Raw genomic sequence first — 144179 nt, forward strand, 5'->3', positions numbered from 1 at the left:
TTATATGTTCCTCCCTAGAAGGTACTTCAGAGGTTTAACAAGGAAAGAAAATCCTGAGAAAGAATTCAAGAAAAATAGGGAGAATGCTTCAAAGTGATGTCTGCATACATTATTTTCCCCCAAGGCTAATTAGCACAGAAATACTTTTTCCTATTACACTTGCCCCATACCTTTTACTAATTAACACTTAAATTGGTGATAATGGCAACGATAACTAGAAAGCCTTTCTATAAATGAGTCATAATTTGTAATTCAGAAATTAATTGAATACTAATTGTTATACTCATTACATTGGTTGCTTCAGATCTGCTTGCTACAAATTCGGAGTTTGAAAAACATGCAACTTCTGCACTTTAGTACTTAGTTATGCTACTAATTCTGAATTATGTAAAACAACAGATAACCCAAACATCATCTTTGGCTTTGTTTCAGATATATTTTTGGTTCTTGGATCTGGGTATCGCCTTATCTGACAATTCACTCAACCTCAAAGCAGCAAAGCCACAACCTAAAAATCTGAAGACCTGAATGCCAAGAAATTGCCTACATTTAATAGGCAAAACAGCGCATTCTTACTCTCTCCCTCCTCTTAGATCTGCAGGTGTCCCCGCTGCTCCAGTAGACTGAGAAAAAAGAGGGGGCGACAAGAAAGAAAAGGAAATTGTCTTTGTGGTTGGGGGTGGGGGAGAGATTGTAATATCATGATTAAGAAGCTTTCCTTTTCTGTTTGAAAGTTCTTTCCCATATTAATGATCTGACATTAAGGAATGAGTCTACGCAGCAGCGGAGTTTGAGCCTGTCCATCTGTAACTTATAAAAGGAAAGGAACAAAGCAGGGATAGGAGGCAGGAAAGGGATGCAGCGAGAGAGCGAGATGTAGGCGCGTGGGGACGGGAAGGGAGAGGCGGATTTGGCAGTCAAAGGGGGGACGAAACGAACAGGAATGGAAAGTGTGGCCTGGCCGTCCAGCGCTGTGGTGGAGAAGGTGGAACCCACGGCGTCTCACTTCCCCCCCACCCCCAGGTTTTTCCTTTGTAGGTGGGGGCTCTCAGGGCATCTGGAAAGGATCGGTGGGCTAAGAAAGGAAAGGCTGTCGCCTGAGGATGCGCAGGCTCGAGACCGCCTCTCCTGGGGCAGGCGGACAGGCAGGGACAAGCAGTGACCCCAAGGCTTTGTGGGCACTGGGCGGGGGAGGGGAGGGGAGGGGAAAGGCCACCAGCCAGGTCCCGCGGGTCCTGGACGCCCAAGGTCAGGGCTGTCCATGTAAAGCATGTGGCCGCGCCCGCCCCGCCCTAACCAGCGCCAACTCGGGCGCTCTCTATCCCGGCCCGACCCTCTGCAGACCTCCGCTTGTCCCCCCCGAGCCCAGACCCTCTAGGGCAGACCCCTCCTCGCCGTGCCTGGCGACAGTCGGCAAACAACATGGCGGCCGGCGTCGGCCGCGGCTCCTCCTCTCCCAACCCCGAGAACCGCCCGGCCAGCAGCGACGGGCGCCCCGACCAGCAACCCGCGAGCCCGGGGCGGGGCGGGGGCGGCCGCGGCGAGCGGCGAGCAGCGGCCGCGGGCCCGGGCGCGCGCGGGGGTGGTGGCAGGGCGGGGCCTCCGGGCTCGCACCCCAGGTCGGGCGGCGCGGGGAGCGCGGGCGCGGGGAGCGCGGGCGCGGGGAGCGCGGGCGCGGGGAGCGCGGGCGCGGGGAGCGCGGGCGCGGGGAGCGCGGGCGCGGGGAGCGCGGGCGCGGGCGGAGGCGGCGGCGGCGGTTGGAAGCGGCGGCCCAGAGCCCTCTCGCGGCCGCGGCGGCAGCAGCGCCAGCCCCAGCAGCAGCCCGGCCGCCGCCGCCGCCGCCGCCGCCGCCGCCTCGCGCTCCCGCCGCCCGGCCCGACATGAGTGAGGCGGGTCGGGTGCCCTCGCCTGCCGCGCCGCCGGAGGTGGCGGCGGCCGCTCCGGACGAGAGGAAAGGGAAGGAGCCGGAGCGCGAGAAGCTGCCGCCCATCGTGTCGGCGGGCGCCGGCGCGACTGCGGTAGGTGACGGGCGGGGGCAGCCGGGCGCCCCGACGGCGGGCGTCTGGAGGGAGGGCGGGGGGCGCTCGGAGACCCTCGGGTCCCCCCGCGGAGATGCGCCCGGGCCACCCTTCCCCGGGCTGCAGTAGAGTGTGCCTGGTGGACAGCCGCGAACACCTCTAAAGCTGCACCTTTCATCCTCGGGAAATGTTGGGGTGGCCGCGTCCGCTGGCTGTTCGCGGTTATTGTCTGCTTTGAGGGGCCCACTTTGTCTAAGGAAATGGCCAGCATCTCGGAGGCGACGTTATCATCTGTTGGATGAGGATAAGGTGTCAGGCAGGGAGGAGTGGGTTTTCCATGGAGGTGCCTGCCTGCCTGCCTGCCTTAGGGGAGCCGAGATTTCCCCCCTGGCTTCGCTTTTCTTTCCCTTCCCCCCTTCGGATTGCACAGGCTGGGCGGCGAGTTTCCACTTAATTGTGACCTTTCCGTGGCTGTCAGGGTAGTGGGAGGTAGATGCCTCGGTGATGGTTTTAGTTTTCATATGGTGCAGACATGTGACGTAAGGTGGGGAGGCTTTTTTAACCTTTTATTTAAACTCAAGTTATCTAAGCTTGACAGGGATGATTTCCCAGCTGGATTTTCTTAAGGATTATTTGGAGAGCGCTCAGCGGCTTCAAACTACATATTGCCAGATGATGTAATGGGACAACCCCCCCCCCCCCCCCTTCCCTGTTTTTACTGATGGTTATGACTCTGGTACTTTGGAGCACACACACAAAAATTAATCTTTAACTTCTGGGATTTTTATTTGACATAACATGTACTTTCTGAAAGTTTGCTTTGGTACATTTAAAGACCATGACTTGTCATGCATCTGTGCTTGACAAAATAGTAAAAGTTTAAAGAACATGATACATTTTCTTTATTCCTACTTGCAATTCATTTCTTAAAACCTCCCTCTTAAATGACTAAGAAGTTACTAAAATAGCTCACTCTTTAAAGCGTTAGGAATAATGTTTTGATTCTGTAGGTTTTTCAAAAATGTCTAAGGACTGTGATAACTGGAAATTGTTAGAACAGGCTCTCTTCATTAAATCATTGTGGCTAAGTGTGGACAGTAATAAAAGAACACATATGGTAAAATATAGCTACAGTTGAGTGGTAAATTGGAGTTGCGGTTAGGAATCACTTTGGGAAATGCTTTGAAGGAATTTGTCATCCAACTGCTTGCAGACCCATTGGGGTTCCTGTGTTGGTACCCTGGACTTTCAGAGCTTATCCAGGACTTTCTGAACTTGCAAAAAGGCAGTGTTTTAAAAGTTCATTTCTAAATCGGTTGTTTAAAACAATGAATGCATATGCTTATGAGAAACAGTTACATGAATGTGGGTCCTCAAGTGAGTGTCCTCCCCAAAACATATTTATCTCAGTGTGGCTGAAAAATTGAAGGCTTGTGATAAAAACTTGGAGAAATTGATAGTACGGACCCAGGACTACAGACTGTTTCCTGAAACCCTTGGAATTCAGAAATTTTCAGACTTTTAGGAAGGTAATTTGGTATGTAGGTCATGTATAATATCCACAAGTGGGGTCCTGGCCAGTTCCCTATAATCAACATGTCAGTAGTTCTGCAGTGTAATGTATGTTTGTTCCCACTAAGTGAGGTGAAGTCAGACTTAAGTATAAATAGCGTCAGATCAGTTCAGATCAGGTTGGATTGTCAAAAGAGTTCAGGTCAGGTACATGTTTCATCACCATATGAGTTACAAAAGCCTTTCCGTTTTAATAGCTTATGGGGTTTCGGAAGTGTGAATAAAGGATTATGGACTTTTTCCACTAGTCAAACAGAAGAATAGAGTTCAGTAAGCTTTTTTTTTTTTTTTTAACCTTGAATTACAGAAATTAAAGAAAATTGAAGAAAATATGTGTTTGGTTCTCCAGAGGGCAAGAGAGCTGGGATGATGTCTCAGTTCACCAGCAAGTGGGGAAGGCCTTGGTGTGGAGGGGCAGGGAAAGACAGTTTGTGGCCTGTTTGGTTCTTTTTCAACCTCCATTGTGGATTAGATGGAGCTTCTGGAAGTTTGCTTAGGAACCTGATTGCCATCAGTAACTTTTTTCTCTGGGCTGCTTTCGTGATTCTTTTTTGCCCCAGGTTATCAGTTCTGTCTATGTAGACTGAGTTCATGATTCAGTTAATGTAACCCTCCATTATTGGCTTTTTCCAAAAATCATTCTATCACATTTTTGTGAGAGTTTGGAAATAATTCAGAGTGACAGCTCCCTAGAATAAGTAGAAGGTCAGATTATGATGACCCTAATGAAGCCTGAAGAGTTGGGACTATATCCTGGAAGTTTAAAGAAATGTGCAGGAGTGGGCTTCAGGGTGCTGGAAAGAGAGCCCTAAAGTGATTGATCCTAAGACCCCTGAAGTGTGAAGGAAGCCCATTCTAGCCAGGAAGTGCCTAACACAGTGGTCTCAAACCTGACTGACCAGAGTTACCCTGGTAGCACGTCAAAATCCTAATTCCCAGGTCTCCCTCCACAGCACGGGTTTTCAACGTTTGTTGCACCGTAGAATCGCCTGGGGAGCTGTTAGAGCCATCATTGCCTGGTTTCAAATGCAAGCCAGTGAAATCAATCTCGGGCTTCTTTTTACTTCTCACATGTAGCTAAGATTGAAAAATTGATGCTTTATGTACTGAATTAAGGGCTCCATGGAATCTGTGTTTTTTTTTTTTAATTTTTTTTTCAACATTTATTTATTTTTGGGACAGAGAGAGACACAGCATGAACAGGGGAGGGGCAGAGAGAGAGGGAGACACAGATACGGAAACAGGCTCCAGGCTCTGAGCCATCAGCCCAGAGCCTGACGCGGGGCTCGAACTCCCGGACCTCGAGATCGTGACCTGGCTGAAGTCGGACGCTTAACTGACTGCGCCACCCAGGCGCCCCGTGGAATCTGTGTTTTAACTACATTGCTTCAAGTCTACTTAGTTTGTAGAGCAGTATTTGAAATGGACTGGTGAAAGGTAGGGATTAAATGAATGAGGCACAGCAGAAACCAGGGGTGGTGGGAGAACTGAGAGAAAAGGTGGTTAAAGTGGCTCTAGGATGCTCGAGAGGCTCAGGGTAGAGCCCTGAGAGAACCATCAAGGTGCGTGGTTTGTGTGGTGAGGTCGTGCAGATCTGCAGAGGTGAGGAGCCCAAGGAATTGGAAATAGTGCGTGGATACGAAAGGCTGGTGGTGTGAACACTGAATCTGCTGAGACTGATGGATTAGAGTGGAGGAGAATATTGCAAATTAGTTGCTACTATAGTTGCTAACGAAGTTAGAAAAATATGGTGAATGGGGGAGAAGAAAGTGGTCAAAGGAAGAGCAGAAATGAGTGGTGGTGAGGATGAGTTTGACTGTCTACTTCAACATTTAAATCAGATGAACAGGAAAAGGGAGGAGGTTCTCCACAGGATAGGGTGGCAAGGAGTGGAATGGGTTCTAACAAGAGTTAGCTTTAATCAGGTCAGGAAGGTGAAGGGAAATGCAGAAATCAGTTTAGGATTTCAAAGAGAAGTTTGCCCACAGTGAGGGCCAGGAGACTTGTCAAGTAGGTGGAAGGTGAGGGAAGGTTTTGAGGGAAAGCACAAAGTTTGTGGAGAAGATTTGATAGGAAATCAGTAGCAGGAATGAGAAGTTTGTACACATTGTATGAGGTGTGTATAAATGGGCTTAGTGGAACCACTAGCCAAAATGTAACTACCAGCTATTAAACACCTATTATGTTTAGCTTTGGGCTAGATGCTAAGAAAACAGAAAAACAAGGTTTAAAAACATTCCTGCCTCGGGGTAGGCAGGGCTAACACATAGAAACATAACAAAGCAAAGCAATGTGTAGAAGTCACAGTGAGCCATAGAAACAATTTGCCCCATAGGAGACCAGAGTAAGGAAATCAATGTGTGCAGAACTGTGAAGAAAGGCCTGGAAGTAAAGGTAATTATTTAAGCTGGCTGGCCATTGAAGGATGATAGGATTTGGATGGGCAAAAGAAAGTGGGAAAAGTACTCCAGTGGGGAAAACAACATGAACAAGGCTTACAGAGAAGCATTAGGGAGCCATACAGCGAGTCCAATGGAAGCGTGCTGGGAACTTGTGGGAGGTAAGTAAGATTGCATGGGGGCTGGAGCCAGATCACTAGGCACAGAAGTGTGGACTTTTTTTTTTTTTTTTTTTTTTTGTCCATGGTTAGTGGGAAGCCACTGGAGTTGCTTAAATAGAGAATGAATGACATAATGAAATCCATGGAGGTGATTAGCAATAGCATGGACAGGAGGAGGAAGAGTGTAAAGGAAGGAGCTTCGTAGTCGGTACCCAAGATGACAGGTGCATCCACTCAGGTGGTGGCCATGTGATAAGGGTAAGGGATGGAGGAACCCGCGTGATGTGGAACCTTATTAGACAACAGAATGAAAAAGAAGGAAGATTGATACATAAAAGGATTCTGCAGTTTCCAGACAGGTTCTCTCAGAGAAACATGTTTACATAAAAAGGTAATCCAGCCAACATCATTCCAAATGATGTGTAGAAACTCACATAAACTCTGTCCCATCTAGTGTTCGGAACAATCTAACATGTGGAGAATCTTGTGCCCTTTGTCCATCTTGTTCTAAACAAGAGGTGAGACAGGAAAGAGTGAAGGCTGTGGTGCCGAAGGTATTTTAAGCAATTGAATAAACAACAGATATTACAAAAATACATCATATATGTGTATGCTTAATACACGTAAGTCATATAAATAATAGCTAGTATTTGAGTACCTACTCTACACTAAGCATTTTCCCTGTGCATTTTCCCTGTGTCTCTTGTTTAGTCAGATTGCAACCAAAAACAGTCACCACAACCACTGGGATGGTGAGGAAGATAATCTTCTTATTTCACAGAAAAGGAATCTGAGAGTCAGAGAGGTTACCTGTTCCTTGCTGGAGGGTAAAATGGCCTATTAGGAGCAGAGTTGGTTTTAAAATTGAGATGTTTCTGACTCAAAAACTCTATAGTATGCTCTTTCCACATACTATATTGCTGGTGAGGGGCAGTGTGGTTCAAAAAACCTGCACCTACAGCAGTATTTGTTATTTTTGAAAAGAGGTTATGGTCCAGTGACAAGTTTGTTCAAAACTTTGTTACTGAAGATAGAACTATTATGGAAGAGAAAGATGTGTTCAAGGATATCTGATAGTGTCAGTTTTCGTGATGGTGTGAATATATCATTAACTTCTATGTAAAATAAAGCCGTCTAATTAGAGAAAAATAATCTGAGAGTCTTGCGATGTAAAAAGGAAGGGCTATAGCTATATAAACACATATCCAGGGTGTCTCTAATTTTGAGTGGGTTGTAAAGTCTGTTTGTCAATTTTTTTAACTGCACAGCCATTATGTAGTTGTCTGCTTATTCTCTCATTCATAACTAATTCAGAATGTTAGGACGTGAGTAATTTGACTGTATTTAACAATTGGAGAAAAGTGGTCATTGTGCGTTGTGAACCAGGGAACCTCCAAAAGTGCCTTACATGATTCTGAATCTTCTTCAGAAGGGAAATGAGAAGACTAAATTAATACACAAAAAGCATTTAGGAAAGAGGCTTGACAAAGTGAGCTGAATAGATGTTGGATGATATTATTATTAATATTATTATTTGCAAACCAACATCTGTTGCTGGAAAGCTGTTTGTAAGCCAGCCAGCCCTTTCTAAGTCCATCCTGTGGCTTTGGTACTCTCCTTCACAACTTTGTGGATCAAGCCTCCAGCCCCGTACCACCCTGTCTTCTTTCTCCTTTCCTTCTGTGCGTAGACACCACACACACACATACACACACAGACACTCACACACACTGAATTAAAGGACCTCACGCGTCCTCTGAACTCTTCAGGGCTGGTGTATGCCTGGGTTCACGTGAATTTCTTTTTGGAGAGGAAAAGAAATAGCTTCACAAAGGGATACAGCTAGTGTTGCCAGAGCAGCAGCTTGTTTTGGCATAGTGTTTGGAAATTAACTTATTTTGAGTTTGAGTTGAGGAAGAGAGAGTAGAGAAGGATCAACAGAAGACAAGTGAGGAAGTAGGTGGCGCTGAGAAGGCTCTGGGAAGCTTTGATTTCCCTACTTTTTCTCTGGTCTTGCCTTGCAAAAATGTTAGACTGCTATGCCTTATATGAATAACAAGTTGTTCCTAAGTTCATATTTGTAACTTAGTGACATTTTGGTATGCAATCAAAAAACATCTTTGGGGGAATGATTGTAGTAAATGAATATGCCTCTTAAAAATAGAAATTATTGGGGTGCCTGGGTGGCTCAGTCAGTTAAGTGTCTGACTTTGGCTCAGGTCTCATGATCCTGTGGTTCATGGGTCGGAGCCCCATGTAGGGCTCTGTGCTGACAGCTCGGAGCCTGGAGCCTGCTTTGTGGATTCTGTCTCTTGCTCTCTCTGCCTCTCCCCTGCTTGTACTCTGTCTCTCTCTCTCAAAAATAAATAAAACATTTTTTTAAATTTTAAAATTAGAAATTATTGAAATTTTACTAATTCAACTGAATTGAAAAGTCTGTCTGAAGTCTGAGCCTAGTCATTAAAAAGAGCTCTCTTTCAAATTACCTTGCTTTTGATCCACATGTTTTTATTAAAGAATAGCAAATTGGTTGAGGAATTGCGATTGCATCAAATCAGACATTTTAAAAGTAGTATTTTACTATATAAAGATAATCTGTTGATGAAAAAATTTTTTTCTATTCCTATGTTGTAAGATATGTGAATAAAATTTCCCATGCCACCTTGCTTTCCTGATAAGTGAATACTGAATTTTCTGAGCTTCAGGACTAACCTTTCTTTTATATTAAGTCGGATTACTTTTCAGTTATTTATAAGATTAATTAATTGCATTGTGACTTTTCTGGTGTCAGGATTTTGTTTCAGAATCCACATCCTTATTCCTAGTCTCCTTTGAAAGAATTGGTTTATGTCACTTAAGAAAAGCAATTCCACTTGGACTGGTGCTACTTAGTTTGGGAGGGAAGTTCACACCCTGCAAGTAGCTAACTTTTCACATCTTAATAGAAGGCTATAGAGCAAAGTTAGCACTTCTGATTTTATAACGCAGCATCTTAATAGGGAACTGTGAAAAAAAAAAAAAAAAAAAAAAAGAAAAACAAAATGTCTTTATCCAGTAACAGGGCTTAAAATAGTCTCCTTTGTAGACTAAATACAATTGAGGCCTCTCATCTGATGTGTCCCTAACTGGTGGTTTAGGTCAGTTTCTATTTAAAAAAATTGATAAAGCAGAGAATCTTAAATGCTTTTTATTTTAACTTAAACATATAAAAAAATTAATGTTTATTTTTGAGAGAGGGAAAGAACAGGGGAGGGGCAGAGAGAGAGGGAAACACAGAATCCCAAGCAGGCTCCAGGCTCTGAGCTGTCAGCACAGAGCCTGACATGGGGCTCGAACTCACAAACCATGAGATCATGGCCTGAACCAAAATCAAGGGTCAGACCCTTAATTGACTGAGCCACCCAGGCGCCCCATTAACTTAAAACATATAAATGTACATATGTTCACCTGCCTTTTGATACAGTGACCTTTGCTCAGTATCATAGAAAGTCACTTAATCTTTTATAAAGTTTTTCTATGCATGATAGGTAGTCCCCGGACTCCTTAATACTGAATGATACATGCATTACCTTAGGAGCACTTAAACTGTTGCTGAAATATTTATCTTTGGATTTGAAAAATAAATTTCAGTGAGGCATGGCCCAAAGTATAGATTGCTATTATCCCTACATGCATATCAGAAATCACCAATGCAAGAAACTCAGTTTTTATCCATTTAGATAATCTTTCGTTCTTTTTCTATAGTCTATACTGCATTTATATTTACCACTTTTCCAGCAAAGCCCTTCATCCAAAAGTGATGCAGGGATATTCTGAATCAGAATAATAGTTCTTTTCTTTTTCCTAAGGTTGTATGTTGTATCGAGTCTAGTTTAGGAAAGTATGTTTTCATCTGTCTGGATCAGCTCTGTCGAATAGAAATATAATGTGAACCACACATGTAATTAAAAACTTTCTAATAGCTACATTAAAAAGAGTAAAAATAAAGAGGAAAAGTTACTTTTAATAATATATTTTATTTAGCCCAACATATCCAGAAACTTACACTGCGGTATTTAACCAATATAGACACTTCCTGAGAGACTTTGCCTCTCTTTCGTACTAAGTCTTTGAAAATTGTGTATTTTTTATACTTCATAGATACCTGTTTGGACTAGCACATTTCAAGTACTCAGTAGCTCCCTCTAGCAAATGTAGTATATGCTCCAGCAAATGGGCATATTAAGCAGTGCAGATCTAGAGAATATCTTCTTGTCCTCCCAAGATTCCTTAAATTCATTCTTAGTTTGAATGCCTATTGTTGCAATCCTCAGAGTGTCCTCCTCCTCCTCCTCCTCCTTATAGAGATACATGAGGTGGAAACTACTTCTATGATGATACTAAGTGTAGCATCGGAGTGTAGAGAGTAGTTTTCTAGAGGATACATGACACTTGGTATCGCAACAAATTGAACACAGAAGCAGGTAGAAGAATCCATGAAATCAGATGTTAAAAAATAGATTTGAAAATGCAAAACAATGGCACTCTTCTCACTAAGAGGTTTGTTTGTTTGGGAAAATAATATTTTCCACAAACGGGTTTATTGTTCTCTTAAAAGGAATTAATACATGCAATAATTTTTAAGAGGGTAAAGGGATTCTGAGACCAGAAAGTTGGAGACACAGGTTGAATTCCCTTGGTTCTTTATTTGGCATTATTGATGACAGGTATTCTACATAAGTGTGTTTTCCAACTAACGAAGTGTTATTGCACATTTTAGAATGTCCAGATGTTGTTTATTGTATGGAGCGTTTTCTAAAATACATCATGTACATGTCAGATAGACGATACTGAATGTAATCTAGCATGTCCTGTTGACTGGACCCCTGCGACAGCTCTACATCCAGAGCTTACGTATCCACGGAGCTCTGTGTCAAGTTCATCTACCTGTACATTTGCAGTGTTGGTCTCTTCGGTGAGTAAAATTTCGGCCAGTTGACCCATCTAAATAGCTAGAATGTAACATTAATTTTCACTTGATACAGTTTAAAATGCAAGCATTTCCAGCTTGTTCACAAAACTAGTAGGTTGAACCATGTTATGAATGAATAATGAGTTTTCTAGATAGAGAAATTCAATTTTAATTCAGTCTAACATAGTGGTGAGATGCTATGGCTTGAAAATGTTTCATGGTGAAACAGAGCCAGCAAGGATTATTTTATCAATGATTGGTTTAGAATGTGAACAAAAATGTTTTATATTGTACAGCAGCTTTTGGGGATTCAAGGATGAGCAAGGTAAATTTTATCACAATCTTGAATATGGTGGAACTTGGTATTCAGCACAAAAGCTATTATGGAAAACTATGAATGTCCTTTTTATTAGTATCTGATGAGAAATATGGTAAAGAAATCAGAAATTTAACTCAGGTAGTTTGTTCCTCAGTAAAAGTTGAAAATAGGAATTTGTATTAAAATAAAATTTAAAATAAAGTTGGCAGTATTATATGTTAACAGGAGCAGAGCAGTTTTTGTCTATTTGTCTAAGTATTTTTTATTTCCATTTTTTGAAATTGCTTGTGATTATAGAGACCACTGAGGTCAATGTTAGGTACTTGTGAAATGTAATCTTTGATTAGTTATATAATTACCGCGCAAAAATTTTTCTGCTGTTCGTTGAACTCACAGTTGCCTCTGCCTAGAGAGTCAAGTCTATTATTTGCTATACCAGGTTTAAATATTTTGAGTTTTTTCCTCAATGAATTCTTGCTGTTCCCTGCCCCCCTACCCCCCATTTGTGCTTATCTTCAATCTGTAACAGCTGGTTGGGTATCCTGCTACTCTGTGTTCTTCAACACATCCAGCCCACTGTTTGCAGGCTGGCCACATTCCAGGACTTCATCCTTAATGTTCTCCTTCTGTAGGACTCACAGATCGCATTTCCGAAACTCCTCACGAAACCAGATGTAATAATTGTGGTAGATCCAATTCTTAGATGACTCAAAAAGTAATGATCTCTAACCTTTAACTTAGTCTGATGTTTGATGTCAGTTAATACCCAATAGCTTGTTGAGTTGATTCTCTGATTTTTAGTTTACACGGCACAATATGCTGCCCTGTTTCTTCTCATGAAAGTATTGGTTTCGTGTAAGAGTTCTCTTATGTCTTGGACAAGAGTGTGGGGCAGCGGCTGTTTTGAGAGTTGGCTGTTGTTAATCTGTAGTGTACTGTCAACCTGTAAAACGGTCCACGATTTATCCCATGTCATCTAAGTATAAGGTATCAAGAACACAGCTGTCTTACAAACGAGAGACTTATGAGACCAAGGATTTTTTTTTTCATTTCATTTAAGGTTTTTTGATTAGAAGGAGCAGAAAGTAAGGCCAAATATGCCTCCTTTTTGAAAAAGGTGGGGGATGCCTGGGTGGCTCAGTCAGTTAAGCATCCGACTTCGGTTCAGGTCATGATCTCGCAGTTCATGGATTTGAGTGCCACATTGGGCTCCAGTTTGGAGCCTGGAGCCTGCTTCGGATTCAGTGTCTCCCTTTCTCTCTGCCTCTCCCCCAACTCACGCTCTGTCTCTCTCTCTCTCAAAAATAAACATTAAAAATTTTTTTAAAAAGAAAAGAAAAAGGGGGATTTATTGCAATGATACATGCATGCATATCAGAACCAGAAAGCAAAGTGGAAGAGAGACTGGCTACTTTCTGTGCCTCTGCTGTTCTCTTACTCTTGGCTGGGCTCTCTTTTCCATATTCCTTTATCTGAAGTCTGGAAAGACCTTCTGATGAAATGCTAGGAAGCATCGATGCCCTTTATGTCAGGTAACCTAATGTGTAGCCACATAGGCTGCAGATGGCTGCCTTTTGGTTGAGTGCCTGTCTCCGCTCCCATCCTTGGCCATTCCTGCACAAAGAATAGCAGTAATGCTATGGGGTCAACAGAAGCAAACATTGGATTTGGCAGCCATGAAACATGCTCAGTGTATCTTCCCTCAAACCTTTGTACCTTTCCAGCCACTGGCCTTTCTCCCCTGCTATGAAGCTTCTGGACAGAGCAATCCCTGCTCATTGCCTACATCCCAAATTTCCCATTCATTCACCAGTCCATTTCATATAGTTTCTGCCACTGCCTTCCCTGAATGTGTTGTCTCCAGTGTCCCCTAGATCTCACACTTGCTTATTCTAGTAGGCTCATTTCAGACCTAACCACTCTCCATCATTTAACATCGTTGATCACTTTTTTCTTGAAACTTTATCCTCCCTTAGTTTTTAACACATCACCTTTTCTTGGATTTCGTATCTCTTTGGCTGTTGACTCCTTTTCTTCTTTGTCAGCTTAATCATACATGCCTCAGAGATACTGTAGGTTGAGTTCTAGGGCACTGCGATAAAGCAAATATTGCAATAAAGTGAGTCAAATGAATATTTTGGTTTCCCAGTGCCTATAAAATTATGTTGACACTGTACTGTAGCTTATTAAGTGTATAAAAGCATAATATCTAAAAATCAATACACATACCTTAATTAAAAATACTTTATTGCTAAAAAATGCTAACCATCATTGGACTTTCAGTGAGTTGTAATTTTTTTCGTGGTGGAGGGTCTTGCCTTGTTTTTTTTTTTTTAAGCAAAGCCTTTTTACTTATTTTCTTTAAAGGATGGGGAGAAGGGCAGAGGAAGAGTGAGAGTCCCACACTCAGTGTGGAGCCCAACATGGGGCTCAATCCCATGAGCCAGAATCAAGAGTCAGACACTCAACCAACTGAGCCACCCAAGCACCCCAGTCTTGCCTTGAGGTTGGGGTGTCTGTGGCAGTTTCTTAAGACAACAGTGAAGTTTGCTGCATCGATTGGCTTTCCTTTCACAAATGATTTCTCTGCGGCCTCTGATGCTGGTCGATAGCATTTACCCACAGTAGAATTTCTTTCAAAATGAGAGTCATTTGTCTCAAACCCTGCTGCTGCTTTATCAACTAAGTTTTCGTAATAATCTAAATCCTTTCTTGACATTTCAACAGTCTTCACCAGGAGTTGATTCCATCTCAAGAAACCACTTTCTTTACTCATCCATAAGAAGCAGCTCCTCACCTGTTCAAGTTTTATCGTGAGATCGCAGCCGTTCAGTCCCACCTTTGGGCTCCGCTTCTGATTCCAGTTCTCTTGCTCTTTCCACCACATCTCCCTCCAGTGAAGTCCTGGGCCCCTCAAAGTCCTCCCATGAGGGTTGGAGTCAACTGCTTCCAAACTCCTATGAATACTGATATTTTGACCTCTTCCCATTAGTCACAAATGTTCTTAATGTCATCTGGAATGGTAAATCCTTTCCAGAAGGTTTTCGGTTGACTTTGCCCAGGCCTATCAGAGGTAATCCTGTCTATGGCAGCTATAGCTTCATGAAATGTATTTTTTAAATATGACTTAGAAGTCAAAATGACTCCTTGATATATGAGCTGTAGAATGTTGTGTTAGTAGGCGTGGAAACAATATTCGATGCCTTGTACATCTTCATCAGAGTTCCTGAGTGACCAGGTGCCTTGTCAATGAGCAGTAATATTTTGAAATGCATCTTTTTTTTTTCTGAATAGTAGGTCTCAGCAGTGGGCTTAAAATACTCAGTAAACCATATTGTAAACAGATGTGCTGTCACCCAGGCTTTGTTATTCCATTTATAGAGCACCGGGAGAGTAGACTTAGCCTAATTCTTAAGGGCCCTAGAATTTCCAGAATGGTCAATGAGCATCGGCTTCAAGTTAGAATCACCGGCTGCATTAGCTCCTAGAAGAGAGTCAGCCTGTCTTTTGAAACCAGGCATTAACTTCTCCTTTCTGTGAAAGTTTTAGATGAATCTTCTTCTAATAGGAGGCTGTTACGTCTACACTGAAAAATCTGTTGTTTAGTGCAGCCACCTTCATGAATTACCTTAGCTAGATCTTCTGGATAACTTCTGCAGCTTCTACATCAGCACTTGCTGTTTTACGTTGCACTTTTATGTTATGGAGACAGCTTCTTTCTTTAAACCTCATGAACCAACCCCTGCTAGCTTCCACCTTTTCTCCTGCAGCTTCCTCACCTCTCTCAGTCTTCATGGAATTGTAGAGAGTTAGGGCCTTGCTCTGGATTAGGCTTTAGTTGAAGGGAATGTTGTGGCTGCTCTGATCTTCCGTCCAGATCACTAGACCTTTTTTCATATCAACCACAAAGCTGTTTTGCTTTCTTATCATTCATGTGTTCATGGGAGTAGCACTTTTAATTTCCTTCAAGAACTTTTCCTTTGCATTTTCAACCTGGCTGTTTGGTGCAACAGGCCTGATTTTCAGCTTATTTCATGCATCAAAATACCTTCTTCACTAAGCAGAATCACTTCGGGCTTTTGATTTAAAGTGAGATATGCAAGTTTTGCCTTCACTTGAGCACTTAGAAGCCATTGTAGGGTTATTAGTTGGCCTAATTTCAATATTGTTGTTTCTCAGGAGACAGGGAGGCCCAAAGAGAGGGAGGGAGATGGGAGAAAGGCCAAACCATGAAACAATCAGAACACACACATTTACCAATTAAATTTCCCATCTTATATGGGCATGGTTTGTGGTGCCCCAAAACAATTACAATAGATCAAAACAATTATACCAAAGATCACTGATTACAGATCACCATAATAATAATGAAAAAGTTTGAAATATTGCAAGACTTATCAAAATGTGGCACAGAGACACAAAGTAAGCAAATGTTATTGGAAAAATGGTGCTGATAGACTTCCTTGATGCAGTTGCCACAAACCTTCAATTTGTAAAAATGCAGTATCTGAAAAAGGATAAAGTAAAGCATAACAAAAGGTGTGCCTGTATTTCCCACAGTTCTGTCCTTATATTAGTTGTGCATAACAATGGCTACACAACAGTGGCATAATGATAACCCTGTCAATTAGTAAAATATCCATTATCTTGACATGAGAAACATGCTTTTGCCTAGCAGCGAGCATTGATTCCTTTTCCGGTCACTCATGAATCATAGTCTTACAAAACCCAGTCTAGAATTTTCAAGTTTTTGGTGAGTTGTCAAAGTATGCCTGTTCTCCTGAAATTTGAAATAGAGCATTTTACATTCCTTATTTATTTTGTAATTTATGGAAGAGTTCTGTGATTCTCATTATGCTTCACATTTGGAACTGAAATAGCTGTTACGTTTTGCCATTGTTTTGGCCCAGCCCTCCATGGCCTCTTCTTTCCCTGTTCCTGTTGTCCTGGTTCAGACTTGCTTGGTTCAGACTTCAGATTTCCTCTGATAGGCCTGGTTTAGCTTCTAGTATTATTCCCTTCAGCCTCTTGCCTACACTGCCGACAGAGTGATTTTTCTAAGATACAGATATGGTCATGTCACTCCCTGCTTAGAAGTCCTCAGTGATTTTTCCCTTTCTCCTTCCAGCACATCATCTCTACTCCATAGCCTGAAGCCTTCATGAGATGGTTCTGCCTGCTTTCCCAGTCTCATCTTACTGGGCCATTCTCCCCTTCTGATTCTCTATTTCAACCACACTGCTCCCTAAATCCTACTATTGCTAAGTCTTAAATAACGGCTGTCTTTGACAGTTATCAGTGGAAAAAACAAAAACCTTCCTTTGCATACTAACTTATTAGAGATATTTAAAGCTAAGTTAACAAAGCTCCATTATTGAGAGGCCACTCACTGATCTCATTTTACAAATTGGTTACTTATATTGCTTACTATGTGTAAATGAAATATATAGTGCATCAAATTTGGCATTTGCTCCCACTATCCTTTAAGATATTCTATAGAACAAAACATACAAATAAGCAAACTTGGCCCTAGTAGTTAATAAAATTCTTATTTAAGTATCCTAATATTTATAGTAAGGAATGATTTACTTTTTAAATATATAGCTTATTTTTATTTTATTTTCCTAATCAACATACTAGTTTTGTGAATTTGATTATGCAAATTATGTAATTTACTAAGACTGTTTTATAGAAAAATATTGGATATCACTGTCTTTTTTTTTTTTTAATGTTTTTATTTATTTTTGAGACAGAGAGAGACAGAGCATGAGCAGGGGAGGGGCAGAGAGAGAGGGGGACACAGAATCCGAAGCAGCTCCAGGCTCTGAGCTGTCAGCACAGAGCCTGACGCGGGGCTCGAACTCACAGACTGTGAGATCATGACCTGAGCCGAAGTCGGACACTTAACCACTTAACAGACTGAGCCACCCAGGCGCCCCTGGATATCACTGTCTTATCTCTTTATCCAATTTTCTCTCTCCCTGGGAATCTGTATTCTAATTCTACTAGAGATTAGAATTGATAACTGTTAAATGGCTTTATTGATAGGATCAGTTAGTTGTTATTTTTTATTATTTGGAGATTCCACATATGAACTGAGCAATGTTCTTTGGGACCTTCTTTTATTGAGAAGGGGTAGAGGAAGCAAGAGGAAAATAAAATATCGAGTCTTTCCTGGATTGCTAGGACATCAAATATTTCCTTAAAGTACACTTAGTTTTTCTCTTTAGCGTTAATTTCCTCTGCTTAGGTGAGTTGCTCCTAAAGCTATTGAATTTCATTCAGCATATATCTGTAAAAGTCAAGAAGATAATGTCAGCCACAAAAGGTTGTTGTGAAAACAGCCTGTGTTAGGTATAACACACTTACTGTCACAGGATAGATTCTTAATAAGTGATAGCTACTATACTGAGAGACTTTGATATAAGGTGATTTAAGGGTAGAGAGTTCAGAGTCATTCAGAGTTTGAATCCCCACTTACCAGCTTTGTGGCTGTGGGCTTGGCACTTCAGTTTCCTCATTCACAAAGTGGGGTGTAAATACATACCTCATAGGAATGTTATAATAAGGTACTTAATACAGCACCAAGCCTATAGCAAGTACTCAATAAATGACTTGTTTTACTATGTTATCACAGGAATAGTCATTTCTTGAGCCACTCATCACGTCATAGGTTTTGTACAAGACCCTACATGATCCTGTTTATGATTCTGAAAACAGATTCATATCCTACATCCATTAGAAAACTACTTTACAGAGGTGCCTGGGGGGCTCAGTCAGTTAAGCATCCGACTCTTGATTTCAGCTCAGTTCATAGTCCCATGGTTCGTGGGATCGAGCCCCGTGTCAGGCTCTGTGCTGACAGTGCAGAGCCTGCTTGGGATTCTGTCTCTCCCTCTCTCTGTCTCTGCCCCTTCCCTGCTCATGTGCTCTCTCTTTCTCTCTCAAGATAAATAAATAAACATAAAAAAAGAAGACTACTTTAGTTAGGCAATATGTTTAATGGGCTGGATTATATAGACTAATCCTAACTCAGAAATACTAATTAGTCTTCACTGAGCCTAAGTCTAGGCAATGAGGAAGTAAAATTTCTACTTGTCCCCATTAGAATGAGTCAGATGGCCCCACTTGTCTGTAAAAGAGTAGGGAAAGTGGGAGCGTGAATCCATGGTAATTGTAAATATTTCTGCTACATGTTATATGAGCTGATTCTGAAAAGGCAAATGGAGGTCAGTTTGGTGAATGAGGAAGGAGGAGAAGAAAAAAAGAAACTGAAAGACAAATTAAAGGAGCAATATTCCATAGTATATATACACCACATCTTCTTTATCCATTCATCAATCAACGGACACGTGGGCTTTTTCCATGATTTGACTATTGTAGATAATGTGCCATAAACATCAAGGTGTAGGTACCCCTTTGAATTAGTATTTTTGTATTCTCTGGGTAAATACATAGTGCAGTTGCTGGATCGTAGGGTAGTTCTATTTTTAACTTAAAAAAATGTTCTTAATGTTTATTTTTGAGAGAAAGACAGAATGCAAATGGGGGAGGGGCAGAGAGAGGGAGACACAGAATCTGAAGCAGGCTCCAGGCTCTGAGCTGTCAGCACAGAGCCCCACGCGGGGCTTGAGCCCACAACCTGTGAGATCATGACCTGAGCTGAAGTCAGACGCTTAACTGACTGAGCCACCCAGGAGCCCCTTAACTTTTTGAGGAACCTCCGTACTGTTTTGCAGAGTGGCTGCACCAGTTTGCAACAGTACAAGAGAGTTCCCCTTTCTCCACATCTCACCAACACCTATTGTTTCTTGTGTTGTTAATTGTAGCCATTCTAACAGGTGTGAGGTGGTATCTCATTGTAGTTTTGGTCTGCATTTCCTTCATCTTGAGTGCTGTTGAGCATCTTTTCATGTGTCTGTTGGCCATCAGTATGTCTTCTTTGGAAAAATGCCTCTTCATGTCTTCTGCCCATTTTTAAATTGGATTATTCATTTTTTGGGTGCTGAGTTTTAGAAATTCTTTATATATTTTAGATACTAACCCTTTATCAGATATGTTGTTTGAAAATATTTTCTCCCATTTTGTAGCTTGCCTTTTAGTTTTGTTGTTTATTTTCTTCCCTGTGCATAAACTTTTTTATTTTGATACAGTCCCAATAGCTTATTTTTGCTTTTGCGTCCCTTCCGGAGACGTATCTAGAAAGAAGTTGCTGCAGCTGATGTCAAAGAAGTTACTGCCTGTGTTCTCATCTAGGATTTTAATGGTTTCCTGTCTCACATTTAGGTCTTTAATCCATTTTGAATTTATTTTTGTATATGGTGTAAGAAAGTGGTCCAGTTTCATTCTTTTGCATGTTGCTGTCCAATTTTCCCAGCACCATTTGTTGAAGGGACAGTCTTTTTCCCATTGGATATTCTTTCTTGCTTTGTTGAAGATTAATTGACCATATGGTTGTGGGTTCATTTCTGGGTTTTCTTGGAAGTCTGGAATTGTGTCTCCTTCAGCTTTGCTTTGTTTTTCAAGATTGCTTTGGCTATTTGGGGTCTTTTGTGGTTCCATACAAAATTTAGGATCGTTTGTTCTAGCTCTGTGAAGAATGCTGTTGGTGTTTTGATAGGGATTGCATAAATATGTAGATTGCTTTGGGTAGTACAGACATTTTAACAATATTTGTTCTTCCTGTCCACAAGCATGGAATGTCTTTCCATCCCCTTGTGTCATCTTCAATTTCTTTCAGCAGTGTTCTGCAGTTTTCAGAGTAGAGGCTTTCACTTCTTTGATTAGGCTTATTCCTAGGTATCTTATTATTTTTGGTGCAATTGTAAATGGGATCGATCCCTTAATTTCTCTTTCTATTGCTTCATTATTGGTGTGTAGAAATGCAACAGATTTCTGTATGTTGATTTCTGTCCTGCAACTTCTGATTTCGTTTTTCAGTTCTAGCAGTTTTTTTGGTGGAGTCTTTCAGGTTTTTTATATATAGTATCATGTCTTTTGCAAATAGTGAAGGTTTTACTTCTTCCCTGCTGATTTGGATGTCTTTTGTTTCTTTCTGTGGCGTGATTGCTGAGGCAGGACTTCCAGTACTATGTTGAATAAAAGTGGTGAGAGCGCACATCCCTCTCTTGTTCCTGACCGTAGAGGAAAAGCTCTCAGTTTTTCCACATTTGGGATGATATTAGCTGTGAGTTTTTCACATGTGGCCTTTATTATGTTAGCATTATCTTTTTAAATTCTGGCACACCCAAGGTATAGTCACAGTGCTTGAAAAGAAATGAACTCTAATAAAAGGTTTATCTTTTTGCCTGAACTTTTCAAGTTGCTGCATCAAAAGACAACAAAACCTTCAATGAATTGATGTGTGAAGTATCACATGCATGTTACCTATTGGAAATAATATTTGTGGAGCTCATAAAAATAAAGTTATCTAAATACAAAATGAAAAGAGCAGTTAACATGAATGGAGCGTGTTGTGCGAGGAGCTATGCCGGTTACTTTCTGTGCATTATCTCAGTGAAACCTCACAGTAACCCTGTGAGGAAGATACTGTTAATACCCCTGTTTCCAAACTCTGTCAGTTTATAGCATGATATGACTATTTTCATTGTATATTTAAAACAATTTGGTCCTAGAAAAGGTAAGTCAATGTTATATTTTTTGCCTATTATCATACATCTATCATCAAGTTAAAATCTCTGTTATAAGTGTTTATGATTTCTGCAATAAAATAATTTAAATATAGCCAGTGGGAATTGTGCTGCAATGTTAATTTTTCTGTTTTTAGGGTTTGGACAGAGGATCCAAAGGCCAAATTTCCACTTTTAGCAGTTTTGTTTCAACTGTTAACCAGAAGAAAGAAGCTGCTGAAAACAGAAGTTCACCTACACATCTTGTTTTCCCTAACATCAAGAATGGTAAATTAATAATAATTAAAAGTACACATAGTCTGTATATTTTGGTTGAAAGTATATTATCGAACTATTAAAGAGTCATCTGGTAGGTGAAGTTAATTAATACAGTATGAAAAAGAAATAAGCTGTATAAATATTTACAGAAAGAAGCAAAATTGTTATTTGTAGGTGATGGTTACATAGGGTAAGGTATGAATGACATATAAATCTCATGAATAATAACGTTTGGCTAGACAGCCGGACACAAAACAAATACACGAAAATTCACTAGATTTCCTTTGTTTGAGGAATAATCAATTAGAAGACTTGATGGAAAACAATGAAATACTTAGAAATAAACCTAAAAGGAAACAAGCAGAACCTACATGAAGAAAAGTGTAATACTTTATCAAAAGACTAAAAGGTCGTGGGATGGAAAAATGTCATGAATATCGTAAAGATGTCAGGTATACCCTCTACATTTAATCAAATTTTGGGCAGTTCTTTGGGGGGGGAACTTAAGAAAATGGTACCCTATGTGATCTAGAAGAGTCATTGTCCAAGAAAATGCAAGCAAAAACACTGAGGAAGCCCGTTCCTCCAGAGGACACATATTATAAAGCTATTCTACTTGCATCAAAAGTAGCCAAATGGACAGTAAAAATGCAGTGCATAAGTGGTATTCAGCTATTCAAAAAATGGAATCAGGATGACTGGTTAACCTATCAAAAATAATAACTTGAGATTTTTAAAACTAAAAAATACTAGAAGAAAAGGCAGGAGGTTGTTTCTATACGGTCTCCTGGCATGACAACAATGCCAAGAGCCATAAAACAAAAAATTGACAAGTTTGAGTACATAAGAAAATTTAAAACTTCCGTAGGAATTTTTAAAAGTCATAAAGTTAAAATATAAATGTCTATAAATGTCACAGTTGGTGAAAAACATATCCTTAATCATAAAGGTTATGAATAAATCAATAAAAGGAATATTCCAATAAAAAAAAGGTGACGGGTATGAGCAGACCAGTCAAAAGAGGAGATATGAGCAGTTAACACGCATGTGAAAGGATGCTCAGTCTCACTTGTATTTAAAGAAGTACAAATTATAACAAGAAGTTAACATTTTCCTCTTCAGTTGCAAAGAGTGAAAGGATTTATATCTGTGATGTTGTCTAGGGAGTGTGAAAATTGGCACTTTTATGAATGGATGGCTTGGAATACTATGCCTCTATTAAGAAAAATGTGATATGTATATAAAGTGTCTAGGAGAAAGAGCCACACAATACACTGTAAAATGAAAAACCCAAGTTACACATAATATGACTCCAATTTTCTAAGAATAGGTAAACCTTTTTTACTTCTTTGAGCATATGAAGAGGCATGGAAGGATGCCCACCAATCAGTTAATGGTTTTCTCAGAAAAGTAGAATTGGGTGTATATTATAAATATGCTTTATTTCTTTATACAACTCTGTATTGTTTTGTCACAGGAAACATCCATTACTTGATAATTTTGAGTTCCCCTGGCCTATAACAAAAGAAATCTGCAAAGGTTTAAATGTCCCTTGCATCCAAACAAAAGAAAACAAACCTAGAAATGTTTAAGGACACAGTTTTTGGTAAATTATTGTGTCCATCAGGTGCATGTGACATAAATTATTCTTTTTAAAAAATTTTTTTAAATGATGATTTATTTTTGAGAGAGAGAGAGAGAGAGAGAGAGAGCGCGCACGTGCGCCAGGGAGGGGCAGAGAGAGAGAGAGGGAGACACAGAATCCAAAACAGGCTCCAGGCTCTGAGCTGTCAGCACAGAGCCCGACGTGGGGCTTGAACTCATGAACCATGAGATCATGACCTGAGCCAAAGTTGGACACTTAACCGACTGAGCCATCCAGGCACCCCTGGCATAAATTATTCTTACACAGATTTTTAGGTGACATTCCACACTAGTGCTCGACCTGTTGATTTACACTTTTACTTAATTTACACAATAATTTACACTTTTGCAGGTTAGTATTTACATTATCTGATTTATCAACCTTTGCCTTTGGTAACTTCTTTTTTCCTTTATTTATATACTCAACAGTTTGCACACATACATAAATTCATATTCTGTCATCTCAGGCTTACTCCAAGGAGGCACTTGTGCCCTTTATGTCACAGTCCCCTAGCCCACAACAAAATAAAATAAACCTGTAGTTTGGTACCATTAAACAAACGAAGAAAATGAGTCTATTTGATGAGGGAGTGGAGTTGAGAGAAATGATATGTATATGAGACATGTTAACTGCATACCAGCTATAAATTTTATTTGTGTATTATTTGTGTATACATTATTTTATTTGAGCCTCACAACAGTCACATAAAATAGAATAGATATTAGAATCCCTGTTGTATTAGTTATCTATTGCTGTATAACAAATTACCATAAACCTAATTGTTTTAAACAACACCTATTTATTAGCTGATGGCTCTTTAAGTCAGAGGTCTTGGTGGGTGAGCAGGGTTTTCTACTCAGAGCCTCACAAGGTGTTGTTGGCTGGGCTAGACCCTGGGGAAGAATCCTTCAGGCACCTTCAGGCTGCTGGCAGAATTCGTTGTTTGCAGTTGTAAGGCCAACGTCCCGCCTCCGTGCTGGCCATAAGCCAGGGATGCTCTCAGCTTCTAGAGACCACCTGTACCCTCCACCTCCGCTCATAGACCCTGGAGTATCACAGCTTCCTGTTTTAAGGCTGGCAGCTGGCGCCCTTGTGTTGAATCCTCTTCCTGCTTCCAGTCTCTCTGACTTTATCTTTTGCAACCAGTGGGAGGAAACTCTCTGTCTCTAAAGGTCTCAGTGATTAGGTTTGCCTACCTGGATAATCTCCCTATTTTAAGGCCAACCAATTAGTAACCTTAAGTACTTATTTCTCTGCAGTCCCTTTTGTCATGTAATCCCGATGGAATATTAGAAAGCTGAGACTCATGGGGGCCATCTTAGTTTCTGTTTATAACACCATTTTATAAGTAAGGAAACAGGCTCAGAGAGGGTAAATGACTAGGCCGAGGTCACCGCTAAGTGTCAGAACCAAAATTCAGTCCACAATTTCTGACAACAAAACTCTTTATTCCTCTGACAGATAGAGGAAACTCCTGATTGACCTGTTTCTCTTGCCTGATTAATCATATCACATTAATCATACAACTCTTATTACATCATCTTCATATTCCCTAACGCTTCCAAAATTAAATTAAAAAAAATTTTTGCCATGACACTCAAGGATGTTCAAAATATGACAGCTTTTCGTCATTATGTCCCACTTTTCCCCTACATATAACTTACATTTCAACTCTTCTCCTCGATGCCTCCTCACAGCTTACCTCAGAGGGGTTTTTTTGCCAGTTTGATCCCACTGCCTGGAATGCACTCTCCCCTCATCTCCACCTGACAGAGATCCTGTCCTTCCAAACTACTTCTTTTTTTTTTTTTAATTTTTTTTTCAATGTTTATTTATTTTTGGGACAGAGAGAGACAGAGCATGAACGGGGGAGGGGCAGAGAGAGAGGGAGACACAGAATCGGAAACAGGCTCCAGGCTCCGAGCCATCAGCCCAGAGCCCGACGCGGGGCTCGAACTCATGGACCGCGAGATCGTGACCTGGCTGAAGTCGGACGCTTAACCGACTGCGCCACCCAGGCGCCCCCAAACTACTTCTTTACCAAACCTTTGCTGATTCTCTCCAACCAGATACAGTTCTTCCCTTCTTTGACGTTCCATTTAGGTTTTCTTTTGTTATTTCCTCTTATTAGTCTCCCAGTCTTATGAAATATCACTTGTATACTATAATCTCTTAGACTGTATGTTCCATGAGGGAATAAATACCTTTGTAATCCCCACAGGCCCTAGGCAGTTACCTTGTCCATTACAGGTTCTTAGCAAGTAGAGTTGACTCTTAAACAACACAGGTTTGAACCATATAGATCACTTATATGCAGATTTAAAAAAAAATTTTTTTTAACGTTTATTTATTTTTGAGACAGAGCGAGACAGAGCATGAACGGGGGAGGGTCAGAGAGAGGGAGACAGGCTCCAGGCTCTGAGCTGTCAGCACAGAGCCCGACGCGGGGCTCGAACTCACGGACTGTGAGATCATGACCTGAGCCGAAGTCGGCCGCTTAACCGACTGAGCCACCCAGGCGCCCCCAGATTTTTAAAATAAATACAGTACAGCGAATATATTTTACTTATGATTTTTTTAACATTTTATTTTCTCTATCTTACTATTGTAAGAATACAGTATATAATACATCTGACATACAAAATATGTGTTAACCAACTGTTTATGTTATCAGTAAGGCTTCCAGTCGACAGTACACTATTAGTAGTTAAGTTTTGGGGGAGTCAAAAGTTATATATGGATTTTCAACTGAATGAGGGGTTGGTTGCCCCTAACCCCCACATTGTTAAGTGGTCACCTGTATATACCACATAGAGTAAAACAAAAGAGAATTCAGAACAGAGGAAATGGCTGTCGGAGTGGATGTCCCCAAGCAGTAACAGCAGCAGCCACAGCAGCAACTTCATGTAGTGCTTACTGTGTGCCACTCACAGTTCTAAGCACTGTACATATGTATGAATTCCCTTAGTCCTTACAGCAGTCTGATGTTGGAATTCTTTTCCCATTTCAAGGCTAAGGAAACTTAAGCCACAGAGACTTTTAAGTGACTTGCCCTGCTTGAATGTACATAGCTAACGAATGGCAGAAATAGAAAAAGGAAAAGAAAGCCAAAAGTGGTTTTTTGTAATGCCTTCATGGAAAGAAGAGTTGGTGAAAGAAAAGGAAGTGAGTCCTGAAAGAGGGAAAAAATCATGTTGCGCTGTGACTTAGAAATCAAGGGGGAAAATTAAAGGAGAGGATATAGTCTATAGTGTCATTGCTAAGTGAGGATAAGATGAGTAAGCACTGAGACAACACCAAAGATTTGTTGGTTAATGTGTGCATGGGTGACTTAACAGAACAGTTTCAGTAGGATGGTGTGAGGACAGTGCAAATTGTAAAAGTTAAGGGGTGGACTAGTGGCGAGGATGTAAGGGCAACGTAGACTGCCTTTAGAGTAGCTTGAACTGAAAGAAAAGCAGGATCTTGCAGGGTAGTGTTGTCAAGGGCAAGGATCTAATACAGAGGGAGACTAAAGTTTCAGTAGGAACATAGAATAATAAAATGAACTAGTAGACTAGAGAAGTGAGCGGTGTGAGGATGGGATCAAGGAAAAATGCAAAGCGTAGGGGTTGAGACGTCAGCTCCAGTGAGGAGAGAAGAGCACCTCTTACTCACACTGTGGAATTAGAAGGAAGAGAGGAAGTAGGAAGAGGAAATGGAAGTAGGAAACTCACTTCTCGCCTTGAGTTCACTTCTCTCTGTGGAGGGTCTATTAGTTTCCTCCTGCTGCTGTAACATAGAACATAAACGTGATAGCTTAAAACAACAGAACTTTATTCTCTCAAGGTCCTGGAGGCTAGAAGTCTAAAATCCAGGCATTGGGGGAATTGATTCCTTTTGAAGGTTCTGAGAGAGAATGTGTTCCATGCCTCTGTCCCGGCCTCTGGTGGTTACCAGCAATCCTTGGTGTCCCTTGGCTTGGAGATGCCTGTCTCCAATCTCTGCCTCTGTCTTCACATGGCATTATCTCGTGTATGCCTTTCTGTGTCCACATTTCCCTCTTCTTGTAAGGATGCCAGTCATTGAATTAGGGCCCACCCCAATCCAGTATGACCTCATCTTAATTTGATTACATCTACAGAGACCCTTTTTCCAATCAAGGTTACATTCACAGGTCCTAGAGTTTAGGACTTCAGTATATCTTCAAACCTATCTATTTGAAAGACACAGTTCAGTCCACAACAGTGTCAAGAACCTTAAGAACATTGAAATGTCTGTTGTGGAGAATGACAGTCAAAAAGAAAGTCATGATTAGCTGTGACCTTCTTTGTTTGGACTGTTTGTTCAAATTCATTAGCCTTTGCTTCCACACTGATTCCTGTATTCCATTCTGTCCATACTAAAATCCTGATGTCTGAACCAACTTATTTGCCCACAACCTACCTGCCTCCTCCTTGGGTGGGTGCGTTGACTCTGAATATGGTCCATGTGTTTGAGCCCCCACTGCTTGTCTGAGGCCCTCTCATCTGTGCCAGTCGTGTGGAATCTGGGCTCAGCCCCAACCTGAGCTTGGAGTATTTGTATCCACCACTCTAGAGGAAAAGACCTCTTAGCAGACTTCTTTTACCCTCTTGGAATTCCTAGTGCTGACTTCTCCTAGCTGTTCTGTCTGGATGCCGGCTGGATTCAGGCATGACCTGGAGTTCATATGTCAGGGATGCTGTAGACAGAATTAGTTTCTTGAATGGGAAGTTAGACTAAGTCTGACAAATGTAAGCATGTTTATAATTCCTTGATCTTTTGGGAAGCCTCTTTTACTTGCCAGTAAGATGGTTTCCTCAAAGATGCATCATTCTTGGCAGTTATTACAATTTCCTCCCTCTGGTAGCAGGACCTATGCTGGGTATTCTCTAACAGCTTGTCTCCCCATCTGATCTTCAAGTGGTATTAGAGAAGCTGCAAAAGCCCAGCGTGGGTTTACCTAACAGCTGAGGGATGCCTTTCCTCCCTGGAGATCACATGACTAGGTATGTGTGTCGAGTTGGCTGTCCTTTTGGAGATCAGGGAAGTGTAGGAGTTTTACCTACTACAACAGCTGCTAGGGATGATACATCTTCAGAGAAACAATATAAGTGGTAAGTAATGGTGGAGGGGGATTAGCACTACCTTCTCTCTTATTCTTTTGTATCTTCCTTTCTAAAGTGGTTATGTCCCCTTTCAGACTTACTTAAAACATCTTTAAACAGCACAGAAAGATTTAAAAGAAATGAAGCAGTATCCTCCCCGTATCTTTTAAAATGTCTTTGCACTTCCGGTAATTCAGAAAAGAGTAGACAGGAACCCTGACATTTCCCTCAGGGTCACTGTCCCTCTCCGGCTCAGTGCATTTGGTGAGTTTAATCTAGAAGAGCCCTGAGGTGACACCGTGAGCTCTGCAGTTTTAGGCGTAACTCCGGAGAAAGGCGTCCTGTGAGCTTTGCCCCTCTGAAATAGCTCTGGGAAACACAGAGTGGTCCTCAGCTCAAATGGTGGGTGGAGCTGTGTGTGGCGGAGACCTGCGACCTCTACACAGGTGAGCAGGTGAAGCACCACAGAGTTTGCACGGTTTCTCCAACAGCGGCTTCAGAGGCCGACCGAGCCACAAGCTGTTAGGAGAAATCCAGCGCAGGACTTGCCATCTGGGAGAGAGAAAAGGATCTGAAATAGCTGCTTTCGGAATCTTACCCTGGAAGTATCTCCAAAGCCTCAGATGACCCCGTTTCCAGGTTTCTGGGGAGAATGAACTGATTTTGGACTAAGTCTCCAAAATCTTTCCCTAGGTCAGAGTGCGTACCTTGGACTTGACTTTTCCTAACTCTACCTAGGGGAGAAGTACATCTATCATGAACTCAGAGTGCCTTGCTGCATTTATTTGTTTATTCATCTGTCTCTTTACTAGTCCGTAGGCTCCTTAAGCCTCTATTTTGGAGAGGGAAAGGGCTATCTATCCTTTCTATTTTTTATACTGAAGGTAATTTTTTGAATAGGTAGCAAGCACATTTGTGTGTTTCAAAAATCAGTACTATAAAAAGTAAGTTACGTTTTGGACGTCTCAGTTTTACATTCTTCCCTGCTGTCTGTTGTATTCTTTCCTGTGCTTCTTTATGGAAATGAAATCAAATACAAATACACATTTTCACTTCCTACCTTTTCTTAAAGAAAAAGTAACTGCATGTGCATTGTCTTGCACCTTATTTTTTTTTAGTTCGTGTATCCTGTGTGTTTTTCTGTATCAGTACATAAAGAGCACCCTTATTCTTTTTTATAGTTTTCTTCCCCTGTATTGGACATACTATAGCTTATTTAATAAGATGATAGTAAAAGAAATTTAATGAGTTGTGTCCATTCTTTTAGTGTAAACAATGTCACACTGAATGAATTTGTACGTGTCTTTTTGTTCATATGCCAGTGTTTCTAGGATATTCCTAGAAGTGGGATTGTTGGGTCTGAGAGCAAATGCATCTACAATCTCCTTGAGTTTTTAATACATCTGTGCATCAGGATCCAGCCTCCACGGTACATGGTGTCTTTACTCAGTGCAGAAATACATGGGAGACTGTTTTTTTCTGGGTTTCTGGTCAGTTTTCCCTGTTGGAATGTCAGACTCATCCCTATAATAAATTTTCAAAGATATGTCCAGTAGCACATCAAAAGGACTTTTTAATATTTTTATAAGTAGACCCACAAGAGAACATTTCGCCTATGCTTTTGTTGCAGTTTTACAAACATAAACATCATTGAACTTAGTAAAAAGTACATCTCCAAAAACTAATGAATATATTGCAGTATATTTGGTTCTGGTGGCTAAAGTCCTATGAGTCAGAGGATTTTTTTCCCCTCTCTCTTCCTTTCTCTCTCCCACCTTCCATTTTATTTTTGCCAAATGTTCAGAAAAGTCACCCTATAGACAATGATGTAAACACCACCTGTTATGACTAATCCACTCTGGTCTCTTTCTGTTTCAGTTGCCTGCCACTACTGAAGTAATCAAAAGCAATAAAAGTACTGAATTGAGAGAGGGATCCTTCAAATTGTAGCTCATTTATCACTGCCTGGTATCCACACATTGTAAATTATGATATTAAATAAGAATTGAATTTTTGAGTTAACTACTACCAGTAATTGTCATTGCGACCTTAGACATTACACATAGCGCTCGTGAGCCTTCTTTTACTCATTTATAGAGTGAGGAAGTGGGGCGTTATGTGTTGAAAATATCTTCTACCTCAAAGTTTTATGATTTAAAGGGTTAATTTTCTAACATACTGATTTTGTTCGATCCTTGCTGAGTTTTGTTTGACATTTCACAGTTTACCAGCCCCTACTTCCATGCACTTTAGGCTTTAGTTTTGCTACTTGTTTTCCTACATGGTAGAAGGTTTGGCATTATTGGACAGTGGAAAAAACATGGATGTTATGACTTGTCAGGGTGTGTTTGAATCCTGGCTCTGTAACTTACCAGCTGTATGATCCTGGAAAAGTTATTTAACCTCTCTGTGCTTGTTTTTCCATCTATAAAATAGCGTAATAAAGAAACCACCTCATAAGTTTGTAAGGATTAATGAAAAAAAGCATTTAAAAGCATTCAGTTATGGGGCGTCTAGGTGGCTCAGTTGGTCAAGTGTCCAGTTTTGGCGCAGGTCATGATCTCGCAGTTCATGGGTTTGAGCCCCACATCAGGCTCTGTGCTGACAGCTCAGAGCTTGGAGCCTGCTTCGAATTCTGTGTCTCCCTCTCTCTCTGCCCTTCCCCCACTCACGCTCTGTCTCTGTCTCTCAAAAATGAATAAATGTTAAAAAAATTTTTTTAAAGCATTCACTTCTGTGCCTTATGAAATTCAGTAAGTGTGAGTGATAATACGACAAGCAGTTACATTGGAGGGAAGGGATAACAATGGGCAGGAGTTTCCATTACTTATTTCATGAGTAACTGCACAAATTTTTTAAAATTTGAAACATCACACATATAGAAAAATGTCATCAACATTTGTGTATGGTTTTGATAATAATAAAAGGAAAGCATGTGAACTTAGCACTCAAATCAAGAAAAAGAACATTACAGGCCCCTTAAAAGCCCCATTGAGCCCACCCCAGTTGCATTGCCCTGCCTTTCTGTCCAGAGGTAACTACTATTCCCTTAATTTTTTAAATTTTTATTTACTTTTCTTAGTGTTTATTTTTATTTTTGAGAGAGAGAGACAGAGAGAGAGAGAGAGAGAGAGAGAGAGAGAGAGACAGCATGAGTAGAAGAGGGACATTGAGAGAAAGAGAGACAGAATCTGAAGCAGGGTCCAGGCTCTGAGCTGTCAGCACAGAGCCTGACGTGGGGCTCGAACTCACAAACCCAGGCACCCTCCCTTGATTTAAAAAAAAATAGTTTTGTTTTTATACATTCCTGTAAACAATATACTGCCTAAATTATATAATTATACAGACACACACACACACACACACTGCTTAGTTCTGAAAAACTGAATAGCGAGCATAAACCTCGGATGTTTAAGGGACAATATTGCCACTATTAGGTGAAGATTCCCAGGAGACGATAGTCTGAACAGAGTCTCTGAATCAAATCTGGCTCCAACTTCCCCAAGAATTTATGAGTCCTTTCTGGGGAAGTCAGTGGGCTTCCAGGTCATGAGTGAGCCCTGGGAAACAAAAGAACCATTGGCATATCTGACAGAGCTGTGATTTGGACTATGTAGTAAATGTCTGGCAGAAATATGGTCTCTCCAGCTGTCAGCAGTTCCCCAGGTTAAAGCAGTGAGGTGAACTGAGTGCCCTCAGCTGATTCAGATACCACAGCAAGAAATTTCATCTGGACCTAAGTACCTTTCTCTTTGGCTTCCTTCTTTTTCTGCTCATTTTCCTTCACGGGTTTCAGGAAGCTGTCTTGGCTCTTTGAGTGCTTAATATGCTCAATACTTAGATTCATTCTCTTGGCAAGAATCTTGCCTTTAGCTTGTTTGTTTACGACAGTGCCAACAGCAAGATGGGTTAACACTGTAGACTTCCAGTTTTGCCCTGGTAACATTTGTGGGGCATTCCTTTTTGAGTAATGTCCATTCCCTTGATGTCAACAACATCACCTTTCTTGTAGATTCACATGTATGTGGCCAAAGGAACAACTCCATGTTTTCTAAAAGACCTAGAGAACATATGGCAGGTGCCTCTCCCCGTTCCCTTTGAGTTGGTCATTTTAGCGAATCACTAGAAGATGGCGGTTCCAGCTGAAAGGCTGGTGATAGGCTTTTAAATTTTTCCCCTCCCTGCATGATTTCTGACTCTTCCAGGTTGCTTTTGTTTATTTGTTTTGGTTTCTACAATATTGGAATCCCTTGAAGGCTTGTTCACTCCTATGCTGGTGACTGATGCTGGCTGTAGTCTTGGACTTTAAATAGGTTCTAGATGGAACACCTGCACCTGGCCTTTTCGTGGACTGCTTGGCTTCCTCACGGCATGGTGACTGGACCCCAGGGTCAAGCACCCCAAAAAGAGACAACCAAGCAGAAGTTTTATTACCTTTCGTAACCTAGTCATACAGCATCACTCTGTCACAGTTTTTCATTAGCAAGGATTAACTAAAGCTGGCCCGTACTCCAAGGGAGAAGAGTTAGACTCCATCTTTTCATGGGGGAAATATAAAAGGATTTATAGATGTATTTTATTTTTTTTTTAATTTAAATTCAAGTTAGTTAACATACATTGTAGTCTTGGCTTCGGGAATAGAACCTGGTGATTCATCTTTTATGGGTAACACCCAGTGCTCATCCCCAAAAGTGCCCTCCTTAATGCCCATCACCCATTTAACCCATCCTCCCACGCACCTCCCCTTCAGCAACCCTCAGCTTGTTCGCCATATTTAAGACTCTCTTATGCTTTGTCTCCCTTTCTGTTTTTCTCTTATTTTTCCTTCCCTTCCCCTATGTTCATCCATGTATTTTAAAATGACCACACTATGTGAATGTAAAATCCTCAAAGAGGAGCCAGGTCTTTTGACTCTTGTTTTAGAACTTTTTCTTATATCCTGTTGTAGGACAGGAAATCATAACTAAAATCAGGTGTTTAGAAGACATATGCATGTTACGTTTCCATGCTGCTTCAGTTTCTGTCATAATGTCATCGTATAGTTCAATCTATTAATAGAGAATTTTTTTCAACTTTTTTGATTGGTTTGTAAGTTCTATCCCTTTTGTTCTTAAGTAGTTGTAGAGATGGACATTAGAAATTATTAAACTAGTGGTTTTCAAACTTATTTTTATTTTTTATTTTCATAGAAAACACTTTTTTGAAAACTAAAATTTTTCTTGGGGCATCATTATATTAAAAGCAGAGAAAAGCTAAGCTGCTCTGAGCAAACATATCCACCAGCACCAGTCCCATGAGGTGGTCCTTGAAGTTCTTTGGAACCTTGGGAATAACTAACTTAGGTTATCTCTTTCATATTATCATTATTATTTCTTAGGTTTATTTATTTTTGAGAGAGAGAGAGACAGACAGACAGTGTGAGCAGGAAAGGAGGAAAGAGAGAAGGAGACACAGAATCTGAAGCAGGCTCCAGGCTCTGAGATGTCAGCACAGAGCCCGACATGAGTCTTGAACCCACAGACTGCGAGATCACGACCTGAGCCGAAGTTGGATGCTCAACTGACTGAGTAACCCAGGCGCCCCCCCCCCCCCCCCGCCATCTCTTTCATATTATAATGTCAAAAGTGTGGTCTAAGGAGTTTCAGTGACATGTCTAAGATTATAGGAGTAAATGAGCCAACAATGGGACCAAGTCCTTACTTTTTTATTATTACTTGAGTGTAAATTATTTGGGATGACACTTAGAGGATGGCATTTTGCAACACTGTGTCACCAGCAGCAAACCTTTTAAACTAGTGTTTCCTTTCCATCAGTAGAGGGATAAGGAACAGGCCTAGGTTCTCCTCCTGAACGCCCAGCCTCCACAGAGACTTGTGTTTACCTCTGATGCTGCCATTGCCATCTGTGCTGGATGGCCAGGAACAGTCTTCAGTGTCCTAAATCATGTGGCCAATTTAAAATGTCAGTCTTAATTTTGGTGGCTCCACTTGTGGAAAACCACATATTACTAGTTTCCAACCAGAGTCAGCTTATGATCGCTTCTTGAAAACAGTGAGTGAGCTGGCAAAATTTGGCTGATAATCTCACACCCTTATACATAGTTGTATTATGATCTTCATTCCCCCCCCCGCAATATACTTCCAGCCCCCACCAGAACCCTTAATCTTTTTGCACTGGCTTCAAGTGTTTCACTTAATGTTTCTAAGCAACCAACTAAAATTGGCAGCACTATATTAAAAGCTAGGGAAGACGATTACTGCTTATCAATTTAGCACAAATTGTTCCCAAGTATTGGCTGAATGAAACCAAAATGACAGGTTTTCACTGATAAACATATTTTGGCTTTTTTCAGCGTATTACAGTATTCTATATTGCAGAAAAGCCTGCATGTGATGGAACAAAGAATTGTTCTATTTATAATATCAGTTTGAGATTTAATTAATCTCTCATCACCACATTTATTGATTTTCTCTCTTGAATTAGACTTTAATAACCATCTGTGAGAACAGACTGAAAGCCTGTCTCTGGAAACAATGCCTTGGTATTTAGGGACATGAGAGCAGCTGTGAGCTGTTGTTCTTCCTTTCTTAATAGTTGAAAGTCACATCCTGTAGTTTGGCTTTCATTCACTAATGTGAGCAAATGATCTGCCTTTCTTTCTGACTCAAGTTCCATTTACATAGTACGTTAACATTCTGTGTTACTCTTCTGTCCAAGTTACCTTCTGACCTAAAAATAAATCCCATCTGGGCCTCTGGATCTAATCTCACCCTATAATCCTCTCGGTCTCAGCATTACTATTTCTCTTATATAAGAATCTTCCCACTCTCGGGCTTTGCCAAAACCCAGCTCTCTTACTAACTAGACTTTTTCACTCTTCTTCCACCTCAGCATGGTATTAATAAAAATGAGTGGGTATAAAAATGTATATATACGCTTTGTGAGTGAATAAGTTAATTTATATTTGAATGAGTCTGTGTGTATCTAATAGTGGGTGTTTATAGTCCAGGTTGGGAAAGGTGTGTGGGAAGGGATAGGAAAGGGTGAGCCTGGTGAAGAGGAAGAGAAACTGTAGAGGAGCCTCAAGACAACAGTAACAAGACCGGTGTTGGAGAGAGGAGACTATCATCTGTTTCTTTGCTGCTGAGATGCCCATTTCTTTCTTATGGTTATAGGTTTCCAAACACAACAAGATATCATTTGTAGAGATACCTAATTTTACTTGCTAATAAATTGAACCTCAGTCCAATATATGCCTAAAGTAAAAATTGCTAGAAATTGGGTATTTCCATATTGAATAAAGTGTATAAAAATCAGTTCTGGAACTGAATGAAAGAAATTTAATCGTCTCTCTTGTACTGTCAGCATCACTGGTCTTTCCTAGTACCCACTGAACAATGTTTCTCTGTGTGATCCTCGGACCGGCGGCATCAGCATCATCTGGTAACATGTTAGAAATACAGATTCTTGGGCCCCACCCCAGACCTACTCAATCGCAAACCTTGGGGAAGGAGCTAGTAACCTGTGTTTTAACAAGCTCTCCAGGTGCTTCTGATACACAGTAAAGTTTGAAAATCATTGCTGTTAATTATAAGAAATTGGCATGTCTGAAGTATCCTCTAATATGAAAGATATTTTACTTTAAAATACACCCTGACACTAATGAAATTTATCCTAGTTTATTGAAGTTAGTCATAGATGCAAGGACAGATACTAGACTGGGGGAGTGGATAAGGAAGGAAAGACCTTATAGCTATGTTACTACTGTGATGATTGATACAGCTATGTTTGCTTAGTTGAAGATATATCCTGATTACATAAGAGTAGAATTAAATTCTATATGTGTACATTTCATTATTGTAGAATTTAGGATATGAAAAATATTCATTTACTCTATTGGTTTGGAAGTATTAATAATTCATAAAGTAAAATAACCAAAATAAAATGCTTAGTAGATGGGCTCGAAAGCAGAATGGAGGAGACAGGAATAAATTAGCTGGAACATAGAACAATGGAAGTTACCCCCTCTGAGCAATAGGCAGAAAATAGACTAGAAGGAACACATGAATTATCTCAGAGACCTGTGGGACTGTAACAAAAGAGGTTACTTTCTTGTCATTGATGTCTTAGAAGGACAGGAGAAAGAGGGTAGGCTGAAAAAGTACTTGGAAATGACTGAAAGCTTCCTATATTTGGGAAGAGACATAAACAGGTTCAAGAAACTGAACCACATACAGGATAAACCCAAAGAAATCTACGTCAAGACATTCGATAATCACATCTCTGAAAACTAAAGGCCTCTGAAAAGCAGCCAAACACAGCACCTTACCTATAGGGTAAGATCACTATAAACAGAAAACAGTGAAGGGAAGTAAAAGGTACCATTTCTATACTTCACTCCAACTGGTAAAATGGTAACACCAGTAGACTATGATAAGTTGTATGTATATAATATCTAGAGCAACCTTTCAGAAACACTACAGATGAATCAAAATGGAATTCTAAAAAATGTTCAAAATAACCCACAGGAAGGTAGGAAAAAAATAAAACAAATAGAAAACAAAAAAATAAAACAACAGACTTAAGCCCTGATGGATCAATAATTACATTGATTGTAAATGGTCTAAAATACATCAGAAAAAAGAGATTGGCAGAGTAGATTAAAAATCTGACCTGACTGTATGTCATCTGTAAGAAATTCAATTCAAATATAACAATACAGGCAGGATAAACGTAAAAGGATGGGAAAAGATACATAGTAGTGGCTGTATTAATAGCAGATAATCTAAGTAGACCTAGAACCAAGAAAATCCTGGAGAGAGAGAGAAATATTATATAATGATAAAATCAGAATTATAAGGAAAGAATTAGAAATATATATTTTTTTTAATTTTAGAAATAAACCAGAGGGAACACAAAAGCAAACATACCTACCAGATAATGCCCTAAGAGAGCTAGAAGATGAAAAGGAGGGAATGTTTAAAATTTAAAAAGAAATGAAGAAATCGATAAAAAATTTGACAGAAATTAAATTGAAACAGGCAGAGGCTCACATCTGGGTAATTGGAGAAAGGAGGGGCTTGGTAAGACTCTGTCACTCAACTGATTCATGATTTCAAAGCTATTTGTCTTCTAATAATTCATTAAGCCATGCATTCCTTTTGTGAGATTCTTCTGTATTTGTTTTGTTTTGCAATTAAAAGATTATGAAATGCAACAAAAAAAGCAAACAGTGAGCTGGCAAATATTTGCAAAAAGAAAAAGGAAAATATGGAAAAGTGTCATGCAAATAGGTTTTTTTAAAAAAAAAAAACTAAAACTACAGTCAGTAATTACAGAGGATGTAAATAAATGGTTTGCATATATTCAGGAAGGTAATAAACATTAAAAACATTGAGTCTCACTGAACTACTCCCCGAAACACAACTTTCTGGAAAGGAGCAAGGAAAGAAACTTTAAATTTAGTAGATTATATCTGTAGATAACTTTTAATTAAGATACGGCCTAATATTTGTTGTGAGTGAAGTTGGGGTTAGAGGGGACTGGTGGCAATAGAGCCTACAGTAGGCGCCCTTTAACTGTGGTGGGTTTTCTGTTATGTGATCCCAAGGCAAATGTATTACTAAATAATTCATTTGTTTTCTGTTCACGTTGAGGTAGCCTGGCATTTTATAATTTGGAAAAGTTTTACCATTAATTACATTGAATGCTTTTTTTATACTTCACAGTGAGAGACCTACCACCAATTTGCCTTGATGTTAGACAAAAACAGCGTATCTCTACAGAAGCATCATCATCCGAAATGAAGGCCCCAGTTCTTCCAGAACCTGTTCTTCCTAACCAGCCCAAGACCATGAAAGACTTTCAGTAAGATTCAGCTCACTGTTATATGTAGACATATGGATATCTGCGTGCTAGTACTTTCCATATTTTAATATTTTTATGTGAGAAATTGGACTCGTGGCTGTTTGTAAGGCATTGGTCAAGAGGGAAGACACAAAAGTTGAAGGTGAAAACAAATGTATAAACAACAGGGAAGGGGTAGACAATGTGGCAGCAACACTAAATAACAGAATATGAGTTAAAATAGACAAAAAGGAGATGAAGGTGGTGATAAAATAATGAAATGTTGCCTTTTTAAAAAACTAGTATTTCATCTACTATGTAACACGTAAACTCTAAAACCTATGTCACTACTGAAGAAAGTCCAAATGGATACCTGAAGGGCTGAGTGATAATGGGAAAGTAGAGAGAGAATGTAAACAAATCTTTCAAGAAGCTTAGCTGTGAAGTGGAGGAAAGGAAGTGTTAATTGTAAGGAGCATGTCAAGAATGACCTTTTTCAAAAGCATGTAGATGGGAAAGCTGAATTGATATCATGAGCTAATTAAGAATTATAGATTCATAAACTATATTTACATTAACTGGAACATACTGAACGGCTTCAGTATTTCAAGTTACATGCTTGGTGACATTTGTAAAGAGGAAATGCTGTTTTATCCGGGTAGTATTTCTGTCATAGTTGATGTATGTTTTCATTTTAGGGAAGATACAGAAAAAGCTAAGTCGTCAGGAGATTGGAAAGCAGTACATGATTTTTATCTGACAACATTTGATTCTTTCCCAGAACTAAATGCTGCATTTAAGGTAATTACACATAAAACACATTTTTCAATTTTAGTTTTCTTTTTTTTTTCTTTTATTACTTTTTTAATGTTTTTATTTATTTTCGAGAGACAGAGAAACAGAGCATGAGTAGGGGAGGGGCAGAGAGAGAGGGAGAGACAGAATGCAACGCAGGCTCCAGGCTCCGAGCTGTCAGCACAGAGCCTGATGTGGGGCTTGAACTCACGAACTGTAAGATCATGACTTGAGCCCTTCAAATGCTTAACTAACTGAGCCACCCAGGTGCCCCTAGTTTTCAATTTTCCAAAGAAGATACGATAATTCAGCTCTTTCCCTACCCAATATTGACTTAAGCAGCCGTTTAAACAAACATTTATAGGTAATAATTTCTGAAATTATGCATATCACAAATAAATATTACTTAACTGATATCTTAAAGGTTGTTTGTATTTGTACTAATGGTGATGTTTCACGCCACCCTTTCAGTTTTAAAAAGGAAAGTGACTAAAATAATTCTCATACATTCATTTTTATTTTTAGCAACTTGGCCCTGAAAGTTCTTTTTCAACATCCTACCAAGAAATTATGAAGTAATGGTTAGGGCTCAGATATTACTAAGAACAGTCCTTAAATGTTATATATACACTAAACTTATTAATTGAATTTGCAGAAAGATGCCACCACCTCATTTAATACCATTGAAGACTCTGGGATTAATGCTAAGTTTGTGAATGCTGTATATGATGCCTTACTTAATACTGTAAGTATTGTTTGTGAACAGATGCAAATAGCATAACTCTCTATCTCTTCTGTATTTCAAAAGCAGCCACAGAAATATTGTAATAATCACTTTGTAACATAATTATATTAGAAATTCTGATATAATTTTATAGTAAATTTAGTTGGAATTCTCAGAAAATTAGATTTTTTTAATTAAAGGAGAATTAAGCAGAAAATACTTCTGTGTCCAGTTCATCTAAGGCTTGCTGAAATAAAATCACGCTTCACTTAGTCAGCAAAAGAAGATAAATTATTTGATTGTACTGGCATTGCATTGAATTTATAGTGGTTCTCAAACTTTACTATGTATGGCAATCACAGGAAGGGCTTTTTAGAATACAAAGTTTCAGATTCAGTAGGTCTGGGTAGAGCCCAAGCATTTGTGTTTCTAACAAATTCCCAGGATATATTGATGCTCCTGATCCAGGGACCACATTTTGAGAACCACAGTACAATAGATGAATTTGTGAAGAATTGACATTTTTTTAATCCGTAAGCATGGTATATCCCTCCAATTACTTGGATCTTCTTTAGTTTTTCTTGATGATTTCTTGTAGTTTTCTGGATAAAGGTCTTACCTGTGTATTGTTACATTTATTTCTAGTACTTGATTTTTTTCTGATGCTATTGTAATTTGCTATTCATATTCTAATTACTAGTATATAGAAATACTTTCATATATTTATCTTTATTTACTTACCATGCCAAATTCACTCACTAATTCTAATAGTGCATCAGTAGATTTATTTGGATTTCTGTATGGACAGTCCTGTCATTTGTGAAAAAGGAGACTTTGACCTCTTTAGTCCTTTTATCTTGCACTGGCTAGGACCTCTTGTACACTTTCAAATAAAAGAAGTAATAGATACCTGAGTACTTTACTGTTTAGTATATATATAAAAAGGTACATAATAATATTTGTCATGAGAGAAATGTAAATAACATTACATATTTGTTCAAAATGAGTAAAAAGTTTTTTAAGCACCTTACCATGAATTGACAATATTGTGGAGCAGATGGAACTTTCATACCTTGATGAGGGATGGATAAACTAGTACCACCACTTTGGAAAATTGCTTGGCATTATTCACTAACTCTTAAGCATATACATATATACTGTGACCCAAAAAGTTCCACTCCTAGGACATTTGTCTGACCTTTTTTGACTTGGAATATTGCCAATGTTTTATAGACACTAAAAAATTAAATCTACAACACAAGGGGAAAACTCTCTAAAATGGAAATACGATTTTTTTTAGTATTTGAATTATTAAACTATATAGGAATTTTTTTTATGCCTTTTCCAAATCCAGCAATGAAAAAAAGTCTTTCTGTTAATGTTTTATTTTTTTGAGAGAGAGAGAGAGAGAGAGAGAGAGAGAGAGAGAGACAGAGCATGAGCAGGGGAGGGGCAGAGAGAGAGGGAGACACAGAATCTGAAGCAGGCTCCAGGCTCTGAGCTGTCAGCACAGAGCCCGATCGGGGGCTCCCGCTCACAAACCATGAGATCATGACCTGAGCCAAAGTTGGACACTCAACCAACTGAGCCACCCAGGCGCCCCTGAAAAAAAGTCTTATTTTTTTATTGAACATAATTTCATTGCACTTAATAGGATTGTGGGTTTAACTGCTAATTATAACTTGGTTCTGGTGGTATTCATATATTTAAATATATGCAGCCATTTTATACTGTTAAACATGCTACTCTTGGACTTGTGCTCGTGATTTTATCCTGTTAATCCAGGGAGAGTGAAATTGTTGTTCAGTCATACAATACTGATGTTGGTCATCAAAGGGCCACCGTATGTGTTTGTGCAGTTGGTGGTGCATGACCTATCCCGGGGAGCATTCTCATTGTAATCTTATGTCATTGGTGCTCTAGCCCTCTCAGATGTGAAAGTGATATCACCATAAGTGGCAGTTCTGGGTCCTCAAGTCAGATTTTAACTATTGAAACAGATCTGTCACTATAATTAACATACATAAAAGTCACCTAAGTAGTTAATCCTAATTATTTTATGATTTTCTTTTGCCTACAGCCTCAAGACATTCAGAAGACGGTATTAAAGGGAATCATTAACAGCCTATTACGAGAATGGAAAGGGTAATTGTAACTAACATTTAGCTAATTGATACAGATAATTTCTACATCCCATACGTCTTTAATATATATGTATGTAGTTTACTCTCAGAAAAAATTTTAGTTGGTATAAAAACATAGATCAGAAAGAAATTATAAACTGTTTATGACAAAGCTTTCTAACTTGAGATTTGTGACTTCTCAGGAAGGTCCATAGGTGAGCTTCAGAGGATCTGTGAGTCCTTTGAAATTGCATATAGGGGCACCTGGGTGGCTCAGTCAGTTGTGCATCCAACTTCAGCCCAGGTCATGATCTTGCGGTTCGTGAGTTCGAGCCCCGCTTTGGGCTCTGTGATGACAGCTCAGAGCCTGGAGCCTGCTTCAGATTCTGTGTCTCCCTCTCTGCCCCTTGCCCACTTGCACTCTATCTCTCTCTCAAAAATAAATAAACATTAAAAAAATTACATATAAAATTTGTTATGTACAGATATGTGTGTGGAACAAAAATGGGATGGGTAGTTACATTGTAATCTAGAATTAAATAACGTGGACATTAAATTTAGCTTTGGACTTCTTGGTAACTAGAGCAAAATTTTTCTTCTTTCTAATATAAGGAAATATAAGTTTGGCTACTGAAGTATTTTTTTCTTAGAACTAAATCTTGAATCGTTATATAAAGAATGATGGGCCATGTGATTGATAATGTTGAAACTGTGGATATGCATAACACAACAATATACTTTGAAAAGTCCATATTATTTAAAATGATATTATTTAAGTAGGATATAATGTAAATAATAGCTTCTTTTGAAGCCAAAGAAATACCATTAAATTATAATCCGAATGTTTATATTAAGCCCCATTTAAAAATATCAAAATTATTACATGTTAAATGTGCTCCATATTTTTAAGTAACATTGCTCTGATTTTCAAAGAAATTCATGGTTATTACAGAAAATTTAGAGAAAGCACTACGAGTATTATTTAAAAGCATAAAAATGTTGAGGCGCCTGGATGGCTCGTCGGGTAAGCGTCAGATTTTGGATCAGGGCATGATCTCACAGTTCGTGTGTTCGAGCCCCACGTTGGGCTCTGTGCTGACAGCTCAGAGTCTGGAGCCTGCTTTGAATTCTGTGTCTCCCTCTCTCTCTGCCCCTCCCCCACTCACACTCTGTTTCTACGCTGTCAAAAAATAAAAAAAATAAAATGCTTAAAACATTTTTTTTAAAGTATAACATGTTAACATTTTGCCATCTTTTTTCCTAGTCACCTTTTTTTTAAACAATTGACATCACACTGTGTAGTTTCATGTGATTTTTAACTTAACAGTATTTTTCCTAATTTATCATTCCAGTAATAAGTTTGAATTTCCTTGAATTGTATGGTTGTGGTCAAACACGTAGTGCTTTACTGAAAATGGAGAGATTTAGCACATGCGGAGCATTCCGGAGAGATGAGGAAGCCCAGGGGCCTGACCCTGCCCGGCCTCAGTCCGCGCTCAGCATACTCAGTGCTTTCTAGCCTAGCACATGCCCTGCCGAAGCATGCCTGAGACACATTAAATGATAATTCCATTGATCTATCTAAGGAGCGTGTGGTCTTTACCCAAAAATCTTGTTTTATTTTGGATTTATTAGAATAACAACAAGGTCTAAAGCTCGCTGACTATTATGGGCTAGGCACCTTTCTAACAATCATCCATGTGTTTCTCATTGAATCTTCACTACAAGCCTGTGAAGTGGGTAATACGATTATTTTCATTTCACAGTAGAGGAAACTAATTTACAGAAAAGTTACATAAATGGCCCAAGTTAACACAGTAAGTGCTGGAGTCAGGACTAGAACCCAAGCAGTCTGGCCTAGAGCTGTGATCTCCCACCACAACTTGAGCGCGCAGAACTGTGTACTGCGTTGGATTACTAGTCCCCAGGACAGGAAATTGGAAATTGGCATGGTATTGCTATAAAATGGAAAAAATAGTGTTCGCCTGTCACCAGGAATTTTAATATTTATGAATTGCCTTGAGCATTTAAAAAAATTTTTTTTTAACATTTATTTATTTTTTGAGAGACGCAGAGTGTGAGCAGGAGACAGGCAGAAAGAAAGGGAGTCACAGAGTCCAAAGCAGTCTCTAGGCTCTGAGCTGTCAGCACAGATCCCGACGTGGGGCTCAAACTCATGAACCACGAGACCGTGACCTGAGCTGAAGTCGGATACTTAACCGACTGAGCCACCCAGGCGCCCCTAAAATACTTCCAAATATAATTTCTAAAACATAACAATAGTCCCATTCAGAAAATAGTATGACAATTATTTAGAATATTACAGACAGAAATAGTTTAGATTTGTTTTAAGCGTAAACAGTTTAAATCCTCACTCAGTCAAGATAGTTCTTCTACAAAGAAATGTTATTGACTAAACATTTTTATAAAAATATGTGTATACATTTTTCACATTTTAATACATATGTTATATATTTATTTTCAGATTATGTAGCTTCACATTTTGTAAAGGTCGTTTAGGACATTTGGGGTAATGGTTTATGTTTTTAGATTTATTTTGTAACTATAACAGAAAAGTAAATAATTATTTAGTGATTTTCTTTTTTTTTTTTTTTAAATTGTTTTTTCAACATTTATTTATTTTTGGGACAGAGAGAGACAGAGCATGAACGGGGGAGGGGCAGAGAGAGAGGGAGACACGGAATCAGGCTCCAGGCTCTGAGCCATCAGCCCAGAGCCTGACGCGGGGCTCGAACTCACGGGCCGCGAGATCGTGACCTGGCTGAAGTCGGACACTCAACCGACTGCGCCACCCAGGCGCCCCAGTGATTTTATTTTCTTAAAGGAAATTCAAGGAGATACTGGGAGGGGAACCATTTTTCCCCCAGCATTTAATTTTGAAAATTTTCAAACCACAGAAAACTTAAAGATGATGAAAACTCAGTACATCTTTCACCTACATTCACCAATTTAATGCCACATTTGCTTTTTGCCTTCTCGCCCTATGTATGTGAGTACATGTGTAATTATTTTTTTAGCAAGTGGAAGACACTTCACCTCTAATTACTTCAGCGTGTATTCCCTAATAACATTCTCCTACATCACCATAACACTGTGTCGCACCAAACAAATTTAACATTTTTCTAATAGGACTCTCTCAAATGCAGTCCACATTTACATTTCCCCCTGTTGTCTCAAAAGTGTTCTTTAATATCTGGGTTTTGTTTTTCAATCAAGGACCCAGTCAAGGATCATGAATTGCATCTGGTTAACATACAGGTGAACCATTTTTAATTCAAGAAGTTACTTCCGGGTATTTGCGAGAACGTATTCAATCGATCCCAAGAGGGTGAAAAAGAAACCCTTACCAGCTTTGGAATATCAAAAACTCTTGGTCAGATTTGATAATGTGACAATCCAGATTAACATGGAAGACAATTACCAGTTAGTCATTTTTCAGAGGTATTAAAATATGAATTTAATTTAGAATTTAATTTGAAACATACTAGATATATTTAAAGTGTGATTTGATTTGCAGACATTTCTAGATCTATCTCTTCAGAAATAGACCTGTAAACACAAACATATTTTCTTACTTCAATGCATCAGTATTTTTAAGTGCGATATCAGCTATCCTTTATTAAAACAAAAGCATAAGTGTTCTAAAATTGTTGATTATTCATAGATTTTTAACCCCTTCCTGAGTTAGTCATGATATTTACCCCCAAAAATCTTATAGCCTACTTAATTCACTTTTTAGTTATCTTCAGAACCAGCCAAGGGTAAGCACAGAGGAACCTATATTCCCAGCATATCGTGAATGTTACTGTCTCAGTAATCATACATATTAACTTAAGTCTCATTTTTGGCTTTTACCAACTCAGTTCTCGCAGAAACATGTAGTGATCATTTTTTGTTCGATGCTATAAGATCAAATATGAATCTGTAATCAATTATGCTTGTTTCTTTTACAGTCCACGAACAAAAGATGATCTTAGAGCATATTTTATACTTTTACAGGTAAGAAAGCAAGAATCGAAGTTGTCTAATTCAGATCTTGGTCTATGCAAGTGTTAAGGGAAATGATATCAAGTACTAAGTAGTATTTTGGGCAACATTATTGATACTTTTTAGATTGTAATATAACCAGAGCATTAAAGTTATAACAGATAAACAATGGGAAGCTAAATTATCTTGGAGATTAAAATTTTAATGTAGTTCTTGCCTTTCTGCTGTGGTATTGGGTAACAAGCAGCATGGAAGCACCTCTTCCTCCTCCAGCCAACCTCTTTTCTTGTCACTAGTTCTAACGGGCTCCAAAACTTTATTGTATTTCCCAACTAGTAGGTTTCTGACTTCTCTAGGCATTTTCAGTAAATGCTTTCGTTAGAGTTCTAATGGAAAAATCAAAGTGGTTGCTTATATTTGCTCTACAAAGGTGATGAACTTTTTCCTCGTGAGAGATACAAATGAAAAGCAATTTTTGGTTTGTATTATTTTTTGAAAAAGAAATACGTTATTACATAGCTAGCATACTGCTTTTGTATAGTCTTTACGATTTACAAAAGGTGCTTGTGTATATTCTTATCTCATTTAAAGGTAAGAAAAAATTATGTTAAATAAGATATGGTGTTCAATTCAATTTTATGTCCAGTAAAAGGAAACCTGCATGGTAGGAATAAAAGAAAGGGGAGAAGGGAAAAATGGAAAAAAAGGGGAAGATGGAAAAGAGGTAGTTGAGAGATGGAAAAAGGGAAAGAGAGAAGTAGGAGGACAAAGACAAAGGTAGGAGAAAGAGAGGAAACATATGTAGATAGTAAAAGCCAGAGAAATGACAGCTTGTTCAGATTTGTTAAGTGAGTATATTAATTAGCAGTCCCCTCTGCCCATGATACCTTCGCTTGAGCACCACTAGGTGAGGCTATCAACTGAGGGCATTCTCTGAATTTGAATTTGTGCTTGCCAGTAAGTCAATTTTGAAAATACATGGTGCTCTCTTATTTCCCACAATTTCAGTTCATTTTTCAATAATAATCCTTTCTTCCATGACGTTTTGAAATGCACATCGTGAGAAGAGTGTTACATTTTGGAACTATAACTAGAGGTTTTGCTTAGCCTTCAGGTACTCCTTCAGTGTCCCTTTAACATCTGAAAGTTGTCGAAAGCTGTTATATGGTTCTCTCCTTGTTCTTTGTGAGATATGCAACTAACTCATTTCATAATGGCCAAAGTTTCACAACCAGCTTTTATTTCATTTTTCCAGCATTATTATTTTTTTTTAATCAAGGAAGAACCAGGTTTTTAAATTGGATGACAGTGATTGCCATCACTTATAACAGCCACTGAGCTAGGAGCCTTACATACATTTTCTTTTTTACTACTTAAAACAAGTAAGATAGGTATTATCATTCCTGTTCTACAGATGAGGAAATTGAGAATCAAAGTTTAAGGAACATGCCTAAGTGGTAGAATCAGCCCTCAGACCCAGATCTGTCTTAATTTCAAAGCCCATGCTCTTTCTGCTGTACCATAGCCAAAATCTAAGAATCTGTTAATTAAATAATCAAACAAATAGATTATTGTTTTCGAGAATTTCACCCAGTATTTCCTAATCTCAAATGTAGTTTCCTAATTTACCACTTAGCTCATTAAGCATAGTGTCTTTCCTTTTACATGTTAACAAAATTTTAACACAATTATCTTTAATATCTTTTTCAGAATCCTCAATTTAATAACACATCTACGTATGTCATCTATGCTCACTTGCTACGACAGATAGCTACCTTAGTGGAAGCTGATCATCATTTCCTAGTTCACTGGTTTAAAAAGTAAATCATTCTATGATACTAATAAGAACTCTTATAATCGTACAGTTGCAAGTTTGGTATTAGTGCTTTTATAACAAAATATATTTAAATGTTTTCAGGTCTTTAAATGATCTTCTAATTAACAGTATTTCAAAGCCAGTTATAAACATATATGTTAGTACCACAGAGAGGGCAGGTAACCACTTGCTGGTGCAAGCTGTTAAGATTTCTGTCCACTGCTCTCACCTTCCTGTCATTGGTTTTCATATATCTCAAAGATGGTGACTGGATTTGCTCAGATACTACTATTTCAGTGTGTGTTTTTTAATTTCCTATCTTTATGTCAGTAAAGACACATAGTGTCTTTTCCTTACCTAATAACATCATCATAAAATATAGATTAGCCATCAATATCAATTTTTTAAAAATACAGTATGTTTTCTCATAGAACTATACTCACATAAACAGTGACTTTTCTCTATGATTGAGAAAATATTAGAGGCAAAATATTTTCAAAATTATTTTTAAATACAGTGGATTCTCATTACTCATGATATTCGTGTTCTGTAAAGTTGCTGCTAACAGTGAATTAACAAATACTGAACCATTGTTCCCATGGGACACGACATGGTTAGGTTCATGTGAGCTGTGGGTCATAGCATTTGCATCAACCAATGAATACATAATCTTGCTTTATCTCCATTCTCTGTAAAGATATCTTATTTAATGTAAGTTGTCAATTCATTAACATTGAACTTATGACTAACAGCACTATAATGTCTGAACAAACTTTGTCTAACACAAGTTTATTCTCCATAAGGTACCTCACATTCCCCTTGTACTTAGGAACACTGGACAGAACGTCAGCACTGCATTTTGGGAACTTTTAAAACACCAGAATTACAGCAAAAAGCACAAAAGTGTGGAAAACATGACACTGAGTAAATTATGTAAAGGATACCTGTTTATAGTATGAAAGCTAAAACAAGAAGGGAGAGTGTTTCTTTGTTCGACCTCAGCTGGGAAAATGCACATCTGGCAACTCACGTTCTTTGCCCTTCTCCACATCTGCAAATGACCACACATGAAAGCTCCACCAATACCAGTTTTGGGGGTTGCCATTAAATTTTAGCAAGTAGGCGAATTTGCAAATACTGAGTGTGAATAACAAGGATCGACTGCATATTGAAAGCCTTAAAAATGAAATGCTTAAGATTAACTTTATAGTAATTTTGGTGTTTATTTCTTATTTAACCAAGAAACACTATTCAAGGTAAGATTTTGCATCTTTTCAAATGTTTGGCAATTTAAGAAATAAAATTTGAGGGGATATTCTAAAATTGTATGTGTACAGGATGCACTTTGATATCTAACAAATATATTGCCAAAATAGAAAATGTGAATTTTATTGGAATTATTTCAAAATCTTTACCAGATTATCCCAGAAGAGGTTCAAACAATTGGTAGAGAGATTGCTGCAATTTATTTCCTTACGCCTGTTTCCTGCAAAGCCTGAAGAATTTCCACCTATAACAAAGTGCTCCTGGTGGATCCCATCAGCATCTAAAGTGTTGTCTTTACTCAGTAGGTTTTATGATTTTATCTTCTATTTTGTGAAATATTAGGGACGTTTCTATAAGGATCTCAAAGCACTGTAGAGGCATTCTCTTAAATTTTAAAACTTTCCTTCGAAGTGAAGAGTTGTAATCTACTTGTTTTGATAACAGATTTCACAGTTAATTTATAAGCATGGAAAAGCTTTATGCATTTTATTGGGCAGTGTTCTGTGTTATGGCCATCTGCTGCACGTGACCTGCTAAGTAGTGACCCATAAGGAAACAGGAACTTGCATTGATTCCTGAGAATTCCTAGGAGAGAACACACTGACAGGGAAGTGGTGGGAGAAGGTGACCGTCTGTGTACTCCCTTTACTATAGTCTTCTAGTCCCCACCACAAGTTATTTTATGAAAGCAAGAAACTATTGGCTGCATTTGGACCATAGTTTTAAAACTACCTTTTAACTTCGGAACTACAATTGCTTAAAATAGGAATTTCTAGATAAAGTCTATCTCGTGGACATTAAAGTGTTCTTATTAGAGTGAATCACGTGTATTTTGGAAAAGATCATTGTTAGAATTTATCTTTACAGATACTGCAAACAGTTTGGTTCACCCTCCCCTTATTCCTTATACTGATTTCTATAATTCTACATTGGATCACATTGATCTCATGGAAGAATACCACACCTGGCAGAGCTTTGGAAACTCTCACAGGTACGCTCCAAAGCTCATTTTGGTTACTTACCTAAATGAAATACTGTTCAAAACAATGACTGGATGTTAAATTTGTAAAAATAAATTTAAATCTGCATATGAATTTATATATAAACTTTGGATATCCAGTCCTGAAACATTATTATATTTCTTAAGGCATCTTTTTCTTACATTTTGAGTTTATATACATGTTAATTTGGCTTTGGTTTGATTAACAACATCTTTTTAAGAAGGGAAAAGTTGTATCTTAGTATGCAAGTTTCTTATGTCGTCTTCTTCTATATGCTATCATCCAGTACAGTGGTCACAAACTTTCTCTCTAAAGAACTAGATGGTAAATATTTTTGGCTCTTTGGACTATACCAACTCTAGTGTACCACTGTAACACAAAAACAGTGTTAGATAACATATAGATAAATGCATGCATCAGTGTCCCAGAAAACTTTCTATACAAACACAGGTGGTAGGCCATATTTGTTCCACGGGCCTGAGTTTGCCAGTGCCTGATCTAACACAGCAATCACACACGTGTGCACATACACACATACATTTCATTCCTTTTCTACTTTATTCTGCAGAAAAAGTATCCTTTATACACAATATAAAAAGAAGGGGTGTTACAGCAAAGGGGCTTCACCACAAAGTATTTACTACAATAGTATAATAGATTTTTAAAACACTTGACCAAATTCTTTAATACACTGCACCTATATCCACATTCATAATTTGAATTAAACCAGTGAGACTGTCCCAAACATAATTTAATCCCAGACCATGTGATATCCTGGAGAGTGTGTTTATTCTAAAGGAGATTAAGAGATATAGTGTGGATATAAGTATCCTCAAAACCCCAGATTACTTTATAAATTGGTTCAGTCCACCAGGGACCCTTTCTACTAGAATTGGCCAAAACTATAGCCTGGCCTTATGGACATATCTCAGTCCATATCTGAACACTCAGAACCAGGTAAGAATTGTTTCTGGGGACCTTGTTCTGTCTGATGGATGTTCTTTTGGCAAAGCTGACTTATTTTACAAAGACACTTTTTTTCTCCACCTTTAATATAATTGTAATGTTGTAGACAGAACAATTCCAAAAGTTACTGTGCATATTTCAGTGACATCTTTTAATACAGAGCTCTTCTAACCACTGGGCTACAGCATTGGTGTACCAGAATGAGTTACAGGGGAGTTTTGATCCTATGATCCTTTCAGTTTGGGGGAAGCTAGCCTGCACTTAGAGGGGGACCTGGAGCCCTAGAGCAAGTCACCTTTGGCCATGAGCAGCCACATCAGTTTATTTGCTTAGTACCATTTTTCTATGTGCGTGACTAGGACAAGGTTGAGACACACTGTTTGAAAGTACAGAATAAGACCGTTATATATCCTGCTAAGCTCATTGTACCTGTTTTATTTCTAGATTTTTAGTTAGCACTTAGTGATTCAAAACTATTACACATTAGTACTGAACAGCTCTTATTAATTGACAGTCGCCTCTTGGAGAAAGCTGCTTTATTTGTGGTTCACACTAGGGCTATCTCCTTTTTCCTCATAATGCCTTCTTTGCACCCAGGGTTTGACTGTACTTGAGTGGATTCCAGCTGTAACTGATGGAGTGATTGCAGCCACTTCTGGTGAAAGGCTGGCTCCTGAAGTGTCACGGTTGCCATAGTAGTTCTCTCTAAAGGCATTTCTCTTGGGATAGTTTGTGGCTCTTTTATTAACATAAGATCAGCTCTGATCCAGGAAGGAAGTTAGTTATATTCATGACCTTTGATCATAATGTTGTGTGTCTTTACAAATACAAACCATTCAATTCAACTACATCATTAAATACAATGAAGCTTGCACATCAGAAATATCCATGTAATAATGGATTTTTATAATAATTTCCACACATGAATTTTCTGTCCTAATCCTCCTTCATTAGCACTTCTGCCTCCTGGTTTTGGTGTCGGCCATATTTTCACAGGTAATGATCTACAGGTGACTATTCATAAACTGAAATTTTCTGTATAAACCATGTAAGTGATGAGCACGTTTCAGAACGTTCGATGTAGCTTGCTCTAGAGGATGAAAGCATAGTGCATCTAGTAATGATCTATGCTTCACAAGGCTGTGGGGATTGAAAGAGATGATACACATAAAATCATTTTGTAAATGGTAAAACACAATACAAAAGTAATGTTTTATATTGTTAGGAGGGGTACCTTAGATTCCCTTAGTATAATTTTGCTAAAAATACACCATTTTGCTTTTTCTGTTTTCATTTGTTGAGCAGGTTTTCCTTCTGTCAGTACCCATTCGTTATTTCTATAGCTGCAAAAAAAATCATTATTCAAAGAGACTCAGAGCAACAGATGATAAGCATCGCAAGGGTAAGCCAGCTACAAAAACGTATTTATGCTGACTATAATCAATATAGTACATAATTTAATAAATAAATCAAGTGTCTTGTGAATTGTTCTAGCATAATCGGGAAATGTTCAAAGTAAAATTCATTTTCAAACTCCCCCCAGAAGTGCTTAAACCAATCCACTATACAAGAAAGAGATAGACCTCATCAAATTCTCACTGTATTATGAGTAGAGCAGGAATATTAGAAGCCTCTCACAGATCCAAAGTACTGGGAACTTGTTGGATGCCATTCTGTGGACACCATATTCCAGCTCCATGGCAGCGTCAGAGCACTGGTGGGAACTATAGGAAGGCCAGGCGTGTCCTTATGAGCAAACCTCTCAAACCACTGGAATATTCCCTAGGTTTTATGAAAATCCAACAGAAATAACCCGAAAGTTATAAGATGTACAATGTTGGGAAACTGGGAAATAAGTCCAAAAAAAGTGAAAGACATTTTATCGATTCTCAGGGAACCAAAATGCATGGAGACCCATAGAAACTGGGATGGTAGTCAGACTGGCTGTAGGCAGATCGTGCGTTCGGATGAAGTTGATCTCTGGGCCTATCCTCACCACCCCTGCCGCCTGTGGTTCAGCACAGCGCAGGAAAACTACGTATTTTATCTAATAGATACAGATCTATCTAATAGATACTGCTCTGAAGGAGCAGATTTTCTTTTATTAGAATGCTAGACTATATATTTAGATGCTCATATATTTGGAGTATCTGCTTTCATGACACTACTTTAAAAATTAGAAGAAAGGTTGGCTGTAGTCTTCTAAAGATAAAAAGAGATCCTCAGAATAAAAAGAAATGATTTCCATGTCTTGTCCAAGAATATAAAAACAATTCTAAAGTATAAATTATAATACTTCAAAATGCTTTTAAAAATAAGAAATGTTTATTCTTAAGTAATTCAGTTCCCAGAAGGTGAGTATTTTTTTCTGTCACAGAGCAGGACAAAAGATTTGAGTGACTGGTGACATCCCAGAGTCAGCTTACACTGACTATGAGAATATTAGAAGAAACGTTATTGCCTGTGTGTACCAAGGGAGTTCCAAAGTCACTGTACCCCCCTGAAAAGTAAATTTAAACAGGTATATTTGGCATCAGAATTATTACTTAATCTCGGGTAGATATTGGCTCAAATATTAGTCTATAGAGCTACTCATTTTGGCAGTTTCTATTAGTTGCATTTATGCAATTTCATGCCACTAAACCTTGTCTCCCATTAGCATCTTAGTATAACTTGGTTTGCTGGATATTTCCAGTGTGATGGCTTTCCAGGAGGTAGACTGGGAACAGAACATAAATGCAGCCAATAGTTACAATTTTATGCAATTTTAGTACTTTTTTACCTAGGGCTATGATTTTGTACATTTGTAAAAACAAAAAGTCTGAAAGAGCTAGAAGTTTCCCTTAGTTCCTCTGAGCAGTTTTCTGCTGTGGCACTCATATTTGAAACATCAGATATCTTCCATGGAACTTTTTTCTAATTAAAAGGAGAGTGGCAGCTGTAGACGCTGTCACAGGCGTCTTCCACAGAGAATGGACACAAATGAGTAGAGACTGAAGACTTAAGTGGAATTATGTGTTATTATGGGTGTTTCCCAACATTTTAACTTGTAAATTGTCACACCACTTGGAATTAATGACTTGGTGATCATTTTGACCCAAGGACAGACAGCCTTACAAGTAGTTAATGTAAACAAGAGCTTATCTGAAGTTGCGAAAGAGATTGCCCAACAAAAATAACTTCCTCATCAGACTGTGTCCCAAATTCTACCATTTGGGGGTGACTTCTTTTGTTTGAAGTATTTTCTATTAAATATTAGTTCCTGATGGGAGGAGTAGCCACTAAACCTTGTCTACCATTAGCATCTTAGTATAAATTTGTTTGCGGATTATTTCCAGAGCTATGGCTTTCCAGGAGCTAGACTGGGAACAGAACGTAGGAAAGAGGACAGTAGGATACTACCCCAGGAGTATAGATCTTTTTGAGTATCAAAGGGAAGACCCAGGGAAAGAAGAAAAACACTATTAAAAACCTTTAGAGAAAGACAAATACCATGTGATTTCACCCCTACTTGGAACTTAAGAAACAAAACAAATGAACGTGGTTCATAAAACGTGGTTTTACAGTTTATTGGTAACCATAAAACAGACTCTTAACAATAGAGAACAAACTGAGGGTTGCTGGAGGGGAGGTTGGAGGAGATGGGTTAAATGAATGATGGGCATTAAGGAGGACACTTGTGATGAGCACTGGGTTTGTATATAAGTGATGAGTCACTAAATTCTACACCTGAAACTAATATTACCCTGTATGTTAACTAATATTTACCCTGTAAATGTGAAACTAAAAAAAAATAATAATTTTTTTAATTGGAGTGTAACTGACAAACAGTATCCTATTCGTTTTAGATGTATATCATAGTAATTCGATATTTTTACCCATTATGAAATGATCGCCATGATAAGTCTAGTTGCCATCTGTCACCATATGAGGTTTTTACAGTGTCATGACTATATTCCCTATGCTGTACGTTATATCACTTAGACAAATAAATTTTTAAAAAGAATAAAATTTCTAAAATAGGAAACAAAAATAAAAAGTAAAAGTCTTTAGAATTGGAAATACGGAGATGAGGTGCTCTGAATTAGAGTGTTTTATTATAGTAATCTATAAAATCGTGAGTATAGTGTTATGTAGATTTTTGGTATTAAAATTTTATCTACTAAAGAACTTTGCTGCATGTATTTAAAATGTCTGAAATGTTCATCTCTAGTCTGTAGAGTAATTTTCCTTTGCTACCAAAGAAGATGAAGTAGTCTGATAAAAATTATTTAGATAAATTATATAAAATTAATTAAATAAATTATACAAGCTTGTAGATGCTATATGATAAATATTTATGTGTTTCTAATAGATATCTTTAATGTTTTTTACATACTCATTACTTATATTTTGAAAAACCATGAAAAAAAGATTTTTTTTAATTACATTTCCATTAGCCAAACATAACAATTGTTAATATTTTGGTAAATTTTCTTCTGCTATTCCTTCTCTGTATTATTTTTAAAAGGCAATAGAGTTGAAACCATTTTGTATACACACTTTTGTTCCCTTATTTTTTCACTTGTACCTTTCTTGAATATTTTCATGGTATTTATATAATTATAACCATCCATTTTAATAGTATTAGATTCCATTATATAAATACATATATAGAATATTTCTAAAGTTCCACGTTTATAGGTGATGCTGTGATGAACATCTCACTGTATAAAATAGTTTTTGTGTTTAGAATTCCCAGAATTGGAATTATTGGGACAAATGGTATGGACCTTATTAATGTTTCTGATAAATGTTGACATATTATTTTCTAAAAGTAGACTAATTGTGCTTTTAGAGTAAATTCAGTACTATTTAAAAAGCTGAAGCCAAGCTTGTCATCAGTAGTATGTACCTCATTTCAAATGTTCCCACTTTGTTTGTATCTATTGGACAGAAAGACTTACCATTTAAAAGATGAGACATATGGAAACTGATATGCAACATACTTTGCTATAGAAGGTGAATTATTTTTGGTCCTCCCTTTTGGACCCCGTTTGGTTATCATTATTTCAAAATGAAAAAAATATATAAATATATAATAATAATAATTTGTATGATTGAGTTTATGAAAATATTTATATGAGAGAGGGCATAGAGAAGGATACAACTGATTTTTAGTCAAGTGCTTAAATGTTTTAAATGAAATTATAGTCTAAGTAAAAACTAAAAAGTAAAATGTTTGCTTTTCTTTTTTAATCAGCAAAGTCTGGTGGATAAAGTATCTCGAAGACAGAGACCTGATATGAACATGCTATTTCTAAATATGAAAGTAAGACGGACACATCTGGTTAGTGATTCGCTTGATGAGGTATAGATCATTTATTCCAACATGGAACTAATTGATTAAAACTTTACATAAATTCTACAACATGGTGTATTACTGAAATCTTAGTAATCTGTTTTTCATTTCTGTATGCCAGTAGGTGTGCATCCTTATATTTTGATACCATAGTTAAAATCAGTCGTGTATTCACAATTAAGCCTTATGTTCATTATTTGTGTTTCTTAATGGTTTGTTGTTAACTCCCCAGAGAAGGATTTTGTGTTGAACACTGAAAATGAGTAATTCGTGTTTCTGAATATGTAACTTAGATTCTAGACCCACCTTTGTTACTGGTTGGGTGGGTAACAAGTCATTTTAACTTCCCTAGGCCTGAGATTACTCATCTATAGAGGTCTGACCTACAGGGTATATTAAGTATACTCAGGCTCAGAGGTACTTTGATTGTATGTATGTGTGTATATTACAGAGCTTCATGTGTTTACAGTGCTTCAGCCAGATCTTCATGTGGCTGTTATAAGATAATGGCTGATGTCATTATGTGATTTTTAAAATCAGGAAGGAAAGTTAAAGAAAAGGAAGTTAATTATTTTATGATATAACCTGTTAAATTAAAATCTTGGAGGCAGTGTAGGAACCCAGGCGACAGTAACTTTGGGCAAAGTACTTGATCTCTCTTAATCTTTCTCTTAATCTATATGACAGACATAATAATGCTTAATTCACATAGTATCTGACAAATTACTAGATGAATGGATGAATGGAGTGAGTTTTATGACATTGTAAAGAAAGATAAAGATTACTTACCACATTTCCCAGAATTGAAAAAGTTAATTTCCTTTTTACTGCTCTTTGTTCTTCTCTATAATATAATTTCTTTAAATAGTTAACCCGGAAAAGAGCAGACTTAAAAAAGAAGTTGAAAGTTACGTTTGTAGGGGAAGCTGGTTTGGATATGGGTGGCTTGACCAAAGAATGGTTCCTTCTTCTAATTCGCCAAATTTTTCATCCAGATTATGGTGAGCATTTAATTTTTATGAACTGGTGTTTCTTCATAATTGTTAGATTCAAGTAGTGACTTATTTTTCACCTACCCTATGACTTTATAGGTGTTTTGTTTTTTTTTTTGTCAACCAAAAATGTTGAATAATTTAAGGATTTTTGTTTATATTTTTAAAAGTGACCAAATTGATGATCAAAATGTTTGTTACCTTACTGGGAATCATACACAAAATGTATAAAGACTGTAAGTATATATTTGCAAGGCAACATCCACCTCTTTCCTGAATAAATCAAACTCATGAAAATTTGTCATTGAAAAAAGAACATTCAGGGGCGCCTGGGTGGCGCAGTCGGTTAAGCGTCCGACTTCAGCCAGGTCACGATCTCGCGGTCCGGGAGTTCGAGCCCCGCGTCAGGCTCTGGGCTGATGGCTCAGAGCCTGGAGCCTGTTTCTGATTCTGTGTCTCCCTCTCTCTCTGTCCCTCCCCCGTTCATGCTCTGTCTCTCTCTGTCCCAAAAATAAATAAACGTTGAAAAAAAAAAAAAAATTAAAAAAAAAAAAAAAAGAAAAAAGAACATTCAGAATTAGAAACAAGATGGCAGCTTGCTTTACACTAATAGCTGAGGGCTTTTTCGTTAGATTGTGAGCCATTTTCATAAATAAGAATTCATTAATTTTTTAAGACAAAAGCAAACTTGAAATTTAAATTTTATTTTTTATTTAGAGAAAACACCTATACAGTCCTTAGTATCTATAAAATATTTTTCTTCAAACAGTTTTAAGTGTTTTTCTTACTTTTTATTTTGTATATATGTAGATATAACCTCTTTCTGGCAATGGAAAATAGAGATGACATGGATAAATTAAAATCTCCAGATAATCCTCATAATTAATTTTGATCATAACTTATAAATTATACATTGTTGTTTTTATAAAAGAAAATCAACTGATTAATTTAGTTTCTATCTTTTTAATGCATATATACCCTTGGTTCAGGATACCAATAAACAGTAAAAGGTTCTTACATACTCTTTGTGTATATATTTTATATATTTTACCATGAAAGATGGTTTATAACAATAACTGTTGCTGAAATGTTTTGCTTCTAATAGTTGAGATATCATGTACATTTTTAGTACTTTGATTTTTTTTCAATCAGTCATGTTAATGAAATGTTTCTTTTTTTTTTTTTTCCAGGCATGTTTACATATCACAAGGATTCACACTGCCATTGGTTTAGCAGTTTTAAATGTGATAACTATTCTGAATTCCGATTGGTTGGAATTGTATCCTTTAAACTTTCCACTAGGAGGTGCTAGTAGACTAGAAATTTTAAATTTTATCAGAATTTTGGAAAACTTCTCATTAAGTCTTGCAGATTAAATATTCTTGTCAAATTTGCTAATAGACTTTTAATCATTTGCAGTATCACAGTATATCACAGTTATATGTCAGCAGACTTAATTGAAAGGAATTATGAATTTCTTATATTTTTCTCTGAAAACATGATCTCAAAATAAAAACAGTTCTTGTTTCATATATTATTTAAATTATTAGAAAATTAAGATATTTTTAAAACAAAGTCTCTTTCCCATTCATAATGAACTATTTTTCTATTCTTTTACCTTGTGCTTATTTCACTGAGTTTAATAAATTGAAATTGTGGAAATTAAATCTACGTCTTTAATATTCCCCCAAATCCTGAGACATCCATAAAAATTTTAAATTGAATAGAGTGGGAATATTTAAAGTATATGTTGTTATTTAAAGTGTTTTTTTAATTATGTAAATTAATTTACATCCTCTGTGCCATCCTCTGATGCTTCTCCGGTGTATTGAAGATGGCATTCCTGCATTGGGTAGGAGATTGGAAAAGATACCTACCGCATTAGCTCTTTTAATTCTAAGAAATATAATCGTCTGTGGAAGAAAGGAGGGAAGAGTAAATAAGTGAGCTAGCACTGGAGTTAACTAGCTTAAAAGAGAGAAGAATATCCACCTTTAAGAAGGTTACCCTCTAGATGGGCCGATGACCACCAATTCAAGGTCATCAATTCTCAGAGTCACATGATTATTTGACACGAAGTTGTAAGGAGTTTGGAGAAGGAAGGGTCAGTGTATTCTTCCCAGGCAAGATAGAGATTTAAAAATGGAACCATTCTATCTGATTAGCACAGGGCTGGAGTGACTGGGAGAATGGCTAGAAAACAGGCTGCATTGTGCTGGGCTTGTTACAGAGCAGTGTGGGGGGCCTTGATTGAAGCAGAGGGCACCCCAGGAGTTAGGGAGGACACCTTCAGCAGTCAGGAATGACCTTAGAGAGGGCTTGGAATGTCTCTTATACTTGTAATAAATCCTGAGGATTGTATATTAAAACTGAGAGAGTAGATGGAAGAAAAGGTAGTAGGGAGAAAAACCACACATTAAGAGAATAAACTTAATTTGAAATTTTGTATATTTGTTATGTCCAAAGGTCTGAAGTGCCAAGTTCCACAAAATAGAACGCTTACCAGTTCTTAGACCTATGGTTTTATTTTGTATTATCTACAGTAATCATTTGTTGCATGTTCCAGTTTCATTGAAGGCCTGAGTCACAGATGCTTCTCACTATACTATGAGTATGAGCTATTTGAATTCCCTGATATATATGTCTATTATACTTTACATTTTTATCACAGCTTAGATTTGGGTGATATTTTGACTTTCTAATATTTATAATGAAGTATTAGAGCTTACTTAGCCATCACATTTTTAGAATGGTATTATACATTAAGTCATGAGCTTACTAATTAGCTTCTTTGGCAAATAGGCATTAGTTTCTATCCAATCATTACTCAAAAGAGCAAGCACAGTAAGCTTATTTACATATGCTGCATATTTCAAGTTAATTTATTAAATCTAAATTAGATTATTATAGCCACTACTATCTCATTATTATGTGTCTTTATCTCACATGCACACACATGACAAAACTATGGAAAGTGAGATTGATGCCCCAAAAGCACGATAATATATAGGAAAAATGTGAGATGGTTGTGAGATCACATGGATTGTGATCATGTACGTAGGTGAGAGATCTACCAAAGGTGAGGAGAAGTAAAAATTGAGAACACACATGACAATTGAGAAGATGTAGTTGGTTCCATAACGTATTTTCACTTTATAAATTTCAGTTCCAAAGATTTGTTGTGCTAGTAGTTCTGACAGCATTGCATTCCAAATGGTTCATTTTTATATACAGTAAGGCTTTGGAGTTTACAAGAAATGTTATAGGGAAACCTATAACAATAATTATAAAATGTTTCCAAGATTGCATGAAGAGCCATAGTATACCAGTTTTTAAAAACTAGAATGGCTTTTACCAAAAAGGGCATTGACGCATGGTATTCAAACCCTACCCTGTTTGCACTACATGATGCCTCCCTCAGTGGCCCAGCAGAACCTCCCTATCCTTGCCTCGCCCCTGCTTCAACCAGCGCAGCTGACTTACTGTGAAATGAAACACTGTACTCTGCATATGAAAGTGCCCTGTAGCAAATCTTATGAGCCTACTCTTAAAAACCTGCCTTCAGAGTTATGATTTTTTTTTAAATTTTTAATCAAAAATGCTTGGAACTTGTCACTCTGGTAGATGATCATAAATGGTAACTATAATTATATTATGGTCATTATCATTGTTATTATCACAATTATAGAAGTATGTTATAGCTCATTTTCAGTATCTGTCCCTTGAATACACTGCTCAGTCTCTGTCGATATGGCTACCTATAAAATAACTTATCAATTCCTTAAATTATTATTAACTTTTGTTCTGCCTTAGTAAATTGAAATACTGCTTGTCTTCCGATTAAAAAAATTTTTTTTGAGAGAGACAACACACACGTGCACAAGAGGAAGAGAATCTTAAGTAGGCTCCGTGCTCAGTGCAGAGCCCAACTTGGGGCTCGATCTCACAATTGTGAGATCATGACCTGAGCTGAAATCAAGAGTCAGATGCTTAACCGACTGACCCACCCAGGCGCCCCTTCCAATTTCTAAAAATTATTTTCAGTAATTTAGCCAGCCCATATGTTTAGATTTCCTTTTGAGCCTATAAAATTAATGATTTCCTTAATAACTTGATATAGTAGTCTTTATTTGACGGTTGAAATATGACATTTAAAACCCCTCTTTTCGTGGGTTCAAACCCCAAGTCGGGCCCTGTGCTGACCGTCCGGAGCCTGGAGCCTGCTTCGGATCCTGTGTCTCTATCTCTGCCCTTCCCCTGCTTGTGTGCATACTCTCTCTCTCTCTCTCTCTCTCTCTCTCTCTCTCTCAAAAATGAATAAACATTGAAAAAAATTTTTAAAACCCTCTTTCAGCAAATGGATAAGTTAAATTCTGCCATATAAGTAATAAATAATATATAGTGGGGCAGGGTTTAGATATATAACATCTATAGCTTTTTAACTTCAGCACTTTGAGTAAACTCCAGGTAATAAAGCCCTTTCAACTATTTCTGTAGGAGACTGATCGTCTTATTAGCTTACCAGTAGCATGTGTGTGCGTTTGTGTGCGTGTATCCATATGGTTTATTCAGTTCAGCTGTCTTTACATAGTCTGTAGTTAGTTTTAAAATAGCAAAATGATCACCAGAATTAGTAGTGTGTTCTGCATCGAGTTCTGAATAAATTGCTGCTACTTATAAAATCACCAAAATTGTTTAAATTTAGAAAATGTTTCCTTGTATGTTAAACAGTTTATGAAATGTCTGAAGTTGTTATCTACTGTGATCTTAGATGAATTTTTCTAGGGAAATCATCAAATACGGTCACCTGAACCCTTCCCTCTTTTCACATGGCTTTTGGTAATCAAGGAATTATATTATGGAAAATAAAGGAAAGGAAGTATGTGGGATTAATTAAAGTCGGTGTTAGATCTGAAAAAACTGTGCAAGAAATATACTGATGCATAATTCAAAACTCATTTGTTGTCATGGATTTTATGTTAATGCTTAACATTCAGTATGCATAGCTTATGGGACTAGCTGTTTATAACAGCATTACCTTGGATATTCGTTTCCCCCCCTGCTGTTACAAGAAACTGTTGAGCCCTCCCATCATTCCTAGTGATCAGAGTACACCAGTAGGCATCTGCAGTGTGACCACTGACGACTTATGTCAAATTATGCCTGTAAGTATAAAGTCATTAGCATCTTATTCCTTAATGCTAAATCATCTCTCTTCTACCTGAAGCCTTTATCCTTCTAATGCTATTCTTATTTTTAAATATGGTTTCTCTCTACCTTTGGAACCCATCTCCTTTTTCTTCTTTCTCCTTCCTCATAGAGACACATCACCCACTTTGCAACACCCCTAAGCTCTTGCAGCATAGTGGAACAGGCTTTGAAGTGAGCTCTGCCACTTATAGTCCTGTGAACTTGGATAGGTTGTTTAATCTTTCTGAACTGTAGTTTCCTTATGTGAACAATGGGATAGCAAAACTTATATATGGGGGATTACATGGGATAATAAAGTTCTTGGTACTTGATTACTTCTGTGGATTCTTATTAAGGTGATACTGTGCAGTATCGTTAATAGCATCTGCAAAAATGTCTCTAAAATGAAGACAACAAATGAATTTCATGGTACTGTCTCTTATAACATTCCTCAATTCAGAAATTAGATTTCTGATCATCAGATTTAATCCAAGATTAAAATTTAGTAGAGGAGTGGATACTATCCATATCCTTCTGACAAACCCCTATGATCATGTTTTTTTACAGCTGAGTTTTCATAACTATTGGTCGGCAGGAAATTCTCAGTAAAGTCTTTGGCAAATAGCCTAGATGTGGAGAATCTCTGTTGCTAAGTATTCCTGTCTAAATACCCCGGTGTTTTAATGGCCCGATGAGTTTGGTGCAGGGTTGGCGCCTTCCTGTGAAAGTTGAGAAACGCGTCCAGAACACGTGTTTGGTTAGAAAACTACTCTTCATACTCCTCAGTGGGTTGATACCAGGCACATTTTTGGAAGTTAGTTTGGGATATTTTCAATTAAGAGCATAAAACCACATTTTTATTAGACTTAGTAGTTAGAAAAAAAAGTATGATATGAGAGTTTACCCAAGTTAATAGAGTAGGATCTGATTAAGAAACTGGAAGTTCTCCCTTTTACGGTCTTGTATCTGCAGCACACTAGCTATGACTCTGGATGATTCACTTAATTTTTTATCTGTAAAATGTTGGGAGTAGACTGATATCTGAGTTACTGTCTCATTTTAGATTTTTGTGATTTTTTTTTTGTCGCACATATCCAGTTTTTGTCAAATTTGTTACCAGTCTTCTCATCTTATTACTGGTTTTGGCCAATAAATCGCCTAATTTTATGATTAAAGTTATTCAAATTTGGCTCATTTAGGTCCAATTTTATTGTTGTTGTTGTCAATAATAATGGATATTTTATGAATAACCGTACCAAAACATTGTTTTATATTATGGAGCTGAAGATTTCACTGCACTAATTTCATATTCTTATGTTGGCTCTTTAATGAATCAAGATTCTGCGTATACCAGGAGATCAGCTGTAGAAGAAATTAAGTTTCTATACATGCATTCATCAAGATTAAAAGGATGTAAAAAAAACTGCTGTGTTAGAGTAGTGGAATGTGGATAATTTTTTTTAATTTTTATGAATGGATTATTTATTAATAGCACCTATTAAAAGTTGCTACCTAATTTCCATTTCACATGGGGTAAATATATCCATAAAAATTTTTAATGCTTTTTTATTCAAATCTTTGTTTACCCATTTGTACACTGTATGTTTCTAAGAAGAGTAACAGGAAAGCAAAGAGAAACATGTAGAAGTAGACAGGTTTCTTAATTTAAGGACAGTATATGTGAACACAGGATGAAAAGTACAGAAAGTAAGTGAAATATTCAACGATGGAGCCTAGTGTGTGCTGTTAATAAATACAGTAATAAGTGCAGTAATACTCAACTGTTTCCTTAGACAAAGCACTAGAATTGTCCAGTGGCAACAATAAGAAATCTTCCCAACACAGTCTTGTGAAAATTACACTTGAGGGTGTTAGATGAGAATAGAAGAGAGTCCAGAATAACCTTGAATCAGCAACTGTAATATCTCTTCTGCTTAAGTCACTCCCGAATATGTTGTATTAAACAAGACCAGGGTATTCAAATGGTGTATAAAAATAGTATTCAGTATCTTCACATACTCTTTCTTTAATTACACGTTTACAAAATCATAAAAAGTTTATGTGGGTAACTAATATTTTAGAAATAGTATATTATAGTTAAGAGTCTAAGACTGACAGTACAGGTAAAAAAAAAAATTCTCCACAAAAATAGGGGTTTGAAACTACAAAGTCTGGAAATAAAGAGCCTGTAGTCCTAAATAAAACATCTGAATATATAACTTCATGACCTATTAACTTTGTCATTAAAAGTTTCACTTCTGAAACATGAGAAGTCCTTTCCCTTGGGTTCACCTACTAGTCCCTGGAGTTCTTAAAAATTTCAAACTCCCAATTATAATTTTCAGCATCCATAATTTTTATTAATAATTGAAGGATGACAAGCATACCAAATCTGTGCCAGCCTAGATTTGTATAAAATTTTCTGACTTTAATGGAATGGAAAATGTATTATGTATGTAAAATCTAACTATTCTGTTGTTTACCTTTTCTTCTAATAATTTAAAATAAATTAAACTATAATGTTTTTCATAAAACATGAAACATTTTTTAATAATGCATTAATTTTTCTGTTTGTAAATATTTGTTCATGGATAACATGAGTTACAGGAAACTATTTCTTCCACTGTTCTCACTTTTGGGGGGGAGAGGAGAGCACTGTAACAAATGTAGGAACCACTTAACATATATGAACTGTGTGTATTTATGCTTAAAAGATGAATCCTAATACAGCAGATTTTTTAAATACTACAAATTCGTAAGTAGTAATGTTGCAGAAAGCAGTGATTTACTATGGAGACTCCACTCTTGCTACCTAAGAACAGATCCCAGAGTCATGCCTCCATCATCTCAACTGGATGTTTTCCTCTTATATGACTTTTTCTAGTGAGTTTTTCCAAGCCTTTTATGTCGTAGAAATCACTAACAAACATTACATTCCCTGGAAAATATATCCCAAATATTACCTTTAGTTCAAAATTGGAGTGTATCGACTCTACTCACATGTAAGTTAACTGAAGTAGACGTGCTTAACTATTTTAGGTAACGTTATTTGATTTAAAAACACGGGTAACAGATTTCTTTTTACAGGAGTTGGCCCATGGGTTAAGTGAACTCCTATCATATGAAGGCAATGTTGAAGAAGATTTCTATTCAACATTCCAGGTACTATTAAAGGCAAATAGCTTTCTGTTAACCATGTATTTCATATATGAAAAAATGCCATTTGTTATTTAACACCTGTCATTAGAAAAGATGAACAAGGATTAATCAGTACACACCATTCCTTGTCATAAAGGATCTTAACTTGATAAAGCAGAGACAGTGAAGTAGACACCTGTAGATGGGCAGTCAAGAGAGTGCCTAAAGAAATTCCTATGACTCTGCTAGGCAACTGTCATATTTCCTTGACTCAGTTACTTTTTCACAGTTTTCAGTTTCTAAAAATAAGCCTCTCCTAATAAAAACTAAAAGAAACAAACGGGAAGCCTGGGTGACCCTGTTAGTTAAGCGTCCAGCTCTTGGTTTCGGGTCAGGTCATGACCTCATGGTTCATGAGGTCGGGCTCTGGGCTGGTGGTGCAGAGCCTGCTTGGGATTCTCTCTCTCCCTCTCTCTTTGCCCCTCCCTGTCTTGTGCACGCATGCTCTCTCTTTCTCTCAAACAAAAATAAAAATAAGCCTCTATTTTAGCTTCATACAAGAAGATAGGAGCATGGGGCACTTAGGTGGCTCAGTTAGTTGAGCATCTAACTTCGTCTTGGGTCATGATGTCACGGTTTGTGAGTTCAAGCCCCACATTAGTCTTGCTGTTGCTGCTGTTAGCACAGAGCCCGCTTGAGATCCTCTGTCCCTCTCTCTCTGCCCCTTCCCCTCTCATCCCTTCCCCCTCCTCCCCCCCCCCCCCGCCACCACCTCTCAAAAATGACTAAATATTTACAAGAAAAAAGTTAGAAGCAGGAACTAATGGTTCAGACCAAAATGGTCTCATTTCCATTCCCCTAACAATAATTGGGAGATGGAAATCAGAGTAATCCACATAGCTCCAAAAGCTCCAAAGACCTGTGTATTATCTAAATGGCCACACAAGTTTATGAACAGCTGTTAGGTGTTTAACTGTATTCAACAGAGAGGATTTGTCCCTGTAGTTTCTATATTTAAAACCAGGAAGAAAACTGTTCTTAAATGTCACAGACCAGTTCACTGAATCCTACTATTAAATTAACCATAGCAATAAATATCGTGTGTTGGAATCTCCCATCAGGTTTTTCAAGAAGAATTTGGAATAATTAAGTCCTATAATTTAAAGCCAGGTGGTGATAAAATTCCAGTTACCAATCAAAATAGGAAAGGTAAGTCAGACACCATGTCTTAATTAAAATGCATTAATGTTTACCATTTACTTTTACTGTTTAACAGATGTAAAATTGCTTTCCAGAATATGTACAGCTTTATGTTGACTTTCTTCTCAACAAATCCATCTATAAGCAGTTTGCTGCATTTTATTATGGATTTCATAGTGTGTGTGCTTCAAATGCCCTGATGGTGAGTTTAAAACTAACTTAGGCTTTTAATTAGGTTTTATAATACTATAATATTGACAAATAAGTCCTTAAGTATTTTAATAGATAAGCTTCTAAAATAGAAAATAATTTCTACTTTTTAAAGGTAGAGCTAGAAATAAAAAGAGTTTTCTCATTTCAGCCTTAATTCTCTAATAGGAAAAAAGGCCAGTCAACTCTATTTTTCTTTCCTTGTGCTGTGTCTTATACTGTCTCTTTTGGGGCTTTAAGAATTTTCCTCAAGAGTAGATGAAGAGATCCCATAGGCTCAAGGTCTTAACGGAGTCAACACATAAGCTCCCGGGCGAAAGCCACAACTTCTTCTGATTAAGGAACATATTGAAACTGCTTCTGGCTGCAGCTTGGAGTTATCATTTACCCATAGGAAATAGTTTGTCTTCAGAATCATGATGAACTCTCGTTGGTTTGGCTTGCCTTAGCTATGTGAATATGGGTCAGCTGCTATATAGAACACTGTGTCGGAAATATCCTAAGATAAAAGCATAGCTCTCTCAAGAAGCACTGCTCTCCACCCAAGCTACGTAGGGTGCACTGCATCATGCCACTTGTATCTCCCCTCGGTTTTATTATGAGGGTTTGGAGTAAGGTCTTCCATTTGAGTTATTTTTATAGAAGAGAGCTTGTTTTAGAGTAACCTTTGTCACATACTTGTTAAAAACACCTTTGAAAATGGAGCACTTTATTGAGTTCTAAGTGGATTTTGGCTGTGACGCACTGGTAGTTGTGGGGGTGGAAGGAGGGAAAATAAGAATGAAATGGCGTAGCATGGTCTCTATTCTTAAGTTTTAATCTCTTTAGGTGGGAGACAACTTATATGGGTGAAAAAACAAGTAGGCGACATGAGACAGACTGTAACCCAAGTACCCAAATTCTGCATGCACCTAGAAGGTGCGTGGGGTATCGGGAGGAGGCTGGAGTAACTCAGAGTTTCAAGCAGGCTGTGGGGGGAGAATTGTAATTTGGATTCATGCTTAGTCATCTGCTTGTTTTTCTGGCAAACAGCTAATTACTATTTGCAAAAGGGAGAGCCTAATAGTTTGACAAGATTTATAAACCTTCAGAAGCAAAAATATCTTAACCTCGGTAGAAAAATAAAAATGGAGATTTTTCCTTAACAAAAATGGCTTGATTTACTAGAAGACATGTTTTGTAATTTGATTCAGGGAAGATAGTTCCAATTTCACTTTTTTAATCATCACTTTTTATTATTATTTTGGTGAAATGACTGTCGGCAGCTGCTTCGTCCAGAAGAGGTTGAAATTCTGGTCTGTGGAAGTCCTGAGCTGGATATGCACGCTCTGCAGAGAAGCACTCAGTATGATGGCTATGCGAAAACAGACTTAACTATACGGTGAGCTCATTTCCTTCTGAAAGTGAGATTGCAGAGAAGGAATGAAAGAGAATGTGACTTATTTGTCAAATTCACAGTCTTTGAATCAAGTTAAGTTAGCTCAAATATTGTAGAGTCCCACCCTACCTTATTTTATCTTAAGAAAGTAAGGTGAGACTATTAAATATGAAATCACTTAGCAATCCACTTGGGAGAAAGTGATCTAAGTAAGTTTCTATAAAGCTATAGAAAATTTACTCTTTTTTTAAGTTTATTTATTTATTTTGAGAGAGAGGGAGAGAGAGCGCATGAATGAGCACAGGGGAGGGGCAGAGAGAGAGAGAGAGAGAGAGAGAGCAAAAATCCTAAGCAAGCTCCAAGCTGTCAGCACAGAGCCCAACTTGGGGCTCGAACTCACAATGAGACCATGACCTAAGCTGAAATCAAGAGTAGGATGCTTAGCCTACTGAGCCACCCAGGCACCCCCTAGAGACTTTACTTTAAAAAAAAATGACTTTGGGGAGGAGCCAAGATGGCAGAACAGCATGGAGGTTTTTTGTGTGTCTCACATCCATGAAATACAGCCAGACCAACACTAAACCATCCTTCACACCTAGAAAACTGATCTGAGGATTAACACAACAATCTGCACAGCCTGAACCACAGAATTCAGCAGGTACATGACACGGAGAGATGAACTTGGGGAAAGAGAAGCCACAGAGGACAGGGAGCTGCTTTTGCATGCAGAGAGGGCGGAGACCATGGGAGAGAATATGGGAAAAGTACCCCCCGCTGAAAGCAGCTGGAGAGAAAGTGGAAAATTGGAAACAGCCACAGGGACTGAACTAAAAAGGGAGAAAGGAGAAAGTTTAAATTCCATTAAGACTATAAACAGGGAGCACAGAGTCTGAAACTCCACAGCTGATACCTGGAGGTGCTCTGTTGGGAAGGGCGAATCCCCAGGAGCAGAGTGGGGTCTGGGAGGTTCTCAGGCCACATGGGGATAACCAGTTCCACTGCTGGAAGGACATTTGGTAGAGGATGTGAGGCCATCTGGTCCCAGCAGACCCCAGAGAACAGCCACATTCACTGGTGCTGGAACAAGGTCATTAAGGGTGAAGCCTGGTGCCAGATGTGTGTTGTGATTTCTCATAATCCTTGAAATGCTGCTGCTACACTATTTCGCAAACTTTTTCTGGGGCGGGCTGGCACCTGGTCACAGTCTCTGGGCATCTGCAGCAGCACGGTCCTGCAAGCGCTCCTGGGTGCGACCAGCACCCAGCCATTGCTCGGTGAGACCCTCCACATAGGTGCTGAACGGGTCAAAGCCACAGTCCCCTCAGATGAAAGGGGCCAGGAAAAACAGCCACATCTGAGACAAAACTCGGGAGGGAGGTGCTGCCTGGGGCTTGGTCATGGACTGTGTAAAAGCAGGGAGTGGACGGAAGCCGAGGACAAAGGACAGGTGCACAGTTGCTGATTGAGGAGAACAGAGTTCCAATAGTAGAGACTGGGTAGCTGGGTGACGCAATTTTCACCACTCTGGTGTATATGCACCTACAAGCGCCATAACAATCCACCCCAGTAAGCTAAGCAGTGCCATCTAGTGGAGAACGGAACCATTACACTAAGCCACACCAACTGGGCCAACCTCGCTCTTCAAGAACACAAGTCTCACTGCTGCTTAATTTATGGACTATAAAGCACTTCATAGTTTGATTTCTAGTGGAAAATGAAGTAATTTAAGTTGTATTTCAGTCTGTTAGCCAGTCTGTCCAATTTTCTTTGTTTTTTTTCTTTTTTCTCTTTTTTGTTTTTCTTCTTTTTCTTGAATACGGAAAAAGAAAATTCATTTCTATTTTCAATTTTTATTAAAAATATTTTTCTTTAATTTTTTTCTACTGTATTTTTTACCTTTGTGTAAATTTTTTCAAATTCTATTTTACTGCAATCATTTCATTTTAGTCTACTTCAGTGTATTCATTTTTTTCAAATACTCAAACAATTTTTTTTCCCCCCTTTTTTCTCTAGTCTATCAAGCCACTTTGAACACCCAGACCAAAACACACCTAGGATCTAGCATCATTTATTTGATTTTGTGTGTGTGTGTGTGCTTGTTTTTAATTTTTTAATTTTAATATTGTTTTAATTTCAATTTTTTATTTTAATTTTTCTACCTCATTAATTCCTTTTCTCCCTTCAAACTGATGAAATGAAGGAATTCACCCCAAAAGAAAGAGCAGGAAGAAACAACAGCCAGGGACTTAAACAACACATATACAAGAAAGGTGTCTGAACCAGAATTTAGAATCACAATAATAAGAATACTAGCTGGAGTCGAAAATAGATTAGAATCCCTTTATGCAGAGATAAAAGAAGTAAAAGCTAGTCAGGATGAAATAAAAAATGGTATAACTGAGCTGCAATCTCGAATGGAGGCCACAGTGGCAAGGACGGATGAGGCAGAACAGAGAATCAGTTATACAGAGGACAAACTTATGGAGAATAATGAAGCAGAAAAAAAGAGGGAGATTAAGGCAAAATAGCATGATTTAAGAATTAGAGAAATCAGTGACTCATTAAAAAGGAACAACATCAGAATCATAAGGGTCCTAGAAGAGGAAGAGAGAGAAATAGGGGTAGAAGGGTTATGTGCAGGCCAGAAAGGAGTGGCAGGATATATTCAATGTGCTGAATCAGAAAAATAGGCAGCCAAGAATTCTTTATCCAGCAAGGCTGTCATTCAAAATAGAAGGAGAGATAAAAGGTTTCCCAGACAAACAAAAATTAAAGGAGTTCGTGACCACTAAACCAGCCCTGCAAGAAATTTTAAGGGGGACTCTCTGAGGGGAGAAAAGATGAAAAAATAAAAATAAAAAACAATAAATAAAGACCAAAAGCAACAAAGAGTGGAAAGGACCAGAGAATACCACCAGAAACTCCAGTTCTACAAGCGACATAATGGCAATAAATTCATATCTTTCAGTACTAACTCTAAACATCAATGGACTAAATGCTCCAATCAAAAGACACAGGGTAATAGAATGGATAAGAAAACAAGATCCATCTATAAGCTGTTTACAAGAGACCCACTTTGGACCTAAAGACACCTTCAGATTGAAAGTAAGGGGATGGAGAACCATCTATCATGCTAATGATCAGCAAAAGAAAGCTGGAAAAGCCATACTTATATCCAACAATCTAGACTTTTTTTTTTAATTTTTTTTTAACATTTATTTATTTTTGAGACAGAGAGAGCATGAACAGGGGAGGGTCAGAGAAAGAGGGAGACACAGAATCTGAAACAGGCTCCAGGCTCTGAGCTGTCAGCACAGAGCCCGACGTGGGGCTTGAACCCACAGACCGTGAGATCATGACCTGAGCCGAAGTCGGACGCCCAACCGACTGAGCCACCCAGGCGCCCCAACAATCTAGACTTTAAAGTGAAGACTGTATCAAGAGATAAAGAAGGGCATTATATCATAATTAAGGGGGCCTATCTACCAAGAAGACCTAACAATGTAAATATTTATGTGCCAAATGTGGAAGCACCCAAATATATAAATCAATTAATCACAAACATAAAGAAACTCATTGTAGTAATACCATAATAGTAGGGGACTTCAACCCTCCACTCACAGCAATAGACAGATCATCTAATCAAAAATCAACAAGGTAACAATGGCTTTGAATGACACACTGGACCAGATGGACTTAACAGATATATTCAGAGCATTTTGTCCTAAAGCAGTGGAATATACATTCTTCTCCAGTGCACGTGGAAATTTCTCCAGAATAGACCACATCCTGGGACACAAAACAGCCATCAACAAGTACAAAAAGATCGAGATCATGCCATGCATATTTTCAGATCACAACGCTATGAAACTCTAAATCAACCACAAGAAAAAATTTGGAAAGGTAACAAATACTTGGAGACTAAAGAACATCCCCCTAAAGAATGAATGGGCTAACCAAGAAGTTAAAGAGGAAATTAAAAAGTTCATGGACGCCAATGAAAATGGTAACACCACAAACCAAAACCTCTGGGATGCAGGAAAGGCCATCATAAGAGGGAAGTATATAGCAATCCAGACCTTCCTAAAGAAGGAAAAAATATCTCAGATACACAACCTAACCTTATGCCTTAAAGAACTGAGAACAGCAAATAAAACCCAAAACCAGCAGGAGACAAGAAATAATAAAAATTAGAGCAGAAATTAATGCTATCAAAACCAAAAAAATAGTAGAACAGATCAATGAAACCAGAAGCTGGTTCTTTGAAGGAATTAACAAAATTGATAAACCACTAGCCAGTTTGATCAAAAAGAAAAAGGAAAGGACCCAAATAAATAAAATCAAGAATGAAAGAAGAGAGATCACAACCAACACAGCAGAAATAAAAACAATAATAAGAGAATATTATGAGCAATTATACACCAATAAAATGGGCAATCTGGAAGAAATGGACAAATTCCTAGAAACATATACACTACCAAAACTGAAGTAGGAAGACATAGAAAATTTGAACAGACCCATAACCAGTAAAGAAATCGAATTAGTAATCAAAATCTCCCAAAAAATAAGAGTCTGGGGTCAGTTGGCTTTCCAGGGGAATTCTACCAAACATTTAAGAGAGAGTTAACACCAATTCTCTTGAAGCTGTTCTAAAAAATAGAAATGGGAGGAAAACTTCCAAATTCTTTCTATGAAGCCAGCATTACCTTGATTCCAAAACCAGACAGAGACCCACTAAAAAGGAGAACTATAGACCAATTTCCCTGATGAACATGGATGCAAAAATCCTCAACAAGATACTAGCTAACTGGATCCAACAATACATTTAAAAAAATTATTCACCATGACCAACTGGGATTTATACCTGGGATGCAGGGCTGGTTCAATATCTGCAAAACAATCAATGTGATTCATCACATCAATAAAAGAAAGGACAAGAACCATCTGATCCTCTCAATAGATGCAGAGAAAGCATTTGACAAAATACAACATCCTTTCTTGCTAAAAACCCTCAAGAAAGTAGGGACAGAAGGATCATACTTCAAGATCATAAAAGCCATGTGTGAAAGACCCAACACTAATATCATCCTCAATGGGGAAAAACTGAGAGCTTTCCCCCTAAGGTCAGGAACAAGACAGGGATGTCCATTCTTGCAACTGTTATTCAACATAGTATTGGAAGTCTTAGCCTCAACAATCAGATAACACAAAGAAATAAAAGGCATCCAAATCAGCCAGGAGGAGGTCAAACTTTCACTCTTCACAGATGACATGATACTCTACCAATCAAAAGATTCTACCAAAAAACTGCTAGAACTGATTCATGAATTCAGCAAAGTTGCAGGATATAAAATCAATGCACAGAAATCGGTTGCATTCCTATACACCAACAATGAAGCAACAGAAAGAGAAATCAAGGAATCGATCCTATTTACAATTGCACCACAAAACATAAAATACCTAGGAATAAATCTAACCAAAGAGGTGAAAAATCTATATGCTGAAAACTATAGAAAACTTATGAAAGAAATTGAAGAAGACACAAAAAAAGGGAAAAATATTCCATGCTCCTGGATAGGAAGAACAAATATTGTTAAAATGTCAATGCTACCCAAAGCAATCTACATATTCAATGCAATCCCTATCAAAATAACACCAGCAGCATTCTTCACAGAGCTAGAACAAACAATCCTAAAATTTGTATGGAACCAGAAAAGACCCCGAATAGCCAAAGCAATCTTGAGAAAGAAAACCAAAGCTGGAGGCATCACAATCCTGGGTTTCAAGCTGTATTACAAAGTTGTAATCATCAAGACAGTATGGTTCTGGCACAAAAGCAGACATTCAGATCAATGGAACAGAATAGAGAACCCAGAAATGGACCATACATGTACAGCCAACTAGTTTTTGACAAAGCAGGAAAGAATATCCACTGGAATAAAGTGTCTCTTCAGCAAGTGGTGCTGGGAAAACTGGACAACGACATGCAGAAAAATGAATCTTGGACCACTTTCTTACACCATTCAGAAAAATAAACTCAAAATGGATGAAAGACCTCAATGTAAGACAGGAAGCCATCAAAATCCTCGAGGAGAAAGCAGGCAAAAACCTCTTTGATCTTGCCCGCAGCAACTTCTTCCTCAACATGTCTCTGGAGATAAGGGAAACCAAAGTAAAAATGAACTATTGGGACCTCATCAAAATAAAAAGCTTCTGCACAGCGAAGGAAACAGCAAAACTAAAAGGCAACTGACAGAATGGGAGAAGATATTTGCAAACGACATATCAGACAAAGGGTTAGTATCCAAAATCTATAAAGAACTTATCAAACTCAACACCTAAAAAACAAATAATCCAGTGAAGAAATGGGCAAAAGACATGAATAGACACTTCTCCAAAGAAGATATCCAGATGGCCAACCAACACATGAAAAATGCTCAACATCACTCACTCATCATCAGTGAAATATAAATCAAAACTACAAGGAGATACCACCTTACACCTGTCAGAATGGCTAACATTCACAACTCAGGTAGCAACAGATGTTGGCAAGGGTGCGGAGAAAGAGGATCTCTTGCATTGTGGGTGGGAATGCAAGTGGGTGCAGCCACTCTGGAAAGCAGTATGGAGGTTCCTCAAAAAATTAAAAATAGAACTACCCTACAACCCAGCAATTGCACTACCAGGTATTTATCCAAGGGATACAGGTATGCTGTTCCGAAGGGACACCTGCACGCTAATGTTTATAGCAGCACTATCAACAGTATCCAAAGTATGGAAAGAGCCCAAATGTCCATTCATGGATGAATGGATAAAGAAGTAGTAGTATACACACACACGCACACGCACACACACACACAATGGAGTATTACTCGGCAATCAGAAGGAATGAAATCTTGCCATTTGCAACTATGTGGATGAAACTGGAGGGTATTATGCTAAGCGAAATTAGAGAAAGACAAATATCATATGACTTCATTGATATGTGGAATTTAAGATATAAAAAAGATGAACTTAAGGGAATGGAAGCAAAAATAATATAAAAGCAGGAAGGGGGACAAAATATAAGAGACTCTTAAATATGGAGAACAAACAGAGGGTTACTGGAGGGGTTGTGGGAGGGGGGATGGGCTAAATGGGTAAAGGGCATTAAGGAATGTACTCCTGAAATCATTGTTGCACTACATGCTAACTAATTTGGATGTAAGTTAAAAAAATAAAATTTAAAAAAATTAAAAAATAAATAAAAGGATAGATTTTTAATGTTAAAAAATGACTTTGGTTCTAGAATTTTAGGGATGCTATACTTATAAGTAGAATTTTAATAGCACTGTACTGAAGAAATAAGAATTGTAAGTTATATAAGAGAGAAATGGCTTTTGTACTATACCTGTTGGACTACTTTTATAATTTTATAAAAATGTTACTTTTATAATAATGTTAGAAATAAGTCATACATAGAGGCTTGTCATTTGTCAATCTCACATTAAGGAGTATTATGTATGTTTAAGGGAATTTTTATCCTCAAAGCTTACTTTATGTTACTTTACTCTGACCTGCAGGCTTTCTGACAAGACATTTTATATAAATTTCCTTTGGTGTTCTTTAGATATTTTTGGGATGTTGTGCTTGGATTTCCTCTTGATCTTCAAAAGAAGTTGCTACATTTTACTACAGGAAGTGACAGAGTGCCTGTAGGAGGAATGGCTGACTTGAACTTTAAAATCTCAAAGAATGAAACTTCTACTAACTGGTAACTTTCCAGATTGTAATTTTATTTTTAATCTGTAAATTTTGCTAATAATAATATGCTTGGACTTAGAGGAGTCTTTCAATCTGAAGTCATTTTCATAGAAAAATCTTGGGAGTAAAAACAAGCCTGAAATGAGAGAGTGTGCTTTAAAGTTCTCTGTTAATTTTTGAGACTTGCCAATGCTGACTGATAACCTATTGCCTTTTTTACAATGCTAAGTCAACTGCTTTGTAGTCCCTTTTAAAATCTAGCTGGCTTTTAGTAGAATATTGTGTAATGTTCATTTTTATTTAAAGGGTTTTTTTAATTAAAAAATATTAAGGTGAGGGGTGCCTGGGTGGCTCAGTTAAGCGTCCAACTCTTGATTTCAGCTCAGATCATGATCTCATGTTTCATGAGTTCAAGCCCTGCATTGGGCTCTGTGCTGACTGCTTGGGATTCTTTCTCCCCCTTTCTCTGCCCTCCCCAGCTCGCTTTCTCTCTCTCTCTCAAAGTTAAAAAAAAAAAAAAAGGTAATCTGAGTTATGTAATTTAATACAAATGTGACACTACATCTAAACTTTTCCTATTATTATTTCAGGGATTATTTTATGAGTTCCCATGGCTTAGGCATGAATCTTCCACAACTCTAGGATTTGCAGTAAGACATTCACAAAGATTAAATATAAGTGACCATCAAAGATGTATACATCACTGTCATAGACCCACTAGGTTTTTGTTAAATAAGAATGTTAAATTTTTACATGGTAACAATATTGGTGTAAAGTCAGACTGATCTGAATTTGATTTTCGGGTGTGTGACTTCACCGGCTCTACAACCTGGAACAGATTACTTAACTCGTATATTCCCATGTTTAGTTTTCCTCATCGGTAAATTGAGGACAACAAAAATCTGTTTTTTAGATTGCTTTGAGTCTTAAACACTGCATATAAAAGCACTTGGCACAATGCTTATCATAGACCAAACACTCAGTAAATGCAAACTGACTATAACAATTTTAAGTCTTTCAGTACAGAGGGCTGTCAAAGTTTAGTTTCTAATAATATAAACTTCTTTTAAAATGTTCTCCTTTTCCCTGGTACATTCCCTATTTTTATTCACGGACTTCTCTGACAACCTTTGTGATGCTGTGATGTTCATAAAGGCTGAAGGAAGGGCCTAAGAAATCCGTAGCCTCTAGGGTGAAGATAGATACACAGTGTCATGGAGGAGAGCATGGGGGGGGGGGGTGCTGCGCTGAGGGCAGCGGCATGGAGAGTGCAGATATCAAGTATCCAGGAGTGATCTTTTTATTACTTTTTGACGGTCAAGACTGAAATTATAGTAACAGTTATATTGTCTACCATCCTGCCTGTTTAAATCTTTTAAACAACCCACTTGGATGGCTTACCCTGTCATGGTGGCAAGGACACTAAGATTTGGAGACATGAAGCTACTGGAACAAGGTCCCATGGCCAGTAGTCGGGGAGAGAGCATTCAAATTCAGTCTGACTCCAAACATAATGCCTCTAGGATGAAAGTTTCCCAGGAGCACGGGGACATTGACTGCCTTGTCTTCAGAGGCTGCCTCAGTGTCTAGACTGGTGCCGATAGGTAGTAGTACTCTGTAAGTATCTGTTCAGCGAAGGGATTGATGAGCCGCCTCCTACCATAGTGAAATAGATTTGAATTGCCCTGTTTGAAAGTAGTTTAGCAGCTATCCTGTATGTATTTTGAGACTTAGTATCTTTAAAATACATTTTTTCCCCTAGGTTGCCTGTGGCCCACACGTGCTTCAATCAACTTTGCCTTCCCCCCTACAAGAGCAAAAAGGACCTGAAGCAGAAATTGATCATTGGAATTTCAAATTCAGAAGGTTTTGGACTTGAGTAACCTAGAAGACTTGAAATATATTTTATATGTAGCATTCACTTCCCTCTTATTGTGCCTTTAACCTTTTCATGTCTCTGTCTCACAACACCTTGACAAAGCTCACCAACTTTAAAATACTGATTTTTTTTTTTTAAATCGAGTATGAAGTATGTTCAATGGGGGAGGCACGATTTTCTAAAAACACAGAAATCGCTCGAGGAAGGAAGAGACCAGACGGCAGAGACAGGTGTGGGTCCGGCCCCTCTTTTTTATAGCACTTTATGATTCTCTGTAAGTAGCTTCTCACAGGTGTTCCACTGGGAAAGCAAAGCACAGTGAAGCACGCGTTGACCCCGTCGCGGAGCCCAGTGGCAGATTGCGTGCTGCCAGCACACGTAGCAACGCACATAGCTACATTCTCATTCATGTAAGGCATGTAGCCATATTTTCATACACCTGAGGGCAACAACAAACAGCAGTATAAATGCAGTTTACAGGGTTTTTTGATATACTGGCTTTGGTCCTATAAGATTCTTTTCAACTGTTGCTGAAAAGCATGTAAATAACTACATACTAGCCTGAGAATAATGGGATTTTGATAGTGCCATTTATTGCTAAAAGATTTATTTTTACAAAGTAAATTCAGGGTTTTAGATGTGTATACAGCTTTTACAAATCAATAAAGATGACTGTACAGGAGTGTTAACTATTTTCAGACCATTGGGTTCAAGGTTATGTTCTTTTAAGTAACGTTAGTCTGCATGCACGTTGGCAGTAAACTAGTTAGAGTATTCTGTAATATTTGTATAATGATCATTTCTTCTTAAGGGTCAGAATATCAGAAAGGAAATCAGATCTAACTAATTGTTGATAAATTAAGTCAATTACAAGCACAAAAGAAAAGAACTGTTTTTATACATACTTTGACATACAAGGCTTATTTCTAGTATTTTTGATCACCAGTTGTACTGAAACACTAATTTTTGCTAAAGGCTAGGATAAGATATTTGACAAAAGTGAATACAATAATAACATCTGTGTCAAAATGATATAGCTTGGTGTAAAAATAAAGTTCAACATTTTGGCCAAAATGTTTGTATCTCACTGGATTCTGAATGTAGTAAATTTAAAAGTTCCCTTTTTGGAGTTTCTTAAAAAAGCAGCATGTAAAAAGAAACTACATTTTAAGTGAGACAGTAAATGGTTTTCTTTTTATTTGCAGCAAATGAAGCAGTTTTATTAGCATGTTACAAATATTTTCGAATCAAGACTTCTCTATTATACTTTGATAGCTTTCCTTCAGAAAACTCTGAAGATGTATTTGCAATAATAATGAAGCCAGCATTTAGTACCAGCATATGGTTCACAGGCAAATAATACTGTCCCCCAATTTTTTCTCAGTTACACTGTTTTCTTATTGCTCTGCTTCCTGCACCCAACCAGCAGAATTCTTTTAGGGTGGAGGAACGAATTAACTCATTCTCCTGTAGTTCGAAAGCCAATTCGCCAATCTTCAAGGAAAAGGAGTTAATTACTTTGTTTACTATTCTCTTTAGGACGGAAGTGACTCTGCTTTTCCATAGGGTATACTATGTCAAGGATTTTTCTAATTAAAAACCTTGGAAAATCCTAAGAAAGTTCAAGGCATGTTGGTTTTGTTTCGTATGCTCTGTTTTTTATCCATATGCAAATAAAACTGCTTCTCGGTTACTCTGCTTGAAATAGAACGTAAGATGTTTAATGTAGGTTACTGCTTACTAGTAAGCACAAAAGAATCATGTATAAGAAATCAGACTTAAGTGTTTTAAATAAAATGTAAACAGTTTTTATTTGGTAGAGACGGGAAAATTGTGCTGGCTTGGTCTGCATGTTTAATGATGTGCTTGTATATCGATAGCTATGTCACTTTTAAATAAGTACACAAGCAAGCCAAATTTTTAAATGACAAAGTCCATAAATAACTGGAAAACTATTGTTGTCTGTTGTTAATAAGTTGAAATTTGTAACCATTTATCACTTACTTACACATTGCCTTTATTTATTTATGTTCTGTTTTTGGTTTACAGTGTAATAATACCTCATTTTTTTAAAAAAAAATCACTACTGTTCTATTTCATTAATTTAAATAGCTAGAAAATTCATGTAGTTGCTTTTTTAAATATAATCTGTTAAGGAATTCTTGATTTTTATATCCGCCACAGTAAATTAAAGCATTGCACAGTATTTATCAGTATTTACAAAATGTCCTGTCCTTTTTAAATCTTTGCTTAATCATATTTTTGTCTGTATGATCAAAAGTTTTTAATGGTCTGTCTTTTTTGTACAAATATGTATTGTATTAAGTTGTTCATTTCTGGAAGAAAATTTTTCAAATATTAAAGTTATACAATCAGTCAGGCTTCAGCTCAATTTTTTAACATTTGGCAATTACTTAAAACCATTAGTTTAAAATACATTATAAAAGCAAAGTATTCTTTTCACTACACTCTTAAACTAGTGCTTAGGAAAACTGCCAATACATGCAGTTTCAAAAGCTATGTGTTAATATTGACACCAAATAAAACCAACTTCTTTCACATTATTTTCAGTATGAAACAATGTATATCCAGTGTCTGGATGGTCACAGATATTCTATCAAATGAATGTTAAAATGCCATGGAGACCACTGGAAACAAACTAAGTATGGCATTTCATTGGCTAGCTTCAGATCTTATGTGTTCCTCCCCAAGACCATTAGTTTGGCCATTTCCCCCTTGCCCACATCTCCTATGCTTAAGGAAAAGAGAGAGGAGATTGTGAGAACATAGGGGAGAATATTATGGGTGATTAATGGAAGAAGGTAGATAACTGATTAACAGAAGATAGGTAGCTGGGTGGGAGAAAGACCAGGGTGGTCTTTCACAGGAGCAAATACAAGATCAGTTCACCCAGATGGCCACACAGCCGTTAATCCTTTAGGTTTACCAGTCGTGCTTTGGAGCCAGACTGCCTGGGTTGGGGTTTACTATGTACTACTTTTGTTTCCTTGGGCCAGTTACTTACTCTCCTCACGCCTCGATTGCTGCTTGAAAATAATTTGTAAATGGAGCTAACAAACCTACCTACCTCGTAGATAGGGTTGTAGGAAGATTAAATGCATTAATGTGTGTAAAGCACTCACAGTGCCTGGCATACAGGAAACCGTATGATGTGGTGCAAGAGGAACCATGGTGGTAATGTGGTAACATCTTAAATCCCCTGCTTCTGAAGCCTTCTGGAGGTTTTGGTCTATCAGACATGAGGGCCAACCACAGATTAAAGAACACAAAGAGCTTCTGAGGCATTAAAATGATGTTAAGAGAATATTTCTTATTCTAGAAACAGCTTCAGAATTTATCCCATAATCATTAATGTGTTTGTATGATGACTATTATTAGTATAGATTATGCATCGCAGAGATCTTCTAGTATGAGGCCTGACTTTCGTGATACAAATTGTTAACTGTTACTGTAGTCCATAAAATAAAACATTATATAATATAGTTTGTTTAGATTTAACCATGTATTTACAGTCTCCTTGCACACCATTCCCTTGTCTGTTGTTCCTCACACTTACCTCCGGGATCAATTTTCTTCCTCCTAAGTTACAATTATTAAAAGCTCCTTTAATGTTTGTTGGTAGTAAATTCTTTTTTCATTTGTCTGAAAATGACTTTCTTTCACTTTTATTCATGAAAGATTCATTAAGCATGCATTTTTATGTTGATGCTTTTTGTGGTTTTTTTCTCTTAGGACTTTTAATATATTAATCTACTATCTTTGGGTTTCATTGTTGATATGAAGTTAGCTGTCGGTGTAATTGCCTTCCTTGGTAGATAATCTCTTTTTCTCTACTTTTAATATTTTCTCATGACACTGCTGAACATCAATGACATATATAGATATATATACACACATATATAAAAGCAGAGCTTCTGAGGCATTAAAATGATGTTGAGATGTTTATATATATATATATATATATATATATATGCAGTGTATTTTTTATCCCACTTAGAATTCATTATGGTTCTTATATCTATGGATTTGTAACTTTCAATTCTAGAAAATTCCTCAGCCATTTCCTCTTTGAATATTATTTCTTCCCTTTTCTCTCTAATATCTCCTATTAAGCGTATAATGGAACATCTCATTCGACCATTCCATCTCTCTGTGTGCCTAATCTGTTGTTTAACCAACTCACTGAGTTTTTGGTTTTGTTTTTTTTTTTTTTCAATGGCTATACTTTTTATTTCTAGAAATTTTTTTAGTTCCTTTTCAAGTTCACCTACTCTTTTTTATACTGTTCTTTCCTTCATATGGTTTTATTTCTTTAACAATTTTCAGCGTACCTGTTTGATATTCCTGTAGATGGTTCTACTCTTCAGTTCTTGAAGTACTAATTCTCATATTTCTTTTTTTCTTTTTAGGATTTTCTTTTTAAGGATTCTCTACATCAACATGGGTAAAACCCACAGCCTCGAGATCAAGAGTCACATGCTCCACCGACTGAGCCAGCCAGGTGCCCCTAATTCTTGTATTTCTTCATCTGCTGGCTCTCGTAGTGATTTGCTTCCTCATGTAATTTGTAATTTTGTATTTTTGCATTTTCTATTTAACTTTGGGTCCTGAATCGTGCAAGTGCCCTAGCACAGTAGTTTCATGTTATTCTCAACCAAGGCCGCACATATTTCCCACACCAATTTATGTTAACTTCTTAGATTAGGGTTCTCTTTCCATGTAAATGTGGACACCCTCAACTGTGGTGGGTTTATGAGTAGAATTTTTCTATCCCCTTTTCGTAGACATAACAACCCTTTTAAATTCTAGGCTTTATAAAGTGGGGTTAGTTTTTGGCTCCTCTCCTTGAATAGGCCTGAGGCATGTCTACTGAACTCATGCACATGGAAATCCATGAGAGGTCTCATCATCCCATGAGTCACCTAATCCTGCTTACCGCTTTCAGCTTTTCATTTCATCCTCATTTCCTATAACTAATGATTTCCCTTCCTTTCAATCTTAGACATTTATATTTTAAGATTTTTATAGATATGTTTCCAAAATTTATAAAATTTTACAGTAGTCAATGGCCTCTTCCATTTCAGCTCAGCCTATATAAGCGTGCCCCTTGGTTCTTTTACCTCATCCAATGCATGAAACTTTTAAAAACATTGTTTTCTGTAGCTTATTTGCAACAAGCCTTATTAATTTGTTGATTTAACACTTGTTTATTGAGTTACTATTATATTCAGCTGGAGGCTGATCTTCCACTCCATACACCTCTTGGTTATTCTTTACAAACATACAAAGCAGATGTAATTTTAAATATTTATGAAGCATTAAAATATGTATTATAGCAAAAAAAAAAAAAAAACTTCTCCAGGATTTTCATAGCAATTACACAACTCAATGTTTTCATGCCATTTAGATATTATGACTGCACCCATGGGTATACATACAATAGGAGCATTAGTCCCCATCAAGTTTAGCTGCTGGGTTTTCCAGCAACAAAACTTGTTTTTTTCTATGTGTATGAACACACACACACACACACACACACACACACACACATCACAAAAGAGAAAAAAAAATTATTTCAGTAGAATTTCTCCAGAAGCACAGTCTTGTACTGTGTTTCCACTTGTATATAGCCCACCTCTCAATTTGCCTTCCCTATTCGTCTCTCTCTTACTCTCCTGATTGACTTGACTGGTAAACATTGATCTCATTTTGACTTTTCTTTCTCTTCAACCTCCTATCAGCAAGCTTCACCTTTATGTTTTATCTCCCAATTTCACCCTTCTTTCTACTCCAGTCCTACAGCCTCCTCCTTGGTTTAGACACTCAACCTTGACATCTAACTGGCCTCCCTGACTGTAGGCTCACTCTTTCCCCATTTATCCTAAGGCTCCTACAGTTAATCTTTATAAAATTCTGTTTTTAACGTGCCTCGCCATCAAATGTCGAAGATATATCTGGTGCTTATCTGACCACCTTCCAACTCCAGAGTCTAACATGCATTCCACTTCTATTTTGCATATTCCCCAAAACCAGCTTCCAAGAGGATCCTCCTTTACTGAACACCCTACTCAGTCCCATCCCTGCTCAGCCTAGTGCTTCTGAAGTGCACTTCCTGATCCTCTCCAGCCAAGTCCTCCCTCAGCTCTACCCCAAATCAACTCCACAGTCTCCTGTCCTCCATAGCCTCCCAGACTCGAATTTTCTGTCCCCGGCCGAACCTTTCCCTGAACCATCATCCCCCCCCCCCCCCACCAAACAAAAAAGCTAGCTTGAAAGCACATCTCACTCTTTTTCACCCCACCCCACCTATCTTCATTCCTCAGGTGGCGCTTCATGTTTTCAAACTGTTGTGTGGGTCAGTATGTGCATATCAGCAGCTTGAGAACGGAAGATATTTCTCGTGTCCCCACCTAGCACCTAGCACCTAGCACAGTGCTGGGTCAGTAAACTCAGATAAAATCCTACCTGACTTGTTGACTTGACTGGACAGGTGAAACAGTCATCAAATCAGTGGAGTGAACCAGAAAACTACTTACCCTGCTTGGGTAGTTTCATCGTTAATTGTGGCCTATTGTCCTGATTGACGCAAACCCTTTCACACTCTGGCTGGCAAGACTCCCGTGTGTAGGCCTTGGAGAAACAGCTTTTGAACCCCCACCTACCACCATGTTCCCATCAGCCTAGGCCCACCTTTCCACACCAAACTACACAGAGCCTTAGCCTGCCTGCCTGCAATTACCAAGTGGTTCATTTACCAAATGAAACAAAACCAAGGAGCAGTGGTGGTCATCATACATTCACTGTGAAAGGGAAGACAAAAATGACTGCGAATTAGTTCTGTGGTATAATCCAAATTTTGGTTATGAGTGTACGTATGTGTGTGAATATGTAGGTGCCTGTGTATGTGTGTGTTATGTTCTGAAAGATTATATTGCACTTTTTTAATAGTAGTTATCTCTGGGATTATGTATAATTTTACTTTTGTCTTTTTGCTCATGTGTTTTTAATTTCTCTGCATGAATACTTCCTAATAAGGGGAAAAAAAACTTTCTTAATTTTCTAAACCAGCTATCCAGTACTCTAAGCGCCTACAGAATATTAAATGAAGGAACAGAGATAAATATTTATGGACACTTATGATGTATGAGACATATACATTTCACATTCAATCTTTACAACAACAACATAAAAATTGAGACGAAAATTGAAACTCAGAGAAGTCTGGAAGTTTGCCCGAGGTCACACAGGAACCAAGGCAGAATTTGAACTCATGTCTGTCTGACTCAAAACATTATGATTTTCCATTTCAAATGCTTCCCCAATTAGTGAGACTTTCCAGAAACTCCTAAGTTCAAACTATGCTGCTAAATGTGGACAAAATATTTCCTCATTGATTGGCCCAGGAGTCAGTCAGTCTCTGTTCTCAACCTAAATCTGACACTTAATGGCTGGGTAATGTTAGATGATTCCTTTATTTGCTTTTTTTTTTTTTGTCTTCAAAAAAATTACAAATATTTTTGGAATTTTAAAATATAGTACCGAAAAATAATTTTCTTTGGGTGAAGGAAGAAATTTAGTCTGTAATAATGTCTAGGAAAACCTCAATAGTGAAACATTATATATCCGATCATCTGGAATATAGGCAAAGAGTATTAGTGGGGAAATTTATAGTTCTAAATATCTTTATTGCCGAAAGATAAAATTAGTTGATTTGACAAAGAAATTAAAATTTCAGTTGGGGGGGTGGCACAAAGAAAAATAAAGAGAAAAGGAGAAAAGCATCAATAAAGAACTAAATCAGAAAAGATAGAAACAGTATGAGTGAGACATTAACCCAATAGCAGGTCCCTTGAAGAGGCTGATACAATCAATCAACTTCTAGCAACGTTAAGGGAAAACAGAAAACCACACCAGCTTAGACAGGAGAAGCAGTTGCAAGTGGTGAGGTGTGTCATAGAGGCCACGTTTATCCTGCTCAGCAGAGGCTGCAGTTTCATCACTGGACAAAAACAGGTTGGACAGGACAGATGTCAGAGACTGTTCTCACAACACCCTCCAGAAACATGGCTAAGGAGAAAGAAACCGCATTGGACCTAATCACCACACCCGGGGACTCCTCCCGGTTATGCTCTGTCCTTTGCCTTAACCTCTCCTCTGAACTCCACTCGCAGATTTCAGCAGCAGCCCAAGTGCTCCCCTCAGGGTCCTAACAGCTCCTTCAAAATGCAGCCACTCGGTTCTCAGATCTCAGATCCTCCCTTCCTCCTCTCATCCCCCCCTCTGTCCTTCATCTCTCTTCTCCTCCACCTTTTTTCTCTGGTTCTAGAAATGACACCACCTACCTGGTCACTCCAGCTTTCCCCTTTGTCCTTGTCCTTGTCCGAGCAGTTGCTGAGCCCTGAAAATTTTGTCTGTACAGTATGTGTTTACTGGTCCAGGCCTCGACCCCCTAATCACGTTGGGAACTCCAACCTGGTCTCTCTGTGGCCTCTTTCTTCCCAAATCCGTGTACACACAAGCTACCATCACCACTTTGCTCCAAAACCCTCAACAGCTCTCTGTTGCCCACAACACAAGGTCAAAACATGGCAGCAGATTGGAGGCTTTCCATTGTTCAACCCAATTTTCTCAACCTTAACGCCTATGCTTCTCCTTCAAGTGTGCCATAATCCTCCCAAACAGACTTGCTGGAAAGCTATGGCAAGAGTTCTGAGAGTGTTACTAAGAAATTGTGTGGGCACCCAACTTGTTCCTCAAACAAAAGAGCAATAAACATACTTGGGTATGCAAGAATTTAAGGAATGCATCCCTTCAAATGCCTGTCTTAACCAGATGAACAAAAACTACTAGATGGCAAATCCAAGCTACAAGTAGATGAATCCTAAACGTAAGAAAACAAAAGCAAACATAATGTCTGATGGGGCAAGTGAAACCCTGTGTATGGGGCAAACATGACACGTTCATTGCAATCCTCAGCAGACAGAAGGATATAGAGCCAGGTTTTAAGTCCCAGCTCTGAGTCAAACTAGACCTGGATTTAAATCCTCCTCTACTCTATACTAGTTATGGGACTATGGAAACATACCTCAACGTCTCTGGGCCTCAATTTCCTACCTGTCTACCTACTTACTTACCTATCTTCGTCTATCTACTGCATCTATTCATTGTCTAAAATCTATCTATATATCATCTATCATCTACCTCTCCACCTCACTTCTGTCTGTCACCTCACCTAGCTATCCATGAATTACGAAACAACTGAATTATTCCATTGTTGGGAAAATCCTGCTTCTTTTCCTACATACCCACACTGACCCCTCCCTCCCACCCACCTCACCCCCCCACACACACACACACACCCACACACAAAAGGCCTTTGATTCTCCTCTTCATTCAGGGAGTGTTAGAATGAGAACTTCTCTCCAATCTCTGACTGGGGGCAGGGGACTGGGGCAGCTGCTTTTTGATTGATGAGTGCCTGGGCACATTGGGCCATAGTTCACTGGAGTATGGATCTATGCACGGAAAAGCTTCCCCAGGCCTTGTTCTTCTCTCTAGTGCTCTGGGTGGCCTAGCCACCATGGGCATGTGAGCTTTCAGACTCCTCAGTCAATGGCCACGCCCATGGAGACCCACCATTCTCAAGCTCCTCCATTTGTGGGGAAGTAAGTGCAGAGGGGAGATAGGTCAGTGAAGACCAAGGTAGAGTAACAAAACAGATGCCCTAAACTCAGTGGCTTTGCCCAGTAGAAGTTAATTTCTAACTCACTTAACAGTTCTGGGAGGATAATCAGGTCATCAGGCAGCTGTCACCATCATGATGCCCAGGCGACTTCCATTTTGTGGCTCCACCATCCCCTAGTGCATCACTGATGTCCGTATCCAGTGGGCTGAAGGAGAAAGTGTGGCAGATCCACCCAGAAGATTTTCACGGGCCAGGCCAAAAAACAGCACACACTACACGGGAAAGAACTCAGTCACAGAGCCACAGGCTGGATTCTCAAGAAGCAGATGCTGACATGAAGTTCAGGGGTGCACGAAAGTCTTTAGAAAGCAGTGCCTTTGGAAGGAAAATGGGGGAAGCAGAACTAGGCAGAGGGAGAAACCAGGCCATGATAGCACAGTGCAATGGCCAAACCCATGGGGTTTGTACATGATAGCACAGTGCAATGGCCAAACCCATGGGGAGCTCTGGAGCAAATATTGCATGTCAGACTTGTCCTTTTTCGTTCAAAATGGCCAGGCCTTTCTTCCATGCCTCAGGCAGTCAGGACAGCCCTGGGAAGGGTGTGACGTTGGGTGAGGTGGCTCCATGTACTTCAAGCTGAACCTGAAGGAGCTGACAGCTGAAGTCTGTCTACTGACTACACTTCCTGGAAGCGGTGTCTGGAGGCACACCTGCGTGTCTGCCATACATGACCACACCTAACTTCCAGGGAGTCTGAAAAATGTGATCCAGCTCCAGGCCCAAAAAAAGGGGAAAGCAGAATGCTGTGACACCCAACAGTCAGGCAAGATCTCAGCATGTTCTCCAAACCCAGGAGGGGCCTGTACTTGGGAGCTAAACGACACAGCAGGTAGTCTGATTTCCATTTAGCCACGTGTGTTTACTCCATCTGCTACAGCCCTGAGGAGGGTGGGTAATGGGCACAGGAACCTAACCCTGGCAATAATGTCCAGAAAGTACCCGAACAGAAGGTGCCTGATCAATGTGGCTTCCGTCTCCAGGTTTGCCTGCTGCATTGGACTTCTTTGAGAGTATGAACAGCCCCATCTGGAGCCTTGCTTATCAGCATTGGGAGTGATTTATTAAGTGAAAGGGGGAGATGAAAATGGCCTCTGAATTACACAACTGCCCTTGTTTATGTGTGGGCCCATCGGCCTTGACCTCCAAGCTGCTGAGGGCCTATGATCACTTTCTAGGTCCAAGAGAGAAATCTGGAAACCTAGAAATAAATCCCCCACTTTATACCAAGTGAACTACTTTTCTCTTTTGACTGTCGTTTCTGAAGTTCCAATGGTCAAAGGAAGAGTTGGGAAGTTTTCTGTGTAGGTCACAGCTGAGAGCACCACTGCCAAGTCCTCCTCTTTGATCCCTCACATGAGAACATTGGGAAATTCAAGCCAAACACAAGTCCTAGCCAGGGAGGCTGCCTGGGTTAACCCAGGTCTGGTCATCCAGAACCACAGGCAACTAGCCCTGGGTAGCTACCTCCTCCCTGAGCAGGGAATCTGACAGGATGCCAGCCCAGGTGGGTGAGGAGCAGGAGGGTTGCAGAGGAGGGCGTGGTGGGATGGGCAAATCTGGGCCCACCATTCTTTCTCCTCAGTGCCACTCCTCAGTGGCATCTTAAGTCTGGTGCTCCCTTTGAAGAAAAGAGAGGAGCACCTGGGTGGCTCAGTTGGTTAAGCATCTGACTTCGGCTCAGGTCATGATATTGAGGTTCATGAGTTTGAGCCCCACATCGGGCTCTGTGCGGACAGCTCAGAGCCTGGAGCCTGCTTAGGATTCTGTGTCTCCCTCTCTCTCTGCCACTATCCTGCTAGTACCTCAAAAATAAACATTTTTTTAAAAAAAGATGAGAAACCATCACAGAACTGAGAGGAAAAGACCATCTCAGCCCTGCTCAGGCCCTCACCTGCTCTGTGACCTTGGGCAAGTGATCTTGCAGAGCCTCCATGTTGTAGCCATCAAATGGGGGGGGGGGGGAGGAAGAATATCAAGTCCACCGACCTCTGTGGTGGCTTTTTATTTTTATTTATCTTTTCTGGTGACTTTTTAAACCTTGGGTTTGTAGACCTCCAGGCTCTGTGTGCATTCTTCTTGAAGCCAATCAGCTCTCCTTTGTCACTTTTCTTTTTGATTTTGATAACCTAAAATAATTTCTGCAAGATGACTCTGGCTTACCTGAGGGCCATGTCATACTGAGTACTGGAGGTGTCATGATTTCAGACAGTGTTTATGTTTGAATCCAGGGGAGACCAAACAATGTCTCAACATGTAAGACAAATGAATGAAGGTGTATTAGTTTCTTATTGCTGCTATGACAAATTACCACAAACTTAGAGGCTTAAAACAACAACTTTATTTTCTTCTAGTTCTCAAGATCAGAAGTGTGAAATGGGTCTGCCAAGCTAAAATCAAGGTGTCAGAAGGGCTACATTTCTTCCGGAGGCTCTAGGGGAGAATTGGTTTCCTGGCCTTTTCAAGCTTCTGGAGGCTGCCCACATTCCTTGGCTTGTGACCCCGTCCTTCATCTTCAAAGCCAGCAATGTAGCATCTTCTAATCTCTCACTCTGACCCTCCAGCCTCCGTCTTTCATTTATAAAGGCCCCTGTGCTTATATCAGGCCCACCCAAATTATCCAGGATAATCTGCCCACCTCAAGATCCTTCACTTAATCATACGGGCAATGTCCCAATGGCCAGCTAAGGCAACATGTTCACAAATTCCTGGGATTCAGACATGGATCTTTGGCGGTCATTGTTCTGCCTACCACAGAAAGCTTTCCATTGCTCAACCAGTCCAGTTGAAGACCAAATGGACACAAGAATAAAGAATGGTCAGAATGGTAAAGCAGGTCTTTCTCATTCACTGTTTTTCTTCAGTGATCCAAGTGTCATTCTTGTGACTTTTTTTATTTGACTATATCTGAAGTATTTGAAAACTAATTTTAGATATTATCCTGTGCCTAAATACAGCACAAATAATATTGAAAATGAAAGAAAGTAAGCTTTATATACTTCATGGTTTCCTCCCTTTCCTAAAGTCCCCAATGCATTAAGAAGACCTCTTCTTGTGCTAACATAGACTGATGTCGAAAATTCGTGGTTAAGTATGAAAAGGAACCTTCAGAGCAGCGTGTTTGGTATGATCCCCGTTCCACAAAATAACAGATTTGTGTTTGTTTCTACAGAGCAAATACCTATAAGAATATAAACCAAACTATTAACTGTGTTATCCAGGGAAGAAGAGGCAATAGGATTCCAGATTTTCACTTTCTGAGTTACAATTTCAATAAGGTTTGATTGTGTGTGTGTGTGTGTGTGTGTGTGTGTATGTGTATATATATATATACATATATACACATATATATGTATATATATATGTGTATATACATATATATACAACTTCAATAACGTTTGTACATGTATATATATATACATACATGTGTATATATAGTGTGTATATGTGTGTGTGTGTAAAATATTGTCTGTAATACAATAATATAATATATATGTAATAAACATTATTTTTTATAACCAGGGGAAAATAAGGTAGTACTTGCTTATGTTTAAAGACTAAGGGGCTCTCCTAAAATATAGTTTTTGCTAGAGAATAGCATGAACCAAAACTTCAGGATTCTGCCCAATCAATGAGAACCTTAGGCCTCACCTCTAAGTACTTCCTATTACCTCCTTTCCAATTCCTCATTAGAAATTTGAGATCTGTTCCCTACCATTGCAATCACAGGGAATGTAGGTCAGGTAATTAGTAACCAGGGTTTGTATACTTTGGAAAACACTCAGTACACTCGGGAAAAATAGGTCAGTTTCCATTCCTCAGGACAGTATCCTAGGGCTTTTGACAGAAGAGGGACCCTAAAGTCACTGAAAGCAGGCCCCTCATTGTACCCTGAGACACAGAGCTAGGTCACCGGGTAGGAAGCAGCAGTGCGGGATTCAAGTGAGCTCTATGGGACTCTGGAAGCCTTGTTCTTGCCACTTGACTGCCCCCTGGTCAAATACTGAACACGGCCCTTCCTGGGATTCCAACTAGGGCTCCAGAGAACTGCCAGGGTCCAGATGTGCAGGAATGGCTCCTCTCATGCCCTGTTTCACCTTAGGCTGGGACGCTAGTGACCATGGGGAGTAATTGGGTGCATTGGTTACCCAAACAGTTAGCCCAGAAATACACATGTTGCAAATGGGTCAAAGGCTGGTTGGAGGGTGGGTGAGGCTGGAGGGTGGCTGGACTGCTCCTGCTGCAAAGCAGCACCATCTGTGTTAATGCTACTGTCTTGATGATTTCTTAAGTAACCGTTGGTCCCTTAAATGTAGACTTTTACAACAAAGCCATTCTCTTGAGTGAACTGAATATGTTATGGCTTGTAGACCCCAGAATGGTTCTGGCCAGTGAGAATATCAGTGCAGACAAATTGGAGTAGCTTTAGAAAATCACTGGGGGTGTTTACACCACCCACCAAGCACCAGATGAGTTGGAAAATTCACATGCAGAAAATCCTGAGATTCACCCAGAGAGTCAGGACAGGAGGTCCCAGGATATAGTAGCATTTGCTCCAAGGTTCACCAGTTGGCAGAAATCTATGAAGAAAGGTGGCCCAGCTGGTAGCCAGCCTGGAAATGCTGCTTGCTATTTTCTCACCAGACTCTTTGCTAGTGTTGGTGTGGTCACCATACTCTCCTCCTATCAGGGCAAGGCATACAGTGGAAGATGCTGAGGACACATAGCATTGGTGAATGGGGCCGAGCTGCTTCTGTGTGACACCTCCAGGGTGTCACTACCTATGAGCAAAGCCTGACTACAGAAAGTCACCAAGCTTTCTCTCAAACGAAGTGGGATCCCAGTGCCACACCATATAGATCCAGCTACTACACTGCTACATTCCCTTGAAAGCTGGAAACATGTGCTTTGTTCTATGGGGGTGGGGTGAACAAGGACTGAAGCATCTACTCCAACTCAGAATTCAGAAGCATCTCCTCCAGAGCCTTCCAGAGTTGTTCTCATCAGTCCCAATTTTCAAGGATTCATCAGTGTGGAAAGCCAACCAGCTAATCTGTGTGCCAGAGGGCTGGTCCTTCTATGCAACCAAGAGCACAGAAAGGTCCTTAGGAAAAGAGCCCCTCATCCTTCCCCCCATTGCTTATAAGCCTGTGTTTGGTAAGTGGAGATCGTCCTACCCCCAGGTCTTCCACCTAGAATTCTATCTAGGATGGCAGGCTTTGGAGTGTAGGGCACATGTGAGACCAGACCTCAGACACCAGGAAGCTCTACCTTCCAATGGAAGCATTCTGTTCCTTCTGGGTTCCTATGTTCAAATGCCTGGGGATTATGAGGAAGCCATTGTGTACTACTAAAAGTTGATTTGTTGAAGGCCAGCTTCTTTCTTTCCTCCTCATTGTGGACAGTATCATAGCCTGGCTATAAGGGAACAAGAGGCCATAGAAGCAGAAATCTTGTAAGCTGGGTCAGAACTCAGAGGCCACCTAGTGAGGAACACAGCCATACCATCAGGGGCTTTATACACACGATTGCAAAGGAAATGGATGATCTTATGGCACATAAGGCCCCAGAGCTCCAGGAGTCTGCAAAAGAGAGCGACCACTTTTCCACATCAGATTTCCGTTTCAATATCCAGGGTGTTCCAGAAAGCAAGAAAAGGCAGATGGTCCCGAGATGCCCTGACCATCTTGGCAGTCTTCCCTCCTTCCTCCACTCTGAGGAGTGAAATGACTCATCACAACACCTTCCTTCCCTTCCCAAGGCCTGATGATTTCCTGTCTAGGAACTGTGGAAGGAGCTGAAATAGGCCAGGGCCCAGGGTAGGAGCAGAGAAAGGTGGTGAGGAGAAGACAGCACCCAGAGATCCAAGCACAGAAATTAGCGAAGAGAAGAGCTACTTCCTTTGAAACGAGCTACAAGGGACTCAGGGCTCTGGCTACTTGGCTTCTGTCATGCAATTCCCCCGAGGCCTCTGCAAGAACCTCAGGCCCTCCAAAGCCCGGGGTAGAAAATGTCATCCATCCAATCCAGTGTTCTTGGGGAGTGACTTCAAGAGGAGTGGGGGTGGTGGGCAGGAAGGGACCACTTGCCCCACACCAAACACATTCCGGGCCAGGCCCTCTGGGCTCCACCTTGGCTCCCTTGGGCCACTCTTCCTCTTTTCAGGGTTTCTTGGAGCTCTGACAGCCATATCCTCTTGCAGCAAGGCCTATGGGCACATCATTACTGGCCCTAAGTGTTTACATCTAGGCTTCTCCATGCCATGTGGCCTAACACTGAAGCACATGGTGGGGATGAAGGCTGCCCTTCCTGTCTCCCAGTCACACTGCCTGATGCCTGTAACCAAGCCACTGCAGGACACTGATGAAACACTGTGTGGACAGAGGGGGGCGGGGGGGTGGGCCCACAGGGATGATGGGTTGACCTTACTGGCATCCCTGAAAGAGCAGTCCGCACAAGAATGTGGGAATGATGAGTGTCTCTAAATTCCTCCCTAAATCCTGTCCAGGCATTTAATCTTCAAAGCCTTAGGATCTCCACACCACGCCCTAACTCCTGCCAAAAGACTTTTGTCTCAATTTACCAGGCTCTGCCCATAAGATCCCAGGATCCTTCCTGCTTGTGTCAGCCCCCAAAATTCTGCCCAAGGACTCTACACTAAGCTTTTTTATAATGCAGCTCTGGACTGCCTTCTCTGCTCTGTTGGCATGGGGAGCACGGAAAACACAGAAATGATAGAAGAGCCCAGCCCCACCCTTGCTAAGCTCTCCACCTGGTAGAGAGATAGGACCTATGTATTCTAGTCCCATAGATGTCATGGTGGCATGTGCTGTAGGAGAGAATCCTTGAAGAGCCAGGGAATCCCAAGGAGTGATCAGTTTGAAGTGAGTAGATCTGGGCCGGCTCAGAAAGGATGAGGAGAGTAGAAAGATGAAGACCAAGGCCTCGGGCTGGGCAGACCAGATGTAAATCTTTCACTTCCTGCTGTGTGACTCTGTGCCTGTTAACATCTCTGAGCCCAATGGGGATAGTAATACTCATCCCACCAGACTATTGAAGGCTATTGAAGACTGTACTTGGTGCTTGCCCCACTGTGGGTGCTCAGTACACATTATTTCCAAGTAGGAGGAAACTATCTGAGGCCAAGGGCTATAATAGTTTAGGTTATGGGCTTATTTTACAAATGGAGGAAATCGAGGCCCAAACAAGGGAAGCAACTTACTCAAGGTCATGATACAAGAACAGAACTCTGGGCTCCGAATTCCCACTTTTGTGATTTTTCTACTATACCACCACACTGCCCAGCACATTTTCGTTTGGTAAATTTCTTTTTTTGTTAGAAAAAAATATTTTTATTTTTGACGTATTGTAGTGGGGAAACCATCTTTTAAATTTTATTTAATTTTTTAAATAATTAATTTAATTATTTAATTAATTCTTTTAATTCAATTTACTTAAACTAAAAAAACAAAAACAACACAGTTTACCCTTTTCTCTAACCCCTTCACCCTATTACACACCATCAATCTACTTTCTGTACCTGAGCTTATTTTTGCTTTTCAATTTGATTCCGCATATAAGTAGAATCATACAGTATTTGTGTGACTTATCTCACTTATCATGATGCCCTCAAGGTCCATCCAGGTTGTCACAAATGACAGGATTTTCTTCTTTCTCTTGGCTGAATAATATTCCATTGTGTGTATACGTACCACAGTTTCTTTAGCAGTCATCCATCATGGGCACTTAGGTTGTTTCCATATCTTGGCCATTATAAATATTGCTGCAACAAACATGGTACAGCTACCTTTTCAAATTAGTGTCTTTGTTTTCTTCACATAAATACCCAGACGTGGACTTGCTATATTGGTAGATTTTTAACTTTTTGAGGAATCTGCATACTGTTTCAACTTTTTGAGGAATCTCCATACTGTTGTCTATAGTGGCTGCACCAATTTACGTTCCCACCAACAATGCAGAAAGTTTCCCTTTTCTCCACATCCTCATCAGCGCTTATTATCTATTGTCTTTTTGATACTTGCCGTTCTGACAGTGTGAGGTGATATCTCATTGTGGTTTTGATTTGCATTTCCCTGATGGTTAGCAGTGTTGAGCATTTGTATGTCTTCATTGTATGTCTAGTCAGATCTTCTGAGCATTTTTTATTTGGATTGGTTTTTTTGCTATTGAGTTGTATTATGAGGTTAGGTTTTTTGGTTTTTTTTTTTTTTTTTTTTTTTTAGTTGTGTGAGTTCTTTATATATTTTGGATATTGGCCCCTCATCAGATATATGATTTGCAAATATCTTCTCCCATTCAGTAGGTTGCCTTTTCATTTTATTGACGGCTTCCTTTGTTGTGCAGAAACTTTTTAGTTGATGTAGGCCCCCTTGTTTATTTTTGCTTTTGCTCCTTTTGCTTTTTGGTGCCAGATTAAAAAAAAAAAAATCATCACTAAAACCTATGTCACAGAGCTTGCTGTCTTCTATGAGTTTTATGGTTTCAGGTCTTAAGTTCGAGTCTTCAGTTCACACTGAATTAATATACCATCTGTGTATCAGAGTTCTGCCCCAGCTCTGTTTTAAGTTGAGGAAAACTCGGGCCCCTGAAGGGCAAGTGACTTGCCCCAGGTCACACAGCCAGGAAGTGGCAAAGTGGGATGGGTATCCTTGCTCCTTCCCCTGCCCCACTGGTTCAACCCCTTAAACATGAATGTGCATATCCCAGCCTGGGGCTCTGGGCTCAGCTCCTACTGTGTCTGACTGACCTTCCTCTCACCACACTGGATTCTGTACACAGTTGGCTGTCCCCCTGGTTGTTCAAGCACAAAACTGAACCTTACGTGGATTTGGGAATGGACATGTTTTCATTTCCTGGGAAAGCCTAAGCCCCCTAGTTGGGGCTGAATACAATAGAATGTGATTTAAAAGTTTTCTTTTTGTTGCAGGACTCCTCAGTCTTTATTATAATAATGTGGATTAATTTCTAAGAGAAAATGTCATTTATAAAACTTTTTCCAAACTTTAAGTGCTTTTTCCCAACAAACACTTACTGATATCTTCATAAATAAAACAGGTGGGAAATGTAGGTCTTATCTTGTCTATCTATTTGCATCTAAAAATAATCGTTCCCTAATCCAAAACTCAATCATGATTAAGAAGATAAAGACTTGGGGTGCCTGGGTGACTCAGTCGGTTGAGTGTCGGACTTCAGCTCAGGTCATGATCTCACGGTCTGTGAGCTGGAGTCCCACGTTGGGCTCTGTGCTGACAGCTCAGAGCCTGGAGCCTGCTTTGGATTCTCTGTCTCCCTCTCTCTCTGCCCTTTCCCCACTTATGCTCTGTCTCTCTCTCTCTTTCTCTCTCTCCCTCTCTCTCTCTCTCTCTCAAAAATAAACATTAGAAAAAGAAGATAAAGACAGGGGCCTCTTCTTGAAATGAAAAAATAAATCCCAACAAAGGTTCGGTGTGAGCATGAGATTACGTGGACTGCCTGTCATTCCTCCAACACCCAGTGTCTGAAAGTTGGTTATCTATCTACTAGCAGGGGAAGCTGGTGGGAGTGTTCCAGATTGTATTTTCCAAAGATCGCTGCACAAATATTCTTGTCCCGCTTTCTCTTCCACAATGCAACTTTGCCAAGCTGCCATTAGGAGGCAGAACAGATTTCCCTCCCCTGAAATCTCAGTGGGCTTGGAACTGCTTTGACCAGAGTAGGGCAGGAAGTAACACTTTGATTTTGGGGGCTGAGTCATAAAAACTGATGCAGCTTCTACCTTGGCTCACTGGAATACTTCCAGCCATGTAAGAATTCCATCTGCCCCAAGGCTGCCATGATATCAGGGAGCCCAGGCCACATGGAGAAGCCATATGTAGGTGCTCTGGTCAGCAGTCCTGGTCTTCAAGTCATAGCAACCAAGGCACCAGACATGGGAGTAGAGGAACGTGCAGGTGACTGTGGCCCCCAGCTGAGGTCCCAGATGTCATGGAGCAAAGACAAGCCAGCCCCTTTGTGCCCTCTCTGAATTCCTGACCCAAAGACTCTGCGAGCATAATAAAAATGGTTGTTGTTTTAAAGCCACCAAGTTTTGGGATGGCTTGTTATGCAGCAATAGTAACTGGAACAGGGAGTGTGTGTTATTTGGGCACAGGTGAGCACATTTCATTGAGGATTCAGATTGTATCAATATTCTCTTTTATATTGATAAATGATACTGTCTTGTATGCTTCTTTGATTGACACTCAACCTTTTGATTGGGGGCTCCTTTATTCTACAATACATATTCAAATACAGCTATTTGCAGGATCAAAGGGACAATGCACAGATGTGGTACCATCTCCACGGGGCTTATACTTTATGTGGACACTTGGTCAAATGCTGGTTTCACACAGTTGGAAACACTCAACAGGAAGGAGGGACTGGGGGAGGAAAAAGGAAAAAGAAACCCCCTGGTAACCAGGAGATAAATAAAGCTCTGGGTGCTCGAAGCCACAGAGACAGTAAGTCAAATGGCTTGAAGCCGGAAATGGTTTTCCAACCAGCTGTGAATTTGAAAATCCCATATGTGGTACAACATTAAGCTGCTATTTTGGAAATTCTTTCATCTTTTTCAGAAGCATCTCAGGAACCCTTCCTTCCTCTTGGAAGGCAGCCAGTCCTCTACAGAAATCACTTCATCAGCAGGAGCCGAGGCATTTCGCATGCAACTGTACAATTCTAGAAACGAGGCTTAAAAATATACTCTCCTGGGTGAAGAAAGAAACATCACAGAGCAGTGTTTCTGTAAGCACCAGCTGGGTAGCTTTGGATGCACTTTTTTTCCCCCTTTTCTCCTTTGAAGTGGCAAAATTCTGGCATCTGCGTATAAGCGTAATGCAGCATTATTGATTTTCTTAAAAGAATGATGATTCCACTTCTGAGTTATTGGGAATTTTCCACTATCACCAATGTCCACGGCACCAGGAACATCCTCTTAAATGTTCAATTGAATTTATAACTATTCATTGAGTATTTGGGCCAGAAACCATCAGGAGCTGAAGAGGGAATAATGAACAAGAGAGTTACCCTCTCTGCCCAGCGGCAAGAAGAGAAGCAAGGGAGGGCGCTCCCTCAGATGGAAGCAGCGCTAAAAGCACCTGCATCAGGATGAGTGGGAACCCATCCTGATAAACACATTTTGGACACAAGGAGAAAGAAGTGATTGAGATAGAGAAATGTTAATGCAAACTGGGTATTAGGAATTATTAACTATGTTTATATGATAGTGGCACTGTATATGGGTGGGTTGTTGTAGTTTTGGATTTTGTTTCAGTCCTTTTCTGTTACAGGCACATAGAGTATTTATAAGTGAAATAATATGCTGTCTGAGATTTGCCTTTTACATGTCCAGGAACACACACACACACACACACACACACACACACACCAGACCAGACAACTTCCCGAGTGTCTTCCACCAACCCTTTAGGAATATATCATTGCAGTGCTATTTAAACTGTTCAGAGAACTGAAGATGAATTCACTCATTTGATCCCCATTCTCTCATTTAATGACCCTACGGGGCAAAGAGTGTCCTCACTTTACATGTAAGGTCACTAAGTCACAGAGATGTGAAGAATCTAGGAGGTCATGGAGACAAAGTCAAAACCAGATGATGAAATCCTAGTGTAAGTGCCCCTAACGTAGGGCTACCACATATGGTCCCTGTGGATGGCACCCCCTGGAATTGAGCAGAACACAACATGACCTCTAGAGTGGGCCTCTCATGTGGGCCTACCTTTATTACTATGCTATTCAGTGTTTCATAAATGAGTAAATGAAAGAATAAATAAATGATAAATGAAGGAATTCTCTTCACTTCTTACTAGTTTCCCCCTCAGCAGATGGGTTCCCTAAATCTTTCCTTGTTCTCAAGAAGGCTGAATGCAGAGGTATCCATGCCAAGGCTGCACAGACTGAATTCCAGCAGCTTCTTTGCTAACTCTGCTTTCCTGCTTGAGAACAAATCAATTGTCAAAATTGCCTTTAGGAAATGAAGTGATGTTGGCCTGGCTCCTTTTGGCTGCCCTGTCTTCCTCCAACTAAGAGGAAGAGCAGTCTGCTCCCTGTCAGAAACCCTGGCCTAAGATGAAGGAAAAAGCCATCAACACGGTGGGGTGCAAAAGAAACCAGAGGCGCATCTGCCCAAAAGTACTTACTTCCTTGGACTACTTCTGTGCTTGAAATTCCTGCCATTGGCATCTCTTGGCTAGATTAAGGCCCAATCAAAATGTGAATCTATAAGCTGAGGGTAAGAGCACACAGATGAACTTTGGTCACATGTTCACAGAAACACAAATTCCTTCATCCACGAACTAGGAAATAGTGGGACCAAGAGGAATGAGATCAAAAGGGGTATCATGAAAGGAGAGAGGAATCTCCAGAAGTCCCACGTGTGGAGCTATTTATTGAGAGGAACCTGTCTCTGCTGCGATTCCGGAGGGAAGAATGGTCTGGGAAGATAAGCGAGGCAGCATGTGGACATTGGGAGACCAGCAGCAGATCTGCGGGACCAGGAGCTGTGAGAAGAGAGAAGACTGAGAGAGGGTTGGGATGGATGTGTTGGTTTATTTTGGTGTCCACCACTCTCTCCCATGTTCTTTCCTTTGAACCTTTGCGGAATCCCTCCCCATTTCATAAGGTCCCCAGTGAGGCTATCTATCACAGTGTCTTACTCCCATCTCAATGAAATGATCATGTGATCCAGGCTAACCAGATTCTTCCATGAGATCTATACACAGACTTTGAGAGATAGAAGTCTGCCATCAATGCCTTTTAAAGAATTGTTTTAATTTATATGGTGTTTTCAAAATCCAAACTTACACAAAAATAGCAAGAATAGTACAATGAACCTAGTATGTCCTTCACCAAGATTAACACTTTGCTGTATTTGCTTTATGATACTCTTTCCTTTTCCCTTCTCTGCATATTCTTTTCTGTTCTATTCTATTCTGTTTTGTTCTATTGTATTGTACTTTCTTCTGTGATATTATAGTACTATTGTGGTTGTTGTAATTGTTGCTGAACCATCTGAGAGAAAGTCACAAACCTCATGATCCTTTATCCCTAAATACTTTACATTTATCTCTTACGAACAAGAATATTCGTTTATATAACCATAATACAACGATCAAATCCAGGAAATTTAACATCGAATCACTACTATTACCTAATATACAGTAAATTCCTTTATAACAACTTTTTTCCCCACCCAAGACCTAATCCAGGACCTAGGATGGCACATTGCATTTAGTTTTCATGAATGAAAATGAGACTCTCTAGTCTTGTTTAGTTTGAGGAACTCCTTAGGCTTTCTTTGTTTTTCATGACATTGGCATTTTAAACAATATGTAGGCCAGTTGTTTTTGTAGAATGTTCCTGAATTTGGGTTTGTCTGACTGTTTCCTCACAATTGGATTCACTTTTGGCAGGAGTACCAGCAACTTTCCTGATAGGGGGAGCCTATCAGAGGAATGAAGCCTTATAGAGACGAGATGAACAAAGAGGTAGAGAAAAAGAACCAACTCTGATGACCCCTTTAGTCCAGTGTACCTAAAGTTATTTGCAGCTCTGGACCTTCCAGTTACATAAGGCAATAAATTCCTCTTTTTTTTTTTCTTTCTTAAATTAATCTGAGTGGGTTTCTGGCTACTCTGACTCACTCGTCTCTTAGCCAATAATCTTGGGCTACGCAGTATCCTCAAAAGGCCTCAGATGGGTAGGACCAAATGAAGTCTGACCAGAAGGACATGTCCTAGACATCCCACACGAAACTGACCATCTTCCCTAGTAACAAGTCAGAGGCCATAAGGCAATAACTACTTCCACTTGTTTGCCCCCTGAGAGCCCTTGACCCTGGAGAAAGCCCATAACATGCTATGGTCTAAGACCTAATGATACAGAAAGGAATCTGGCTTATCTTTAGTGCAGGGATATACGTGGTCTTTCTCTTCTCTCTGCCTCTTCTCCTTTTCCAGGACCTCCCCATGGGGGCCTCAGTTGTCCTCTCCTTTGTCCTTCAACTTGTAGTCACCAGATGTCCTATCTTCATTGACCATTTATGCCTCATTACTATCTCATTATATGGCACAGGCTGTTGGGCAGTGGTGTGGCAGAGGTCCAGCTGAGGTATGCAGGGGAAACTTGAGACAAGGAGAATCACTAGGAGACCTCCAGCCCCCAGAAACAGAGGCTCACGTTTTGGAAGCTAAAGAGGGGAGAGGCATCCAGAACTAAGAAGGTGGGTGGATCGGAGAAGCACAAATGAAGACAGAAATGGCAGAGCTCCCGGATGAAGCACAGAGAATAAATGCAGAGACAGGAAGACCAAAATTTCCCCTTGTCCAGGGTTGAGGACACACACAGCTGCTCCCCATCTGCATTAAGCCTCACACTGACACCCTGAGTTGGTTAGGAAATGGCTTGGCAAGGTCCCTCCTGGCTTTTTGGAAATCCCCTCTGAGGAACTGTTCATTTCCCCTCCCTGCTCTTCCTTCCCTTTCTCCACTCCTCCTCCTCTTTCCCTCCTCCTCTTCTGGCTCTTGTGGCATAAACATGACCTAGCTTGAGCATAACAAACATGACCATAAAACTTTCTGGCTTCTAGGGGAAAAGCTCCCCCCAGCTATGCCCCCAATTCTTGGAGGACAGACATCCTCACTCACTGGACCCAGAAGATCGGGAAGATGCCAGAATACCTCTGCCTACTACTCCCACCAGCCTGACTCCAGCTGCCTCATCCCCAAAAACCTGCCCAAAGGAGAAGATCCAAGTGACACAGGAAGACTCCTTTTTTCTCAAAACTCTCCAAGCTGCTGCCACCCAGCTTGTGGGGAGAGGGTACTAGTGGCATTTGGGGCAGGAAGGACCTCAGCTCACTAGAAAGGTTGGCTTCTATTGCCAAGGGACCACGTGTGCTCAGAGGTCTGTGGTCAAGTACAGCTAGCACACCCTGATGTCAGTCTTGGTGTGTGTCCTCAAGGGGGCAGGGCTGCCTCTTCTTAAGTGTATGTGTGCACACACAAGCACACGTGTACGTGCGCACACATACACTTAGGCACAGCAACCCACCGAAGGTTAGGAAAAGGTCATTCTAACCCCTCATTGGTAGAAATGGACTCTTGCAGCTCTAGCTGGGAATTTGAAAGCCCAGACCAGCAGAAAACCAGCTTCAACTGCTTCACTGAGCCATAGTCGACTCAACTAATAAATTCTGGTGCCAGGAAAGTCCTGCTGACCTACGCAGGCTGAGCCTCCTAAGCCCCCCTCTCCTTTGTGCAGCCATCCTCCCAAGAAAACCATTTCCTATTGCACACAGCACTCTGCACACTGGAGGCGCCCCACAGGCACTGGGCAAGGGGATGTGGATTTCCCAGAGAAGCCTTTAAACCACCAGTATCTTGGCTGCAAGGCTGCAGCCTCTCCCATTTGTAGTTTATCCAGGGCCATTCAGTTAAGCAGGGATCGCTGGAACGGCCCATACCTGCAATGCAGGTCATGTTTATGCCACAAGTTTCAAGTCAGGTGCATATCCTCGAGGGTTCTTTCCCAAGTGCGGGGGTTGGGGGATATGACCACTGTCTGGAATTTGTACCATTAGTACTGCTGTCACTGGAGACTTCCTCCCCCACAAGGACACATGTGCACTCACACTCACGTAGACACTTAGACACATGTAGATATACACACACATTAACGTATTCCCACGCACACACGATCACAACTCTCTTTTTTGCTTTATTCAAGATTTTATAATTACAAGATTTTTATACTTACAGTAGGCAAGGTATTGCAAAGATAATACTTTAATAATCTCAATGCTTCTATGTTATCAGTGTTAGCAGTTTGGGATATGTGCTCCTGTATCTTTCTTGGAACTGACACAAACACGTAAACACATTCATCAGGGATTTCTAGGTCTGAAAACAGGATCATTATTAAACTTCTTTTTCAGCAACTTACATCGTTATCACTGTATTTTAGCTATTCCATCAACTCAGTATGGATCTAACTCTTTATAATAGCTGCACGCACACACAATCTGCACCTACTTATGTTTGCATAGACATGTGTGTATAATTACACACACCCACACACATCCATCCCCAAGACTATTCGTGCTGGCGCTGCCCCCAGTCTGCCAAACACGAGGTCACTGCTGCGTGGTTTCACCCTCACAACCACTTTCGAGACCTCACCGGTTTGACGCTAGAAGGTGGTTAAAGGCACGCCACCTGGCCAGCCTGAGCTTCTGAACAGGCTCCTCATGCACCTCCCCAGTCCCTGTCAGGACCTTCTAGAGGTAAAAACTTTAGCCTGGGAACAGGGACCATGCTCAGGGCCAGGCAAACACATTCGGAGGCTGCCATGGTGACGGGAGGGAAGAGACCAAACTGGCAGGCCCAGCAAGAAGCTATGGGGTGTCCCGGAGCAGCAAAAGATCCCCTTTGGCTAGGAATCAGAAACTGGGTTCTAGCCCCAGCCCTGACATTAACTCACTGTGTGACCTCAGGCAAGCCTTTACCCTCTCTGGGCTTCTGTTTCCTCTTCCACAAAATGAGGTGTTAGCACTGATGTTCCTAAGGCCCTTCCGGCACAAGTACTGGGTTTGGTCGGTGAGCCTTGCTTCTCCCTCTGTGCTGGCAGCTCCCTCTTACATCTTCCTCCCCTTGGACTCTGCTTCCCGCACCCTCAAGGCTAAGGACTCCTGGGAGGGAGCTGGGGAGGCCAGGGCAGAGGCTGTGCCTGCTGAGAGAGCCCGGCAGAGAGGCTGTCCTGGATGCCAGAAGAGACGGGAATTGCCTAGGCCTGGGCAAAGCCTCACCACCTCCTCCTCAGGCCGGAGAAGGTCTTGCTGTGCTTTGAAACCACGTTGCACCGTAATTACACCTGGTGACACCAAGCACTTTCTTCTCAATTTGCCCAAAGAACAAGGTAATATTTCAGCAAGCGCTGAGCACTTTCTACCTTGCTGAGCAAGTTCTCGTGTGATCTTCCCTGGTGAACTGTGGGCTCCTTAAGTGCACCATCTACTGCTTGCCCATTGCTATATCCCCAGGGTCTAGATGATTCCTGAGATATATTAAGTGTAGAGTAAATATTTCTACGTCTAGTTGATTCTGATTACAAATGTAATCACTTACGTTGCTAAAAAAAAAAAAAAAAATCCCAGCAACACGTAAATGATTAAACTTAGTAAGTGAAAACTTTTCCAAACTTCTGTTCCAGCTTCCTTCCCACCAATACCCATTATTAACAGCTTGGCAACGAACATTCTTTCATGCTAGGGCCAGATAATTCTTTGTCTTAGATGATTAGCAGCCTATCTGTCCTCTACCCAGAAGATCAGTAACATCTCCTCAGTTGAGATGACCAAAAATATCTCCAGACATTGCCACATACCCCCAGGGGGTCAAATCACCCTGGATGAGAACTACCATTCTGTACAGATACAGAAGGAGAGAGAGAAGACAAGTAAGCAGGAGCAAGAGAGCAGGGAGAGTGGTCGGTAGGCATAGGTGTAGACAAATTCATACAACTGGTTGAATGTAAATTAAAATTCCTATTCCTGATTCCCAGTCTTCTGTGGTCCTAGTCTATTCATTCATTTTTTTTTTTTCCTCTTCATTCACCAAATATTTCCTGAGTGCTTACTTACTATGGGCTGGAAACTCTGCTCACAGATATATTTAAAATGCAAAATGACAGCTCTATTTCCTACCATTGCCCCCTTCTTCATAGGCATTTTCAATCCCCCAAATGAAAGGAGAGTGGGAGCAAGCCATTCCCAGATTCAGACGGTTACACCTCAACCTCCAACCAGTACTGACCAGCTCCCTCCCTGCTTCTGCCCACACACCTCCATCTGGCTGGCTGCCATATTGGGCTGAGAAGAGAGAAAGGGACAGAAGAAAGAGAAAAGAGGAAGGGTGTTGCTTGGTGCCCTTGGACTTCCTTGGAATGGACAGCTGGAATAAATGCTGTCTGGAAAGACTGGAGCTCTGGGTCCTCTCCAGCCCACCAGCACCACAAATGCCATCTCTCTGCAACAAATCGCTAAGCACTTAGTGAGTACCCATCTCCCAGATGTATATAAATCCCTGTCCTGCCCAACTGGTCTCAGCCTTAACTGTGTATCTTGGATGGTCCCTGAGCAGAGTCTGTGTCCACCCTCAAATCAGGCAACTGGCACAGCCTCTGGGTATTGACTGATTCAAAGATTATGGTTGAGCAAACAGGAGCATGTTAATTTTTAATTTCGCTTTGTTGGTTGGTGATCAGGCTTCCTCTTTGTCCTATAACCAATAATTACCTGGTCAGAAGACACATGCAATCCTTTCCCTGTAATGAAAGTCCACTCGTCTGGCCTTCCTGACCCTAGCTGGGATTTTTAAAGCAACTCCCATATTGATTCGGTCTCTGTCAACAGAGAAATAAGGGACTTATTCTGAGTTGGGCAACCCTGGATCAATGAGAGACCCAAGTTGAGCAGCATGGTCGTCCTAGAATTAAAGAGGAATTCCCAGGGAGGTCTTTGAGGTTTGGGCTTTTGGGTGGGGACAGAGCCTTTCTTCTAACAAAGGAGAGACTGACAAGGCAAGTATCTCTTTCCACGGCCCCCAGTTCATAATTCACCACCTACCACAGACACCCTGCAGCACAACATGAGGATAGAAAACACCAGCGATGTTCACCTCATCTTCACAGGAGCTCTGCCACTTGCCACATGCCTTGGTTCACATTGACATCATGTCTTTCCTTGCAGGTCGCTGACTGCACTCCATGGCATGGAGAAGGAAACTGAGGATTATTGGCCTGCCAAAATCTACACGGTTTTTCAATATCTTATAAGGTCCAATCACTTCATGTAGAGATCAGCCATATATTTTTCCTCTTCCTGTTTTCCTTTTGCTTTTGGGGACCAAAGTGGTTTCAGTTTGAATACCATGATGAATTTAACATAGGTCAGGAAAAGACACAGAAGTAAGTTTTCCCATCTGGGATGGAGTAGATTTTTCTTTTTTATGCCATGATGTCTACCCTGTCACTAACTGCAGAGAAAACATTCTAACATTTCCCTGAGGTTGTTGAACCAAAACCAAACAAACAAAAAACCTAGAGAGATAAAAAAAAATGTAGTCAGAACCTGAGTAAAACTTGAATGTTAGAGACCCACTGAGCAAGGATTCATTCAGCTAGCCTGTTTAAAGAATTCACTCCCGGAGCACCTGGGTGGCTCAGCTGGTTAAGTGTCCAACTTTGGCTCAGGTCATGATCTCATGGTTCATGGGTTCGAGCCCCACGTCGGGCTGTGCGCTGATAGCTCAGAGCCTGGAGCCTGCTTCAGATTCTGTCTCCAGCTCTCTCTGCCCCTCCCCCACTTGTGTTCTGTCGCTAAAATAAATAAACATTAAATTTTTTTTTTACATAATTCATTCCAGAAAAAGATGTGTTGAAGATACAAGTGTGCATATGTGGATGCGGATGTGTGTGTGTGTGTGTGTGTGTGTGTGTGTGTGTGTATACAACTTCAACTTCATTTACAGATGTTGGCGAGTGGCTAAAAAAAGAAGGAAAATTTTGTTCAATGCTCACAGACAAATGTAACAAATTATACAAGCCCCACAGAATTCGAGAACCCGAAGGAGACCAAGAAATGAGTTAGTAAAGCAAGTTAAGGCTTATGACCTTTTTCTGAAAAGCTACTTCTGAGTTTCCTTAAGTTTTAAGATTATAGGAGACATAATCTTTGGTGTGGCTGGAGAGTGAAAGGTGGGGTTAGTGAGCACATACGGCTATCTGCCTGCATTAAAATCTCACAAGCCTCCCCATCGCCTATACTTGTGTTTCGGTACAATATCAGCCTCACGGGATCCTCTATGCCCGTTTGCATGGTCACGCTTGGTTGGGAAATGCTGCCCTTGGATATTTACAATACCAAGCCACATAATAAAGGCTGTTGCATTGAGAAGTCCCAGCATAAGGGAAACCTCATTAACTTTGTTTAAGACGAATACCCAGTCTTATTTCATGATGGTAACAGGTAGGACACGGCTGCAAGTGACAGAAATTCTGACGCAAAACTAGGATGACAAGGAAGTTGATACTTCACAAATCAGACGTTCGGTCAGGTAAACAGGCGTGGGAGATTTTTCCTCACGTGATTCTATTCTGGTAGTGTCAGTTACAGTTTCCGTTCGGCAGACTCGTCCTGAGATGGCCATTCCAGGCATCACATTATATTTCCCACTTATTGTACAAGCACACCAGGGGCTTTTTAAGTACAAATAAAACACCAACTGGAAAATCTAATCTGGGGCGCCCGGGTGGCTCGGTCAGTTGGGCGTCAGACTTCGGATCAGGTCATGATCTCACGCTTCCTGAGTTCGAGCCCCGCATCGGGCTCTGTGCTGACAGCTCAGAGCCTGGAGCCTGCTTCAGGTCCTGTGTCTCCCTCTCTCTCTGCCCCTCCCCCACTTGCACTCCATCTCTCTCTCAAAAATAAACATTAAAAAAATTTTTAAGGGGCGCCAGGGTGGCTCAGTCGGTTAAGCGGCCGACTTCGGCTCAGGTCATGATCTCGAGGTCCGTGAGTTCGAGCCCCGCATCGGGCTCTGTGCTGACAGCTCGGAGCCTGGAGCCTGTTTCAGATTCTGTATCTCCCTCTCTCTGACCCTCCCCCATTCATGCTCTGTCTCTCTCTGTCTCAAAAATAAATAAAGGTTAAAAAAATTAAAAAAAAATTTTTAATCAAAAATAAAAAAAAAAAAAAAAAAGAAAATCTATTCACTTCTTGGTGAAGGGTTGCCCTGCACCTCTTAGAATACTCATCTGCCATGTGGTTATGCCCTGCTCCAGGTCCTAACCCAGGCTGCAAGTTACAGCTCTTATAATCACACCTACCAGCGGAGCTGTGCCCTCAGAGCTTTACTCCAGTGACTTCCATGGCCATCATTAGGCTCTCTGTGGATCCCAAGCCACAAAGCCAGACTCCGCTTTCCCCCATGCCAAGTCCCTCGCTGGAGACTTTGAGGAGATATTCTGTCAGTCAGGTCAAAGTCTGACCACCCCAGTCCACCCCCATCAAATCCCCCTCACTTCCACACTCTGCTCTGTCCTTTCCCTCCCCAGAAGGGCTTTGTATGCAAACTGACCCAACCTTCTTCAGAGTGCTGCAAACCAGAGGGAGAAGCCAACAAGTCCCCATTACACCTTTCTCCCAGGCCACCACAGCCTCTTCCTCTAGAGCCTACTAAGCCAGTGGCTTCTATATTGAGCTGTGTTGGTCACTGTGACAATTGCCAAAGCCGTATGCCCACAGCTGTAATGCCAGAAGGCCCACTCGCTCTGTTACAGTTAATCTGGTGGATGGTAGATAAGGTTGCAACCTTGATCAAATTGCAACCCGGCTTCTGCCTTCCCATGATCATTACTGTTACCTCAGCACCTGCTGTATCTGAAAGGACTGTGAAAAAGGATCCCCCACCCTCCTACAGAAGTATTTGTAAGTCGTAATGCTGAAAGCATCTTAGCTGAGACATACACAGTAAGCATTGGGTTGAGTTCTGAAAAGCATATAACCTGGCACGTTCATCAAAAACTAATTCCATTCAAGGGTGCCTGGGTGGCTCAGTCAGTTAAGTGTATGACTCTTGATTTCAGTTCAGGTCACAATCTCATGGTTTATGAGTTCGAGCCCCACGTAGGGCTCTGGGCTGGCAGTGAGGAGCCTTCTTGAGATTCTGTCTCTCTCCCTCTCTGTCTGCCCTGCTCCAACTCTCTCTCTCTCTCTCTTCCCCAAAATAAACAAATGAACATTAAAAAAAACACAAAAACTAATTCAATTCAAATAAATTGAATATATTCAAAAACAAATATGCAAATATTTATACAGCAACTGCCATATGGTCTGCTGTGTAGTCTGTTTCAATCAACAGTTTGGACTGTCTCTGTCTTTGCTGAGATTAACAATGTACATAGAGCTGTTTTGTAAACATAAATTATTTGAGCTAAGGGGAAGTAAAAGAAAAAGGAACACCTGAGACTGAGTGCCCACCCGCCTACAAAAAAGATAACCATTTGAAGTTGAGGTGCTGGACATTGATAAAACTTTCCCCAGGCTCGGGGGCCCAGGTGGAGGAAACATTACAGGTTTCTGAGTGAGTATGGAATCCAAGGGAAGGAACCAATAGCACTTAGTGGCTGCAGAAGAGCTGGACTTGAGGTCCAGCCAGAAAAGAGTAAATTTCACTAAGAACTGGGGCTGAGAAAACTCACTGAACAGACTGGGCAATCCCTGGAGTGCCTATAGCCAGGCCACCCTGGACTCCAAGATTTTGGAGCACACCTGTAAATTGCTTTCCTGCATGTCACATATGCCCTGAAATTCCTTGTAGAGGAGTCAAATTTAGCTCTGGAAGGGTCATATGCTTCGGATGACTCACCACCAAACAAGTCTAAGGGGGAAGGAGGAACAAGGAGTCCAGATTTAGGTCTTAGGTCACAGGCAAGAGAAGGAAAAGGCTTTAGTTCTTTGGAGGCACTGAAAGCGACAATGAAAAGGGGAGCTAGCCTCCCATTTGAGGGTGTCATTCAGGAACTGACCACAAGCTAAGAATCATTTGTATACAGGAGGGACCACAAGGTCTCTTAAAAGGCCTAATTGGCAAGGAGAAGGACCCTGCACATGTGGCCAGGGTCCCAGCTGCAGCCTGGCTCTCCGCTAAGTCATTGGTTCCACAGATGCCCTTGTGATCCCCAATTGGCTGACATCAGTGCACTGAGAGACCCCACCTGGGTGAGCTTTGTGGCAATGCACGGTTCTGAAATCTTAGCTCGTTGTCAAGGTGATCCCCACAAAGAGCATCTGGAGCAAAGATTGGCCAGGACATGTTGATCCAGGGTTATGCCTCAAGTTTCCACGGAGCCCAGACAATAGGAAGGGGCAATTTTTGCCCATGGACATCATCTGGGATATAGGACAGGTCAGCTTTCCAAGGCATTCAAGGACTAAAAAAGAAAATTCTTGGGGGATAATCGGGAGATGCTTCTAAGGGCAAGAGATCAGAGTATTAGCAGAAGGGGAAGGGTTAAGAAGTAAGAATTATTGAATATCTACCATGAGCCAGCTGCTTTATTTGCATTCTCTCTCTTAATCCTGAAAAAAATTCCATAAAGGAAATGTGACCTTTCTGCCTGTGACAAATGAGAAAACAGATTCAGAGAGAGACAGAGTGAGCTGCCCAGGGATGCTAAGAAGTGGCTGGGTCAGGGTGCAAAGCCAGCTCTCATTTTTAGCAGAGCCTGTGTTTTCCCAGTTAGACTGGAAATCTAATTCAACAACAACAACAAAATATTAAATGTCTATTATTTAATAAAGCATAGAGCTGGGCCCTGTGGGCAGATACAAATACGAGCAAGACACACTGTCCCTGCCTCACAGTCTACCAGGAGACGCGAGAACTGTAATTATAAAGTCCGAAAACTAATAGTAGATAAAATAGTCAATATCAACAGCTCTTCAACCTCACCTTGCACACTCCACCCTCAGTCACCGGATCTGGCTAGACTGGACTTCTTGCCCACTCTTCTAGCTCATTCCTGCCTCAGAGTTTCTGTATTTGCCCTCTTCCCTGCCTCTCCTGACCTTCCCCAGCTCCCTTGCCCCCTATGTACACCCTCACCCCCTTTCCTCCCTCCTGGCTTTATTTTCTTCCTAACCCTGAGGACAGGCTTTGAAGCCTTATTCTCTGGGATCCAGTCCTGGCTTCACCACCTTCTGTGTGATTTTAGGCAAATTAGTAACTCTCTGAGCTTCAGTTTCCTGCCTGTTGGTCGACAACAATTGTATGTAGCACAGAGTATTTCAGTGAGGGCAGACGAGAATAATTAATGAAAATACCTAGAGCAATGACTGGCATAGAGCAACTGCTTCACATAGGACAACTATCGTTATCATTATTAATTTGTTTGCTTCTTGTGTTTCTTCCCCACTAAAATGTAAGCGCCACGAAGCAGGGATGTGGTCTGTTCACCAGGACGTCCTCAGGGCCCAGCACAGGGGAGCCCCACAATAATTATTGATTGAATGAATAACTTTCTATGTGGCAGGCATGGGTTATCCAACTAAAGCTTCATAATAACTCCACGAGGCAAGAACCGTCATCATCCCCATCTTACAGATGAGATTCAGAAAGGCTAAATACGTTTCCTAAGACCACACAGCCAAAACATGGCGCGCCCGGACTCAGACCAAGTAGCTCCGCCCTGAAACACCACCTGGCTCACAAGCCAGCGGGGGCCGTGGAAATGCAGCAAATGAGGCAGACACAACGGGCAGGAAGAAGGAGAGTTGGTCGTGTTGTGGCCTTCAGTTTCGGTACCCAGGAAAAGCTGAGTTAGAAGAGGGGGTTTCTGAGTGGGTCTGAAGGATGGGCAGCATTCATGGACAAAGACTGAGGAGAAGGCATTTCTGGAAGAGAAAGGAGGAAGGAGCAGAGCACAGGCCGGAGGACAGGAAAGCTCTGAGCATGTTTAATTGTCTGACTAGGATATGAATGCCCTGGGGCGTGACCTGTTGAGTCACTGCTGGCCAGTCACTGCTGGAGCTAATGCATTATTTGTAAAGGGGTGGCTGCTGAGGGAAATTATGCAATGCCAGCCTTTTCTGTGTCCAGAGGTGGAGATGGTTAGTCACCTTGGAGCAGACTTTTGTATTGAGGGGAAAAATGACTTGAGTGATTCCTTATCCGGGGAAGGGGGGAAACGGGGAATTTCTCCTGTGGTCTGGCCAAGGCTGCCCCCCTCCTCACCCCTCTGTATGTAGAGCCCGGGAGCAGTGGAGCCAGGAGAGGATGAGAAGCAATTTGCAAAGGAGCCCTTCTGGAAGGGAAGTGACCACAACCACACTTTCTTCCCAGAGTGGGAGGGTGGAAGCAATTAGCCCTGATTATGGCTCAGTTCACAGGAAAGGGCATCAGTGGCCCAGAAGGAACTTGCCCCAAGGTAAGAGCCCTGGGCTGGTGCCCTGAGTTTAACACAAAGTTAAGGCAATTGGTGTGGCACAGGGTGTTGACACAGAACACAGTTTCCCTCAGACCCCAGCCACGGACCAGTATCATGCTTTGGAAGCATCCACTGGGCACATGAGAGAACTGGAAACCATGACCCTGGGTCATAGCCCTGCTGTGATTGCTCAGAGCTCGCTGCATCATTAACACATGTCTGTAGACAGGGAGGAATGGAATGCCACAACCAAAATAGTGACACAGTTGGAATGATAGAACATTCTAGTGCTCTCTGCCTAGATATAGAAACAGGAGCCACTTGTGATGTTTGGCTAATTCTGAAGGAGATGAGCTTCAAAAGCAGGATATCAGCCTTTCTGCTACTAAGAGAAGAGGAGCTAGAGGAACCAACTAGAGAAAAAAAAAAGAGATTGAAATGTGACCATATTTTTACTTCAACCTAATGACGTGGTTATAATTTTCTAGAAATAAGCAAAGACATCTCCCAGCAACGCCCTTCAGCAATAACGCAAGTGACTGGTGAGTCACAATATGGTAGGAAGAGAGCGGAGCCTGAGAGCCCAGGACGAGGAACAGTGGCAGGAGAGCAGTAAGGGGTGGGAAAGCAGGCTGATGCCAGGGAAGACACACTCTATCTATGTCTATGGCTGCCCCAGCCATCAGCTAGTCCCCACCTTCCACTTCAAAGATTATAGAGATGTTTAGAACAGACTTAAAACCGCCACGCAAGGACTACGCTACAAGTTGTGATCCGTTCTACTGTTGATGGACATTTGGGCAGTTTCCAGTTTAAGGATATTATAAATAGTGTATATACCAGCACATATCTATTAGTGAACATATGTAAGCATTTCTTTTGAGTGTCTACTCAGGAGCAGAATTGCTGGGTCATTTGGGTATCACTGTGTTCTGCTTTAGTAGACACTGTGAAACAATTACTTAAAGTGACTGTACCAATTTATACCTCGTACCTGAACTGCGTAAGAGTTTCAGTTATTCCACATCTTCACCCAAACTTGGTATCACCAATTTTCTGGTGGGTGTGTGAGGATGTTACATTGTTTTTAAGGTGCCCTAATACTCTATGGACAGAAAAGGAGCCTCTCCTTTATTCCTACCCGTATGACCACTTGAGGTTACGAAAATAATGTTCTTGCTTTTATTGTCTAAAGCAATGCTTCTACAATATCCTACAAGCCAACTCAAAGTGTTAGGCCAAAAGAATAACTTTTTAAAAAAAAAGTGTTTCCATGGGGCGCCTGGGTGGCTCAGTCGGTTAAGCGTCCGACTTTGGCTCAGGTCACGATCTCGCGGTCCGTGAGTTCGAGCCCCGCGTCGGGCTCTGTGCTGACCGCTCAGAGCCTGGAGCCTGCTTCCGATTCTGTGTCTCCCTCTCTCTCTGCCCCTCCCCTGTTCATGCTCTGTCTCTCTCTGTCCCAAAAATAAATAAACATTTTTTTTAAAAAAAAAGTGTTTCCTAATTTATACCAAAAAAAAAAGTGGATAAAAATTTTACTTAAAGTTCTCCAGCAAATTTTTCTTATATTTTTGTCACCCATTGTTGCTTCCCACTAGCAAATGCTAGTGGCCAACAAAATAAACAAATAATAAATGAAACAATAACCTCTTCCAATCCATCACATGGAATTATAGAATATGCAATTTGCTTCTATAATTTTTTTTGTAACCATAAGCATTTCCTGCTAAGTATACAGGTTCCTCTGTGCTAAAGAGGCCCTTAATGTCCATCATTCTCTTCTTTGAGATTCTATTTTCCTCATAGCTGGGAAAAGGAAGCCCTATATACCATACGATCCTCTTCTGCCCACAACTGATTTCATCAAGAATAAACACACCTGGCTCAAGGTGAGCCAATCAGATCCTCTCTCTTGCAGCAGTTAGGAATTAGGACTTAAAGGCTGAGTCAGTTATTTAGAGCCATATAGTTATATGAAATTGGAACCAAAATTGACACGAAGTTACACAAAAGCCACGTGAAAGCTGATGTGATGTTGGCATGAGCAGACCTTAGGAATATATACCTACAAGAGGGTTTGAGAGCAAAATTAAGTATGGGTTGCACAAAATGATTTCGGTCTCAAAAATCCGAATTATTTCAGTTATCTAGTACTATGGCAGGACAAGGGGAGATGAATGTCAGCTTTTTGTCATTAAATCAGAAAGACATGGAGCCTGAAACAGAGATCCAGACTCAGAAAAAAAATCTCTTAGCATGTTAAGAAGAGTAATCCTGAAGAAGTCTTCGCAAATAAGGGATGATAAATGGAAATTAATGGTTCAGATGCCATTGATACTAATTTAAGGTGCATTAAATATCATTGATTCTGGTATTCGACATCATTAAGTATATAGCATGATTTTCATTATTTGTTGTGCTGTCTTTGTGGTCTATTTTAATGAATGTAAAATAATTCATAAGCTTTCATCAGCTCATCTAGCTATTGTCCATTTAGCATAATTCTTTCCCATTCAATTCTAAATCTTTCTAATATGAACACTCCAGTCACATGGCTAGTAGGTTGTGGACCTCCAAAGTTGGAGATGAACTATTGAATTAACAGACAAGTTAGGAGGAAATCAGCAGTGCTCCATTTAACAGCTTATTGGTTTATTTTTGGTAAATATATCAGTTAGAATTGGCTAGGTTTTGCCGTGGTAACAAAACTCCCAACTATTAATGGCTTAAACAGACCAAGATGTATTTTTTGCTCATACCACATTTGATGTAGGTTGGCAAAGGACCTCTACTTATCATAGTCACCCTGGGACTCTGGTGAACAAACGCTCATCTCAACGTAGACTTCCACAAAGACAATACTACAGGGAAGGGGAGGAGGAACATCATGCACTGACTTTAAAAGCTTCCATTCACATTTATTTGGCCAAAACATGTTATATGGCCATGCCTACGAAAGAAAGTAGAGAAGTGCAAGCTCACCATGTGCCCAGAAGAGAACCAAAATATGTGAGACTGGTCTTAATGACTAACGCAGTGTGTGTGATCACAGTGTTATTCTACGTGTATTACCAGCTGGCTTTTCTGCTGGCAAAGTGGCCTTCTCATTTGTATGATGGAATTAAGTCAGTCAATAATTCATGGTATTTCACAGGTGCGCTGACACCCGAGTTCATTTGAAAACTGCTGGCGCACCCCGTAGTGGGAATTCCAGTTAGGTGGGCAGGTATCATACCACATAGACAATGCTGTCCACCATAACTTAGGTCAGTTCTATTTCCAGACTTCGGTGTGCATGAAATATTATAAATCTGGGCACTAGTCTGGGTTTTGGGAACTCTCTGAGAGAAAAGAATGCAGCCAGATATTCTGGGTCCTGTTGGACTTACAGAACCATGGTACAACCACATGTGAGGGAGTGGGGGTGGTGGTGAACACCATAGTGTTATGTCATGAGCTGGCTTTAAATCTCAGAAACTCACCTTCCTTTCCTGTCAAGTGAAGAAATTGAAAAAGAGCAATTTTTATTTATTTATTTATGTATTCATTCATTCATTCATTCATTCATTTTATTTTAGAGAGAGAGAATGAGCACTGGAGAGGGACAGGGCGGGGGCGGAGGGCGGGGGTGGGGGGGGTGGGGGGGGGAGGCAGGAATCTTAAGCAGGCTCCACGCTCAATGCCAAGCTGAATGCAGGTCTGGATCCCACCACCCTGGGATCATGACCTCCGTGGAAATCAAGAGTAGGATGCTCAACTGACTGAACCACCCAGGCGCCCCTAACAAAGAACAGCTTTTAAGTACACAACCCTTTACAGAAATAGTATTCAGAATCCCAGTGTATAAAATAGATACGACGTGATGCTAAAATGGGGGGATGAAGGACCAAGCCTCACATCCTATTATACATCACAGGCAACAGCAGTCCTTGAAACATGTTCACATAGAATCTTGAGAACTCCAGGGAACATGACTTAAACGCTAGGATTCTGTATTTGTAAGATGCTTCCCTGTGATCCTGTTACTCTAGCTTTAAGGCCAGCACTTCCTGGTTCCAGGTCTAAAGTAACCACGCTCTTCGGGCTGCGCAGGGGGTAAGGGAGGTGGGCTTTGCTGGAGGCTGGGGGGTTGGGAGGTGGGGAGTGGGCAGCGACAAGAATGTTGGCGACCAGAGTAATTATTCTAATCTGCAAGCGAGCTGTTCCCACCTCCGTGCGTGTGCGAGCACCTGGAAGTGTGAAGCGTGAAGACTATGCTCTCCCCGGTTATGTCCACCAGCGCCACTATCCCTTGCCTGACGCGGCCCACATCAAGATCTCTCCGCCAGCCAGAAGGCCTTGAAATAAAAGGAGACCCCCTCGAGCAGCCTCTCCATTGATGAGACTGTGGAACTGGGTCCCGTCAATTTCAGCCCGAGCTTTGCGGACGCGAACGGGAGTGCGCAGGCGCGCGAGGCGGCTGTGGGCGCCGCCGTGTTCTTGAGGGGCGTCCCGCTCCGGTTCAGATCTGGGAGAAGCGCTGCCTGTAGCGTCCCTCCTGCACACCTTTTAAGGGGAGAGCATGCCCAAGCAGACTCAGAGGATGCTCGACGTGAAGGTCAGCCCGATTCAGGGCTTCCCAGCCCAGTGGGACTACGACAAGAACGACTGGAAGTAATAAGAACCATCTGCTTGTACATCTGAGCCTCCCTTGTTCTGCCACCTCCGTGCAGCTCAGTGTATTTACTGGAAACTGTTATGTCGCAGTACCGATGCTAACAAGTGAGCAGTTTGCATGGAAAAAAAAATACACAACCAGCATTCACAGCCCTCCTTCCCTGGCACCGTGCTTGGCCCAGCCTGGACATGGCCTCTCACCCCTCCATGCACCAAAAGGCCACCCTCGGCTACTCCCCATGCCTTGAAAACCGTTATTATTCCGATCCCAAAGCTGCATGCCCGGGACTGCCAATAAGGCTGACGTCTTTTGCCTCTACTTGCAAGAGGGCAAGCCATGCCTGTGATTTAGAAATCTCACAGGCCAAAGCTCTTCTGTTTCTGTGCCCAGGCTCCGTTTCCTCTTCTCATCAAGTGCAGCTCTTCTGTCATCTAGGTGTCATGAGGTGTGGTGAGAGGCAGTGGAAGGAGGCTCTCATCCCGTCTGAGAATTCCTTGGTAATTCTCCAGGTAATTAATGAGGACTCTGGGAGACACTGGGAACGCCTTTGGAATATTAAATAAAGTGGCTTTTATTCTGGCTCTCTTGCTGCTGCTGCTGCTGCTGCTTCCTCACAACAAAGGGACTTACTGTGCTGTTGTTGGGTGTGTCTGATCATCACTTGGCCACCACAGCCCCAGTCCTTCCTTTGACTTGTTGAGTTGGTCTCCTGTCAGAGTGTTGCTGATGGGAAAAGGACACACCTTTACTTTAAGACTCATAACTATCAGGAGCTCCCTTTCCAGTCATTGACATTGAAATGCTGTACTATTTGTCAATAAGCCTGTCTTTATCTAGGTCATTTGCTTTGTCTTCATTTGAGTCATTCTCTAGCTGCTTGCTACTCAGAGTGGTCTGGACCCTAGACATCACCTGGAAATTTGCTACAAATGCAGAAAATGGGCCCTGTCCCAGACCAACTGGGCTCAAAATCTGCCTTTTCAACAAGATCCCCAGGTCATTGCTCTAGTCTACAAAACTGTAAAAGATTGAGTGACATTGTCAATGGTGATAGCCCAGCTGTCTCGGAGAAGGACATTTTCACAAAAAGCAGTCATCCAGGACTGGGGAGACCTGGCTTCCAGTCCTGACTTAGCCACTAACCTGCTCAGTGGCCTTTGCCAAGTGATTTAACCATTCTGGAATCTTGGATGAGCTGAACTCCTGACTCTCCAAGTGCCTGCTCTGAGGACAGAAAAGAGAAAGGTAAGCTCCCTTCTATATGCTGATGACATGGTTTTATTGCCAGGCACTCAATAGACAAGTGTCCCCAGGATCTAATTCTGAAAAGAAGAGCTTCAGAGCAGCTACCATAGTCATTTTGTTTTGTTAACTGTCCTTCAGCATTTAATTGTTTTGTCAAACACAAGGCTCTCTAGGGCAACTCACTCCATTCATTTACCTTTTTGTAACCTCTTTGCTCTTCGGTTCTCCCAGCTTCCAAAATACGTGTGATCACATCTGCCAGGCATAGACCCTAGGGAGAAAACTATGAATGAGTGTGAAGGCTGTTAATAACTATAGCATTGTGAAGAACAGTGAAAAGTTATTAACAACCTAAATGCCCGGCAACAGGGAACTGGTTAAATAATACACCAGTAATAATACATAATAAATGATGGCACCCGCAGAATCGAATTCCATGGAAACAATGTTGAAAGCATGTCTCGAAAGATATGGACAGTTGTTAGTGACTTCTCACTGATTAATAAAAATATACTGAAGACTATGGTATGGAGTGTGATTACATTCCAATTTGAATAAAAGCGTATAAATATGCACACGAAAAAAAGACTGAAAGCATGATGCTCGTTGCTTGTGAGTCCTGGTACACTCTGATTATGGGCAGTTTTATGTTCTTCGTTTTGCTTATCTGTCTTTTCCATAGTGCAAGAGCATTATAATTTTCTAAGGGAGAAAGTTTTTGTTTTGGTTTGGTTTTTGAAAGAAAGGCATAGCATTCCTAAGAAAATAGAAACACTATTTCTATCATCATTGTATTCATCAGTAGAGAAAGCTGCCTCTGGCTGGGGGAGAGCAGACTTTAAGAAATAGCTCTGCAGAGGGGGAGGGGAGCTATCTTTTGCCTTCAGAGCCCGAGAGGAGAGGGGGGAGTAGAGAGGAAATCATAAATTCTTCCTGGAGGACAGAAATGGAAACTCACAGCCCTGCAAACAAAAAGGCAGCAGAAGTAGATGGCATGCCTCCTGCAAGAGTGTCAAAGTGCTACTTGGAGGCCTGGCTGGGGGTGTGCAAGACAGCATTTCTCCCGTCTCTGGCCAAAAACAGGACAATTCACCTGCCACATGGTCCTTGTAAAACCCAAAGGAAGGCGATTTGTTTGAACCAAGTGGAGGCATTTGATTCTGACCTACCTCGCTCCTTATTCGTTGAAACGCTTGTTTTCTTCATTTAAAATCTCTCTAGAACAGAACTAGCAGTGATACAAAGCCCGTCGTCTTTTCTGTTGTAAATAATAGTGATGGTGGTGGTGACGGTGATGTCAGTTAGCGGTGATTCTGGTAGTGACAGTAGAGGAAGTAGCAGTAGTAATACTACGCGCCAGCTAGTTGCCTATATGGTTTTATTTAGACCTTCATAAAAAACCCTTTGAGGGGCGCCTGGGTGGCGCAGTCGGTTAAGCGTCCGACTTCAGCCAGGTCACGATCTCGCGGTCCGTGAGTTCGAGCCCCGCGTCAGGCTCTGGGCTGATGGCTCAGAGCCTGGAGCCTGTTTCCGATTCTGTGTCTCCCACTCTCTCTGCCCCTCGCCCGTTCATGCTCTGTCTCTCTCTGTCCCAAAAATAAATAAACGTTGAAAAAAAAAATTTAAAAAAAAAAAAAACCCTTTGAGACTGGGAGTATTTATGAAACCAAAGATTTTTGAGGAACCCAAGGCTCAAAGAAAGTAACTGCCCCAGAGTCGTATAGTAGGAACTGGAAGCTGGATTCTGATAAGCTTTGTGAACTCCAAAAATCTTCCTTTCTCCTGGAACACACCAGAAAATTCAGATGCTACCGGTCCCAGTTATACGTATCAAAAGCCTGATGAAGATAAGCTAATTCAGCCCTTGTACATGGCCTGAAGTTGGTTCTAAAATTGTCTACAAGAGTCAAATTACATTCAACAAACTCAGGATGCCTTTTTTTGAAATTCAGTTTTTTTCTTACATCAGTAGTTACGAGACTCTTGAAATATTTTCCTCCCCACTTTACTAAAGAACCACTTCACTTTCCAGTAGATATTATTACTCTTCCGTCTGGATAATGTGCCAGCCAACATTCCCTGATTTGGCTGTCACTAGTAGGAGACTTTCCCTGGTCTCTCCCCTGCTAGAAACCTGTTTGCTAATGAGCAGAATTCAAGATTGGCGCACTCTGACCCTACCCAAGAGTATTTAGTTAGAAAAAGATTAAAAGAAATTTTATTTCTCAGCTTTTATAGAGCGGTCAGATGTGTTATTTTTCCTAGTGATGAAACTGAGTTGAAGGACCTTATACAGCAGAGACATTTCTGCAGTGGCCTAGGTATCATGAACCCATCTGCCTGTTCGGGGGACCCCCATCTCTGCTAAGCCAGAAATGTGGGGACTGGCTGGATATCAGGAAACAGGTGTCTCCCAAAAGCACTGGTCATTCAATGAAAGTACACTGCACAGAGGCCCTGAACTTAGAGAGATTAGAGAGAAGCAGGAAATAGCTCGGGAATGTTCTCAGCTGCAAGTAACGGTAAACCAGCGAGGAGTACCTTTTTAAAAGGTAGAATTATTTTTCTCTGTAACAAAAAGTCTGTGGGTAGTCGGTCCATAGTTGTTTTAGCAGCTCAACAATATCATCAAATTCTCTGTTTCTGGCTTTCTATCCCAAATCTTAAGCATGATGGCTTTTCAATTTTGTCTATAACGTGTCTCAAGATGCCAGCCACAGCTCCAGATATTATTTCTATGTTTAAGGTGTAAAGAAAGGGTAGGGTGTTGCTAGTCATATCTGATGATTTCATTTGGAATGCAAAGGCTTTCCAAGAAGTTTCCCAACTGATTTTTACTTAGATTCCATTGGCCAAAATGGCTACATGAGCCAGCCCTCACTGTGAGAGAGGCTAGAAATAGAAGTATCTGGTGAGTGAAATCATAGTGAATGACTTTGACTAATCAGATTCAACCTCCGCAACTAGGCCATTACCATCCTAAACAAAACCAGGGTAACCAGAAGAGCTAAACAAAATCATGGTATGTGGGAAAGAAGGAGGGATGGCAGATAGCTGACTAAAATTGTCATGAAGAATAAGATTCCAACTAGTATGAGGAGACTGTCACAGTTTAGTGTCTAATGCTGTGAACTCTTGGCCATCTGAGCTACACATCAAGCTGAAGACATACCTCGGGATTCCAGTCATGCCTCACTTAGGAGGGAACATAGAACCAGGGCCAGAGGCAGCAGCAGCTGCTCGGGAATCAGTGGTGACAATGTTGTATCTTAGTGTTCTTTCGTGAGCAACTGTTGATATGTGTCCTGAGATTGTAACCTGTCTGGTCACTTGGAATCTACAGGTCTCTGCTCCCTCTACCACTGCCAACTTCTTAGATACTTATAAACTTTTCCTTAGACTATGGATCTGTAAGAAGTGCCCCTTGCCTTAGGCTCTTGCTTCCTGCAAAGAAAGAAGAATACACCTAAGTGCCCACTAAACTGAGAATGGTTAAAGAAAGTACGGTATATCTTTACAATGAAATATGATTTGGCAGTTAGAGAGATTGATGTCATTCTGTATGTGCTGATATGGAAAGATCTCTAAGGTGTTTATTAAACGATAAAAAGCAAATTGCAAGACAACAGAGCGTGATACCATGTACCTCTAGGATAAGCTTTGTGGTAGTTGTAAAATAGGTCTATAAATTCTGTTACAACTGCTTTCAATCCCCTCCCCCCTCCGGAGCGTGGGCTTTTTGTAGTGATTCACTTCTAGAAAAGAATGAAGCAGAAGTAGTGGTATACAATTTCAAAACAAATGTCATAAAAATGCTACGGGCTTCCTCCTCCTTCTCTCTTAGATTGCCACTCCTGGGGGGAAAGTTAGTTGCCGATGTCGCAAGGACACTTAAGCAGCCTGTGGCAGTACCCATGGGGCAAGAGATCAAGCCTCCTGCCAACAGCCATATGAGTGAGCCATCTTGGAATAAAGTTCTACACATCCAGTCAAGTCTTCACATGGTTGCAGCCCCTGCCAGCATCCACCCAGATCAGAGACCCTAATTTAGAACCACTCAGCTAAACTGCTCCTGAATTCCTGACCCGCAGATAATACATGTTTGCTGTTGTATGCCACGAATTGGCATACTCACTAAATTGTGAGTTGTTATACGATAGTGGATAACTCATATGACCTCCTTATGTACATATGTAACAAGACTCAAGCCCTTACACTGTGTTAGTCACTGTTTTGAAAGTACTTACATTTCATCTTTACAAAAACCCTATGAAGTAGAGTCCAATATTATCCTTATTTTACAGAGGAAGAAAGCAAGGCACAAAGAAGCAAATTAATTTGTCCCAAGGCCACAAAGCTATTTGAACCCAGATAATGTTAGAATGATTACTTGTAACCTCTTACACTATACTGTGTGTGTGTGTGTGTGTGTGTGTGTGTGTGTGTGTGTGTGTGTGTGTTGCAGGTGTTTTGGTGGGATGTGCTGTGTGCATGGAAGAAGTATGGGATTGGGGCTCCTGAGTGGCTCAGTCGACTGAGCTCTGACTCTTGGTTTTGGCTCAGGCCATGATCTCACCATTTGTGGGTTTGAGCCCCACCTCAGGCTCTGTGCTGGTGGCATGGAGCCCGCTTGGGATTCTCTCTCTCCCTGTCTTTCTGCCCCTCCCCACTCATGTTTTTTTTTTTTCTCTCTCTCTCTCTCGGTCTCAAAGAAATAAACACTTTTTTTAAAAGAAAGAAAAAGTATGGAAGATAAATATCAAACCGTTGATCACAGTGACTTCTGGGGACAGAGGTTGAGTTGGTGAGAGATAAATGAAAAGGGAAATTTTCATTTTTTTCCTACCAATTTCTGTATTGCTTGAGGTTTTTTTTTCATACAACATACTTGTATTAATGTACTATTTGTGTAAGTAAACTTACTAATTTGGCTAATAGATGTATACTATTCAAAGAAATGAAGTGTCAGGAAAAGAATGGGCACATCTGACCAAATGCAAGATATCAGCCGTGGATTTGCTTAGGAGTGAATCAGAATCAGTGAATCCTTTGGTGGAGTTGCAGGGGTAGAGGGAGCACTCCCAGCCCCCTTCCCCTCCAGTTCCAGACTTCCTCCCTTTCCCACCATCCATGAGGCAGGTAGAAGATGTGTGCCCTCTCTGATGTGTCTTCCAAGACATGCCCAGGAGTCCTGCAACTTGCTCCACGGCTGCCCCCCAATGCTTGACACGTGGCATCCTATCTGGAGACCACAAGTAGAACAGTTGGCCAGGACACAGGCAATCTATTTGTAGTCTGGGCCAAGGCCTGGTTCAGGAATAGACTCTGGGAGCAGAATGATTCAGGAATAGACTCTGAGAGCAGGGTTTCTCCCTTGTGATTGGGAAGGATCATGTGGCTGGCGTGCTCCCTGACACTCCTTGTCACTGTGGGGAAGATATACTTAGTGTCTGGCCTGTGACAGAACTGTAACTAGAACCTCGCTGCCTTGGTAACTCCAGGGCACTGGTCACAACCTGATCCTGTCTATTTTTACAAGCTCACTTTGTGGAGTGGTGATAAGAGTTATCTTTCTGATGCAAGACAGGATCAGATGGGCCTGCCCTGGTGGCCTGTTGCAGTAGGCATGGGGTAATGCATGGCCTTGAGCTTCTGATATGTGAGAAGTCACACCACTGCCCACTATCCTCCCAGATGACTGCAGTGTGGTAGGAGGTTCGCCCAGCTTGTAGGAACAGGGCTATCACATGTGAATGCCAGACACCTTATTAATATGCCCAGATAGAAGGCTTTTGTCTTACCCCTAAAGGAAAAGAAGCCAGGTCTCATAACAAACTTTTGCCCCCAGAGCCTCCATTTATCAAGCAACAACCACAGTGACTTCATTAATCAATCCCAGTAATTTTTCTCAACTGAGCCTTCAAAATTAGCCATGGAAGACCACCTCTGGAAGCCTCTACCAACCAATATTATCCCTCCCTGTGATGAAAACTAGGAGCCATCCTGGGCTGGAGGTACTGAGAAAAACAGTAGTGGAAACTTGACTAGGAAAGAGGATGAAGTTGTACCCAGGTTGAAGGTGGTGTTACGGGTGAAAGAGCCTGGGTGTATCACCATGGTGAGGAAGAAGCAATGAGGGCTGAATATTGGGATTTAGACATTAATAAGAGTTGGTAGAGACTTAGGGTACAAGGCAGTATTAGGACTGCTTCTTTTATCATGTGACCCTGGGTAAATTCCTTCCCTACTCAGGTCCTCAAACTTCCTACCTGTAAAATGAGTGAGTTGGACAAGACCCTTTATCACCACTTCTAGCTCTGACATCCTGTAATACAAATAACACATCCTATAATCCTATAATAAACAATATTTATTATAGTATAGCCTGGCATTTGGTGACTATTAACCACAGTACCCCTTAGTTTTCTCTTCAGGGTTGAGTGGAGGGGACTTCTAGTAACTTCCCAATATCCTTTCCCCTTTTTTCATTAGTAAAAGAATTACAGTTTTTAAGCAAGCAATTTCACTTAGCTGAAAGACTTAATCTCCCACATTCCCAGCAAGTTAACTGTGTTCTATCCAATGAGATATACATTAAAGTGTTGTGTGGAACTTTGGGGAATTCTCCTTAAAAAGGAAGAGGCTGGGGGCACCTGGGTGGCTCAGTCCGACTTCAGCTTAGGTCATGATCTCATGGCTCATGAGTTACAGCCCCGCATCTGGCTCTGTACCAACAGCTTGGAGCCTACTTCGGATTCTATGTCTCCCTGTCTCTCTGCCCCTCCTGTGCTCACACTCTGTCCCTCAAAAATAAACAAACTTAAAAAAAAAATAAAGTAAATATTTAAGAAAAGGAAGAGGATGATGTGATGGGTATAGTCTCTGCCTTAGAGTTGCTTAGACTGTTTTGGTAGAGAGAAATAAAACACTGGAAAAATTAACATATACACTACAAAAGCATACATGCCTTTGTCTTCAACCAGTTGACCAGCTGTTCCATTCAGTCTTCCAGGAGGAAGTAACTGGAAAAATTTTAACTTATCCATTCAACAACAAATACTGAGTTCCCATTATATTCCATATTCTGCTGAATTAATCATCTATAAAATTTGACCTCAGGGTGCTCTCAAACCCAAGAAAGACACAATATTGACCTAATATTTTAAAATCATATTTAACCAGGGACACCTGGGTAGCTCAGTTGGTTAATCATCCAACTTCGGCTCAGGTCATGATCTTACAATTCATGGGTTTGAACCCCACATTGGGCTCTGTGCTGACAGCTCAGAGCCTGGAGCCTGCTTCAGATTCTGTGTCTCCCTCGCTCTCTGCCCCTCCCCTGCCCATGCTCTGTCTGTCTCAAAAATAAATAAAACATTACCCAAAAAAATTTTTAATAAAAATAAACAAAATCATATTTAACATTAAAATACAGATTTTTTTCAGCTTTTATTGAATAATAGAAGAGTTGGCAACATGGAACTTATATTCCTACCTGACAACAATTTGCTGGAACTGAGTAACAATGCCTCCTTTCAAGGGGATTTTGTTCTCCATTTTATGACAATTCTTACCATTCATTTTCTTTTTTGTTTTTAATTTTTTTTTAATGTTTATTTATTTTTGAGACAGAGAGAGACAGAGCATGAATGGGGGAGGGTCAGAGAGAGGGGGAGACACAGAATCTGAAGCAGGCTCCAGGCTCTGAGCTGTCAGCACAGAGCCCGACGCGGGGCTTGAACTCAGGGACTATGAGATCATGACCTGAGCTGAAGTTGGACACTTAACCGACTGAGCCACCCAGGCGCCCCACCATTCATTTTCTTTACACCAAACTGTTTTATCCATTTCCATTATTTCCTCACTGGCCCTGTAGGGCATTGGGGGTTGTGACCCCTGCCCTAAAAGCTAAGATGCAAGGGGGGGTCATATGTTCCATTATCATCAGAAACAAACATTTTTTAAAGCATTTATATATCAGAAGACTAAATTTGAAATATTGTAGGCCTAAAATCTACTTGAGCCTCTGTGTTGATATTTGGAAAGAGAGAGAAAAGAAGGAAGAAGAGATGAGGAAGAACAATGCAAAGAACAATAAAATCCTGTTTCGTCCTTAAAAGGGATGAGAACAGCACTTCTTCCTGCTCTTTCTATTTGGCTGTGTTGGGTTTAGATGAAATGGTGGATCTCTAGCATCCATCTTTGACATAAGGAATGGTGGATCAGAGATGTGGAAGGATTTTGAGTCTCTGATGACTTCATGGAACAGCCACAAGTATTATGTGAGAGAATAACGCCTTGGGAGTGGAAACCATTATTTTGTGTTTTCTGTGTCATGAAGCCAACCCGAATCCTACTGATTAAAAGGTTCAAGTCCAACTCTCAGGCCTGCCTATGAGAGCTTCCTGGGAGCCCCCAGTTTTCTGCAGGAGCTCAATCCACCTGCTACTCAGTTGACAATCTTGAACACTTCTTCACCCCCCCCCCCCATTACCTCCTGGTAACCACAAAGATCACTCCAGCCATTCCAAGAAGCCACCTAATCACAGCATCAGGAATCTGATCTTACCTGGCCATGTGGATGCTTTGGGAGACAGATAACAGAAAACCCAAGTCAACTATTTTAAACAATAAGGACATCTTGTTACCTCAGTTGACAAGGAGTCCAGAGGTAGAGGAGTTTCAGGGCTGGATAATCCATTGACTCAGCAATGCCATCTTTGGCTTGGGCTTTTTACATCATTCCATTTTGCCATCTACAGTGTATTGGTATTTGTCCTCAACATGACTCTTGGCTGCAATTACTCCAAGCATCCTGTCCTTATCCAACAAACTCCAAAGCCGTGGAGACTAAGATTGTAGCCTTCACTCTCATAGCTCTTTAAGATGAAGAAAAACTTTCCTAAAAGCTCCTAGCAACAGGTTTCTTTGGTTAGAGTTGTATCAATGTTCATTTCCAAACCAGTCACTGGCAGAGAGGGTAGAATTGTTGTGATTGGTTCAAACGAATTAAGATTCATTCTCTGAGGACGGAAAGGGGTATATAATGTCTTCCCTGACACCATGGCTGCCCAATACCAAACAAAACTGGAGTTTTGCTATGAAGGAACAAGGAGCAGGAAATGGATATGTTGGCTATGCAATAAACAGTTCCATCAAACCATGTGACCTTGAGTCATTGATTTCCCTCTCTGCGTCTCGGTTTCCTTATCTGCAAAATGATATCTAGGGCCTCCAAGTTATTTCCCAGTTGATTATGAGTACTGATTGCTAGTGGCAGAAGGTGCTCCTAAACTGACTGGCATGTAGGGATCACAGCAGCATCAATAATAGCATAAGGAGGTCTAGAAAGGACTCATTGGAGTGTTAAGGCTGTAGTGTCCCTAGCTGTAGCCTCCTCCCCTAGGGAGCCCCTTTATAATATAAAAGCCCTCCTTAGTCTCTCTCAAGCCATTGGCCTTTACAAAGAGATGTTGATGCCCATCACTACCCAGACCTCATCCAACCACCTAGTCACCCATTCATTTATTTGCCATTGAAGATCTACTACATTCTGAACTCTGTCTGATTTCCACTCTGCCCTATTAGGGGATGAACAAGAATGGATTTAGGGGTAGGGAGTTGGGGACAGGTAAAAGAAGAGCTGTAAAATCCTGGTCCCAGTTTTTCCTCTTTCAGTCAGTTAAATTCTAGTTCACAGCTCACTTCTCCCAGGGAGCTTACCAGATTCCTCTAGCTTCCTGCTCAGTCTGTGGTCTGCCAGGAGAATGAGAAGTCACAAAACAAATTATGATGCATCTTTCTGAAGCATCAGATAATGTGGAGATTGGGGAAAAGGGTGAGTTAGGTAATGAAACTTGTCAGTGGTTTAAAACATTCTCTTAGATTGAATTATTAGAAAGCAAAGATGGTATGAATTTTTTTAAAGAAATATTATTTTTTGTTTTTTAAAGATGTTTTTTAATGTTTATTTTTGAGAGAGAGGGAGCGCACGCAAGCAAGGGAAGGGCAGAGAGAGAGTGGGACAGAGGATCTGAAACGGGCTCTATGCTGACAGCAGAGAGCCCTGTGTAGGGTTTGAACTCACAAACCGTGTGATCATGACCTGAGCCAAAGTCAGACGCTCAACTGACTGAACCACCCAAGCTCCCCAAAGAAATAAGATTTCTAGGAAATGTCAAGCTTCATCCTATGGCCCACAAATCACTTAGAGAATGACAGACACCATCCTCTTTGGTTAGATGGGAACCTGGGGAAGAAATTCTGAGAACCATTTATTCAAACGCCTTAACTGCTTGATAGCTTAGTGTCCTTAGGAAAAGTATTTAACCTCTGGAAGTCTGTTTTCTCTTCAGTTAAAGGAATCCTGTTGTTAAATGGAGATGCTAAGTGTACTTCACTAGATAAGTATAATGGGCAGAAGTGATATTGCATGGAAATGCTTAGCATGGAACCCCAATAAATATTCGCTTTATATTAAGTAATAAGTGCTTACTAGTCAAAAAATAGCAAACAGCTAATAGTGTTTAGCATCTACTGCATGCCAAGCACTGTGGTAGGTATCAGGAAGTAAAGGTACAGAAGGGAGTATTTTGTAATTAAGTACCTACTTTGTGCCAGGCATTGGGCATAGTCTGAGCTGGGATCTTTTATATATTCTTTTTCATTTGATGAAAGATAAACAATGCAGTGCACGTCTCATAGATGCAAGGCAGTGTGCCAAGGGCACAGAATGCCCCGTGCTTGGAACTTTACTTCACTGGATCATAGCTGTGACAGTAATTTGTACTGTCCCAAGTATCTTCTCTTAAAACCCACTCCCTTTAATTTATAACAATGCACCCTGTTAATTATTAGTACATATTTGGTATATGCAGTTATCAAAAGCAAAGAGCTAGGGACAATGTGGGTAACTGCCGGTCACCAAAACCCTACCAACTCTAATTTACTCTAGCCGTCAGTTCCAGCCTCCTGGATCACGATATCACTTTTGGAACTTTACTTTATACCATGTTAGCATTCAGACCATGTACCACAGCTGGAATTCTGGCTGTGTTTATTTATCAGGCGAGAAACCTTGGGCAAGCCACTTGACCTCTCCGAATTTCATTTCTTCATTGGTAAAATAGGAATAAAAATAGTCCCTTTCTCATAGGATTGAGTGGTTGCTTCCTTATGTGTTAAGCAGGACAAAAATAGTTCCAACCTTATACAATTGAATGAGGTAATACACATAAGCCCTTAGCACACGGCCTGGAACATGGAACATGCAAAATAAGTGAGGTAGTGGCTGTTATAATAATTATTATTAGCTCCTTACCGCTCTGCATAACCTTTTACCAGAGATAGAACACTGGTTCATTTTGCTCCTTGGTGTGAGTCATCTCCCGTCATCTCCCGTGGGATAAATATGAGAAAATCAGTGGGAGACCGGGAAACATGGAAGTAAGTGAGTCCTCAGCTAGAATAATCCATCTTTGGGGATGGTGTCAGAACTACCCCCTGACTGAGCAGGTATTATGCTGGACTCTTTACATGCCTCTTCAGACTTAATCTTCAAATTACTCAATGAGGAGGATATCCATCCCACTACTCCACACGGACTCCTCCTGTGCCCCCTGATTCTTCCTTCAGAATCTGGAGGGGGTATTTCTCCTCTGACATCAATAACTATGACCCAGTTATGGTGTTTCCCTGGCTAGCTGACACCCAACAGGATGGCATCGTTTTATATGAACATTCCTTACCCACGTGTTAGCCCATTTTAATTTCTTTTCAGGGTATTTGTATGTGCATCTGTGTGTTTTCCGTTTTCAGCCCAAGTGAGCAAACTATCCTTTGGCTCATAAGGGCACACATCAGATATTTTTGGCTCTGTCACTCTTGAGAGACAAGAAAGAGTCCCAAATAGAAAGGCAGACCATTACCATATGTTCGTTCCAGAGACCCTTGAGAATTGAGGAAGAAGCTACTGGAGAAAAAGCAGGGGTGTCTTACACAAGCAAATTGACATTGAGCATCTTAACCCTTCTGGGCCTTGGTTTTCTCTTCTGCAAAATGAAGACATTAGAGCCCATGATCTCAAGCTTGCTTCATTTACCCATTCAAAAACTACTGGGCTCTTGCTATCTGCCAATCACTGGGGATACCACAAGACCAAGCCAGACTATGTCCTGCTCTCATGGACCTTCTATTCTAGTCACAAAGACAATGAATAAATAACTTCATACAGTGAAGAGTGCCATGAAAAAAAATAATGAACAGTGATGAGAAAGACAGTGCCTTGGGTGGGGTAGGGGAGAGTCCCTTTCTTTGGGATAGTCAGACAAGGCCCCTGAGGAAGCCACACTTAGGCAAAGATCTGAATGAGAAGAACCAGCCATGGGGGAAGAGGCTGCTGAGAAGAGGGAATAGTTAACAAAAGTTGTAGAGTATTCGCTGAGGAGACACTCCGGGTGTATAACACAGGAGCCACGGAGCAGGCCCCGATGAGGAAATGCTGCTTTCACACAGGCTGCAATGGCATGTCTGCATACGGGCATGACCTGACGACTCCTCTGCAAACATTCACAAGTGCCTCCTGCATGTGAGGCTCAGCGCCTCCAAGTCGGAATCACTGCTCCGAGCCCAGGGGCTGGAGGCAACCGAGAATGCACACTGACCTTTCTGAGCAGTAGTGACAATGATAAATGACAGGGGATTTGGATGCTCGCCCTTGACTATAAGAGGAAACAGGCGGATTGTGGGCTAGGGTTCATGTTCCAAAGCTTAAGTTTCACCAGCTATGCAGTTTCTAGAGCTGCTTGCTCCCACAGAGCATGGCAGGCATTTGGACTTAAGGACCGCTCAGCTATCTGCCAAGATCTCAGAGCCAGGGATGAACAGGCAGCTTCACAGAGCGTGCAGCCTCTGCGTGGGGACGGACTGGCCCGGTGGGCACACAGCTGACTGCAGCAACAGAAGGGGCTGTGCTGGGAGAACACTTGGGCCCAGGCCCAGCAGTGCCCACAGGAGTTGGGAAACCTCTTCGGCCATTAATATGGGAACAAGGGAGCATCTGCTAGGGACCAGGCATGGAGAGGGCTCCTCACGTATGGGATCTCATTTAACCTGCAGCACAAGCCCTTGGGGGAAAGTGCTAACATTACCCCTAATAGATGAGGCTGCAAGAATTTTTGCAACCTGCCTGAGGTCGCTCCATGGCAGAGGTGGGATTCTAACTTGAGTCAGGCTAATTTTAAATTGCCCGGTCCTTTCTGTTAGCAATTCATCAATTACATGGGGATAGTAATTATGTGTGTCCTACTCTCCTCGTGTACTTGTTGGGTGACTCAAAGGAGGTGAGAAGGTGCTTTGTAAACACAGATGAGCTATTCCTGGGTCTGCTGGTCCTAGAGTGGTTCCCAGCAGCACAGCTGTCTGCACAGCTTCCTGCCCACCCCGGGCCGCACACCTGTTGCCCACCGCCCGCTCCTGTACAAAACACCTGCCTGCACCACTACTGCTACCCCTGAAAGGGCGGCCCTGTGGCCCCTGCAACAGCAACACATCCCTGCCCTTCCCCAGAGCAGCCCCACCCCGGCCTTGCTGGGAAGTCTTGGCATTCGGCCAGCAGGATGGGGAGGGTGTGTGGAAAATCTGAGGAGATGTTTTTCTTTCTTGGGAAGAAAGCCAGACTGCAGTTCGCTGGAGCTGTATAAATTATGCACCCAGAGAAGATTTAGTTTAGGGAGAAAAAGGAAAAAAATCTCTTGCTGTTTGCTTAATGAGCTGGGTTGGCCGAGCCAGGGCCAAACCTCACATAGTTGGCCTAACTTGCTGTGTTTGCAAAACAGGCCCGTGTTCCAGGAGATGGCCGAAGCCCACAGAGCGGCCAGGATTTCTGCGCAGGCTTCTCCATGCCACCTTCCACCCCCTTGCTCCAGCCTGGGCCTGCAGCTCGGTTTCTTGGGCCTAGAGGCTGGGGGGCTCAGGGGAAAGGGTAGGCCACGGCAATCCTTCTCTGCGCACGCCTGTCTCACTCCCTACCCTTTCAACCCCACGAAGCCCAACTGACCAGAGGACACTGCCTCTAGGAAGCCTTCCCTGAGGCTGGGTCACGGCTCTTTCCTAAGTGCTCCCACAGCACCTAGTATTTATCACACAGGATTATTGGGCTGGCCGCCAGCCATTCTTCCACAGGTTTCTTGACAGCAAGAGATTTGGTCAGTTTTGCTCACTATGGCATCCCCAGTGTGGTATTTCAGTGAAGAAAGAAATGAAGACCACCTCTGCCTTCCTGTGTCCCACTCTGGTACTCTTTTCCCAGTTAAGCTCCAGGAATTCCTTCCAGTAGAAGATGGGCATCCTGGAGGTTATATTGTTGGGTTTGTGTTATATTTTGCTCCTGTTTTTCTGGCCTTCTCTCCTGCTCTTCTCAGCCTCCCACTAAATGCCATCAACAATGAACTGCTTGTGGTGTCTCACCATTCTGTTTCTGCTCCCATGCCTTTACTGACCCTGACCCCTCTCACCCCACCCCTTCACCCCTCACTCCCAGTCAGCCTTGGAGAGTGGGTTCTAACCTCTGTCCACCCAGGAAGTCTCCCATAACCCCACGCCCCATCCCAGGCAGTCTACCCTCCCCCATTGGCTTGGGACCCCTTATCTTGGATGTAATAAAAACCCTGCCATGCTTATCACTGGGCTACCACAAGGCCCCCAGTGATTTGTTTATATAGCTGTCCCCCCCACCCCTGACTCCAGGCTACTTGGGAGTAGAGAACCTGCTCTAATCATCTCTGTGTCTCTAAGACTTAGCACAGTGCCTGACGTGTAGCAGCTGTTCAATGCATGCTTGTTGAATTAATTAACTAACATGAAGAAGATAATAATAGCGTGCCATGTCATGGAGCAGAGTGTGATTAGGATCCCAGCAAATGCCATGAGCTCAGAAGAAGGAGTGATTGCTATGGGATGGAGAAGGGGGCGGGTACTGTAGAAAGAGAAATTGACATGAACTAAAGCACAAAAGGCAGGAAGGAGAATGGCCACAGGGTAACGGGAAAAGTGAGAAGTAGTTAGCGCTTTAAAAAACATAAATCAGGAGTGCTTGGATGGCTCAGTCTGTTAAGCACCAGGCTTCAGCTCAGGTCACGATCTCACAGTTTGTGGGTTCAATCCCTGTGTTGCACTCTGTGCTGACAGCTCAGAGACTGAAGCCTAATTCAGATTCTGTGTCTCCCTTTCTCTCTGTCCCTTTCCCACTCGTACTCTGTCTCTCTCTCTCCCAAAAATAAGTAAACATTAAAAAAATTTTTTAAACAAATAAATAACGTAAATCAGATCATGGCCTACTCCCACATAAAATACCAGTAGCTTCTTCCTGTATTTAGGAAAAAATCCTAATGTCTTATCAAAAACTGTGAGGCCCCATGAATCTAATTTAGGCATCAAACATTGGAAAAGGGAAATGTACCAGAATGACATTTTCAGGGATGCTATGATCACAGTGGGTTTTTTAAAAATTTTTTTTAACGTTTATTTATTTTTGAGACAGAGAGAGACAGAGCATGAACGGGAGAGGGTCAGAGAGAGGGAGACACAGAATCTGAAACAGGCTCCGGGCTCTGAGCTGTCAGCACAGAGCCTGACGCGGGGCTCAAACTCACGGAGCGCAAGATCATGACCTGAGCCGAAGTCGGCCGCTTAACCGTCTGAGCCACCCAGGCGCCCCACAGTGGGTTTTTTAAATGTTTATTTATTTATTTTGAGAGAGAGAGTGCTCAAGCATGTGTGCATGTGCACATGTGGGGAGGGGGGCAGAGAGGGGGAGAGAGACAATCCCAAGCAGGATCTGTGCTGTCAGCCCAGAGCCCAATGCAGGGCTCGAACCAGTGAACTTGAGATCATGACCTGAGCCAAAATCAAGAGTCAGACGCTTAACTGACCCAACACCCCTCATCACAGTGTTTTTATTTCAAACACTCTTTTGCTTAAAAAAAAGTTTTTTTAAACAAATCATGTGTAATATTTTTACTACAAATGTATTTGACTTCAGTTTGAAATCCCTGATACAGTTTTCCAGAGTTTTTTCCCTATGTGAATCAAGTCCTACGAGCCTGCCTTTATATAACACCGTTGAGATTTTTGTTTTTTCCATCATGACCGATTTGAAAGCTGCCCTATTTAATACTGTAGGAACCTATTCTGGAATTGTTTATCTTTTAAATTGCTATGGGGCCTTATGTTAAATAAGGTTTTAGCCTTCAAACCCCGGTCTCCTGAGAACCAGGGAAAGAAGAATTATTTGTTTTTCCATCAGTAGCTGATGAGGCCCCTCTTCATGCCAGCACAGGGCCAGGAGTGACTGATCTGAGAGGGGGGAGAGCTGTGTACCAGTATCAGATGAGAGATTTGTGCCAGGCACTGCGCTGACCACCTTGTGTCCTTTCTTTCTTCCTCTCCCAGTAATCCTAAGGGGTAGCTATTATTACCTTCATTTTATAAGTGCGAAAGCTGTGGCTGAGAGAGACCAAAGACTCACCCAAGTCTCACACCAAGTGAGTGTCCGTGTGGGACCCTGAGTCCCGATGTGTGCTTTACCTCAGTCTAAAGCAAAACAGGATTAGCTACACAGAGGAAGAGAAGAACTTGCTCCGACCATTCTCAGTAGGAGAAGCCGTCCCACAGGACACCTCACCCATCCCTGCCCCCAGTGAATGAGGTAGTAGTAAGAGCTGACAGTGGTTAGCCGTCTGTGTGTGCAGTGCACTTTGGCCTAACTCTGTTCCTCACACTAATAACCTTCAGCGAAGTCATGCAATCCATAGCAGCAGCTATGTAGTACATCTCCATTTTACAGTGGGGCTCACGAGATGCTCAAAGAGGCTAAAGAATTTGTGCTGGGTTACAGGCAGGGACAATATTCCAACTCTGTCTTTTTTTTTTTTAATGTTTATTTTTGAGAGAGAGATACAGAGTGCGAGCAGGGGAGGGGCAGAAAGAGAGGGAGACACAGATTCTGAAGCAGGCTCCAGGCTCTGAGCTGTCAGCACAGAGCCCGACGCGGGGCTTGAACTCACGAACTGCGCGATCATGACCTCAGCCAAAGTCCGACACTTAACCGACTGAGCCACCCAAGCGCCCCTCTAACTGTCTAGGTGCAAAATTTTTTTCCCACTGCTCCCAGCTTAGAAGAGGCAATAAGCATCAAACCATGAGGTTTACTACTTGTGACTCCAGGAAGATCACTGAGAAAGAACCGTAGAAACTGCTCAGCAGCGAACAGCTGAGGTAGGAACCTGTTGGATATATATGGAAGTTTTGGCCTCTAAAAAGACCGGTGAGAATGAGCCCAGGAGACTGGAACAGATAGAACTCCTGTTACATTACTGCAGAGCAGGGTCCTTCCAGCTACCGGTACCAGCCTGGAAATAGCCTGGTTCCAAACAGGGCCTGGGCCAAAGTCAGGTTACCCAAAGGCATAACTGATGACCAGACCCAATCTAGACCGAGTAAAAGGTATATAGTCAAGTTTAAGGGTCAAAAAACAGCAAGAGCCACCAAAGAACAATCCAAGATGACAGCCTACAAAGAGTATCAATGGAAAGTTTAGAGAGACAGGAAAGCCAATTGACAGAAGTGAGGATTGTTTAACCATCCAAGGCCTGGCACAGAGCAAGCAGGTATTTATAGCACAGTGGAGTCCCTTCACATCCGAAGCCAACTAAATGCACTTGGGAGAGTGGAGATGAAGAGAGAGAGAGAGAGAGAGAAAGAAGGAGAGAAAGGGAAAAAGAGAGCAGTCCAAGCAGTGCTGTTGACTACACCAGTCATCATAATCCATAAACACATACCCCTGAGTGAATGCGAGGTAGGAGATCAGCTGTCCCACAGGAGAGGAGATCCCCTCAGGCCTCTCTTAGCAAGAGCATCAAATGACACTAAGGTGATTGTTGTGTTTAAAGGTAAGTATTTTTTTATACATTCTGACCTCTAGATGTACACTAACCAATTCATCTAGTGTTTACCCAAAGAATGAATTATATGTCCAAATACTACAGAATAAGAGCTCTGTGACAGACTAAGTGAAAATTCTACAAAGGGTTACATTCCCTGATGCAGAGTCATGGGGAATTTAGACCGGATAAGCTCTTAACCTTTTGTGCTGATGTTGGAATTATCCCCAGTTCAGTGAGACTTCGCTGTTGATGGACATCTGATGTGGTGAGGCATCTTCTGAAGGCTCAGGGCCCAGAGCCTGACATCTGATATTACCTGATATTTGGCTCGTGAAAAGTGGTTTTATTTTTAAAATAAATTTCCTTACCACTAGCAATTATAGTGTGGCAGGATAGCCTTACTGGGAAATGTACGATGGAGGCTCTTCAGGAAAGAAAGAAAGAAAAGCTTTTTTTCCCTTTTGCTCCCCACTCTGCCCTCACCAGTATTCCTGAACCCCTGTACTCCAGGAGATCTGAGGTTCTCTTGCACCAAGGGAGAGTTTAGTGGCCTTTGTTTTTGAAAGCTTAGCTCTATTGGGATATAGAAAAAATTGATTCAAGATTCAAAGGCATGAAGACTTCCTGGAGAGAGAGAACTGTGGGCAGAGGGGTGAGGAGTATCTGAGAGGCAGGGACATGGACCCTGCTCCTAGGGAGTGTCCCGCAGAGGTCTGACCGTGGATGGGGGATGACTGCTAGATGCCTTCAGAAGCTGGACGCTAAGCACAGTGGCCTTGAGCTGTAGAGAGGGTCCCTATGGTCAAGACTGTGGTAATGGAAAGCTTAAAGTTTGCAACGGGGAGCAAGGCCAGAACAGATCAAAGCCTTCAAGAAGCAGTCTTGGGCAGACAGCAGAAGATCACAGCACCAGACACCAGCACAAGGCAGCAAAAGGAGCCATGGAACAATGGAGCTGCCAGGAGTTATAGCCCGGTGTCTCCCATATTTTCCCAGAACCAGGAGTCTTATACGATCCAGTGGAATGGAGGAGCCCCAATGATGACTGATGTTGAATTTTTCCTCTACCTGAGTGAAGAGGGGGTGCTCAAGGTGTTTTATTTTTATTTAGAAAAATGAATGAATGTATTGTTTTTTAAACCTGAGTTCTACTCCATAATTTTTTCCTGAATATCACTATTACTGTAATAATAATAATATCTAACATTAGCAGAAGTTTTTTCCATTTACACTTTCACATGCAGAAGTTCTTGGCTCCAGATATTATTATCCTTTGGGGTGTGGATTATAAAAAGGACTCACGGCCTTTGATTTCATCCTCAAAAGTAGGGACCTCTTTCATAACACTCTTCGGTGCTCTGCTGATGCTTGCCATTGTCCATTTCAACCTTTTAGAGAACTGGGTTTCTTTATTTTTTTAAATTTTTTTAGTGTTTTCATTTATTTTTGAGACAGAGAGAGACAGAGCATGAGCAGGGGAGGGGCAGAGAGAGAGGGAGACACAGAATCTGAAGCAGGCTCCAGGCTCTGAGCTGTCAGCACAGAGCCCAACGTGGGGCTTAAACTCACAGACTGTGAAATCATGACCTGAGCTGAAGTCGGATGCTTAACTGACTGAACCACCCAGGTGCCCCTTATTTTGTTTTGTTTTATTTTATTTTATTTTATTTTATTTTATTTTATTTTATTTCATTTCATTTCATTTCATTTCATTTCATTTCATTTTTTTAAATTTACATCCAAATTAGTTAGCATATAGTGCAACAATGATTTCAGAAGTAGATTCCTTAGTGCCCCTTACCCAGTTAGCCCGTCCCACCTCCCACAACCCCTCCAGTAACCCTCTGTTTGTTCTCCATATTTTAGAGTCTCTTATGTTTTGTCCCCTCCCTGTTTTTATATTATTTTTGTTACCCTTCCCTTATGTTCATCTGTTTTGTCTCTTAAAGTCCTCATATGAGTGAAGCCATACGATATTTGTCTTTCTCTGACTAATTTCACTTAGCAAAGTACCCTCCAGTTCCATCCATGTAGTTGCAAATGGCAAGATTTCATTCTTTTTGATTGCTGAGTAATACTTCATTGTATATAAATACCACATCTTCTTTATCCATTCATCCATCAATGGACATTTGGGCTCTTTCCATACTTTGGCTATCATTGATAGTGCTGCTATAAACATTGGGGGTGCGTGTGTCCCTTTGAAATAGCACACCTGTCTCCCTTGGATAGATACCTGGTAGTGCAATTGCTGGGTCATAGGGTAGTTCTATTTTTAATTTTTTGAGGAACCTCCATACTGTTTTCCAGAGTGGCTGCACCAGCTTGCATTCCCACCAACAATGCAGAAGAGATCCTCTTTCTCTGCATCCTCACCAACGTCTATTGTTGCCTGAGTTGTTAATGTTAGCCATTCTGACAGGTGTAAGGTGGTATCTCATTGTGGTTTTGATTTGTATTTCCCTGATGATGAGTGAGTGACATTGAGCATTTTTTCATGTGTCGGTTGGCCATCTGGATGTCTTCTTTGGAGAAGAAATCTATTCATGTCTTTTGCCCATTTCTTCACTGGATTATTTGTTTTTTAGGTGTTGAGTTTGATAAGTTCTTTATAGACTTTTGGATACTAACCCTTTATCTGACATGTCATTTGCAAATAATAGAGAACTGAGTTTCTTTAAATAACGTCATCTCTGAACAAGAGCCACTAGATGACCTCACATAGGTTACCATGTGATGACCAACATACCAGGTGCTCAGTAAATGTCAAAATAGAAAATGAATAAGTGAATAAATTATTTGATTGATTTGATTGGCTAGATTTTCAAATCAATAGACTTTATTTCATAGGGCAGTTTTAGGTTTATAGAAAAATTGAAGAGAAAGTACAGAGTTCCCATACATTCCATCTCCTCCCCCACCACCTACACAATTCTCCCTGTTGTTAACATCTTGCGTTATGTGGCACATCTGTTACAATTGGTCATACAAATATTGATGCGTGATTACTAATTATTAACATCCATAGTTTACAATAGTGTGTGTTATATAGTTCTGTGGGTTATGACAAATAGCATGCTACGTACCCACTATTACAGTATTATACAGAATAGTTATGCCACCCTAAAAATCCCCTGTGTGCTCTACCTTTTCACCACTCCTTCCTTCCCCAGTTACTCCTGACAGCCACTGATCTTTTTACTGACTCTATTGTTTTGCCTTTTCCAGAATGTCAAATAGTTGAAATTATACACTGTGTAGCCTTTTCACACTGGCTTCTTTGGTACTTAGTAATATGTATTTAAGTTTCCTTTGTGTCTTTTTGTGCCTTGATAGTGCATTTCTTTTTAATCCTGGATAAATTTCCATTGTATGGATGGTGGTACATCCATACTATAGTTTGTTTATTCATTTATTGAGGGATATCATGGTTGCTTCCAATTTGGGGCTATAATGAAAAGAGCTATAAATATTTGTGTGCAACTTTTTGTGTGGACATAAGTTTTCAGCTCATTTGGGTAAGTTCCTAGGAGCGCAATTGTTGCATTGCATGATAAATGCAGTGTTTAGTTTTATTAAGCCTGGTTTTTAAAAAAGCTATTTCTAGCTGGCATTACCTCATAAAATAGGGAAGAAGGTGGTAAGTTATGAGTTGCCTTCACACGGTGTAGAACTATAAAATAGGCCCTGCTTTTATGTACACTAAACACATTGTTTAGCTTCAGAGTGTATACCTAAGCCTCAGCTTGCTTGGATGCAGTAAATAATATCCTATATAATTGCCCCCATGATTTCCTTTTGGACTTTCTGATTTGGCTGCTAAGACAGACTAGTCTGAGAAGTTACCTACCCACCAGAGTTAAACATTCTAGTGGAAGAGACAATAAATAAATATTCAACTGAAACCTGTTCAGGGGGAAGTACTGGATGGGAAAAGACCACATATTAAAACATACACACATTGGGACACGTGGGTGGCTCAGTCGGTTGAGCGTCCGACTTCCACTCAGGTCATGATCTCACAGTTCATGGATTCAAGACCTGAGTCAGGCTCTGTGCTGACAGCTTAGAGCCTGGAGCCTGCTTCGGATTCTGTGTCTCCCTCTCTCTCTCTGCCCCTCCCCCCTCTCATGCTCTGTCTGTCTCTCTGTCTCTCTGTCTCTCTGTCTCTCTCTCTCTGTCAAAAATAAATAAACATTAAAACACACACACACACACACACACACACACACACACACACACACACACACAAGAAAACAAATGAGATTGCCCATCAACTAACAAGGAATCTGTATGGGCAGCCAAACTAGGATTGGGGGATGAGGAGGACAGTAATTCAGAGACAGTTTAGCTTCAAAGAAATACTACTCCAATGTCAGCCACCTTTCTCTGTACTTTTACATCACAACCTCTTCCCCAGGAACATCCTCTCCAACTAAACTGGAAGAATTTAGTAGGAGAGGATGCTCCTCACATTACTACTTTGCACATAGTAGGTATTCAAGAAAAGTTCACCCTGTTGAAAGGGGAAGTTTTGCCAATACACACATGAAAACAGGACTTGAATTTTACCTTCAAAGATCGACTATCACCAAAGTCAAACAAAACCAGAAAATATCCTGCTCTTAGTAATTAAGTGTTTTTAAGTGGCATTAGAATGAAACCCACATATACATTTTCAGAGCTTTGTAATCATTAACTATTCTCTACCATCTTAGGAAATGTGAACTTGGATAAGCTCCAAGCACCTTAGCGACAAGCCAGCAGCTTCCAACGAGAGCCCCCAGTCCTCTGATGGGGCCAGAATCCCAGAGACAAAGCATTATTTATATCGACATAAACTCTTGCTTCTGAAGCTAGAATCCCAAGAACCAAGCTAATGAGAAGACTCGGTGCCAGGATGTCATACTGAGTTAGGAAGGCCAACCCATTAACAGTCCATTTCTCTGTGCTCAGCCCAGCCTGGAGGAGACGCAGGCAAACATATACAGTGGTTTCTGAAAGGCCCCAACACTTGATGCTTGAATACCAAGACAATCGCTGCTTAGCTGGGAGTGTGGGAAAGGGCACAGACCATGGAATGTTTTCCAAATGGATGGGCAGTGTCCTGCATAGAATAGCGGAGGCTGCCAGCTGCAGGACTGGGCAGTGTGATGCTCCCAAACTTCTGAGCATGTTAATCAGGGCTCTGTGCTTGATGAGCCTGAGGGTGAGACTCAGCCCTTGTCTTCTCCTAATCGCACCTCTACCAAAGGTCTTATCTAGGGCTCCACTGCTGGCACAGGTAGAAGATGCAACCTCAGCACAGCAGTAAGTGTCCCTTAGTTTCAGGAGGATAATTTCCTTCTCTGGAAATTCCAACAGGACATGATGTTTCTCTGCATCCTATAGAGATTTACCTTTGAGTGTTTCCTGTTTCTGAAACATCTCAGAGTGACTTAGCAAGCTAAGCACAGAAGAGGGCTTCAATTTGTGTTACTAACAAGTGATCACTAAAATGAACTAAGCTCTGCACATAGCAATGTGCAGCACTTTACAGCCATTACCTCACTTAATCCTCCTAAGAACTCTATAATTTAGGAACATCACGAACCCCATTTTACTGATGGGAAAACAGAGGCTTAGAGACACTAGGTTAGCAGTTCTCAGTGTGGTCCCTGGACCAACAGCATTGACACCATCTGGGAACTTGTTGGAAATGAGCATTGTTGGGGCACCTGGGTGGCTCAGTTAAGTGTCCGACTTTGGCTCAGGTCATGATCTTGTGGTTCATGAGTTCAAGCCCCGTGTCAGGCTCTGTGCTGACAGCTCAGAGCCTGGAGCTTGCTTTGGATTTTGTGTCTCCCTCTCTCTCTGCCCCTCCCCCGTTCACACTCTGTCTCTCTCTCCCTCTCTCTCAAAGATAAATAAATAAACATTAAAAATACTATAAGAAAGAAAGAAAGAAAGAAAGAAAGAAAGAAAGAAAGAAAAAAAGAAATGAGCATTCTCAGGCTCCATCCCTTACGTACTGAATCAGAAACTCTGGGAGTGAGGCCAGCAGTGAATTTCAACTGCAGATGATTCTGGTGCTCTATGACATGAGGACTCCTGGATTGGACAGCTTATCTAAAACCACACAGCCAGTAGGATCCTAATGTCAGCACCTCTCTCCTATCTACAATCACAAACTCCGGGTTCACAGAATTGGCAATCATGAATAGATGCTTGGCTGCTAAAATGACTGGTCAGATTCATCAGGGGAATAAAAGAGGCGAAGTAACTTGCCTTCTCTACATTAAGGCATCTCTCTGACTTCATAGGGGCACTGTCACATTCCTCATAGGAATGAAGATTTTCTGCCCTCTAAACACCTACCCACCCTAGCATATAGGCTACACTCTGGCCTTATTGAATCTTCATTTCACACCCAAGATAGCAGACAAGAGCAACTCAGAGGAATGGAGAGTAGCTTACATTAAAAACTAAAAAGTTAAAAGCTCTGTATTAATTTCCAAGGGCTACCATTATTATGGTAATACCACAAACTAGGGGCTTAGAACCATGGAAATCTATTTTTAAACAGGTCTAGGGGCTAAAAGTCTGAAACCAAGGTATTGGCATGGCCATGCTGCCCTCTTAAACAAGTAGAAGAATCTTTCCCTGCCTCTTCCAGCTTCTGGTAGCCCCAGACATTCTTTGACTCATGATAGCATAATTCACATGACTTTCTCCCTGTATGTCTTGACATCATCTTCCCTCTGTATGTGTCTGTGTCCAAATTTCACCTCTTAGTAAGGACAACCAGTTGTACTGGATTAAGGGCCTGCCCCACTCCACTATGACCTCATCTTAACTACATCTACAGCAACCCTATTTCCAAGTAAGGTCATATTCTGAGGCACTCTGGGTTAGAACTTCAACATACAAATTTGGGGGGAAACATAGTTCAACCACAATATCTATTTATGAGGGTAGGAGATTAGACTACAGAAGTTGTCATGCATGGTGTTTGCTGAAGGACCATTTCAAAGACTCTTAGACTGACGTCAACAAGGCCCTCTACCTGAGAGTAGTTTCCATCATGGCTGATACTTGTTAAAACTGTAGCTCCCCAAGTCTCATCCTAGACATTCTGAATCAGAAAGAGAGTCATTGATTTGTATTACAAGAACCCCTGTGATTTTGATGTAGGTAGCCCTCAATGTACTCAAACTTGGGAAGCAGAGTTCCAGCCAACCCACATGGGGTGCTCCACATTCTGGCCCATGTGACAGTCAAGCACTTCGGAGGTACTACCAGACTCCCTCAACACTCCAGACCCTGTGATGCTCATAGTGAGTTCTAAGTTCAAACCAGCCATCACGGGAACACTTGACAGAGATACCCCTAGGACTTCTCTGGATTCTTCTTTATATTTAGGTCACAGGTTATCTGCTTTGGTCCACAGACAGCACTAAAAGGTCAGAGAAACTTGACTTCCAGGACAGATGATTTCATTGAGTAGGAGCCAAGTTGAACTAGATACCCTGAGATCTAGCCCCACTAACCCAATAAATTCTCCCCTTTAGAGAAATATAGACAGGGAGGCCACTGAGAGCTGGTACTCACCTCAAGGAGGAAGACACCAGAGGCACTTTCATTAATCTGAGCTGAGCCTGGGAAAGTAGCTGCATGGAATGTGGAGAAGCAGCAGAAGTCAGCAAGGGAAAGTATCAGTCAGCAAGGGAAAGTATCTAACAAGGTGCTTGTTAGATAAGGAGGATTACAAGGCAGCAGAGAGACGTAGAATGAGTCCTAGACTTGGTGTCTAGACTCGCCAATACCTTGTACCTCTCAGAACCTCCATTTC

General features: G+C 40.7%; 1 protein-coding gene across 4 annotated transcripts; it reads left to right on the forward strand.

Annotated features, from left to right (window-relative positions):
• Positions 1 to 1824: 1824 nt before the first annotated feature.
• On the forward strand, positions 1825 to 80012 carry HECTD2 (HECT domain E3 ubiquitin protein ligase 2). Of its 4 annotated transcripts, none has more exons than XM_047826103.1 (21): positions 1825 to 2018; positions 21208 to 21337; positions 37810 to 37948; positions 38626 to 38728; positions 39378 to 39467; positions 41527 to 41591; positions 45544 to 45589; positions 47288 to 47397; positions 48812 to 48960; positions 49527 to 49650; positions 51932 to 52028; positions 55869 to 55937; positions 56836 to 56968; positions 58150 to 58238; positions 61966 to 62124; positions 65237 to 65311; positions 66409 to 66496; positions 66583 to 66689; positions 67963 to 68078; positions 75685 to 75828; positions 77581 to 80012. In XM_047826103.1, the coding sequence occupies exons 1-21, from the start codon at positions 1881 to 1883 to the stop codon at positions 77699 to 77701; spliced, it is 2292 nt and encodes a 763-aa protein (XP_047682059.1). In that variant the 5' UTR covers positions 1825 to 1880; the 3' UTR covers positions 77702 to 80012. The 4 variants fall into 4 exon arrangements, with proteins under 4 accessions (XP_047682059.1, XP_047682058.1, XP_047682060.1 ...); XM_047826102.1 differs by having other exon boundaries at positions 55869 to 55976; positions 77581 to 80011; XM_047826104.1 differs by lacking the exons at positions 65237 to 65311; positions 66409 to 66496; positions 66583 to 66689; ... (1 more) ...; positions 75685 to 75828; positions 77581 to 80012 and having other exon boundaries at positions 55869 to 55976; positions 61957 to 62083.
• Positions 80013 to 144179: the final 64167 nt, after the last annotated feature.

This window comes from Prionailurus viverrinus, chromosome D2 (genome assembly GCF_022837055.1).
Source record: "Prionailurus viverrinus isolate Anna chromosome D2, UM_Priviv_1.0, whole genome shotgun sequence".
Taxonomy (NCBI): domain Eukaryota; kingdom Metazoa; phylum Chordata; class Mammalia; order Carnivora; family Felidae; genus Prionailurus; species Prionailurus viverrinus.

Coding starts and splice junctions, on each gene's coding strand:
- HECTD2 (XM_047826102.1), top strand. CDS start 1,881: ATGAGTGAGGCGGGTCGGGTGCCCTCGCCTGCCGCGCCGCCGGAGGTG. Junction 48,961..49,526: donor TAAAGTGTTGTCTTTACTCA/GTAGGTTTTATG, acceptor TTATCTTTACAG/ATACTGCAAACAGTTTGGTT. Junction 66,497..66,582: donor TACCAATCAAAATAGGAAAG/GTAAGTCAGACA, acceptor ATTGCTTTCCAG/AATATGTACAGCTTTATGTT.